The sequence below is a fragment of the Rosa rugosa genome, chromosome 2 (assembly GCF_958449725.1).
Source record: "Rosa rugosa chromosome 2, drRosRugo1.1, whole genome shotgun sequence".
Classification (NCBI taxonomy): Eukaryota; Viridiplantae; Streptophyta; class Magnoliopsida; order Rosales; family Rosaceae; genus Rosa; species Rosa rugosa.
The window spans coordinates 53,868,344-53,994,550 of NC_084821.1; the positions used below are offsets into that span (position 1 = coordinate 53,868,344).

General features: G+C 38.3%; 10 protein-coding genes, 6 long non-coding RNA genes and 2 pseudogenes across 31 annotated transcripts; 7 read left to right on the plus strand and 11 right to left on the minus strand.

The window, feature by feature from the left end:
- Positions 1-9,185: 9,185 nt before the first annotated feature.
- LOC133728399 (cytochrome P450 72A15-like) lies at positions 9,186-11,792 on the minus strand (annotated as a pseudogene).
- A 5,887-nt stretch (positions 11,793-17,679) lies between these two features.
- On the minus strand, positions 17,680-23,326 carry LOC133728398 (cytochrome P450 CYP72A219-like). Its single transcript, XM_062155814.1, has 6 exons — positions 22,917-23,326; positions 19,761-20,010; positions 19,385-19,602; positions 18,911-19,158; positions 18,418-18,808; positions 17,680-18,281 (listed from the first exon to the last, which is right to left on the minus strand). Exons 1-6 carry the CDS (start codon positions 22,953-22,955, stop codon positions 17,856-17,858), a joined length of 1,572 nt encoding a protein of 523 aa, XP_062011798.1. The 5' UTR covers positions 22,956-23,326; the 3' UTR covers positions 17,680-17,855.
- LOC133728400 (uncharacterized) lies at positions 20,203-22,587 on the plus strand. Of its 4 annotated transcripts, none has more exons than XR_009855833.1 (4): positions 20,203-20,428; positions 20,540-21,883; positions 22,124-22,202; positions 22,287-22,587. It is a non-coding gene; the product is annotated as an uncharacterized LOC133728400 (long non-coding RNA). The 4 variants fall into 4 exon arrangements; XR_009855836.1 differs by having other exon boundaries at positions 20,209-20,428; positions 21,051-21,883; XR_009855835.1 differs by having other exon boundaries at positions 20,209-20,428; positions 21,056-21,883.
- Positions 23,327-24,097: 771 nt separating the features above from the next.
- On the minus strand, positions 24,098-33,988 carry LOC133728396 (polycomb group protein EMBRYONIC FLOWER 2). Of its 2 annotated transcripts, none has more exons than XM_062155811.1 (22): positions 33,684-33,988; positions 33,430-33,586; positions 33,292-33,347; positions 33,060-33,174; positions 32,766-32,925; positions 32,604-32,672; positions 31,850-31,989; positions 31,555-31,617; positions 31,306-31,427; positions 31,088-31,152; positions 30,758-30,810; positions 30,340-30,393; positions 30,198-30,257; positions 29,640-29,686; positions 29,399-29,535; positions 28,325-28,363; positions 28,095-28,233; positions 26,966-27,014; positions 26,205-26,288; positions 25,756-25,835; positions 24,928-25,017; positions 24,098-24,470 (listed from the first exon to the last, which is right to left on the minus strand). In XM_062155811.1, exons 2-22 carry the CDS (start codon positions 33,559-33,561, stop codon positions 24,344-24,346), a joined length of 1,881 nt encoding a protein of 626 aa, XP_062011795.1. In that variant the 5' UTR covers positions 33,562-33,586; positions 33,684-33,988; the 3' UTR covers positions 24,098-24,343. The 2 variants fall into 2 exon arrangements, with proteins under 2 accessions (XP_062011795.1, XP_062011796.1); XM_062155812.1 differs by having other exon boundaries at positions 29,399-29,520; positions 33,684-33,985.
- A 4,820-nt stretch (positions 33,989-38,808) lies between these two features.
- On the plus strand, positions 38,809-40,089 carry LOC133731015 (uncharacterized). Its single transcript, XM_062158493.1, has one exon. It carries the CDS (start codon positions 38,809-38,811, stop codon positions 40,087-40,089), a length of 1,281 nt encoding a protein of 426 aa, XP_062014477.1.
- Positions 40,090-44,222: 4,133 nt separating this feature from the next.
- LOC133731016 (FBD-associated F-box protein At1g66310-like) lies at positions 44,223-55,585 on the minus strand. Its single transcript, XM_062158494.1, has 4 exons — positions 55,482-55,585; positions 54,219-55,098; positions 49,108-49,324; positions 44,223-44,431 (listed from the first exon to the last, which is right to left on the minus strand). The coding sequence occupies exons 1-4, from the start codon at positions 55,553-55,555 to the stop codon at positions 44,223-44,225; spliced, it is 1,380 nt and encodes a 459-aa protein (XP_062014478.1). The 5' UTR covers positions 55,556-55,585.
- Positions 50,322-53,603, plus strand: LOC133728981 (uncharacterized). 12 transcript variants are annotated; one of them, XR_009856169.1, is made up of 7 exons: positions 50,322-51,058; positions 51,342-51,378; positions 51,464-51,971; positions 52,093-52,169; positions 52,291-52,333; positions 52,519-53,271; positions 53,376-53,603. It is a non-coding gene; the product is annotated as an uncharacterized LOC133728981 (long non-coding RNA). The 12 variants fall into 12 exon arrangements; XR_009856170.1 differs by having other exon boundaries at positions 51,516-51,971; XR_009856168.1 differs by lacking the exon at positions 50,322-51,058 and adding an exon at positions 51,066-51,231.
- A 9,715-nt stretch (positions 55,586-65,300) lies between the features above and the next one.
- LOC133728512 (uncharacterized) lies at positions 65,301-66,339 on the plus strand. Its single transcript, XM_062155921.1, has 4 exons — positions 65,301-65,410; positions 65,488-65,562; positions 65,648-65,701; positions 66,001-66,339. Exons 1-4 carry the CDS (start codon positions 65,366-65,368, stop codon positions 66,280-66,282), a joined length of 456 nt encoding a protein of 151 aa, XP_062011905.1. The 5' UTR covers positions 65,301-65,365; the 3' UTR covers positions 66,283-66,339.
- A 5,381-nt stretch (positions 66,340-71,720) lies between these two features.
- On the minus strand, positions 71,721-73,355 carry LOC133728418 (uncharacterized). Its single transcript, XM_062155837.1, has 2 exons — positions 73,228-73,355; positions 71,721-72,473 (listed from the first exon to the last, which is right to left on the minus strand). The coding sequence occupies exon 2, from the start codon at positions 72,390-72,392 to the stop codon at positions 71,892-71,894; it is 501 nt and encodes a 166-aa protein (XP_062011821.1). The 5' UTR covers positions 72,393-72,473; positions 73,228-73,355; the 3' UTR covers positions 71,721-71,891.
- Positions 72,599-75,530, minus strand: LOC133731017 (putative F-box/FBD/LRR-repeat protein At1g78760; annotated as a pseudogene).
- Positions 75,531-76,536: 1,006 nt separating this feature from the next.
- LOC133728421 (uncharacterized) lies at positions 76,537-79,615 on the plus strand. The gene is made up of 3 exons (XR_009855844.1): positions 76,537-77,225; positions 77,307-78,046; positions 79,075-79,615. It is a non-coding gene; the product is annotated as an uncharacterized LOC133728421 (long non-coding RNA).
- Positions 79,616-83,784: 4,169 nt separating this feature from the next.
- Positions 83,785-86,888, plus strand: LOC133728420 (uncharacterized). The gene is made up of 3 exons (XR_009855843.1): positions 83,785-84,498; positions 84,580-85,319; positions 86,348-86,888. It is a non-coding gene; the product is annotated as an uncharacterized LOC133728420 (long non-coding RNA).
- A 4,169-nt stretch (positions 86,889-91,057) lies between these two features.
- LOC133728422 (uncharacterized) lies at positions 91,058-93,906 on the plus strand. Its single transcript, XR_009855845.1, has 3 exons — positions 91,058-91,771; positions 91,853-92,592; positions 93,621-93,906. It is a non-coding gene; the product is annotated as an uncharacterized LOC133728422 (long non-coding RNA).
- Positions 93,907-94,625: 719 nt separating this feature from the next.
- LOC133731019 (F-box/FBD/LRR-repeat protein At1g16930-like) lies at positions 94,626-95,392 on the minus strand. The gene has a single exon (XM_062158495.1). It carries the CDS (start codon positions 95,390-95,392, stop codon positions 94,838-94,840), a length of 555 nt encoding a protein of 184 aa, XP_062014479.1. The 3' UTR covers positions 94,626-94,837.
- Positions 95,248-97,156, minus strand: LOC133728417 (F-box/FBD/LRR-repeat protein At5g56420-like). Its single transcript, XM_062155836.1, has 3 exons — positions 97,047-97,156; positions 95,608-96,509; positions 95,248-95,386 (listed from the first exon to the last, which is right to left on the minus strand). The coding sequence occupies exons 1-2, from the start codon at positions 97,112-97,114 to the stop codon at positions 95,678-95,680; spliced, it is 900 nt and encodes a 299-aa protein (XP_062011820.1). The 5' UTR covers positions 97,115-97,156; the 3' UTR covers positions 95,248-95,386; positions 95,608-95,677.
- Positions 97,157-100,587: 3,431 nt separating this feature from the next.
- On the minus strand, positions 100,588-103,152 carry LOC133731020 (uncharacterized). The gene is made up of 2 exons (XM_062158496.1): positions 101,410-103,152; positions 100,588-101,208 (listed from the first exon to the last, which is right to left on the minus strand). Exons 1-2 carry the CDS (start codon positions 103,150-103,152, stop codon positions 100,588-100,590), a joined length of 2,364 nt encoding a protein of 787 aa, XP_062014480.1.
- A 250-nt stretch (positions 103,153-103,402) lies between these two features.
- On the minus strand, positions 103,403-106,120 carry LOC133728419 (uncharacterized). Its single transcript, XR_009855842.1, has 3 exons — positions 105,383-106,120; positions 104,634-104,709; positions 103,403-103,708 (listed from the first exon to the last, which is right to left on the minus strand). It is a non-coding gene; the product is annotated as an uncharacterized LOC133728419 (long non-coding RNA).
- Positions 106,121-115,985: 9,865 nt separating this feature from the next.
- On the minus strand, positions 115,986-118,954 carry LOC133728405 (F-box protein At4g22280-like). The gene is made up of 3 exons (XM_062155818.1): positions 118,842-118,954; positions 117,412-118,312; positions 115,986-116,893 (listed from the first exon to the last, which is right to left on the minus strand). The coding sequence occupies exons 1-3, from the start codon at positions 118,895-118,897 to the stop codon at positions 116,351-116,353; spliced, it is 1,500 nt and encodes a 499-aa protein (XP_062011802.1). The 5' UTR covers positions 118,898-118,954; the 3' UTR covers positions 115,986-116,350.
- Positions 118,955-126,207: the final 7,253 nt, after the last annotated feature.

A 126,207-nucleotide genomic window follows, 5' to 3' on the forward strand; every position in this document is an offset into this window, starting at 1 on the left:
AGAGGTACGATTGATATGGGCCTATTTTATCCCTACAGAGAGAAGAGGAATGACGGAAGAATGGGATCGGACCCCATTAGGCATGGAGCCACCGTCCACCATGACAAAGTGGCCGGCCATATTACCGTCAACGCCGCCACCACCACCAAGGGTGGCCGACTTCACCCTATTCCTCTCCATCAAAACGACAATGATGTTTTGATGGGTTTTGCTGATGCAGGGTACCTCTCTGACCCTCACAAAGGTCGCTCCCAAACGGGTTATGTCTTTACCATGGGAAGCACTGCGATATCTTGGAGGTCTACAAAGCAGACCCTTGTTGCTACTTCCTCGAATCATGCAGATATTATTGCTCTACATGAAGCCGTTCGTGAATGTATATGGCTAAGGTCTGTAATTAGACATATTCAAGGAAGTTGTGGTTTGAAGTCTACCACGGATGAACCTACATGCATTTATGAGGATAATGCAGCTTGTATTGAGCAAATGAAGTTAGGTTTCATCAAGGGCGATAACACCAAGCACATTGTTTGGCTCCAATTTTGCTGCAGCTGGTCAACAGTCTCTTTTCTTGCGCGGGCGTGCCAGCACCGTTCGGGTGCGGTCGTCGGGGGTGTCCCTTGACCTGACTTCTTTCAACCGATTGTAGACGAGGAGAGCACCAACCTCGTCGTGGGGATTCTTTCTGCCTCGTGGTGAGGACTTTTACTGAGCTTCTTGAAAATCACCAAATCGATACTCGATGTTGTAGATCGAGCAGAGCGAGAACACCGGGAAATGTTGAGATCTTGCTAAAGCGTGACTTTAGCTTGGCTGGGTTGCTAGGGCGTTACCCTTGCTTGGCTGGTTCTGTAACAGTTGTGGTCGCGGCACTACCGTCGGCTCCCGAGGAGACTAGGACCGAAGCACGTTGACAGAGGGTTTGGTGGCACTGAAAGTCGGCTTCTGAGAAGACTAGGACTAGGAGTGAGATCACCGCTAAGAGAAAGAAAAGGAGAGGAAGAGGAGTTGCTCTTAGAGAGGTTTGCTCTAGAGAGAACTTAGATCATCTTAGAGATGTTGTTGTTGAATGTGAATGTGTGTTTTAGAATGAGAAGAGAAGGTGTTTATATAGGGAAGAAAAAGAAGAGTGAAATGATGAGTGGAAGAAAAATAATGAAAGTGGAATATGAAAGTGATTTGTAAAATATGGAAAAGATAGAGAAATGATGAAATGAAAGCAAGGCATGAAGGTGCAACAACATGGAAGTGATGATGATCTATTAAAGAGATTGTCTTGAAAAATATATCCAAGGAAAAGAAGAAAAGCATCTAGCTTTCTTCATGTGGGTAGGAAACATGAACATGTGAATATTGAGCTGGTTTTAGGTCAGTTTCTGCCCCTTTATTCCTTCAATTATTTCTCCAACAAGACTTCATTATATTCCTTCGACTTCTTCATATGAAATGTTCCACTATGAGTGTATATCACCCTGGTAAAATTCAGATTTTTATTCCATGTGGTTGGGCCGAAAATACTACTGGACCTCTTACAGGTCCAGTTTTCCAGTTTTGCTTCTGTAGAAAATTGGGCTGATTGTTTGAAGGCCTTCCACTCAACAAAAGTTCTTGCACTCTTCATAAGAAATGATCCTTGGGCTGTCTAGAATGGATCTGGAAAGTTTCAGCACATTTCGATTTCATTTGGTTAGTCTGCCACCCCTCCTTCCTTGTCTAGCTCGGTTTTTCCTAGCCGAAGTAGGAAAATATGCTAAAGTTGACTTGTCATACTTCCATAGTAGGCTTTATTTAGCCTCTAAATATATATTTCGAGCTTGTCGACAATATATAGCTTGAGCCACTGATATTGGCTCAATTTCTCCAAGACGTGCCTTGTCAGGCCAAAATGTTTATTTTGGGTCCAAACATTGCCCCCCAGACCTCGAAGTCAAAGGTCCTCGTCTTGACTAAAGAGGTCTTGAATCAGCACTCCTCTTATAATGTCGTTGCTCCAAAGCCACTTGTATTGGCTTGACTAAAATTACTTGAACAGTAGCCTCTCTCCCTCTTAATTATACATAGTGAGCATACATATATTAATCGCCAGTCTTCCTTCGCGAACCATCCTTTGCGAGGCCATGTAATTAAAACCACTTCGCTGCCAACAATTCGCAACCCAGCTTTCGCCACAATTATTGGCAAAAATATTGATTTGACCTCCTCCACTGCTAATACCATGCTAGGCATATTAAATGCCTCTTGTATATGTGCCTAGACCAATACCAATGGCCTCTTAAGTATATTAGCAAGTTCCAGCCACTATTAGGCAAGAACACAATTTTTTGTATCCTCCGCGACGCACAAATTTGAAACTCTTTTTGTATTTTTGTATTTTTGTATTTTTTTTTTTTTTTTTTTTTTAATAAGACATTGTGAATCAAAGTTTAGACATGCGGCCCAAGTATAGTCGTCTAGACACAAATTTTCTTTCAAATCCTTTGGGCAACCTTACTGAAATGGCCAGGTGGGGGAGGGCGAACAAGAGAGGCAGAATCCATTTTGGCATGAGCTACTCCCACATAGTGGTTTAGGCCCATTTGCACGCACTTCTGGATTCAAGAACCTGTCATGAACGTTGTCCCCTTTCTAGACACCATTTCACATAGGCTATACTTACTAAGATGAGAAAGGTCATAAGTATGAAGACAGTTCAACAAGTGTTAATAAAAGCCGCCCTTAACCTTAAGGGACCTGAACTAGGCACCAATAAGGAGTTTAGGCCAATATTAACAAAAGAGACTTCACCTATTCCGTTATGATTCACAAATGACGAAAATAAAAATGAAAAGTGAAAATTGACAGGAAATTTAAAAACAAAGAAAGAAGTTAGCAGCACTATATTTGGCTAACCTCCAGAAGGCCACGGGGGAGGCCATCTATGCTTCACTCCAAGCTCCGATGTATCAAAATTTGTAGGGTAAAAATCCCTCCTGTGAGAGCTTGTAGGAAAAGAACAAAGATACTTCTCCTTGAAGAATTTGGAGGAATTTGGCTCGAGAGAGGGGTAATCTTGCCCCCCAAGTATCTTTGTTGGTTGACGAGGCATGATCTTCAATTGCAATTTGGGAGATGACGGTGTCCCAAGATCGGCTTTGTCGCCAACTGTCGCCAACTTCTCTTGATCAAAGGGATGATCATGGGTCATATCTTGCCCCCCATGCATCTGATCAGTAGCCACATATTTGGCTTGATCAGTGGAGACATCAGATATTTGTTCGGAGACAATTTTCTTGTCTGAAGAACAATCTTGTTGATGACGTTCTCCATAAGTAGCCTCTATGTAAGGCTGTGATTCAACAATGGGCAAGCTACTTTCTTCTTCTGCGACGGGCTGGTCGAGTGGAAGGTTTTTGCTTTTAAATTGATCGCCTCTTATAGGCAATTCAATTTTGGTAACACCATCTTCGCGCGCCGCTTCTTGACTTTTCAAGGAGCTCTCTTGCTTTGTGTTGATGGCGTCAACCTCCCCATGTTGCGAATCCACATGAGTTGCAGTCAGATTGGCGTCATTCTTGTGCATGGTCGCGGACTCCGATGAGGTCTGTTTGTGCTGGGTCGCGACGACATTCATCGACTGCTGGTGGTTTTCTTGGGCTGGTTGGGTCACGTCGGCCAGCTGCTCCCAAGTCTGCCACGGCTCTTGTTGGGCTGATTGGAAAAGTTCATCCATCCTCTTCTGCTGCGCTGCCAGGACATTTTTCAAATTCGCATAATACGAAGCAGTGTTCTGTTGAAAGATAGCAAGTCGCTCCTCTATGCTCGCATTCTCCGGAATGGGAATGGGCACATAGCCTTCTATCGTCGCCATGACTTCAGGAATTTCTTTTGGTAAAGATTTTCCTCTGGCATCCCAATGATGGTGAACACAAAAAGACTCTGATGTAGTCCCACCGGGCGTGCCAAAATGTTTGTTTTGAAGCCCGGTGGTTGAATGTCTTCAAGAGAAAAAAGAAATTCTAACCTGGTCCCACTGGGCGTGCCAAAATGTTTGTTTTGAAGCCCGGTGGTTGAATGTCTTCAAGAGAAAAAAAATTCTAACCTTGTCCCACTGGGCGTGCCAAAATGTTTGTTTTGAAGCCCAATACAAAAAAAATTCTAACCTTGTCCCACATATCGCCTAAGTTCTTTTATAATCAGCAACAACAATCACTTCTAAAGATTGAAGTGAATCAAATCCGATCAGAGGATAATGTAGCGGACTTATTTACTAAGTCGTTACCTAAATCCACCTTCGAGAAGCATGTGAAGAGCATCGGATTGAGAAAGTTATCCGAACTCCCACGATTGTAGCAATCAGGGGAAGATATCGACATCAGGGGGAGTTATGATGTCTACATGTTCAATCTTGAAGAGTGAAGGACGTGTTGTGCTCTTTTTGTCCTTCGACCAGGGTTATTTTTGTCCCACAGGGTTTTTGTTACCTGGCAAGGTTTTTAACGAGGCAACCAATGAAGCGTCACCACCAAGTTTGAAGCGGCACAAGGGGGAGTGTTGAAGGAAAATCGACTTAGTGTGCCTTATCAAACTAGGAGTAGCAATAGGAGAGAAGGTTCTAGATTTCCCAATCCTACACGGATTGGTATTCCTTGTAACATTAGAACTAGTACTTTGTAATCCCTATATATAGGGCTCCTATTCTCAATAATAAGAACACAATTCTTTCTACAATTCTCTCTCGAATCTATTTTACTTAAACAAATAATACTTAAACTGTCGTATTTTTAAAAAAGAAGTTTGTGGAGAAAACCCTAAAGGTCGGACTTCCGTTATGAGAAATCATCCTCGTCCGACGGCTCCCAGACGCATGGGTTGGCCTCTGGCCTCGCCGTAGTCATGGGGTCTGCTGCTGAACGGGTACTGATGGCTATGGCTCATGGGGTTCCATCAGATGGGGTGTTGCTCGGGGCTTGTCGAATGGTTCTGGCCGGGATTGTGAGAGGCGTTGGTCGTGCTAACAGGACCGGCGATCGAACCCTGATGACGGCGCCACGGATCTGACTCGATGGCGGTGTGAGGTGCGAGGGCCTGGATCGGGTTTGGGTTTCTCCGTGGTGGCGTGGGTTGAGGCGGTGTGGCCCGTGAAGTTTGGGTCGCAGGCGGTGAGTGATCGTGGCAACGTGGATCGAGGCGGCGTAGGTCGTGGCGGCGTGCGGCGGACGGAGCTTGGCTTGGTTGTTACGTACGACGGGGACGCTGGCGCAGGTGGACTAGACCGGACCAGGCTGATGGGCCTTGGGTGAATGTTTGCTTTGGTGGCTATCCTATTTGGGCTTTGAGTTTCTGGGCTGGGGTTCTACCCTAGTCCAGTAGCTTCTAATTTTGGGCTAGGGTTTAGGCCCTTGGCCTAACCCTATGTTTTTAGCTTTTTGTCTAATTACAATAATTTCCTTGTATTAGGAACCTAGATTTCTAGCGTTTCCGGCGTAGTACCAATGGAGGATCCCCGCTACCTTTACGTATTTGAATGTATAATGAGTAGGTCTATTTCTATGTACCATTGTGGGTACTACCACTATCTTCTTGTCTGTCTATGTCCTTAAATGACAGCGGTTGGGTATATAACGGTCTATTCTGGCTTGTGATGAATATACTATTTTCGCCCTTAGGGCTTCATTAAAAAAAGAAAAGAAAAAAAAAGTTTGTACTTCAACTTGGTAAAGTATTATACATGTATTACATACAACTTTTATGTTTTTATTTTATTTTACATATATTTTGAAATAAAAATAAAAATAAATTAATATTTTAAAATAAAAGATAGAAAAAAATATAGTTTTAGTCACTCAACTTTCGCTTGATTGACACTTTGGTCACTCATGTTTATAAAATCTCACTTTAGTCACTCAAATTTAACTCCGACTATCACTTTAGTCCACCGGTGAATTTTTCCAATAAAAAAAGTCATATGACGCCTCTCATGCCATTTTTCAAGGGTTATTTTAAGATGTTGAAGAGATGTGAGACCTTTGCTTTGAATATAGGTTGAAATTTTCTGAAATTATAGGACGAAAATAACCCTTAAAAATGGCATGTTAGGTGTCATGTAACTTTTTTTATCGAAAAAATTCACTGGCGGACTAAAGTGATAGTCGGAGTTAAAGTTGGGTGACTAAAGTGAGATTTTATAAACATGAGTGACCAAAGTGTCAATCAAGCAAAAGTTGAGTGACTAAAACGATATTTTTTCCTAAAAGATAATAATTTAATTAAAAATATTTTATCGAATTTTTTAATGAACTATTACGGAAATGTCCGAAATAATACATTTAATATTTATTTTTGTACTATACATGCCTCGTTTTTTTACCAACAGAGCTATTGCCCATGTATTTTTATGAGAAATTTCTCAAGGGAAATTTTATTCGCACATCCCTAAATACTTAATACACACCTCTTACTTAATACACCACCCATTTGATTTCTTATTCTATCATTTTATTAAATACACCACTCAAACTACCTAAATTATCCTCAAATCTCAAAATTCTATATAAAATCACTACATATAATATAAATCAATATTAAAATCATCATGCTAAACTTTATCATAATCACAACATTCTATATATATCATAATGAATTTAAATGCATTTAATTATCAGAATCATCATAATAACCTTTTAATTTTCTTTCAGTTATTATCATGAGATCTTGTACAATCTTAACAATTTTGTTATTCAAAATTGCTGGTAGTCAAAATTGTTGAAAAATAATCAAGAACACATGAAGATGATCCCAACTAGGTTTATAACTACATTGTTATTATTTTCTCTCCATTAGTTATCATGAAACAACATATACAATCATAAGGATTTTGTAATGCAAAATTGCTAGTATGACAGCTTGTAGAAGAAGATTCCAATTAGGGTTTATATATATCATACTAGGTTTTATTTTCTTTCTATTAATTACCAAGAAACAATATGAACGATCATAAGAATTTTGTAAAGCATAATAGCTAATAATCAAGCTTGTCATGAACTCATGACAAAGATTTCAACTTGAATTTATAACAATATTAAAAGCTATTAAACATATTCCAATTATATATAGTTCCTTTTCAAATATGAATGTCTTTTTAGTCATTTCATTTACCCATATAATCTGATTTTAAATGTGAAAAAAATAGAATGTGTATTAAGTATTTAGGGATGTGTTAATAAAATTTCTCATTTCTCAATGACTCGCGAGTTGCAACCTTGAAACCACCTTTGTGGATGGTGAAGGGCAAGCATGGGGTTGGATTCCTTATATAGCAGACGCGGGTAGTTGGCCTCTACTACATATCAACAAAAGCTAAATTCAATCCACAGAAGCAACAAGCATGTTAAGAACTTATTGTGCTACAAGCTTACAATCACATATTTATTTTTTCTTCATGCAAAAAAGATTAAATGCACATACTTTAAAGTAAGGATACATCATACATTGTTTGAAATCATTTTTGTTACACAACTCATTTAACGCTTATGTAAAATGATAGGAGCACCATACTGTGGTAGAAGGATTATAAGTGAGGAAGAAGCATGATGAGTATAAGATGGAGAAAGCTCAAAAGTAAAGTGTTGCAAGATCACTGATAAGGCCAGTTTCGCTTCTATCATGGCAAAGTTCTGTCCAATGCAGATTCGAGGACCGACTTCGAATGGGAAGAACGAGAGTCGGTTCTTTGTTGCCTTAGAAAATCCTTCAGAAAACCTCTCTGGCTTGAACTCGTTTGCATCATCACCCCATAGTTCCTTATCATGCTGAATGATAATTGACCTTTTCGAAAGGAGGAAAATGCCTTCCTCCTTCCTCTATCTCCATCTCTAATTAACGTAACCAGAATAGAATTATGGATAATAGACAATCCATTATTTTTCTTTTTGTTTGATAAAATCACTGGATAAGTTTAAAAAGTTCGAAATTACTTAAATATTCAATTTTATAATAGAAAATTACATAGTAGCACATGACCAAAGATGTAAACACAGAAAACCTACTTTCAAAAAGATTTATACAAATAAAGACATGAGCCCATGCCCAAAAGCCAAATGATGCAAGCCTGACTCCCAATTTTAATGAAAAATGACCAAAATGCTCGAGTTTCATCACAATTTACGGGCATTGCCACTGACCCAATATCCAATACCCAAAATTCTCTCTCTCTCTCTCTCTCTCTCTCTGCGTGTGCAAATCGGAACAGCGATGCAGGAACCGGAGCTCCACGACCTCTCCGACGACGCCGATTACGCGGTAACAAAAGCCGCTCCATCTTCACAATCCTATTTCCTTTCTTTCACTCGTTACAACCAATTGGATTGTTTCTACTGTTTTGTTTTGTGTTCCTTTACTGTTAGATCTGTATAGCCGCTTCTACTTCGCGTCCTCGATTTTATTCTAGATAAGTTAGGCTCGCCGAAGCAAATCTTAGAGCAAGAGAGTTCATATTGCATACCAAACACCTCTTCTAGGATTTAGGGTGCTTTTTATTTTTTTTTTCTATTCCGGAGGTTAGAAGCTCTATTAAGTCATGGGAGGTAATCTTATGGAGGCATGCAAGATATTGTTATTGACATCAGTCATCAGGGTTCCTCTGTATGTATGCTTTGGTGCTACTAGTCCTGAAATTGGTTAAACTACAGATGAACAGTCCTCATAGTTAGTATAAACAATAGGCGGATAGGTAGAGTTGTCAAAATTAGTATGAACAATAAGCATATGGATAGAAATGAAGAGATGGCCAGATTTTCCATGAAATTAACTGGTGAATGGATAAGCATGTCTTGCTCGATCTTTCCAATTCTGATTTTGACCAAGTTTGTTGGAATTTATTTAGAATATTTCAAAATACTAGTTATATTTGAAACCTCCATTGAACCTTTAATTGCAGATGGTAATAGTCATTAACTCTCTTTGATTGTGATTGACACCAAGATTTCATCAGTTTACTCATATACCATTATTTGGTCAAAATCTGCAATTATGGTGGTTCATTCCTTATTTGCTTTATTCCGTTTTGATTTACTCATCAATGTCAAGATATATATTGTCTTTCTGTTACATAAGTTACAGAGTATAAATGTCATTCCTAATTAGACGTTTTGATTCTTCCTAATCAGTGTCATAATATTCTTTTCGGTTACATGAGTTACATAGCTTAATTGCTATTATTAAATTGTCATTGCATTGATCATTCCTGCCATATATATAATCCCTAGCTTTCCAGATTGAAACACACAAGAAAACTCAATCCTTTGTTTCCTTTCCGAGCTAAAATTTCTCATGTGTTTCTTTTAATTATTCTACTCCACCAAAAGAAAGTTTTCAAGTTGTTCGATACGATCCAAGTATTGTGAGTGTACACCTACAAGGATCGAGGTTGTTGTACCCTGGAGGGTAGGCCGTCAACACTTGCTACACCGAGATATAATCTCCGAAGGGCGGACATCTACTCTTAAGGGCAGTGTACCACACGCCTCAACCTACAAGTTCTCAAAGCATCATCCATCTCCAAAATTTCCAACAATATCATTGTCCAAACCAGCAACACTGAAGTAGTCTCTTGCCCAGCAAAGTAAAACAGCTTACATTCCTCAATTACATCTTCAATACTCATCCGAACCTTCCCATTACCCTGGATGTCCTTGAATTTTGACTCCATAAGTGCACCTAATAAGTCATCTTTAGAGGCTTCTCCTGCCTCAATGGCCTTCTCTCTTTTATTTATTATACTCTTGAGTGAACCTTTTACCTCTTTGTCAATTTTCTTCATCCTCTTGTTCACCTTAGTTGGTAGAAACCTAGAAATAAAATAGTTATGATGAGAAAGTAATTAAAGGCATGAAGGAGATGAATAAATTTTCAAGTATCTTCTAAGGGAAGTTTTGACTTTTACCTCCATCCTGGTATGTAAACACTTTGTAATGCATTTATTACAAGCGCTGCTTGCTCTTTAAGGAGTTCAAATATTTTCCTTCTTCCTGATAACTACTTCCAAATGCTGTTCGAGAAATCACATCAGCCGTCAAGTGTTGTAGAGATGGCCAAACATCCAACAGACATGGTGAGCCCTCTTTGGACGCCAAGCTCTCCCATTCCTTAATCATCTCATCACAACTTTTGTGGAAGGCGGGTAACATTTGCTGTTGCAAACACCACAACATACTAACAGAACATATTATTAACTTGGAAAGGCATGCATAAAGAAGTTGTTACATTCCCAGAAAATGATTCTACACTACCTACCGGCTTAGATAGGTGCAACATGTACCTTACACATGAAATTCATGTCTTATTTTTCCTTTATTTGTTTTCTTTACATGTAGCTCTTAATGAGGTTGATATAATTATTTCCACAAAAACAAATGAAAAATAGGACAATTGAAGTATAATTATCTGTAATACCTTTAATTTCTCTACATGGAATGTTGGGTTGATAATCCTCCTGTGTTCAGCCCATTTTTCACCTTCATAGCTTGCAAGACCCGTTACTAGCAACTTGGAAAGTGGGTTTAATACTGGCCTACGAAAATCATCAAGTCTTGTGAAGACATCTTTCATATCTTCAGGATTCATAATATTCACCCTTGGTACGGGGCCATTCCAAAAAAAAGAGTTCTTACCTATATATTGAAGATTGATTTAGTTGGGTCAATATATTTTCTAATAGTACGTTATGGACTGATCGCACCTAGATAAACAAACCCTGTAAAACATCTTCGAACATGCACAAACTCGCAAACCACGTTCAAGTACGTAGTACTACTCATGCATCCTGACTTTTTAGAGGCCTGAGGCAAATATTCATATGAAAATTTTTTTCTAAAATAAATTAAATCTAAAAACACTAACAGCAATTAAAAACAAAAAATCTATATTGTACTCTTAAATAGTTAAATTAGAAATGCCATTAGTAGCAATGAAAAATAACGAAATGTGTTTAATACTAGAAGAAACCAAAAACAAAAAGGCCAGGGGAATATAAAATGAAACTTACTGGCCTCGAACCTGGGTGCAGTTAGAAGGCCACACTACAGACTTGACACTATGCTAAAGTAGCATCATGGATATATATAAATATTGTTTGGACTACAAATATATATACGAAGAAAAAATTGTCGGAGGCCCGCCGGAGACCAGTGGCCTGAGGCGGCAGCCCTCAAAGCCGGCTCTGTATAACTCATGTACTTCTGCCTGTGACTATGAACATTTGAGCTCAGGTCAAAGTTTACAACTCGCTCGTCTTCTATATGGCAAGCATGCATATGGTACTGAATATAGTAAACTGTATTAAACACATATATCATCATATATTCATATATAAAAGGTAATTTGGCATACCATAAGTTTTTACGGTTTGATCGAGAAAAGGGATGAGTCGTGGTGCTATGTCAGGTTCATGGGTTTGGATTTTGCATGTTTGAGCAGGATAGAGTTCTCCTTCAAGTCTCCATAAAAGAACCTGCATGTAGGAATTGCCTTGAAGGCCTTGCTCCCTCAAACATCTTTCTAGCTTCTTCGGCTTCAGCCAAACCCAATCCAGCACATTCCATGCCCATCTTACTATTATGCTAACAAAAACAAGGCTCAGCGCTACCCAACTAGCCAATGTTACTTCCATATTCGACGCTCGTATATCTCTAAGCTGGCTAAGCTGAGAGAGAGAGAGAGAGAGAGAGAGAGAGAGAGAGAGAGAGAGAGTTGTTTTTGGAAGGAGGAAAATGCCTTGCTCCTTACTCTGTCTCCATCGATATCTATCTAGCTGTCTTTTTCGATGATAGACTTCCATGACTTGAGTCTTGACTTATCTCCTCGGCCCTATGTATCCACAGAATATCTAATGCTTTCGTGTCCTTTAATGCATAGCCATTAATCTGTACCACAGTGTAAAACTGTGATCCACTACTACAGTTGAAACTAATGACATATGGGATGACGCTTTTACATAAGCAGCAACAAGCCAACAAGCATTCTTCAAATAAGCATAGAATGTATATGACACAGTGCTCACTTAGAATCCCCCCTCCCCATTGATTTATAAACAAATAAACAAAAACTTAGGTTTGCCCATTTGACCCTGTTTATGAGAAAATGCCTCGGAATAAATTATGTCTTGTTATTGTCCATATTTTTCGTAGAAAATGCGAATATTAAGTAAATTAACGTATTTTTCAAAATAATTTCTATACTTCATCTCGTTAAAGTATTATACCCCTCCCTTTCAAAAAAAAAAAAAAGTATTATAATAGGTTTATATATAACTTTTTGTTGTAAATATTATTATCTATGTGGATGTCCATGTAAATACTCATTAGTTATGTACTTTGATGTAAACCCTACCTCTATATAAAGGAGGCTAATGAGATTGAATGTGACACTTCTACTTCCTCCCTATTATTCTCTCTCCATCTTCTCTCTACTTTATAACACGTTATCAGCACGCTCTATATTTTTCTTTAAAACTCTATGATGATCCACGAGTCCTTATGGTGCAACTCTGTTGCTTCTAACCATTACTCAAGATCTATGAGTCTTATACTCCAATTTACTTCCTTATCCATACTTCTGATCATGGTTTATTTTTATTTTTTTTCGACAATTCTACTGCCTGTTCAATCTGAAGACGTATATCAATTTTCAGTTCGGTTAACTTCTTGCTTCTGAAAGTGACAATAGTAGTTGTCTTGTATCCTAGCTTGAGTCAATAATTTCAATTTTTTGTTATACAGCAATAAAATGCCACTTATTCTTTGTTCATCTGCATGCATAGTATGAAGTTTTTGTGTGAGATTGGGTCTGGGAGATAATCTGTACCTTTGTGGGTAGGCCTAAGATTGCATGCGGTGGTCATTGGCAAATACGTGTGAGCAGAATAATCCAGAGCTAGAATTCGCCGCCGTATCAGTCTCTCACTCCCATTAGCCCAGATGATAAATCTTCTCCTCTTCTCTCTCTAAACCCAAAAACCCAAACTCCAATGGCTTCCTTATCGGCCGACCTAGCCGCCACCCTTCTCTCCCTAACTTTCCGTCACTCCACCCGGGTCGGAGCCCCGGCCCTTTTTTCCCTCTCACATGGAGACCCCGGACCGGACTTCCGCATTTTTCCCTTTGTGCGGCACGACTTACTAATTATTCTCATTTTTGGTAGGCATGTGTTTACAACAAAAGGCATAGGTTTCTTGAATTTGATTTTTTTTAGGACTTCTTGAATTTGATTTGCAAACAAATTGGATTATATTATAAACCTATATGCTTTGATTAACAGGCATGCTTTGACGGGCTTCTGTTCTTATTCATAATCTATTTGATTATACCCAGTTCATGTTTTACATGCTAATGCATTTGTTGCCTTCTCATGATCTATATATATATATTTATATATACATCATCGCAAATTGCGACTTTTCTTATTGGGTATTGGGAGTCTTATTGTTTATCCAATTTCATTTTGGATACATATATAGAACCATACAAATTATTGTTTCTTTCATGATACATGTTAAGGAAGATCGATAGTTCTGCATGTGTTCCTTTGAATTCAGGTAAGTTTTCTTTATTAATTTGATTAATTACTTTGATATAACTTGCTCTCACCATACTTGACAAATGGATATGGTAAAATTTACATTTGTGATAGTGAATTGATCAAAGTACGTAGATCGAGACCTGAAGTCTCTTGATCTGATTACAGAGGGCCTGAAGTTCCTCGACACTTATCAACGTTGCAATATGAAGTTTCTCAGATTCAATACAATTATGAGGGCCAGAAGATCCTCAGAGCTATGCAATCCAGTATATAAAGTCACATATTTGTGATCCCCAATAATTATAAGAGGGCCGGAAGTTCCTCAATTTTTCTTTTGATGTTGGGGTTTCCTTCCTCCTTATGATTATTTGTGAATTTGGAGTTTCAAATTACCTCTAGAAGATGTAGTTTGAGGTTGCACACTTGGTCAATGCCAGAAGTCTTTTGGCTTTACATTCTTTTATAAAGAGAACCTGTCTAGAAGACAATATTATGTTCTTGTGCAATTAGAAGTGAAATAAAAGATTATCATATGAAGTTAACCAGACCAGAAGCTCTGTGTGTTTTCTTCATCCATGGAACCAGAAGTTTCCAGTGTTAATTTATCTATTTATTTTCCCTGCAATTTTCCTATTTTGTTATGTACTTTCATTACAGTACTTATCTTTTACATTTTTTTTGTTACTCATACGGACCAGCATTCCTATACCTCGAACATATGAATTTCGAACGTAATAGTTTTGAACCAGAAGTTCAAAATTTCATAGTAGAACCTGAAGTTCTAAGTAAAACTCAAACCCGAAGCTTTGAGTATAAAAAAAATAAATTAGTAAAACTCGAACCAGAAGTTACGAGTAAATATATGATGGAAACTTAATGTTTCCCGATTATAAGAGGACTAGAAGTTCCTCAACTTGGTATTACATGAAAATGGGCGTACAGTCTCTCTTCTTATAATTACATAAGAACCTGAAGTTTCTCAAAGGTATCGCCAAAAAGAGATCGAAACTTGAAGTTTCTTGATCCTTGATTATATGAGAGCTTACAGTTCTTCAGCAATGTTAATGTGGATCCTCTAAATAAAGTTCATGCTCCTTTTTGGAACCTGAAGTTCCGAAAGTTATTTACACTCGACCCATAAACTTTGAGTATAATTAAAGGGTCATAAAGAGCACAACTGTTAGCCTCGAATTAGAAGTTTCGAGTAAAATATTGTGACATGAAATTCAAAGATGTCGCCTTGTTAAGAACCTAGAGTTCTAACATTTATGGATCCCAATGCATCATTTCCTTCTAAGTAAATTTGTCGAAAGAAAGAAGGAAAGATATGTGCTGCAATGATGCTTATGATCTCTAAAGATCATAAGTAGCTCTCAATATTTATCTTTACCAAGGTAAAGGTAATCTATCCCAGATCCATAGATCTTGGTGGATAGCTCTAGAAGAGCCCGCATTTATGTTACCAAAATGAGAGATATCTTTGTGTTTGGTACATTCAGTACTTAAAGTGTGTGGTGTATATTGAAAAAAAAAAACATCTGCTCACTCATTTGGATCATATTACACAACAATACGAGGCATATATGGGTATGAACCAGAAGTTCACCAAGCCAAATACATTAATTTGGCATGACCAAATTGGTCATTCATGTTGTGTAAGATTACCAACAAGCTCTAATGCGATTCATTGTCGAGTTCAAATATTGTTGTGTTAAACAATAGTGATTGCAAAATTTGCTCATGAGGAATTTTGTCAAGGAGCAGTATTGCACACATGATTTGTCACTTCAATGAGACAATATTCCCGCCGTTAGGGGGAGAAAAGAGTGTCTTTAATGAACGGCGTGAATTAATCATTTCTCGTATTAGGCCTCGTACCTGAAGTACGACGGGTAATTCATCATTCATGCCTGAGCATGAATCAGTAAATTCATCATGTCTCAAATTGAGCCTCGTACATAAAGTACGAAGGATTTATTAATCACTACTTCTGAAGTGAATTGGTTTACAAGTGACAAAATCATGTGCTAAATACAATCCTCATACTAGGGATAAAAATTCCCTAAAGCAAAAACATTGTACAAGCAGTCTAGACCACACTCGAATTATGGAAAACGTGTTGGTCCAAATGGCATGATTCTCCTGATAAGACTGCCATACTAAAATGTTAGCGCTCCTAACGAGGCTGCACAAATAAAGCTTGCAAAAGCTATTATAAATGATGTCATGGTTGGACATTTCATCAAATATGTAAATCGCCTGAAGCGTGACATATCTATAGGTTCCAAAGTTTTAACTACTGTGAAGTAGAGGTCATAAAGCCCTATATCACTCTAACGCTCTAAATGAGGTTATGAGTAAAAGATCCACATTCTCTAAATAAGTTCATCCATGCGATATGACTGTCCTGTAAGAGATACAAGTCTATTGAGAAAGGATGAAAGCCCTAGAAGAGGCATGGGTACCCAATATTAATAAGCTATATGGATAGCTAATGCATGCATATGAGAATAGTGGGATCACAAAATTGATGATCATCGATGATTGATATTATCTATGGTAGCTACCAAAAATTATCAAGGGCTATGATGACATTGAATCACGTTCTCATACAAAATTCGACATTATTTATTGGCCAAATTGGAAAGAGGCAATTCCAATGAATTTGAAACGTGATGAAATACTTGGACCTTAACCCTACATGGTACAAAAGGGTATTTACTAAAGTGAAGATAAATCACTATGACACAATGTCTATTTATAGAGACATGAGATTATGAATACCTTCCCTTATACGAATGACAATTTTCTATAAGTACAGTGTTACATATAGCTGTTATATTGACGAGAGATTTATGGCACGTTGTCATCGTATATTATGAAGATCTTAAAGACACATTGCTAAAAGCAAAATCTCAAAAGTGAAGTGTCATTGTAAGCGTATTGCTTATCAAATCCTCAAGGGATTCAAATACATGAATAATTCAAATGCAAGTCCATGAAAGGTCGAAAGAGCCTGAAGCTCACTCATGGAATCAAAGAGTCTTAAGCTAGCTCATATGTACTCATTTCGTTCTAGTCAACGAGATCTAAATTGCCTTAATGAGTACTATGACAAGACTACTATCGAATTCGAATTATGATTATAATGTTGCAACATATTCTAACTTTCGCATAGTTATGAATTACATAAAGGTCTTGAAGAGCTTATATGAGACATATCAATACATAAAGATATTGATATTTATGGCTGGGTATGCCATGGTGATTTTTCCTATGTTTTAAACTATACAAAGATAAATGTGTCAATTTCTTTATATTGTCTAGCTTTGTTAGTATTGCTTTAATTTTGCAGGTATGAAAATTTGTGATGAGCCCCTATATGCAAAGCACACATGGTCTCACTTCAGTGATAGACACATCAAGCTACTATACATGGTACATGTAGCTTATCGCATACATAAATGAGGCTTGCAACAATCAGGGGGAGATTCCCATCAGGGGGAGCATCCAGAAGCATGTTACCTAGGACATATGCGCGTTGTGCTCTTTTTGTCCTTCGACCAGGGTTATTTTTGTCCCACTGGGTTTTTGTTACCTGGCAAGGTTTTTAACGAGGCAACAATTAGCGCGTCCAATACCATCATTCATTGGTGGACATCCAAGGGGGAGTGTTGTAAATATTATTATCTATGTGGATGTCCATGTAAATACTCATTAGTTATGTACTTTGATGTAAACCCTACCTCTATATAAAGGAGGCTAATGAGATTGAATGTGACACTTCTACTTCCTCCCTATTATTCTCTCTCCATCTTCTCTCTACTTTATAACACTTTTACATTTCTTTATTATATCTTACATATATTATGAAATAAATATAAATTAATATTTTAAAATAAAAATAATAATTTAATTAAAAATATATTATTGAATTTTTTAGCGAACTATTACATGAAATTTACAAATAATACACTTAATATTTTTTTAGTATTATACATGTCTCGTTTTTTACTAACAGAGTTATTACCCATTTATTTTTATGAGAAATTTCCCACTCGTGAGTCGCAACCATGAAACCACCTTTGGAGGTGGTGAACAAAGGATATCCATGGCCTTTACTACATATCAACAAAAGCTAAATTCAATTCAGAGAATCAAGAAACATGTTAAGAAATTATTGTGCTACTAGCTTACAATCACATATTTATTTTTTCTTCATGCGAAAAAGATTAAATGTACACTTTAAAGTGAGGATACATCGACCATACATTGTTTGAAATCATTTTTGTTACACAACTCATTTAACGCTTATGTAAAATGATAGGAGCACCATACTGTGGTTGAAGAATTATAAGTGAGGAAGGAGCATGAGTATAAGATGGAGAAAGCTCAAAAGTGAAGTGTTGCAAGATCAATGATAAGGCCAGTTTCGCTTCTATCATGGCAAAGTTCTGTCCAACACAGATCCGAGGACCGGCTCCGAATGGGAAGAACGAGAGTCGGTTCTTTGTTGCCTTAGAAACTCCTTCAGAAAACCTCTCTGGCTTGAACTCGTTTGCATCATCACCCCACAGTTCCTTATCATGGTGAATGAGCAGTGTAGGTAAGCTGACTTCGACTCCAGCTGGCAATGAGAATTTCTTAAGTTGTGTTTTCTTGTGAACGGTTCGAGACATCATAACCAATGGTGGGTATAGTCGAAGAACTTCAAGTAAAATCATTGTTACCTGGGGGGTAATGCATTCAAGGTTAATATATATCATACAAACCGATCCATCCCCAAAGCAAAATTCATGCACAAAATGCAACAAGCAACTATTATAATCAACAAAAATGTGAGTTTATTCCATCTTGTGTACTTACAACTTTCAGGTGGGTTAGGCCATCAAAGTCTGGCTTGTTGCTTCCAAAGACTTGCAGAACCTCTTGTCTTGCTCGTTCTTGCCAATTCTGATTTTGACTAAGTAAAATCATTGTCCAAACCAGCAACACTGAAGTGGTCTCTTGCCCAGCAAAGTAAAACAGTTTACACTCCTCAATTACATCTTCAATACTCATCCCAACACTTTTGTTGTTCTTCCCATGTTCCTGAATGTCATTCAAGCTTGACTCCAGAAGTGCACCTAATAAGTCATCTTTAGTGGCTTCACCGGCTTTAATGGCCTGCTCTCTTTTAATTATAATACCCTTGAGTAAACCCCTTATTTCTTTGTCAATTTGCTTCATCCTCTTGTTCATCTTAGTTGGTACAAACCTATACACCACAAGACATTTAGTTTTATTGAGAAAGTAAGGCATCTATGAAGGAAATCCAATTACAGTTTTGTATTATCTATAGGAAATTTTAAATTTTTACCTCCATCCTGGAATGTAAATAGTATGTACGGCTTTTAATGCATATCCTGTTTGTTCTTTTAAGAGTTCAAATATTTTCCTCCCTTCTTGATAGCTACTTCCAAATGCTGTTCGAGAAATCACATCAGCCGTCAAATGTTGAAGAGAAGGGAAGACATCCAACTCACATGATGAATCCCTTTTGGACACTGAGCTCTCCCATTCCTTAATCATATCATCACAACTTTCGTGGAATGCCGGAAACATACGCTGTTGCAAACAATGCAACATAAATTAAAATAAATTTGAATAGGAACAGCTATATATTCTTGACACCTTCAGAATGTCATATGCACTCCTCTTCACCTTTCTGTGAGTGTATGTAAGTAATAAAACAATAACTTTGGAGCACTAAAAATGAATGTTTGGACTTCGGATGTGGTAATAACATTTCCCTGAAAATTTCAAAATATTGACAATTACATGCATGTCATACCTTTAGCTTCTCCACATGGAATGTAGGGTTGATAATCCTTCTGTGCTTAACCCATTTCTCACCTTCATAGGCTGCAATACCTTGGGCTAGCAACTTAATAAGTGGGCTTGCTTCTGGTTTCGGAAAATTATCCATTTTTGTGAGGACAGCTTTCACATCTTCTGGATTCATTATATTCACCATTGGTGAAGTGCCAATCCAAACAAAAGAGTCCTTACCTGTAAAAGATACAACTCATGTAATTCCTTGTTATATATATATATATATATATATATATATATATATATATATATATATATATATATATATATATATCAAGTACATACATACATATGCAACAAACTATACATCATCATAAAGAGTTTGGCATGCATACCATAAGTTTTCAGGGCTTGATCGTCGAAGGGGGTGACTCGTGGTACTATGTCGTGGGAGGTTGAGAGGTTCATGGGTTTGGATGATGCTTGTTCGAGCAGGTTAGCGTTCTCCTTCAAGTCTCCATACATAAACCTATAGGAGTTTCCTTTAAGGCCTTGCTCTCTCAGCAATCTTTCTAGCTTCTTTGGCTTAAACCACAACCAATCCAGCACACCCCATACCCATCTTGCTATTATGCTAACAAAACACTACTAGAAAATCACCCATAGAACACCGATTTTGGCCACTATTTGGAAAGAGTGGGTTTTGAGAATAATTTGTCACCATTAATCGGATCAGTGAGTTGTTATGAGGCTTGGCACCGAATGTGGGTGGCCCAATTCTGAAGTTGTGGGTTTAGTTTCCAATATTTACAATTTTTGCCCCTCTAGGACATCTCTTGTCAGCAATACCATCCCTCTCACATGGCTATAGTAGGTATGGCAGCAAGCTTCCAATATAAGACTGGACCCAGATCAACCTCACTTCATCAAAATATGACTCTTGCAAAGCATCAGATCTGAGAAGAACCTATCTTTGGCGTCTGCCAATCTCCTTCATCCCATGCGAGCTTGTGCGAAAGATTTATCTTACTCTCAACAGCCGTCCTTCTGATCTAATGCTACTGTAAGTTCCTTTTTTCAATTTATTGAACTTAATATATCAATTACTTCTACAATTTTCAAGGAATCGAATTTAATTCATAGTATATACATAAACCCTAAATTTCTCTTCTAGTGGATTGAAGAATCGGTTCCCTTGGCTGCGTTTGAGTGTTCGCAAGCAAGAGTTTTGTTCTTCATTTTTCTGATTTTGTTTATGTTTATTTTTGATTTTGATATAGAACCCAGAAAAGTAGCAGAGAGACTATGTATATAGGCCTATAGCAAGCTTAGGGAACGATTTTAATTACAAAAATTTATATAAAACTTGGAGTTTTACTTGTTGGCGAATCCATAGTTGAATTTTTTTCAGGTGGATATGTCTTTTTTTTTTGCTCAATAATTCAGCAAATTCTTTTTTTTTTTTCTTTGCACCTTAGAACGGGAGTTCAATTATATCAAAATACTAGTTTTTTTTTTTTTTTTTTGTGTTTTGGGGGTGGGGGGGATGTTGATTATTTAAAACTAAAGATTAACAATTTAGTTCTTTCTTATTTCTTAATGTTTGGAAATTGTAAGTATGAATTCTAAAAATAGCTTATTCGGTTAAGATTCTTGTCTGATTTTAAAATTTCAAGCTGTGATAGAGCAGTTTGGTGGAACTGGTTATGAAAGCTCAGATGTAATGGTGATAGATGAGGTTGAGAGACAGAGACATCAACAGCTAGAGAAACTGTATAGGTCTACTTGTGCAGGAAAGGCATACATGAACTTTGTTTACATTGTAGAATTTTGACTTCAAACTATGGCTGAAAAATTTGTACTACTCAATGTGATGATAGTTAGTGTATTGATCTCACATTTTGGGAAAGAACAAAGTTTGATTTTATAGGTGACATGACAATGAAACCTGCTAGGCATATATAGGTGGCTATTTGTTTTGCTATCTTGGATCACAAGTCTGGGAACATCTTGTCCTGCTAATCTAAAATGTCAGATTTTTTTGAGGTATTATTATTTCTTTTTGGTGCCAAACTTGTTCCATCTGTCAAACTCATTTTTCATAATTCTTATGCTCAGGATTTTCAAAAAGAAATTGTAAATGCAGCTGAAGCATTGACAGCGATAGGATATAAGCATATTGAAGCAGATACAATGGGAAGTGTGTGATATAATGGGAAGTGTGTGAAGTTATGTGATATAAATGGAAGTGTGTGAAGTTAATACTTAGTACTCTATGAAATTGGCTTATCTTACTAAAGTCTGCAAATAGAAAATATGTCAAGCCTTTGCGGTTGCGCTTATTACTATCTGTAATCTTTTCGTGGTAGTCAGGTACCTAGTTGTCTGAGGATTGTAAAAGGTATGGAGCTGAAAATGTCCCTGACAAAATTTTAACTAAAGGTGCGTCTATATACTTTGATGCTCGTAAGCATGTGGAAAGGAACAAGAAGACTTGAATAAGTTGTTATCTTCACAGGTATGTTTTGAGTAGCATAAAGTTTCTACTCTCTCCTGATTTGAAATCTTGACTAGTGAGCAACTGCAAATTATGGTCATTATGTCTTGTCACAAACCTAAAGGCAAGAAATATTTCATTTAAATAAGTCTCTACATTAAATATGTGGTTTCTATGACAATTGAACTGAGTACAGAATATTTTGCTTGAAGAAAATGTTGTAGGAATGCCATAACACGTTTTGTGGTTTGTTCATTTCAGGATTCTATTTTGAAACAGACTTTGAACCGGGAATGGTCATTCACCCAAACAAATGGAATGAACAATCTCACATTAATCGGTAGGAATGAATGTCCATTTTTTTTATAACTTTGGTTGTTGCAAGTTATGATTTTTGTTCATTGATATGTTTTTGAGTATGAAGTTGATGAAGTGGCATGGGACAAACTGAAGCTTAATGACTTTCTGATGAAACTGTGATGTATGAATCAACCTGCTCAAGACCTTGAGACAACAATATCATGCAGTTTTTCCTTATTGAGCTTTACTAGTGAAAGAAACATCGACTTATTGACCATGAATGTATACTTGTGCGCATAGGCTTGTAAGTTGTAATAGGTTTCTTTATTAGGTAGTGCAATAAGCTGTAGTTACATTTGTAACAAACGGTAGATTTTGATTGAATGATGATGTATATCAATAAATTGGTAGACATCATTCATGTATTCAACTATTTACTGTTTTTTGTTTTATTATTAATATATATTTTTTAAATATGTGGCATTTAAAGACACCATTCTAATAGTTGTAGTAATTGGTGTATAACTAGAGTTGGCAGCTGATATGACAGCTGACATGACAGCAATGTGTATATGTTGAAAACCTAGGCACCGTTTCAATTTTGGTGCACTATGCTGCAAAGGAAACCCCAGCAATCACCACTGTCATGCATTGGGTGGCTGCATAGTGGCTAATGAAGAGTTTGGTGGCCCTTGTAAACAATGAGCACCTTTATTGGAGGGTGTCCTATAAGCATAATTCTAGTAGTGAAAACAAGGCTCAGAGCTGCCCAGGTAGCCACTGTTACTTCCATGTTTGAAGTCTGTGTATGTCTAGCTGGCTATAAGCTAGGAGAGAGAGGAGAGAAAGAATTGAAAGACAGAGATGGAAAGGATTGAAAGACAGAGATGGTATAATACCGAACTGAAGAACCGTATAACTGATGACTTCTATGGAAGGAGGAAAGTGCCTTTAAATTTGTGAAACTCGAGGACTTTTCAACAAATGGGAAAGAATCCCTTTCATAAATGTCAACATGAATGACTATTTTGTGATTAAATTGTACTCAAATTGAGAACCGCTCACGACTAGTTTATCCATCCGCAGCAGTGTTTCGTGCAAAAGAAGCTATTGGGGTGGGAGTTTTTTGGTAAGAAACAATATTGGAGGGGGAAATTCCACAAGAAAGAAGCTAATCATTGTGATCTCTCTTTTTGTCCATCATGCAGCCACATATTTGGAATCTTCTTATATTAAGAACCTTACTAGAAACTAATCCCAGAAGTCGGGTCGTCTGGAGGCTATTGACTGTTGACTCTCTGCGCGTGTTTCTTTTTGCTCACGCCTATTGACTATTAGTCTTCTGTTTTTTTTTTTTTTGCTGTGTGTATAAATAACAATTGATCTGCATATGTTGGGAAAAATTCACCAACGGTGTCTGGACACTTAGGGGACTTTCAAAATGATACCTGAACTTACAAAGTTATCAATGTGATACCTAGACTCATTTTTTCGTATCAATATCGTACCTATGACCAATTTCCGTCACGGAGCCGTTACGGAAATTGGTCATAGGTACGATGTTGATACGAAAAAATGAGTTCAGGTATCACATTGATAACTTTGTAAGTTCAGGTATCATTCTGAAAGTCCCCTAAGTGTCCAGACACCGTTGGTGAATTTTTCCCGCATATGTTTATTGTTACTGTTTCCTTGATCTCCATGCAAAACTACTTGGGGAATAATTCTTCAATTACCCCTTATTTATTTCCCTTATAATTAGCGAATTTGCACATTACACAATTTAGGTGATTGTCCAAAGAAATATGTCACAATTTATGTGAACAAACAGGTTAGAATTGTCTAAAAAGAAAAGTCTGGGTTTTGAATAGGATACCTTCTAGTGTTACCGGTGGTATTAGTTTTGTTAGTTCAGATACTGGAAATTGCAAGGGAAAAAAGAAAATGAACACTAAATAACACAAATGAATTTTGTCAACTGCTGGTTTACATATCTTTTCTGTGATGTAAATATTAATGTACAGCTGATACGGAAAATCGGATACAAAACGTTACAGAAACGACAAAATGGCCTCCCGCCTAAACTTGGGAATAATAAGCACATTATAAAACATTCTGTTAATAGTGTCGCTAGGATCAACAACACATTTGTATGAATTTGCCGGACTTTAATAAACTAATCTATTTCAACTCCGTCGGATCCAAAACCTTGCTCGGATATTGTTCAAGAATAATGTTACAGTTGTTCATACTGCGTGCGTCCAGGAGACCATGATTCCACAACTTGATCATAAATAATCTCCAACACCTGACAAATCATTTATATTTGAGACTTCACAAATTCTCATCAAAAGCAAAACATGATATTAACACTTTCCCTAAGAATATACAACGTGTCAGTAAATGTGTAGCTTGCTTTAGGAAAACTTCCACTAAATGTGCAGACACCACTCATCTTTCGTACTGAATAAGGTGTTGTTTATAAACATGCATGTCATGACAACTGGTAAACCAATTTTTAAGTGTTATTTAGATGGGTATACACTCGTAAGCCTGGAGCATCGCACGATCATGTCACTAAAAAACTTCATGAAAAGTTATATGAGAATATTCACCAAATCAGACACTAGATTCATTTATGGCACATATATATATCAACTACCAGAATGCATAGGCAAAGTTCACCACAGAGAAAGGAGTGAACTTTGAGGATTGAATTTAGATGTGCACAACTACAATTGGGAATCGACAAGTACGACAATTACCATATCAAGGCCGGGGATTGCACAAGCTCATGTGCATGCAATCTTGAAAATGCCTCACACGCCCAAGGAATGTGGCCATCAGCCAACACCCTGCCAGTATTAAGACAAAATGTTTCAGAAGAGGAATTGATATAAAATCAATATTGTTTCAGACATGAAAATGAACTTGTCCATGATGATCTAATGCAAAAAAGATCTGCCAAAAGGTACCATGACATCCAACAGCATCAGTGTTTTCTATCTCAGATAATTAAATTATAACCAAGGCACAGGAAGGAATGTTTAGACTCAAGCCAAGTTAAAACTTAGTATTACTATTACATCAGTCAAGTTGGTGAGATATGATTTTGAAGGTTATACCAGTAGACACAGCTAACTTTGAAAAGATTGTCGTAACTGACCTGATCTAATCAGCTTATCAGCCTTGAGGTTTTCTTTAACCAATTATCATACAATATAGACTGCTACATCCATGGAAGGGTCATGGCGTGTGTATATCAAATAGAAATACTAGATTAATACTCCTTGATATGTATCAAAATTTTGATAACTTACTATTCTTATAGACATGGCTGATAAACAAATTTCTGTGAAAACAAACAGCAAGACCTTTTTTCTAAAGCATATGCTTGACATATACTATTTCAATAATAAAAACTCCAGGAGGTCATCACTTGAAATTTAGACTGCACGTGCCTCAGTGCAACAGTAAAACTGTGTGTGTAGGAATTTATGGTTTATAAACTTGTACTACAAGGTGCCACACAAAAGAAATAAATACCCTCATGAAGCCAGAAACAAAAAAGCAAAGGGAAGGGAGAAAATTACTGTTGCTTTCTCACGAAGGAGTTCCACATATGCATCATTTGCTTCTCATCTTTGGTTACATCAACGAAATCATCAAGCATCTACAATAAAGAGTATAATACTAGTTATGCATTTGCTTTCGGTACAAAACCTCAAGTTGCCAATAAAACACAAGATGCTGCTAATTTAAGCATAGATTTCATGAGAGCAACAACTGATTTAAAAAAGGTTGGATTGGACAAAACTTGGATAAAACAAAAACAGCAATGAAAGTGACGTCCTGCTAACATATTGCCCAATTTAAAATGGAAGAAATCAACAAATGGTGGCAAATCTCTGATTGGACAAAACTCAACAGAGAGAGAAAGATAGAGCTGGATTAAAGTTAAAATTAAGTTTTTTCAAAGAACATATTCTACTGTATGAGAGAGAGAGAGAGAGAGAGAGAGAGAGGATGAAAATAATTATACCCTGCGATCTTCAAAATCAGCAACATCATCATCAACCTCATCCTCACTATCTTGATCGGACAAAACTTGTTCCAACGTCATTGGCTTCAAACAAAAAAAATAAAAATAAACTAAACATAAAATTCAAAATTTGAACCACAGTGCTGAACAGAATTGACATCCAAGTATGAGCCAAAAGGAAAACCAGATTGCTATAAGACTGTAAATCACATAACTTCAATTTTAAAATTAGTAATATACCAAACCTAATAAGTAGAAGATGTAACTATTGAAAAGCTATCCGGTTTTCTCTTCCATTGCATTTTAAGGCATTATAGTTCACCCACTTACCAGTATCAAACACACACCAAAATCGGACATAAATAGGAAAAATTGCAGACACTTATGATAATCTTATTTGATAATCACATTAAGGGTTCTGTTGTTCCCCTATAGAGAGAATGACCTAGTCTGCCACTGTTATGATATAACAATCCAAAGTGTATAGTTAGGTTACAACAGTTTCTTTCTGGTTGACATTTCAAGTATGATATGCAAGTGCAAGCATGCAGAGTTCTTTTTTGGTCAGTATTTCATCAGACCCACCCAAAAATCAGACCGGACTGATCATCTTGTTTACACACCATGGAACAATAACTGGCCCATTCAAGCGTAAATTGCCCAATTAACGATAATTGAAGTATTCACGTGGGATAACAAAGAACTTAATAGCTGTCAGGAGATAAAACAGAGTCATTCATCAGTCATCAATTGAAGTAAACCTGGGCTCTATGTGAGTGAAAGAATTGTCGCTTCCGCAGGAGGGCACAGCTGAAAATGTAGAGAAAACTTCTTGATAAAAACCATATTAACATATGAGGATAAAAACAGGAAGTATATAACACATTAAAAGATATATAGACGATATCATGGTATTTGATAAAAGATAATATATAACATCATCAGATACTAACAAACACATAAAAAATAGCAAATGGGAAAAATGGATTCTGTACATAGCATTTTTCAACTACTTCACCTAACTGATTTTTTGTCTTATTGATATAATTTTGTAAATGCTACGTTCCGTCTGACGTATTTTTCCACTGAAACTTCAACCACTCAAAAGGCCAAAGGTCCGAGACCATCCAGTTTTTTTTTTTTTTTTTTTTTGGTAAAGGTGAGATCATGCCAATTGACAAGCCTTCTCGAGCCATTTCAAAATTTCTTATAAACATAAATTTTTTTGAACTATATAAATAAGAAAGAAAGCCCAAACGAGCACTACACTTACAAGGAGTGCCCACTGACACTTCTTATAAGTGCAAGGAAAAGATACATCTTTAGTCCTTGTCGATGTAAGATTTGGTTTTGACAGTGTTACTGATGTTCTCAAAGAGTAATTAATACAAGACAACATCAGAGCGGCTTAGAGCAATGGTTAACATCCGTCTTTTATAACCTCAATGTCTAAGGTTCAAATACTCATGCATGCGTAGCCTTAAAAATTTTAGATTTACGCACAAACACATCAGATCAAGTTGGTTTATAGAGTTTCTTAGTACATAACCCAATCCCTGAACCAATCCTTTTGGTTTCAGAAACAAGGAGCCAAGCCAGATAACAAGTTGAAATCACCAATTTCAGGTGGTTTGGCTTCAGTTTCTTCGGCTGGTTCAGGTTCATCAGGTTGGTGAACAGACCAACCTGATTTTGGTTGATTTACCTAAGTTTATATGGTGGTGAATTAAGAATGAATGAGTAGCCATGCGTCCAAGCAACAAACAATGGAACGTAATAAGCACATAGACCAAGTAAAACTGGGTAGAGTTGACCTTGATGAACTATATCAACAAAATTAATACTGCATTTCTTCATGATCAATAAGTAGAAAGGGAGAGTGAAACATACTTTCTAGGGTCTGAGCGTTCAACTGATAATTTTCTTGTCTTTGCAAACAGTAGCATTTGAGAAGGTGCAAAATTGTTTCCAGATATTGATTGAACACAACCTGGATCAGCATATGACTGTGGTATCGAACTTGAAACCCCTGCAAGATAAAAGAAAAAAAAAATAGGTGAAACAAATTGCAGAGACTGTAGCATCAACCAATCATTCTAAATTACAGCAAATCATTTCACCTGATATCCTGGCCTTATCACCCTTACTAGAATGAGCATCTGAGCAAAAGCATTCAGTGTAAGATGGCAGTATCCCAGAAAAGGAGCACAAATGGAGATATTAATTCAGTCTGCTTAAGCGAATAACATATTACAAAATTTAATTTCAAAATCAGGATAATTCAAAATTTGCAATGCAATAATTGAATGTATTGAAGACATCTGGCAGGGTTATTGCTATACTAAAAAGTATTGAAACAACTGGCTGGCCCTACCTTTTCAATCTGCATCCAAACTCATGGAAAAAGAATAGCTATTCATCATTTCACTCCAAAGCAAGTCCTTATAACAGAAACATTTCTCAATTGTTCAGGCCTAATTTAAGTGAATTTTTCGTAAAAGCAGTATTTGGAGGATGCTTTGTAGGCACCTGAAGGAGGTTATTACATAGGTCTCCAGGAGGCTCCAGGAGATCAATCATATCTCATCTGCAGTCTGCAGTCTGGAAATTTCATGTTGCAGGACATTTGCAATTCATTATGTCAGGAACATTTTGAGTTCCTAACTAAAATCCAATCAACTAGATAAACATGACAGAGGATTGATTGATTTCCATAGTTGATGCTCCAAACACTTATCCTTCAACAAATTACTCAAGTAATTTATTCATGCTAAGTTTTCTTTAGCACTAAGATATATCCATGTGATTTAAGAGAATAATTTTAAGCTAAAAGACAATTGTTTGGTAGAGTTCAAAAGCCCTATTCCTTCTATCCTATTTTGTCTCTCTTACCCTCTTCTTTCAATATAGACAAACACAGAACCCCCAGTACATGTATGCATATATTAAGAAGTGTGGGGGACAAAAAAAAAAGAAGTGAAGCTTCAGTTTTCTAAATAAGTGATCAGAGCTAAGGTGTCCTGAGAGTTCCGGGCTTGATCTCTTCATGTCATATATGCTGATTGGAATACTGTTGTATAGTATTTCTCTTGTCCTTGTATTCCTCTATTTCTTTTATTCTCAATAAAATTTTGTTTTTCATACCAAACAGAACCAATTCAACTGTTTACCAATCAAGAAATGAGAAATCGTACCATCGGCCTTGTCCAAAAGCACACAGAGTCCTGAAGGTAAGCTCGAGTGTAAGACGTGTGGATGTACATGCTTTGAATTTTGATTTAGGCTCTTGGGTCTTCTTCGTCTAGGTGGCTTTGAGCTGGACATGGTATGACTTTCCTTATTCAGTTAAAGGCATTCATAAATCTCAATACAAAGACAAAAGGTTACTGAAACTGATTGGGTCAAACTCCAGCCCAAGAAAGAATAGAAACTTACCAAAAGAAGAATACTTGTAGCTTAGGATCAACACCATCAGCAACAATCTGAACAGAACATTTAAAATTTAAATTATTAGATCTAGATATCTAGACTGGTGTATTTTGTTTGTACCATTCAGCTAGATATATAGACTGGTGTATTTTGATAACAAATTTTCAAAATTGACAATCTGTTATCAGACAGCAATTGTTTCTTTTTTCTTTCTTGGTGAAGTCAGCAACTGATAAATGATAGAAATAGCAGTAGTTTCATCTGCCATCTACTCATCTTCAACAGCCATGAGTCAACATTCACTTTACCATTTCCACATATATTTCCGGAAAAAAAAACACAGAAAAATTAAGTCATATCATGATGATCCCCCAATCTAATTCCAAATTTCATGCGGTAGAAAGTAGTGCATTAGGACAGCTTCCATCCCTGGAATTCTACTTGATAGTGAATAATATATAGATAATGTATATTAAGGGGATATGAGATGTTAATATGGAACTTGATCATGGAAAATGTCACTTCTGCTCTATCATGCACACGTGTGAAATCGTGAGTAAATACCTCAGATGTCCAATTGTCAGTTTTCACAGACACGTTTACAGCTTGACACTCTTCAGTTACCTACAAGAATATCCATCAGTTTGGTAGCAATGGTGTAGCATATCAAAATCAATATATCACACTAAGATTAAAGATAACCCACCCAAAATTCAAAGTTGAAGAGATTATGTGATGAGAGCAGATGATATTTCAGACCCTGTAGAAAAAAGATTGAACAAAGTCTTAGCATAAGACAACAAGACTATTGGCTTTACAGATTGCTAATTCCTAAGGTATTAGGACTTAGAGATTCTATACATTTCAATAACCACCCCTCTCTTTCTCCCTCTCCCCCATCATGAGTGGGCCAAGACTTCAACTCACTTACTCACAAGTGTCCACATATTTTTAAATGTGAACCAGGGGGTGCGGTCACAGTTTGAACACATACTTCTAGCTTTGGGAAAAAATTAATTTGCTAGTTTTCCTAGTAGTTTAAGCCGTTAGGATCAGAACATAGTACATGATAATAAACTACAATAGAAAAGAAAATAAATAAAAAAATGCGAGAGAGTTCAGACCTTAAAGCTTGCACATTTAACCAAACAAAACGGACAGGAAAAATCTTCAGTCACTGAGAAAAAATAAGGATTATTAGTAGGCAAGGATATGATGCATTTCAGGATACAGACAAAGGATAAATTTCAGAGGAAAAGGCCTCAATAACAAAATGTGACAAAGAAAAAGATGCCAGAAATTGTTATGCTAGAAAGTTTGTTAATATGATTGACAATTAAACGAAAGTAGGCTAAAAAATTAATACTTTCATTGCAACTCTTAAGATGTCAAATTGTCTTAGAACAAAGCTAGTATAATCGGGTCACTAAGAATTATTAGTAAGTCATTAATACCTTCTGTCCTTTGCAACGTATTGTTGTAGTATCTATAATTAAAAATCACATTTCCTGCCCTTAACCTGGACAAACAAGCAGCAAATATCTTTTAAGTGGCTTTTCCAGGATGATACAGATAAGGGAAAATAATTTCATACAAGCAAAAGATATAAATAAATGATTAATATAGAAGATGACTTTACAGACACTTTTACTTAGTCAGAGACGTTGATTACCGAATGATATGAGCTAACGATGAAGAAGGAATGTCATTACGTATGTATGTATTATAAGGAGATTTTTCCCTGGCACCAAGCTCCTCTGCAGAAATATTGACCTGCACTTGCTGGGATATGATCTTTGAAAGCCCAAAGCACCAAAAATAACAGATACCCATCAGAAACAGTTGCCTAGCAGTGAAATACCTAGAAAGAGAAAGGTTTAAATATATTGAATGGAACAATAAAACTGAGATTAGAGCATACAGCAGTTTCTGGATTATACGGAATTGCAATCATAAGGCACTTGTCCTCATTTGAACAACTTAACTGCAACAGGAAACATAAAAGATGTAATCAGCTGCTTCAAAGTCATAGTTAAAGAAAGAAGATCTAAACTGTTACTTTTGGTCCAATCAGGAACAAGAGAATATAATAGAGAAAATGAAATTTGTTTGAGAACTATAATGCTCAAAGCTTTAAGTATACTTACAACCATTAAATATGTCAAGAAAGAAGACAAATATGTATCAACATTCAGTAGTCATTTGATGACGCCTACCTTCAAAAAGCAAGATTGCATGTCAATAGTCGACATCAACTCAGCTCTCTGTCCCAAACCAAAATTAGGAGAACTCTCCCATGATATATAAAGTAATTCCAGTGGTATCTTGCTCCATAGGCAATACCCTCCTACATTTGCTGTCAAGTTAAGAAAAATTAATTTGGAAAAAATACTCTCTTAAGCAAAGACAAAAGTGCTGGTAAAATAAACTTGGGAAAAACTATTAATGACTACAGATAAAAAATTATGTTTCACCTTTTACAATTAGAGATTAATAAAAGGGCATGATATTTTATATTATACTCTTTATATTATCTCACTTTAAAGTTTTGGGTCAAATATGTTAAGAACTAAGATGTTATAAATTCTCATGTTTCTCTTAACTTGTTCTCCCAGGTGTTTCTTACTTTGTGATTTTGGTTTTAAATATTGAGCTTCACAGGGGGTCAGTATATTCTTCTTGCTATACATTTAATTCCTCGTCTTCTTCTTTTATGGATTTTCCGAGCAATACCAACTTCTTTGTTGCCAACTTAATCAAAACAGTTCTCTTTCTTTTAGAAAACCAAAAATAAAAAAAACCCACTTTTGATGACAAACATGCACCTGAGGGATATATAGTATAAAGTTATGTGAATCTTTCTAAAGAAAACCAAATTGCAAGAGAATGTCCGAGCTGACACACTTTTGACTCATAATATAGCCAAAACTTGTGAGCAAACATGTCAGGAGAAAGTGAAGTTTGTCTTACCAGGAGATGATGCCATATCCATTGGACCCTTGGACAAATTGATTCCACGCAGTGGATTTTGTGCACCCACTGCAAGGAAATAGTATAATGACCCTGATTATTGAAATGACATACACATAAAACTGCTTCAATATCAATCAATTTTCACATAAGAATCCATACCAAAGCTGACGAGCAAAATGGCAAGTGAGCCCGATTTAGCCTCCAATGCGAGCTTGTTGATGTCAGGCAGAATAAAATTTGCTTGATGTTGACCACTCCCATCAACCCCAGTTGAATTGCTTAACATGCAAGCTCGACTGAATCGATATGTAGCATTATACTAGATTTTTCATCAAAGACAAAATTTTCGTCAGATATATAAAAATGGAAACCACAAAAGAAACAACCAAAAACAGCTGCCACACGACAATAAAACATTAGTATGATGAGATTTAGAAAGACACATATGCATACCTCTGGAGCCACAACATCAGGAACTAGTCTCGCCAAAAACACATACAAAGGAAAGAGCTTCTGACTTTGTACACCTTCTCGCTCATTCCTCGAAACTGAAACTGTCATTTGTATTCTGAAGTTCATCCGAAACCACCCAAAGTCACACATACATGCTTACTATATCTAAAACAAACACACAAAATTTAACTCAAAACGACCGAAATTTCGAAACCCTTATCACTATTAGTACCTCTTTTTGTGCTTGGCCTCTCTTTTGTAGCTCAAACATCTTTGAAGAAAAGCCGGCTACAAATTGCAAACCAGAGATTGAGTACCAAAGGCAACATTTTGAATTCGATGAAGAGAATGAAAAGCAAATGATGATTACATTTCTTATAGCACGGCGTTGGAGGATGTTATAGAACTCAACAGGCTTGCAATAGATAGAGAGGCTCTCCTCGGCGGCGATTTCTTCCTCCGACGACATTCGCACGTGCGATTGCGATTCTTGCCGGCACATGTTACTCCCGACGGTTCGAGCGTACCTGCAAATATTGGGGGAAAACAGGTTTTCAAATTCAAATTTCTCAAATTTTTGTCGCACACATCGAAAACCAAAGCTAACAGCGAAAGAGAACAGACGGAGCCAGGAGGTGGAATTGAAGCTGAAGATGAAGATGAGAAAGTTGGGTGGATTGGGGTTTGTGCTTCTTCTGCGACTTTGGTTCGGAGAGGCTTCTTCTTCATCGAAATTTGAGCTCCTGTATCGGAATCTCTGCTGCGATTCACGCTCAGTGATTCTTCTACTGTAAAGCTGCCATTTTTAGCTTTGCTTTGGCAGCTGGGAAAGAAGAGAGAGAGAGAGAGAGAGAGAGCTTGGGTTTTTGTTTTGTTTGTTTCAGGTGTGGTATTTTTGGGTTTACTATTTGGGACTTACTATTTATCCTCTCAGTTCACTTTCAAGCTATATATTTCCGGTTTTTTTCTTTCTTATTTTGGTAACAAAACCAACTTGGAGGAGACGGAAAACTGAGGATGGAGAGAACATGAGTGAAGTAAAACAAGTCTTTTCAAGTTCTTCACCTACTAGTCATGAGTTTATGTTTTGGTCATTTGTTTTTTCCTATTTTGTTTTTTCGGTGTTAATGAGTTAATTCGTTATGGTCGTGTTGACTTTTCACGATATATCGCATGAGCGATTTATGGTGACGATGATTTGACTCGATCTTATCACAATATCACGTGTATAACTCAATGTCTATCGATGAAAATTTAGTTGATGATATGAAAGGTTTTTCCTTTATAGTCAAAATTTTAAAATAAATTTTCTATTTTAAGTTCCCTTCATAAACTTTCATTAACTAACCTCACTCCCTTCTTGACTTTCAATTTTCAATACATTAATGTAACGATACATGCAGTAGATTAGTTCGATTCCAAAGTAGGTTGGCTCCATTAATTGGTATACTAGTTTGAAACTATTATACATTTACGTCGAATCAGTCAACATATGTATCGAATTAGTCTACATCTGTATCAATTTAACTAAGTACCCTTGATGTATCGGTATAGCATAAACAAACTGTTTTCTTCTATTTTTATAATTCTCTCGTTGTAGCTTGAAATTTGGTGGTTAAGCTAAAAGGAATATGCCTCTGTTACCTATTTTTAGTTGGCTCTAATGAAATGATACCTTAAATCCTCAATTTGGTTTTAGGGCTAATTTGCGATTGCTGTGACTTTTAAAAAAAAACTGCTGATGCTGTATTGTGAAAATAATCAACTGTGAATTAAAACAGTTTCGCGTTTGGTAAATAATATTTTTAAAAATGCTGTTAGTACATAAAACAACTTCAATTCAGAGCATGTTTTGATACACAGCTGCTTCTAAAATCTGTTGCCAGTGACCTATAACTTTCAATTAAAGTTGCTTTTCATTTCTTTACCAAACACAATAAAATCTAAAATTTTAAACAAAAGCTGATTTTTTTAAGGGAAAATTTTGCAAACAGTACACCAAGTAAAGGCCACTAATAATTCTTATACATAAAGTTCCAAACCAAACATTTCGGTACACGAAATCTGAAACTCGACCCACTATCAGTACACGACGTCAATTTTTGACACCAAAATGTCCATTATGCCCTCAGTTCTTTTTTTTTTTTCTTCCTTCATTTTTTTTTCCTTCGTTTTTATCTCTTTCTTTCTTTTCACATGACTAAATATAGGCCGAGTTACAAATATAAGCTTATGGTCCTACAGCTTATATTTGTAACTCACCAATTGGAGGGCAAGGGCGGCGTTGGAAGCGAGGGAGTGAGCCCGGAAGAAGGAAGAAGAAAGAGATAAAAATGAAGGAAAAAAAAAATAGCAGAAAAAACGAAGGAAAAAAAAAATAACAGAAAAAAAAAATTTATTAAAAAAAAAAAGAACTGAGGGCATAATGAACATTTTGGTGTCAAAAATTGACGTCGTGTACTGATAGTGGGTCGAGTTTTAGATTTTGTGTACCGAAATGTTTGGTTTGGAACTTTATGTATAAGAATTATTAGTGGTCTTTACTTGGTGTACTGTTTGCGAAATTTTCCCTTTTTTAAAAGCGAAGCATTCCCAAACGGCGCCTTAGTAGACAATATTTACTTTTGAGCGCTTGTATTTTGTCTTACTTTTAAATTTTGAAGTAAATTATTTTGCTATATAGTAAAAACTGATTAAATGATTTCAGATATAGATTAATCTTTTGTATAATTAATACTAGTCTGCAATCACATGTTCTGCATGTACTATGAAAAATTTTCGTTGTTAAAAAAAAAAATAGAAAAGTGGGTAGTTATTGCAGAAGAAATAGATTCAGTGGTAGTTATTGCAGAGAGAAAATAGTGGGAGAGAAAAGTGGGGGTTGTGGAATCATTTCTTTTTAATTTTCTTAATAAAAATTTATTTTATAATTGTCTTATTTATCCTTGTGATTTAATTTATTCTCAAAGTTTTTAATCTTTCAGGGTTAAATCTGTCAAAATTTTCAGTTTTGGCTAACAAAGCCTCTTCTCTTAATAATAGTATAGATATCTCTAAAATGTGTTGCATGATATCATCAATAATCGAGTGGGACAATAATTATTGAAAAAAAAAAAAGATAAAAAAAAGCAAGACATTATGGAATTTTCGTCCAATTTGGTAAGTCTATAATTATTGCGAAAAAGAAAAATTAGAAAGAAAAAAATAAGTCATTAAATGAAAATGAAGAATTCATAATTTAAAAAATTACCTCGTTAGCATTTTTTTTTTTTTTTTTTTTGAATAATGGAAATCCATTTATAATAACGCATGCCAAGAAGGGCATTACATACCCATCCGCTGACACATAACAATGGCCAGACAAGAATTCGTGGAGGAGCCACAGTGGTACATAGGATAGACCTACTCTATTCGAACTTATCGCTCACTTATTGAAGCGAGCCTATAACTATGCCAGACATTTACATAGTTTATAGGCTTAAACAAAAGAAAAACCCTATATCTTCTCCTTGCCCTTAAAGCTAGGGCTTGGAGGCTTGCCTGAAAACAGAAAACTCAGGACATCTTCAGCAGGAACCTTTTTTGCTTTTGGTGGTTTTTTGTTCTTTGCTCCCAAAGGCCGACCTCTCTTCTTCTTGCCACTAGGAAGCTCAAGTTGTAAAGGTTTGGGCATCATACCCTCTGCAGGCACAAGCATACCACCTGGTGTTTCCACCAAACTCAGAGATTTTGCATTGAATTTTGTAGGGAATTTAGGCAGTTTTACCTTCTTTGAGGGAGCAATAGGGCTTGTTTTACCCTCTAGCAAATCAGACCATAAACTGCAATTTTTTTGGAGATGGAAAGGGCCGATTTCTCTTAGTAGGCTGGTCGGTATCCACAGGTACCAAAGCCAATTCATTGTCGTCATTAGTATGTGTCTTTCCTGCATGACGAAGAACAATGGGTTTTCGTACCTTACTAGTCTCAGCACCTCCAAAAAGAGACCTTCCCACAGGTGGGAGAATGGGGGTGGAAATCCCATGGAAGCGAAACAATCCATCCTTGAACTGATTATCGTGAAAACCTAAGAAGGGGCCAGTGAGATTTAATTTTCGTGCCGCCGGTGTGGGAGCTTCCTTGACCACCGGCGCAGTGGTTGCAGCCTGACACGCTGCCCCCTTATGATACACACAAAGGCATATACTGCATTTGCCCACAAGATTCTCAAAAAAGAAGTGAACCTCTTGTTCTACCCCTTTGCCAAATTTTAGGGTTTTGTGCATGAAGAAGGGTTTCGAAATTGCATGAGAAACCCTAACCCTAATTTCCCGAGTTGCATCAAATAACTTTTGATCCAGATGAAGAAATTTACCCGCAATGGAGGCAACATTGGCAATAGTGTTCCGTTGTTCATATGCGGGCGGCATGTCAGTGATGCGAACCCAAAAGAAAAGGTCCTCCATCTCCACAGATTACAGAGGTGCTACACCATCATATGGCTGCATGACAACCAAAGCATGATTGAAACTCCACGGACCACCCATCAAAACTTTATTTCGATCTCCCCGGAGATCAAAGTAGAAGAGGAATCTATCCGGAGCTTTCGGCTGAACACTGAAACCCTTGTTTAGCACCCATATTCGACGAAAATGTCGCCGCAGATCAGAAGCATTTGTTGGCTTTGAAGTCAAAGGCCTTGCCAAGAGGTAGGACTGTGCATTCCGCTGCGCCCCCCCCCCCCCCCCCCCCCCCCCCCCATTCTCCATGGAGGAGATATCAACAACCTCATTGGTAACGATAGCTAGCGAGGTAGCAAAGCTTTTGGTGACAGAATCAATACTAGCCATTGTGAGATCTGGATGTAGTGATACAAGGATTCAAGAATGGTAGAGAGCGCCGGCAACTAAGGCCGACTGTGGCTTTGGGTTTTGGTGCGGCACAGAGGAGGCCGCCTAGGGTTTTACCTCGTTAGCATTTTAAACTTGAAAATTATGAATTTATTTGTGGAAATGAAGGAATATTGATTGTTCAAATTCCTTACAAGATGTCATGTATGCACCTCAATTTCCATCAGAATAGGTGTCATTTCAATTTTCTTACAAAAGTTTCTTTTTATTACTTTATTAGTTTCCAAAACAATGTCTTTTTTGTTTCTAATATTTTAATTTGTTTTAAGTTTTCTTAATGTATTATAGATTCCAAATTCTAAATAGATACAACCAAACAATGAAAATTCTAATTGATGGAGTTGTACATTCCACCATTTCAAAATTTCTCAAGTATTTATAATTGTCTCATCCAAAAGCAGCAAAGTCAGTTTTTGGAAGGAAAAAAAAAGATAAGAGTATGGATTTGTGTACTTTATTGGTTTCCAAAACAAGGTCTTTTTCGTTTTTAATTTCTTAATTTGTTTCAAATTTTCTTAATTTATTATATCTTCCAAATTCGAAATAGATACAATTAAACAATGGAAATTGCAATGAAAATAATGGAAAGGGTGCGGCTATTGCCACCCCTACCATTTTCTTTGTTCACCCTACTTGCTCATTAGACCCTACATTTTAATTTTAATTATTAAATTTACTTATTTAACCCATTTCTTTTTCCAAGAATATCCTTATGTGACATATCCAATTAAAAAATAAATATTTTTAGCAAAAATCTCTCATTTAATTTATACTCATAAAAAAATTAAAATTTATTAAAGTTTCCTAATAAAATCATAATATGATTTACTCCCTTTTTTTTAATTTTTCTTTCAATTTCAATGTTCTCTATTTCAATCTATGTAAAAAGATTAGTACTGTTTGACGAGGCCGTGGTAAGCCTGTTTGGTGGAGAGGATGCTATCCATGATTCTTTTTTCTATCTCTGTGGCCGACTTCTGTCCAAGAAGGCGGTGGTGCTTTCATCGTTTTCGGCGGCGATCTCCAATGTTTGGGGATTGAAGGAGAGGGTTTTGATCCGGCAGGAGGAGGAGGACATCTTTGTCTTCCAATTTAAGGAGATGGAGGTGAAGAATCGGGTACTCTCGGGGGGTCCTTGGTTCTATAACAACTCCATGCTGTTGCTGGCGGATTACGACGGAGTCTCTGACCTAGGAGCGGCGCCGCTGCATCTCCTTGAGGTGTGGGTGGCTGTGAAAGGGTTGCGGATAGCGATGCGGAATGAGAAAGCCCTAACCCTAATCGGACGCGTACTGGGGGACTTTGTTCGCGTTGATCAGGGGGCGGTGCAAAGGAAGGATCATGTCCAGAGGATCCGTGTGATTCATGATGTTCGCCGGAGGATTTGGGCGCAACGGAGGTTTGTCTTTTCATCGGTTGTTTCGGTGATGGTGGAGTTACAATATGAAAAATGCCATGGGTTGTGTGCGGCTTGTGGTTTTTTTGGCCATGGGGGAGGTCCGTGTGACGGAAGGTTGGCGGCGGAGGCGCTCGGGCTGGTGATGCCGGGCGGTGAGGTATCGAATAGGGAGGGCTTGAGCTCGGTGTCCGGACCGCGAGATTCTCCGATGGCCGCTGTCGTGTGGCCGGAAGTGCTTTCTCCGGTGTCAGAGATTCTGGGTTTGGTGGCGGAGGCGGCTGGTGAGCAGGTGGTGACGGTGGGTGGCTCTGAGTTGGAGGTTGCAGACGTTGCATCTGGGATGGCTGCTCCGGAAAAACCGGCGGGAAACCCTAATTTTGATTTAGGGTTGACCGTAGCTTTGACTGGGGGCTTGATTGGGGTTGTTGGGCTGGGAGAGCAAAGTTTGACTGGGTCCAAGTCTGTTGGGCCTTCTGCTGGGCTTGCTGCTGGAAAAAGTCCAAACTTGGGCTTGGGTGTGAGAAAAAAGGTTTTTAAACCTAGTCTGGCAATTATTCCTCCGGAATTCCAATTGGGTGAATTAGTGGAGGTTCCGATTTCGATGGGAGTAGCTCCAAAGAAGAAGGGTCGTCCGCCTGGACGCCGGGCTAAACAGTTACAATCTCCAAAGAAAGCGGAAGGTACTGTTGTCGGTGTGGATTTATGCTCCAACTCGAATGGGAAGGAGCTGCTTATTGTTTGATCGTTCTAGCTTGGGTTTAAGCCTTTTTAAGGGTGTCTTAGTTTCTATGAGTCTTCTATGACGTTTCTAGTTTCTTTCTTGTACCACAATTGCGTGATTGGCAAGGGAGGACTAGTTGAATGATTTCTTTCCGTAGGAGGCGAAGCTTTGTCACTCTTGGATAGGCTTGCTTAATTGTGAGCTTCCCAATGATGATAGTTAGTTTGCTATAGCTTGGATAGGTTTTACCGGATTTTCTTGCCGGTTTTTCTTATGTAAGCTTTGTAAGCTATGGCCATTTGGCTGTTGATTATTGAATACCAATCAACTTCTATTCAAAAAAAAAAAAAAGAGATTGATTTTTTTTTCTTTGTGTTTTAAATTTTTACTTTCGGTGTTCACAAAGAATATTGCAAAGATTTTGATGAAGTTAAAGGTAATGGTTTTGTGAATTGAATAACGAATTAACGATGAGGAGGCAACAAAAAGACAAAAAAATAGTAATGTTATCCAATGAGAAATTAAGTAGTCTTTGTATTTAATTAATTACTTATATATTTATTTTTTCTTACATATTTGGATTTTAAAAAAATTAATGTACTTATCCCTCTTCTCAAGAAAATTAATGTACTTATTAGTCATTGTGCACTTGGGTAATATAGTCTTTCAATAATTCAAATGTTTGTAGGGTGAACTAAGAAAATGGTAGGGTGACAATAGCCGCAACCTAATGGAAATTGCAACTCAGCTGAAAAGATTTTTAACCTAACTTAAAATATAGCCATTGTAGTAAAATCAACATCAACAAATTCATATGCCACGGCAAATTTCACACTCTCAAAAGGTGAAATGTGTACTCTCTATCTAGTGCTAGCATGTATGCTACACTATTACTAACATCTTGCGTTTGACTGTTTATCGATGCGTGTCATTGTTGTTGAGTAATTTCAGTTTACCTACTTCAACTTTAGGTCAATCTTCATGTTAGTCTCTCTTCTTCTAATTTCATCAAGATTACCGTTGGGAGTGTTGCACTCCCAATTTTAATCATCCTTGTCCAATTCTCGAAGCTCCATTCCAAATCTTCCGTTAAGTGATGACGTGGCAAGAGACAAATGGTTAAATTCTGATAGTACCCTTGTGAACATTTTCCTACATTTTTTTTTTTTAATATTTCATACTTATAACCATTACTTAAATTCATTAAAGAACGAAAATGAATACATCATATTCTTGTTAGCCAACAAGAGACCTTCTCCATCATTGCACAGCAAAGAAACCAAAGTCTAAACCCATCAACATAAACGAAAAGCAATCTTACTCCATAACAAGAGTTATGGCTCCCCGATACTAAATTTCAAAACAAAAATTACCAATTGAAATGCAAGTTGGTATATACCAAATTCTCCATGATTCAACTTATTCCTCTTCACATTCCTCTTCTGCAAAACTCATAGCTCTCTCTATATTTACATGAGAGCCGTCTGCAAAGCCATTGATCTTATTTCCAGTAACACAACCTGCTTCACACAATCTCATCAATGGCTTCAAGCACTGCCAAAGCATTACTAACAAATTGAATTAGGCCATGTCACCGTCCTCCCCTTCACAACACTCACATCCTTCTCAAACACTAGTACGTACTTCAATCCTATGTGCTTTGCTCCTAACGCCATAACTAGCCCCCATATATTGTACTACAATCAAAATTTTTAGCTTCTTACTTTTGTTACATTTCTATTCATCATCGAGTTATCTCCTTCTCGATTTCCTCAATCTCTATCTTCCCTAAGTCTTGACCTTTCTCTTCTTCAATTTCAAAACTCATCTTCTTCGACGCTGAACCCGTTGATTAAAACTTCAAAATGGTATTACAAGGACACCGCAAAAAAAAACCCTATTATTGCAATTTATACGTTCACACACAACACAAAACACAAGATCATCAATCACAAACACACCATAACCGTCGTCGCATATCGGTTATAAAAACCAAAAAAAGAAAAGTACCTCTCCACGAACGTCGTCGCATACATCATTTGTCTTCTTCGAACTGTGTAATACCCATCAGACATGATTTAAAATCCACCTCATCTCAAAACCAAAATGGCAATGGACAGAGATTAAGAAAAGGGAATTGCCAAATACACCCCTTTCTGTTCTTCCTCGACCAGGCACGGAACTAAGGGTGTGCTGCAGCACACCCCAACTTTTGGATAAAAAATGATTATATACACCCTAAGTTATAGCACTTCAAACATATATAATATATAAAACTGCAACAACTCTTTGTCTACCCTTTCCCCTCTTTTCTGTCTTTTCTCCCCTGTTATGTCGTCCCCCACTTCCCTCCTCACCTTTTCTTCCATTTTCTCCTCTTCTCTGTCTTTTCTCCTCTTCTCTGTCTTTTCTCCTCACCTCTCACCTCTCTTTGCACATTAGCGTCGGTCTCTCACCTAGTAGAGGTCACTCTCTCCTCTCCTCAGCACTCTGCGTCTCTGCTCTCATTCCCTCAACTTTATTGAGGTATGAATTTTTTTGATGAAATTAGAATATAATTTAGATTAGAATTTAGGTATTTCTAGATTTTCTAATGTAAGTAATCAAATCTATTGATTCTTAAAAAAGAGATTGAATTTGTATTATTAATTTTGGTTTGGTTAAGTTTGATTAAATTTGACTCTTATATGGTACAAAGTGATTAAGTCCATCTAGTGATGACTCTTCTTGTTCCCTCTAGTTGAATTTGTATTGACATCGAATATTTAACTTTAAATTGCTTTAATTTTCTATGGTTAGATTTGGGTAACAAAATGCATTTTTTAAATGATATTTTGAAAAGTGTTATGCAATTGAGATATTCCATCAAAACGAAGTAGACTATGCCAAATTTTTAAGAATAATTTTTCTCCTCAGCATAAGGTAAATATAGCCCACCTCAAATTTAATTCCTGGTTCCGTGCCTGTCCTCGACCCTCTTCTTTTTTATTCGTCTTTAACATATTCTGAAACACCTAGATCTTCTTTTCCTCTTCATTAAAAAAAATTAAAAACCCAAAAAGGCCAAACTTTTTGTGCTTCAAAATTTGGCAAAGAACTTTTGAAGCCGTTCCCGACATGATCGAGGCTCAGTAATTTGGCGTTTGGAGAAGGCGTCAAGGATTAGAAGATTCGAAGCTGTTTCTAACCCAGCACAGTTCAGATCTCCGACTCTAGAAGATTGAGGACGGTCCTCAAGGGGTAGATGAAATGTTATTCTAAAAAAAATAAAAATAAAAAGAGCAAATAAAATGCAAATTGTCCATTTTAGTCCTTTTTGTGGGCCCAACGCAAAATCTTATGCATTCTATCACCTGCCACGTTAGCACTTGACAAAATTTTGGATGGAGTACGTTTGTCGTTTTTGGTAATTGACACCCGTCGACCATCGTTGATTAAAATTAAGAGTGCAAAGGTAATCTTGATGAAATTAAAAAATCAGGGACTAATATGAAGTTAGACTTAAAGTTGGAGTAGGTAAACTGAAATTAATCATAACATTTAGTAACAATGGTAAAGTTGATATCAAAGAATACGGTTTGCAACTTAAATTATTCATCTCAAACATGAACGACTCACCCACACAAAAAATAATTAACTTTATATTCTTCTCATTTTTTTTTTAATGGATAGATCATCCTTTTGTTAACAGTTGAGGAGAATTACACACATGATCATTTAATTATATCTTATACGACTCCAAAATTATCCATCTCAAACATGAAGGACACACCTACACCGACGCAAAAAAAAAAAAAAAATTTAATTCTTCTATTATTTTTTTTCAGCAGCTTTAGAGAGAGAACCAATTGTTTTCCACTTTTTAACTGCAATCAACTCACTCACGCGCTCTGTACTGTTTTCATTTAATCAATGAGATGATGACAGGTTGGAGCTGCATGCAAAATCTCTTAAGTTACAAAAGTATTTTATAAATAATTAACAAAACAAATATCAAGTTCGAAATATCACTGGCATATGTAAAGGTCATGAGTTCAGTTCTCACTGGCAGGGTGGGATGGACTAAGGATTTTTTTTTAAAATAAATAAATAATATATATATCAAGTTCAAAATAATAAATAAATACCTCATATTGTAATCCAATGATTAAAAATTAAGAGGATTTAGCATTAGCACTTCTCTCCATTAAGCGACGAGCCATGCCTGCTCTCCGTACATGATTTGGATATGTTCCGGCTCTGACCTCATTATTGATGGAAAGTGTCATGTGCTTCCATGTTTGAGTGACTTCTATATTGTAACCACACTTTGTTGAAAATACATGGTCAGTTGTCAGTGTAAATTTTTCAGATCTATCTAAGCCTGAAAATGTAAAATGTAGGTAACTTGAGAAGATGAAAAGCTTGATGTGTATCCATGTTTGATTGGCTTCCTTAGAGTAACCACACTTTGTTAAGAGTATATGGTGAGTTATCGGCGTAAATTTCTCTAATGTATTTGAGGCTAAAAACGTAAAAATGTAGAGAGCTTAAGAAAACAAGAAAATCTAAAACAATAAATAAATAAATTACAATCAAAGTTGGAAGCTACTGAACGTATTCGCTGGTTGTGATTCTCGATATACTGTAAATGGAAACACAAACACACACACACACATGTTTGTTCTGGTGGTTCTAAGTATAAGGCTAAACCAACATCTAGAATTATGGAGAAAGTTGTTGCTTCCCCTACTACTCAAGACTTCACATAATATGACACATTTTTATTTTTATCACTGAACAAGGCAAAGGTATCAGAATGGGCAAAATAGTAAAATGATATGATGGCGGCTCAATCTCAATTCCCTTCTAGAGAGGATCTCATTCAATTTGAAATTTGAGGATTTTTACTATATTTCACTACTATATGACATAATTCAACGATTTCAACAGTTAACCTTTTAGATTTTTATGCAGGAATTGTGTCTTTAAAAAATCAACCAAATTCATATTCATTTGGTCATTAAAAATGTATAAACAAATGTAGTCCGTTTCTTTTAGCAAACCAGACATATTAAGATGAATGTAAAAGATAGCAGACTTGTATTCCGTTATACAAACTCTGTAAAAATCAACCAAATTCCTATTCATTTGGTCATCATTTGGTCATTAAAGAAACCAGACTATATTAAGATCGATAACAAACTCTGGAAACAAATACCAAAATACAAGTCTGCTCAAGTAATCACCGCGAACGAATTGAACTGTGGTCCTCTGAAATAAAGCAAAGATGAAAAGAAAGAAAACTAATGAAATGATTGTCACAGATGGGAAGCCACTAAACTTTGAGAAGATGCTTCTATACCTTTAATCACAGAATCACTCTAATCCCCATAAAAATCTTCTCAATAATTTCAACTTGAACAACCTTAGAACTCCATTCAATCATAGAAGTTTCGTTGAAGATATCCTCTTTTGTATCTCGAAATGCACCAGGAGTATAAATAGTCATCTTCTCCAAAACTCGACCATTCTTTAACAGATACTTGGTCAATTCCATCTCGTCTAGATCCATTGCAACCCTTTCCCCTGAATCCCCTTATGGAGATGGTCTTTAAGTGCGACAGCAAACAGTTAGGAACAGAGTTTGGTGGAATCCAGTTCAACACTTTTGTGTACGTACTTTGTAACTTCAATCACTGACACTTCATATCCAGTATGTTCATGTTGGAAAATTTAATATTAAATATTTTATTTTCCATAATTTGTGGATGAATAAATGTAATTTTCCATAATTAGTGAAAAGGTGTGAAGTTGAATAAATGTAAATGACTATGCAATGACTATGCAATGAGAAGTCATGGCTGATCACAAAAGATAACTTTTGGTGAAAAGTCATCTCTACTCCAAAAGTCACCTTACATCTAAAACACTTGCTACACCATATTCTGAAAAGAGATCTTGAATTCAAATTTTCCTCCTCTTCTTTTACATATGAGTATTCCTAGTGTCATGAAAACCAATTGAGTCTTTTTCAAGAGAGAGTTCATACACAATCTAAGTTCGCTGTTCTTGAGGTTTGGAGTGCTACTACCACAAGAAGAAGGTCGTTGTATCCTGGGAGACGTTTGCCATTAAAATCCTTTAAGCACCGATGAGGAGGCAATTTCGTCTTAAGGACATAGAACCAAGTTCTAGACTCGACCATATTAATTACTTAAGGTTTTTCTAACTTTTATCGGTTTTATTTTGGTTAGATTTATCTGCATAAATGTTTCTTGATTTTCTTATAAATATAGCAATTAGACCAACATATTTACCAACAATCTTAAGACGAAAGTGTTGATCTTAATTGCTATGTATCTTTGATGAGTTCCTATAGCGGGGATCTTTCAATTAGTCTTACTACATGAACGTATCCAAGTTGTTTCTACAAGTAGTAGGAGAAAATAATTATATAGTACTAGTAATCACGTTAGTCTATTGCATTTGGTGATTAAGGCTATAGCATATATTGCATGTTACTACTGCTTACTATATGTCTTGTGATTTTGAGAATAATATGATTTGAAATAGTTAGAAGTCAGAATGATGTTCAATTTGAGTCACAAGGTTCGCAACCCCTCAAACGGTTTGTAAGGTAATATTTGCTTGCGAACGGTTTTGTTTGCAAATTCATGCATTACTATTGTTTAAGTTTTCTATTAGATGCCTTTCAAACGAGATTCTATGCTCTGGGTTGATTTATTTCTTATTCTGTATATATCAAAACCTATTCTCATATCTCCGAATATGCATGCATTGGGCTGAGTGACTTGGTAGGCTTATATGTGATATATCTTGAAGATACAATTATTTGATTCTAGTTCTATATGATATGCTTGTTATGACACTTGAATATGAGCAATCAATTATACATATAACTGCAGATGGTACTAGTTGGCTTATATGTGAAGAGGTATGTTTGAATTTGCATCTTACAGTTCAATGACCAATTTATTTAATTTTCCGATTGAATTGCATGTTATTTTGAAACTGATAATAAAGTAATAATGCTACATATATGGCTTAATTGACATAGCCAAAACTGTCGGGAACCGGTACATGTATTTACATGCGCAACTAGTCATTGACTGGGTTGATTTCTATCAAAGAGATAGCAATATGTTGCTATGCGTACAATGGAAAGAATACGGACATGCATAAACCGCAAAATGAAAAGTTTCCAGAATATATATGCATATATCTATACGTAATTCATCGATATGATTTGGCATTAATTCATGCCTAGATAGTTATTGAAAATGCACTTGTCTGTATCTATTTGCTTACATATATGCATATGCCTTGCACTTGCAAATTTACAAGTGATTTGAAGTTTTGAAACGGCATATGTACTTCATACTTGAAGTATTACCATTTGCCAATAGATAGATATATTGTTTCACCCATATCATGAATATAATATTATTTTAAGTGAACCTCTCTATAGATTGATTAATGTGTGATCATGTTCTTTTGCATGGATCTCTAATAGTGATATTGAGACGATCAATTTGAATAACAATGACATCTTTTGGCTTTATGCTATGAACATGAACTAATGGTTGGAAGGGTGATCACATCGTGTTTTCTCCCACGATTACATTACAAGATTCAGAACACTTAACGAGTTTCCTACAAATTTCTAGAAATGTGGGGGTGTGTGGCTAAATGAATCTTAGCCAACATGTCGCAACTCTCGATCAATTGGTGAATCGAAGATTTGACTTGGTAACAACTACTCTCGAATGAAATTAATTTTCATATATTGAATTTGATTTGGAATGAAGTTATTGAATCGAAGTTTGACAAGAGAGTAAGTTGATCATCGAAATGAATGGGATATAAGCCTAAATCATAAAGTCGCCATCATGGATACCCAACCTAGTTGATTGGAGATCCCAAGATCTAGGTTCAAAGGGACAACTAAATGGTGGATGACTTTGAAGTAAGCATTGTGGAGATAAATCTCTTTCCCATGTCCTATGATGATGAAACAATGCATAATGAGTTAGGGTAAGCTTTGCTTTTAATGGTTCCTATAGCTTGATTTTTCAAGTGGGGTATAGAAGGATACTCTTCATAAGAAGCCACCTATATGAGTGTGAAATGAGGCCGTTTCTATGAGAATTTTGAAGGCTGAATTCTCTAAAGCACTCATGAATACCGAGTGTTGTCCATGGCCGGAAGGACACAACTGTAGAACTAGATGTGTATGAAAAGATATTGTGTGAATACTATTGTCTTGGTTTACATAAATGGCTGAATAGTTCAAGACATCACGTTCACTAATTAACTAGTAAATCCGATGGTATTTCACTACGGAAGGTTCAAGGCCAAAAGCTACCTATCCCGATGCGATATCATTTCAACCGAACTCTCTCATACGTCCGCGCGCGTCGTCTTTTAAAAAATTTCCTTTCTAACTAATTATTTCATCCATGTGGGGGATTGTTGGAAAATTTAATATTAAATATTTTATTTTCCATAATTTGTGGATGAATAATTAGTGAAAAGGTGTGAAGTTGAATAAATGTAAATGACTATGCAATGAGAAGTCATGACTGATCACAAAAGATAACTTTTGGTGAAAAGTCATCTCTACTCCAAAAGTCACCTTACATCTATAAAACACTTGCTACACCATATTCTGAAAAGAGATCTTGAATTCAAATTTTCCTCCTCTTCTTTTACATATGAGTATTCCTAGTGTCATGAAAACCAATTGAGTCTTTTGCAAGAGAGAGTTCATACACAATCTAAGTTCGCTGTTCTTGAGGTTTGGAGTGCTACTACCACAAGAAGAAGGTCGTTGTATCCTGGGACGCGTTTGCCATTAAAATCCTTGAAGCACCGATGAGGAGGCAATTTCGTCTTAAGGACATAGAACCAAGTTCTAGACTCGACCATATTACTTAAGGTTTTTCTAACTTTTATCGGTTTTATTTTGGTTAGATTTATCTGCATAAATGTTTCTTGATTTTCTTATAAATATAGCAATTAGACCAACATATTTACCAACATGCAGTTCAATCACCTCCTCTTCTTTCTCAGGAAGTTCAATCACCTCCACTTCCACCTGTCTTCGGGTTGGATGAATCCGGTGGTCTATATCAAGACATTCTAGATTAGGTGATCTCTCGAGCAACTTCATTAGTGTTTTCCACCAGTGAGAGCCGCCAAAATGAACCAGCCTCAGTTTGATCAAATTATCCAATGCAGGCACAAAGCAAACCTTCATCAAAAGAAAAAAAAAAAAAAAATTAATCAAACAGCAACTGGAGAAATTTATTGAAGACTACTTATGCATAATATACTAATTTGTATCATCAATTTCCAGGAGAAAGTGGCTTTCAATCTAAACACTATAATTGGTACAACAGAAGGCTAGGAAACGTAATAAGAATACACATGATATACAAAAACTTGCATGATGCAAGGGACGAAAATCCTCAAATGCACTTTCAACTCTAAACAAGTATCTATGTCTTGCTCAATTATTCCATACCAAAACCTAACAAGTATCTATTTTCTTTCTACCACCCCTTTCTTTCCTTATCCTCTCCACTAAACATGATATATAACGTAAGGAACAAGAAGATAGTTAGGACGATAAACTTAGTAACTTACACTAGGCCAATAACCTCAACATACAACACTTTGTATAAGGTTATTGGCATTTAAAAAACTTGCGTTGTGTAACTTAGTAACTTACACTAGGCCAATAACCTCAACAACAATTGTTGTGTGATGAGGGAAAGTGAATCATACAACGCATTTAAAAAACTTGCGTTGTATAAGGTTGTTAAAATTCTGAAGTTTTTAACTAGAAGGTCTTTACACAACACTTACAAGAATAATTTGTTGTGTGAATAAAAAAACAAATAGCGGCAGATTTGCCTCCTAACTTGACTCAAATTTGGCTCAAAATTGGTACCACATAGTACAACAGAATAGTTATATCTGTTGTATGAGAGTTGCATGCAAAATATCATACAACCGTTTTTTACTCTGTGTTGTATGATCAAGAGGGAAAGGTTTGGATGTGCGCGCTTATATTCCCAAAATAGCACTCATTCCCCCCAAAACCTACAAATTTTGATTGAAATATCAAATATATCTGGTGGTGATTGATGATCCCACAACTAAATGACTTATTTGTGTTGTATGAATGAGTAATGCCTACCCTAGCGCCAAAACTGAAACTTTGATTTCACATAAGCGGGAACATTTAGAAGGCTGTGCCTTCATTCCATCACTTGTAAAAAAAAACAGAAAAGAAAAGAAAGCAGGGGTCATTGAATTCTCACGTTCTAATCTCTCTCTCTCTCTCCAGATCGCTCCTCACGTTCTAATCTCTCTCTCTCTCTCTCTCTCTCTCTCTCTCTCTCCCTAAACCCGAAAATCTCTCTCTCTCTCTCTCTCTCTCTCTCTCTCTCCAGATCGCTCCTCTCCCTGTCTCACTCTGAGTCTTCTCTCATTCTCTTCTTCATCCAACTCTCTTCTTTACCCAGAAATCATAGTCTTCCTCTCTCTTTCATTCTGAAATCCCAAATAGGGAAACCCCCAATCTCAGATTCCCCAAAATCACCCAAACCCTCGTTTTCTCCCATAACCCCTCTCTTTTTCTCTTCGATCTCGATCTCACCCACCAAACTGCGATTCGAAGAATTTGGTGGCCACTGGATTGACTTGGATCAGTGATTTTTTTTTTTTTTGGGAACCCGATTCAACGGTACGGTCACTGGTGTTGAGCTAATTCCTCTATGCTTTGTTGTTTTGCAGGCTGGGCATCTTGCTGAGTTTTATGAGTATTGCAAGGGCTTGAATCTTGCTAGAACTTTTCAGTTTCCAAGATGGTGGATCTCAGCCCCAGGTCTGAAATCTTAAGTCCGGCAAGTATGCGGAGCATGTCGGTGTCGGAGCTCCGGTGTAGCTCTCTGCCGTCCTTCAATACCTGGCTGCTGTGGTGAGTTTTGATTTTTCTTAATTTTCTTAAATACTTCCTCATTTGGAGTGTTGTTTGTGGATTCAGTGTGAGAAATCTGGGTTTTGGGAATTTGGGGATCTAGAATCTAGGGATTTTGTCTCTCTGTTCCCTGAAGAAGACTGGGAGCCCAATACAATCACATGATAAAATGGGTAATTAAGCTCACAACTAGTCTTTTGAAAAGACTCACTTTTTCTCCTCTAGCTTCGAATTTTCAATTTCTCCATTGTTAGGTTTCTGAAATTTGCTGGGTTTTAATCAGGTTGGTGAATCTGAACCTTTGAGCTGATCATCGAATGGTATTCCTTTTGAATTTGAATGTTGGCATCTGGGATTTAATTCTCTTGCTTTGTTCTGATCTATTTGCTACTTCATATTTTGTAGGCATGGTTTAAGTTGGGTTTCTTAACTTATCTTTTACTCTCATGGATATCAGGTAGCTGATTTGTATGTTTTCGGCTCATAGTGTCCCCTTCAGATTCTTCCTCTATTTCTTCTTCTTCTTCCCTTCTTTCCAAGGCTGTGCTTATAATGCTAGCTGCCACATACCTAGATAGACACTTCCAACTGGTTTCTGAGTCTTAAAAGTTGGGAGGTTAAATCTGAAAATAGAGTCTTTTCCTTCTAAAAAACCAAACCCAAGAGCTAGACAGATTAGAACAACATATAGGACTTTTCTCACGAGAAGATTTGGGGAAGACCCAGGTGGTGAAAAAGTTTGGATTTTGGTCTATCTGGGTTTTGAGAAAGAAAAAATTGAGTACTAGTAGTAGCTGTGGAAGAAATGGTGCTGTTAGGCCTTACATAAGATCCAAAGTGCCTCTTCTGAGGTGGACTCCTGAGCTTCATCACTGCTTTGTTCAAGCCATTGAGAGGCTTGGAGGCCATAAAAGTAAGCACCTTTCTTTCTCTTCTATCTATTCCTTCATTTTCTTTTGATCTCTAAATTTTTAGCCCGGTTCTATATATTTCTTTTCTAACCTTCAATTGGTTCCTGTCTTTCTTCCTCTCAGAGGCTACTCCAAAACTTGTTCTTCAGATTATGGATATCAAAGGACTCACCATTTCTCATGTCAAAAGCCATCTCCAGGTAATTGTTTTTTTCTCTCGTCATTATCTTAGTTTGTCCAAGTCCATCTTTTTGGTGCTTTTGTTCCTCTAAATATAACATTCAACGCTCACTTGTTTGTTCCTCTCTTTGGTTTGATCAGATGTTTAGAAGCATGAGGGGTGAACTTAGTAGAGCACCTGCAGGTACCCATTTCTTCACGGCTCTTGTAAAATTTTGATCTTTCACAATTGTGTAATGCATTACTAGTATTGGTAATGGTCCATTTTTGATTTCCTCCATTGGGGCTTTGTCCAGTGATAGCATTTGTTTTTTGTTTGAAATGATACTGCAGCATCACCTCATTAATTGTTGCCTTTTTATTGCTTAGTTGATGCCCCAAATGGGTGTGAGAAAAAGTGAACCATTTTCCAGGCCATGTACACTAATCCCATCAGAGAATCAGATCCTCAGGCCATGTACACTAATCCCAGCAGTTCAAAAAGGTGAGCCCCGTTATTTATTACCTTTAGTAACCTACACACATATATATGTTTTCAGCTGCTAGGCTCTAGGCACTACTTTAGTGTCTTTCAGTAGGGGAAGGTGTTTCAGATGCTGTATCAGGCTTCTAATCACAATGTCAAAAAAGTAGGATAGTGTCATAGAGAAAGAAAACAAAAAGCATCCACCTTTGCTTCTTTTTCTGAACTTGCTTGCTTGCTTTTCTTGATAATATATAAAGGGCATAAGCTTTTGTAAATAATTGTAGCTTGAATACTGATGTGTAACTGACTAATGTTGCTTTTGAGTTTCAAATTGGCAGTAGTTTTATTTTGTATATGAGTTTTCTTCAATCTGTAAAATGTTGTACCTGCCATTGGAAGACATAGTTTATTATTTAGTTATGGCCCAGAAACTAGATAATGTATATGAGCAGCAAGGTGAGACTTGTTTCTGATCATTGATACTGCTTTGTAAAAGCTGAGGCATAATTACTAATTTTCTTGTCAATTTGAAAGCACATTCAGGCTTAATTACAGATTTGATTTAAGTGCAGGTTTGGTGGTAGATTAAATATAGCATTGAAGAAAATAACAAGATTTACTTTTCTTAGTTACTGTTTGATATTATAGACGATGAGGTAAGTAAATTGTAAATAGTTTTGGATATTAGTTTATGCCTTCTTTCATTGCTTGGATTATATATAATTGAAATGGTGAATAACTGAATCAATGTATTGTGTAGGTTGGAGCTGCGTTTTCCATGGTTTACATATTTGGAGCTCCGTTCATGTTTGTTGGGTGTGGGCAGTGCTACACACACCTCAAAAAGCTGAATGTAAAATCAATTGTGAAGACTCCTTTGGTTAGAATGCTTAGGTTAGAATGCTTTTGTTCTTTTAATGTTGGTTTGGATGATAAGGAAATGCTCCTTTTTTACATTTGAAGTTTATAGTATGAGTTCGATTAATCATTTGATGTTTGCAATCAGTTTTGTTTCCAATTGATCAATATTCATTAGGTAAAACTGAGCATTAATAATGCACAAAATTCAGGAAATGAAAATGATCATACAACCGATTTTAATAAATGGCAATCCAACGTTGTCTCAATACATACAATTTGGGTATCTACGGAATGCATTTTTATATATCACAATGGTTTTACAAAAATTATGTCTTCTCATTTACAATCACACAACTGTAAAAAACTGAACTACGTTGTCCAAAACTAAGTCACACAACGACCATACTGTACAACTGAAGTGTGAGTAGAAATCAGACAACAGTGAAATTCAAAAAAATGTTGTCTGACTAAGTTTTCCAACAACAATTTTGAAACAAGTTCTGTTGTATGAAGCATGCACCTGCCATGCGCAGCATGGCTGCACGGCAGCTGTGCCTGGCATCTGCCGAGGGAAGGCACAACGCTGATAACAAAAAAAATGTTGTGTGTTTGTAAGTCATACAACGGTGCAGAACTGTTGTGCCATTTTTCATCACACAACGCGTCGATACACAACGGACATTGTCCATATCCCACAACGAAAAATGTCTGTTGTCTGTTTCGTTTTTTGGCCTAGTGTTACCTCATAGATACTCCCGGAAAGAGACAGATATTTAACAATAGAAATTGCTGCCAGAAACTCTACACGCCTAACAGAGTCCTCTTGTACATAATCTTCATTGGGATGCAAACAGAGTTTAATATCGGCTTCAACTAGCGACTTTGTATCCGTCAAACTAAAATTTGACAGAGAACCCACCTTGAGATCAAGTTTCTCAAGATCCGGGGCATCAATATCAATATTGTAATACTTATGCATATCATTTGAACTGGAAAATTCTATCCTTAATGTCTTCAATTCAGCATAGATGCTGAGATCCAATAAACTTGGTCCAGGATCTCCATCTATAGTAAAATGTTCAAGCACAGAGAAATAAAACAACCACATCGCGGTGTAATTAGCATAGTTATCTGTAAAATGGAGATGGAAGCACTTCAGGCTTGGGAAACACCCTGATGTAGGCACATTATTGATGATAAACAATGACATCAGCCTCAAAACCTCAAGTGTTTTGCAAGTCACAAGGCTTAGAGGCAACTCAAACATCGCTTGTCCACCTGAACCAATAGAAAGGACTAGTTCCACAACATTACACCTTACGGCAGTGCTAATCCAACTATCAACACGAGAGAAATCCTCAACACAATAACGATTGAAATGAAGATGGAACTTTTGAATGGCTGATGAATCATGATGGAGAAGCACACGATCAACGAAGGCTATGAAATCAGCAGAAGAGGAGAACTGTTCATCACGGAAGTATAGATTGGGAATAGAGGCCCATATGTCCTTCCACCTTTTAGACAAAATGCAGGTTCTCATAACACATTTGGTTGCTGGAACAAAGGAAAGTATGTGACGAAGAACAGCATCTGGTAATTGACTGATCCTATCCTCACCCCTGATGATTTTTCAGACAAATTGTAAAGTCCCAAATTTTATTGGCTCGTTTCAATAATTTTAATCAGTTAATTTCAAAGAGACATTTTCATATACGTTCTATTTTAAATACAGAAACACTGGACCAGGGAACAACGCATTTTCAAAGACTTTTGAAATTTCTATGAAAAATGAAAATGAAATAACAATTACACATAAACCAATTAAAGGTCTATCCTTTTTTTGTTTTTGAGAATGAACCAAAGGTCCATCCTTGAATAAAGCCTCAAGATCCATATAATAGCAAAGATTAAATCTTTTTATTTTTTCCTTCAAAATAAAATTCTTAAACAGATGGTAAAGAACTGTAATTGTAAGTGAAAAGATGGCTAGAAAGCACAGTACCTGAAAGATCGGATTTGTTGCCGAAAAACAAAGGGATAATCATCTGAGAACGACATCCGCAGAGACATTTTCATTGTGTGTGTGACTGCAACTCTAGTCAAGTATGAAAGTGAACCCTCCACGCACTCTCAGACATTTATTTATTTATTTAATTTCTTCTATCGGCATCTCTGCCTGACTCCATTCACGATATTAGTAAGATTTGAACACGTCACTTGTTCCAATCAACGTACCACAACTAGGACATTTATTCATTTATTTAATTTTATTTATCAGCATCTCTGCCGAACTCTATCCACGATATTAGTGAGCTAGAACACGTCACTTGTTCCAACCAACTAACCACAGCTCGGACATTTATTTATTTAATTAATTTTTTATCGGCATTCTCCGCCCGATTCTTAGGTAGGGCTGACGCTCTACGTGGCGGTACGCTAAGCCAATCATTGCCTATGAAGGAGGGTGTTTTGAGTATTTCATTATAATTAAACATGAGTTGTTTTGGAATACAATTAATTAAAAAATAGAGAGACGTGATTAGCTAGGCGTACCACGTGGCTGATACGTTTGCCCTACCTAAGAATTTCTCTCCACAATATTTATGAGATTTGAACACAGTCACTTGTTACAATCAATGTACTACAACTCAGACATTTATACAACACTATTTTCAATTGTATTCTCCTTTAAGTAACGATATGAAAGTGAGATAAAACCTTCTGGCTAAAATACAAAAAAAAAAATCATTATTATTTAAGGGAAGTGAAACTGACACTCTTTTTTATAAATCACACCCCATTTCATGCACATGTCCATTGAAATACACACAGAAATCTGTGTGTATGGGTAGTTTCACACAGTACAGCCACGGATTCACAATTTGTATGTGTTGCGAGCAATGACCAAAATATCGAAGATCGAGGAAATATCGATCATCCAAAAAATGGAAATTTAGAGAAAGTATCGATATCGATAAAAATTCGATAAAAACTATAAAAAATTTAAATTAAACTTTAGAATATGTCTATTTGATCAATTATCTACTCTATTTTAAAAAACTATATATTAAACATTATTACATAATAAATTAGTATAATTTAAAGTGCATTAGTATATAACTATGACATTTATTGAAATTTAATTTAGTGAATATTTATAATCTTGATACTTTATTAATTCTCATACATAAAATTAGTAGTTTATTCATATACAAAGTATTTTAAGCATTTGGGTTCTCCTTGAAAAAGTAAAAAAAAAATATATATATATATACAAAGTATTTAAAATAATAAATCTGATTAATTACAATAAAATAAACTACCCAATAAACTATTGAAAAAGAGAATACAAAAAAAGAAGAGATTTATGAAGAAACAATATATATAAAAAGGGGGAGTGAAATTTGCACCCAGCCTATTACAATCTGCACCCCTTTCCTAATTTTTTAATATTTTCTGATGCCCTCTTACATGTGTTTCCCATATTACCCTTCTTCTCCAACCATTTTTCTTCAGTCTCTCTCTCTCTCTCTATCTCAAAACTCTCACTCCTCACTCCCTCTGTCCCTCTCTCTCTCTTTCTCTTACTCTAGTCTCCGGCGATGGACACCAAACCGAGTCTCTAAAGCTGGCCTGCGACAGAGAGATTCCTGCTCAGCTGCAGAAGACGGACGCTGCCGCGGCGGATCGTTGACCCGAGTGCTCCTACCGGCGACCCGATTCCATCTTCGCCATCCGGCCACGACACGACAGCGGACCACCATCAATCGAAGAGTCTCTTCATTGTCGACCTGTTGGTGGTCAATACTTCAATGCTGCTAGTAAAGTAAAGGAAGCTCATAAATAGAGAAAATCATCTAAACAAGAAGAAGAAGAGGAAACAGAGCCTCTCTGTCCACAAATGGCCAACTCAAAAAGCAACAAGAACAAGGTCTCTTACATTTCAGTCCCTTCTCAGATAATCAATTCTTTGTCTGCATCTTCTCTTCAATCCCTCCTTATCTCACCCAATAAATCATGTTCAAGGAGCAAAGCAAGGTACTTGAGCTTGCTGACCAAGTACAGGAGCTAGCCCAAGTTTCTGGGTTTTCTTCCTCTTGCTCTTTGGAATTCTTGGTATGCTCAAGTTGGGAATTAATTTAAACACTCTGATCCCTTATTCTCCTTACCCATGCGCTACAAGCCAGTTCCACGCCTTAGTCTCCTCAAATGGGTATTTGAAATCACACATGAGTATTGCCTCAAACGAAAATGGTCAGAAAGCTGAGGTCTTTTATAGTTTCAGCCATTCGCTTCCCTTGATTCTAAAGGAGGAGGAGGAGGAGGAGGAGGATCCCAAATCAGAATCAAACAGTGACAAGGCAATAACGAGGAAGGGTAATATGGAAAATAAATGTAAGAGGACATCAGAAAATATTAAAAAATTAGAAAGGGGGTGCAGATTGTAATATTAGGGGTGCAAATTTCACTCCCCATAAAAAGATACAACAAAATAACAAGATCCTTTCCCAGTAGGAATGGTTGCCTTGTTTGAATGTACAAGGAGCAACCGAGGTTCGAATCTCCTCGAGGGAGTTTGCCCTTTTTTTTCAGAATTTTGATTCCAAATTGGCAAATTGGGCCCAATTTGGGCTGCTGGGCCACGAGACAAAAAACAAAATTTCGTGAATTTCGTCCAAATTTCCGAAATTTCCGGAAATATCGCGTTATGTCCAAAATATCGCACGAAATTATCATTGTATATGGCGAAAATACTGGGCCACGAGACAAAGAGCAAAATTTCATGAATTTCGTCCAAATTTCCGAAATTTCCGGAAATATCGCGTTATGTCCAAAATATCGCACGAAATTATCATGGTATATGGCGAAAATATTGCCAACCCGAGAAAACGAAAATTTCGCCGATATTTCGGCGAATCTCGATTTTTAAGTCCTTGGTTGCGAGCGTTGCTAAATCACTTTCACACGGAAAACTTGTCTGTGTGAGCTATATTAAGTGGGTCTCATAGGAATCAATTATATTAATTTCCAAATTTACAAACCATTGAATTTTCGTAATTTCCAGATTAAATATAATTCATCAATTTATTGAATATTTTTAGGTCCTCCATTTATTTTCATGTTGTTTTAGGTCCTTCATTGAGATTTTGCAAATCTGGGATCTTTCCTTCATCGTTCTTCATTGAGATTTCGCAAATCTGGGATCTTTCCTTCATCATTCTTCATTGTGATTTTGCAAATCTGGGATCTTATTGCAGTAAATCATACACAAGTATTGTTGCAAATGAGATCCAGTTTCAGCTACTCATCTCTAACGCAATATAGATAAGTAAGTTTGAATCCAAATAAACAACAAACCAAAAGTGAATATATATACCTTGAATATGAATCTCGATTTGTTTGCCGCGGTCAATTCCATCACATTGCACAGCTTCTAACTTGAAGCACTAATCAAACCCATAACTCATACATTAGCTTCCAATTTTCAGCACTAATCAATAATAGAGAGAGGACTGGGTATTAACCGAGGCCTTTACCTGTACTGTAGATCTAAGATCCATGAACAATTAGCTAGGTACCATCCGGCAACAATTGATGGATCCCAATCCCAGTATTAAAACGACATCCGAGTCCTTGCATTTGCATTTCCCATCAATTCGAACACCAGCAAGCTTTTCCTCTGGTCTTGCAAGTTCTGTCAACGGCAGCAAAGCTCTCCGCTTAAGATCATCATATTTCGTTTACAAAAAGATCATCAGTGAATTATGAAGCTCCACAAGAAATTCAAATTCCTAAAGGAAAACTCAAATGTTGGATTCAAAAAAGTAGTGAAATCTTACCGTAAGATGCTGCTTTTGTCGCGAGAGGACTGGGTGACTGGCTATCCATTTTTGAGAGAGAAAATCGGAGAGAGGTGAGAGATCTGTGAGAAAGAGGGAGATGGAGAGAATAAAGTCTTTACTCTTTCGATCAGAGATGCATGATTATAATTTTATTCTTACACAGATATCCGTGTGAACTAATGTTTACACAGATATCCGTGTGAAACATTAATTTTATTATTTATATTTTTACACAGATATCCGTGTGAACTAATGTTTACACGGAAAACTGTTTGAATTTTTAATTTACCATCTGACAATATATAAAAATCACTGTATTTTACTTTATTTCACACGGGACTCTGTGTGTAAATTGTTATGAAAAATATTGGGTCCCAGTTTGAACCCTATGTGGCCACAATAGTCTGTGTGGAAAATGTATACACACGGATTTCCGTGTGTACTATAACACTTAATACACGGATAATCGTCCGTGTGAAGTTCTGTGACAACACTATCCTTGTGAAGGGACCTTTTTTTCTAGTAGTGCAATATGGGTTGAAAGACTCCCAAGGAGGCATCCCTCTGCATATAGACAAAACTGAATATTGTTTCTCTTGATTGAGAGAGCGAAGCTTACTTGCATTCTTTCTTTAGGGTTGCTAGTGAGACCGCTAAGACTTCATTACCATCTAACGATGTCCAATTAAGTAGCTAGATAGTGAATACCAACCATGCAAGTATTCATAGAATCCCTTTCTAGGCCAAGACAAAAGGCTATATTGTATTTGCTAAGACAAATATCCGTAAACAATAAATGATAACAAACCAAACATGAATTGCTCAATATATATGTAGAAATGGAGGTCCTCTGAAAGAATACAAAGGTGAAGAAGAAAAATTAGGGACAGCTTTCTAGATAATTCCCATGCACGTACTAAACTATGAGAAGAGGGTTGTATACCTTTAGTCATAAATCATCCACATCGATAAAACATCTTCTCGATTAATCCAACATGCATATATAGTCTTCGAACCCCAGTCACACATTGATATTTCGTCATAGATTTCCTCTTAGGGGTATGTAGACCAGGAGTATAAATAGTCATCTCCTCCAAAACTCGACCATTTTTTAACAAATACTTGGTCAATTCCATCTGGCCGGTCAAGATATCCAATGTATCCCTTTCCCTTCAATCCCTTAATGGAGATAGTCTTCAGTCGTGACGATAAACAGTTAGGAATAGACTCCGGTGGAATCCAATTCAGCACTTTTGCCAACTTTGTAAGGTCAATCACTACTGCTTCTTTGTCAGTAAGTTCAACCACCTTCTCTTTTTTCTCAGGAACTTTAATCACCTCCGCTTCCATCTGTCTTTGGGTTGGATAAAACCCGTCGTCTATTTCAAGACATTCTAGATTAGGTGATCTCTCAAGTCTCAAGCAACTTCATTAGAACTTTCCACCAGTGCGAGCCGCCAAAATGAACCAGCGTTAATTTGCTCAAATTATCAAAACCAGACACACAGCAAGCCTTCATCAAAAATAAAATATTAATCAAACAGCAACTCATGCAGGACTGATTGCCTATTATACTTAGGCAGAATATACTATTTCAAATCGTCACTTGCCAGAATGGAGAAAAGGGATTTTAGTAATAAAAAGTATGCTTGGTAGTTGGTACAACAGAGAGAAAATATAGAAGCATGAAAATAATATTCAAAAAATTGAATGAAGCAAGGGATGACAATCCTCTTATGCACTTTCAACTCTACGTCTTTATCTATTACATTAACGTAAAGACAAGCTACTTAGGAAAACTTACCTGAAATATGCTCCATGAGAGAGACAGATATTTCACCATTGCAATTTGTGCCAGAAACTCAGTTGCATCCACGGTTAACAGAGTCCCTCTTCTACATAATCTTCATTGTGATACATATGGATCGGAGTTCAATATTGGCTTCAACTAGTGATTTTGTGTTCTTAAAATTAAAATTCGGCAGAGACCCTTCCTGGAGATCAAGTTTTTCAAGCTTCGGGGCATCAATAGAAAAGTTGTAGAGATCATGCAAATCATCTGAACTGTACAAATCGATCCTTAATGTCTTCAACTCAGGCGTAGAGATGTTAAAGTCCAATAATTTGTGTCCAAGATCTACATCTATAGAGTATTGATAAATATTCAAGAATAGGGAAGTGAAACAAATCCATTGAGATTTTACCAGGGGAATTAACTGTAAAATGGATATGGAGGAACTTCAGGCATGGAAAACAGTAACACACTGATGTAGGAATATTGATGATAAACTTCGACCTCATCAGGCTCAAAACCTTCAGTGTCTTGCAAGTCAAAAGGCATATAGGCAACTCAGACATATCATCTTCTTCTAAATCGATAGAAAGATCTAGTTCCACCGTACCACATTGCACCTGACGGCAGTGCTAATCCAACCAAAATTCTAGAAAAATCCTCAGCATGGCACTTATTGAAATGAAGATGGAATCTTTGAAGGGGGGATGAGTCACGAACAAGAAGTACACGAACAACAAACGCTATAAAATCAGCAGATGAGGAGAACTCGTCATCATCTAAGTACAAATTGGGAACAAAAGCCCAAATGTACGTTCTTCCACCTTGTAGACAAAACACTGGTTCTCACAACATCTTTTGTTGTTGGAATAAAAGAAAGTATGTGACAAAGAACAGCATTCGGTAATTCACTGATCCTATCGTCCTGTCTTGCTCGACTCTTGGACTCCAAATGCAGTTTTTCCCTGATGGGGTTTTAAGACAAGTTGTTAAAGTTCCAACCTTTGCCACTACTACAAATATGACATTTAATGACAATATTTAAATGACATTTACTCAAAAACGTCATTAAATACCCTTTCTATGACGTTTTCTAATGGAAACGTCATGGATCAAAATTTCGTCTCAAGTTTATGACGTTTTCGAAATGTCATTGAAAGTCTTACTATTTGATGACGTTTTTAAACTGTCATCACTCTTATGAAATTAAAAAAGTTTTCATGACGTTTGGTAAGTGTCATGAATGAGAATAGGCCATGACGTTCTGAAAACGTTATTAAAAAAGCTTTCATGACGTTTGGTAAGTGTCATGAATGAGAATAGGCCATGACGTTCTAAAAACGTCATGAAAAATTTTTTCATGACGTTTGGTAAGTGTCATGAATGAGAGTAGGCCATGGCATTGTGAAAACGTCATGAAAAATATTTTCATGACGTTTGGTAAGTGTCATGAATGAGAGTAGGCCATGGCATTCTAAAAACGTCATGAAAACATTTTTATGACGTTTGGTAAGTGTCATGAATGAGAGTAGGCCATGGCGTTCTAAAAACATCATGAAAAATATTTTCATGACGTTTGGTAAGTGTTATGAATGACACTAGATATTTAGGATATATCCCCTATAAAGTGAAGAAATATATGTAAAATCTAATTAAAAATAGAAAAAAGAACTCAGTAATTCTCTAGATGTAAATCTATGTGAAGAGAGATCTCCTCAAGGGAAATCTGTGTGAGGAGAAATCCCCTCAAGGAGAATTTAAGTGAGGCAAAATACCTTCAAGGTAATGTTGTGTGAGAAGTAATTCTCTAAATGCAAAGCTTATCTCCTTAAAACGAATATAGGTGAGGAAAAATCTCCTCAAAGCGAATTTGGGTAAAGAGTATTCCCTTCGGAGGAAATCCGAGTGAGGAGTGGAATCCAAGTGAGGGCAGAAATTCCCTGAAGACGAATCTAGACAAGGAGATTCATGATGAAGCAATTTCAAAAAGTAACTTATTCACTTCATCTTTCTCAGGAATGATGATCAAAGTACCACATCTAATGTTTATTCAATTGCCTTAAGTTTTGACTCTATCAGTTTAGGCACAGAGCGCAGTGAGATCTTAAATGAATCTCATGAAAACAACAATCAATTTGACTATGACGCTTATGGATATAATCAATATGAACAAGTACATGATCAATCATGCAGTTGGATATAAGTCATATAACCAAAATTTGAAGACCCGCAACCAAATTTTCATTTCGCGCCTTAGCCCAAATATTTTCATTTATCTGACGCTATATATATATCCTCTTTTTTTTTTTTTTTTTTTTTTTTTTTAAAGAATAAAAAGACACCTACCTTAGCCAGAAAAACAAAAAAAATTCATCTACCCGCAAAGAACTCTCTGTTCGCTCTACTTTTCGTTTGAATCTCTCCTTCACTCTATGAAGTCTCTATCCATCGTCGCCTTCATCGCTTCTCTCACTGCAGTCAGGTAAGAACCCTAATTTTCAGATTAGGAATTGAATTGTCTGTATCAATTGGGTTTTCTCTCTTGCCTCTCTAGAGAGAGAAAGTAGATCTAAAAATGTTTTCATGACGTTTGAGCGTTTTGCAACAGAAATGTTAGCGTCGCAATAAGTGGCGTCACAAGATCCATTTGCGACAATAGATTTCCGTTGCAAAAAGTATATGCGACAGAAAAATGTTGTCGTCGCTCCAATTATTGTTTTGCGACGGCAATTTACTACGCATGCTTCCGTCGCAAAGTCTTCATCGGGGTAGTTCATGTAGACATTTTTGCGATGGCATCATAATGTGTATATTTTCAAAATAACCCTCAAACCTTGCCGCCAAATTTGTTGCTACATTTAGTTTGCCGTCACAAATATATTTATAATTTTCTATTAAATATTTTAATAAATAGATAAAACTATATAATTTTATACTAATCAACGGTGGAATCGCAATCGCGAATGCTATTTTATTATTATTATTATTATTATTTAGCTCATTTTCACAAAATTAAACAAATAAATAATAATAACTAAGCAATTAAATATCTACATACATTAAATCAAATAGCTAATTAAAATTCATTCATGAAAAATATACTTGAACATATTCATTGATTCATTGCAAAACCATACAAATACTAAAATGTAAAGTATTGAACATTATAAGCACACTCGTAAAATAAAACAACAATCAGAAAGTGCATCATTTTATTTTTTCATTTTGTGGGCTTTACACTTGCTTTCATTTGCTTGGCTTTTTTTTGCCATGAGAACCTGCAAACAACATAGAAAAACCAATGTGATCAGCGTCCAATAAGCAAGATAGATAACAAATTTGAATTCTTACATTTTCTCACAAATTCGCAGCAAACTATTCATCAAGGAAGTAATAATAGCACAGCACATACTAATTTCCAGTGTCAACTTCTGTTTTTAACCCTTGTCAAAGAGCGAAAAGTTCGGTCTTTAACCCTTGTGATTAGGTTCTGATGCTCCTTCGACTTATTTCTAAAGTTCAGAGTCATGGCAAGTAAGTTATTTTTCTTGAAAACATGTAGGGAACAAATAAAAATGAACCAAATATTTATGGGTATGAAGTAATGGTGTGATGATTTGCAGGAAAAAAGTGAGAAAATGAAAAAAATAAGAGCAAATCAGACTTTAACACACACAATGAGCCGAAAAGGTTATGCAAGGTTGGAAGATGAATATGTAAGTCAAATTAGACAATTTCAGAGGCATTTCTTTTTCCCTATTCTATATATAGATAATAGATCTTTGAAATACTAATAACCATAAATTGGAGCATGAGTTTATGAACATATATTTCTATTTGTTTTCATTAATTACAGAAAAAGGAAAATCCTGGAAAATCATTGAGTAGGGCAGAATTATGGATTAAAGGACACGAGCAGAAGAAGTCAAAAAATGAGCATGTGGCTGCCAAAATTGTAAGTATTCTCCATGAACAAATTTTTCTAAAGTTGCAAATTCATATGGTATTATTAATATTTTCTTAATTAATTTCATAATTTGTTTAGATTGAAATACAAGCTAAACTTGATGCGCAACCACCTAGTGAAGGGCGTATTCCGATAAAATATGATACACTAAGTCAGGTTCTTGGTAAGGAGCGTCCTGGCATGGCCGTGTTAGAGGTTTGGGATCAGGGGTTACACCTTCAAAGGTAGATGCTCAACTAGAAAGTAGCTCATGGAAACAAACATTGGAGAATAAAATTGATGCAATGAGTGAGCGCACAAAGATTCTGGAGGATATAATTTTAAAGATGGTAAGTTATATGCTAATGCATAATGTGGTTTAGAATACTAATTATGAGAATTAAAATTGTTTATGATTTTTTGAAAGAGCCAAAATGGGAATGGTGGTGGTGGTGGTGGTGATGGTGAAAATATGCATGCTGATTCTGTTGGTACTCCACAAGTAAGAATTTGGTGCATTCCACTTTGTTACTTAGAATATGGTTTACACTTTTATATACTATTCTGATTGTTTATATATAAATTAGAATGGGCATGGACATGGTGAAGGAAGTATGAACCTTGGTACTGGAAATTCTAAGGTACATTTACATTTGGGCAGTTAAATATTTACTGGAATTTGTGTTTTTCTTTGGTGAGGTTTTGTGTTTTGCTACTTTGGTGAAATATGATGTGCTGCTTTAGATGTTCTAAGGTCACTTTGCTTTGTGAGGTTTTGTGTTATGTGCTTTGGTCTATTATGAGATTGTGTGAACTTTCTCCTCATAGTATCCAGCCCCAAAACATGTTTATGGGATTGTGTAATATTTTTGCATTTTGGAACATGTTTTGAAACTGTTGCTAACTTTGGATTGTGTACATCTCATTTTGGATTTTGTAGTCAGAACAAGATAGCACCCAACTTTCTATTAACGATAAGTGCAAGTTGCTAAACTGGGAGGGCACAAGTGAAGTAGTGGCTAGAGGATACATTTCTGATATTAACCCTGAATCAAAAGTGCATGGCTACAAACTTGGACCTGACTGTTATAGAATTGCTATTGAGGAAGTTGTCATGTCTGATGCTGAATTTTATCGAAGTCAGCCGGAATTTGTGACTATGGAAGATGCACTTGGAAGTACTGTTGCTTGGCCGATTAAGTACATTGTCTGTGACAATTGAAATTGTATCTGCAACTAGTTCTTTTTTTTTTTTTTGTACTTTGAATTGAAATAGTATAAGCAGCTATATATATAAGTATTTTGTACTTTGAATTCGATAACAATGTGTGATATATTCAATGTTGGATTTATATAATATTTGTTTTTAATTAAATATTAAATAATTTGAATAAATTTTTTTTTTCAAAATTTTATTTATCTTATGACACTTTGTAAATGTCATTGAACATATGAGCATGACATTCACAAAACGTCATTAAAACATTTTTCAATGGCAACTAAAAAACGTCATGGAAATACTTTCTATGACATTTTCAAACCGTCATGGAAATATGTTTTATGATGTTTTCAAACTGTCATGCAAAACTTTCTATGACATTTTCTAACTGTCATTGAAATACTTTCTATGACGTTTTCTAACAGTCATGCAAAACTTTCTATGACGTTTTCTAACTGTCATTGAAATACTTTCTATGACGTTTTCTACCCGTCATGGAAATACTTTCTATGACGTTTTCTAACCGTCATGGAAATACTTTTTATGACGTTTTCTAACCGTCATGGACATACTTTTCTATGACGTTTTCTAACTGTCATCGATTCATGCCACATAAGACGGCACCAGTAGAGACGACGTTCTGCATGACGTTTGAAAAACGTCATGAAAACCATTTTATGACGTTTTTCAAACGTCATTAAAAGTGTTCTGTGTAGTAGTGTGCTATGACATTAATTGGTGTAGTTTAATTAATTTTTGTAAGCTAATTTCACAGAAATTTTCATATATGTTTTTGTGATAACAGAAACTGAAGCAGATGGAACAATGAAGTTACTCACTTTACACCATTCTCAAAACTTTCTATGAAAAATGAAACAAAAAAGTAACAATTACACATGAACTATTTGTCAATGCATGAAAACCTCAAAATCAATATAAGAGAAAATTTCTCTTTCGCAATGAAATTCTTGGATTTCATTTCTCAAATTTCATTGATGGATACGACAATAAGTGTTATACACACACACACACATATACGCAGTGAAAAATAGGGTTAAGATCTGAATCTTAATTATATTCCTTTTTTATTTTCTCTGGTTTTTTGGTAACGAAAATATGACAAAGAAGAGAAGTACCTGAAAGATCGAATTTGTTGCTGAAAATCGAAGGCACAATCACTCTCCAAAGACATTTTCACAATCTTTGTAACTGCAACTATGAATACTGAAGGCGAAAACCTCTATGCACTTTGATAGATTTACAGTTATTATACGTGTGCGCTATATTGGGCTTAGCGGCCCAGTATCTTATACCTAATGGGCTCATACATTTAAAGTTCACTCTTCATAAATTTTTTATTGAGGGATAAACATTTTATTGAGGGGCAATAAACTTTTTATTGGGTTTTATTTGGGGGCAATAATATTCTCCGGTGACCTATGAGATCTCCGACGACCTCTTTAGGGACATCCGGCGAGGTTTCTGGAGATCGATGATCGAAGTCCGACGATTTTTGACCGGAGTCCGACGACCGGTGACTGGATTCCGGTGAAGTCTTCGATGACTTGGAGAGTGACAAAGAGAGGGAGGGCAAAATTGTCTCAAAAATATACAAAAGCAATACAAAAAAAATACTTAATTGGGTATTAGGGCAAAAAATATGTAATTTGTTGGGTAAGTGGGAAATCTTATAAGATGTTTGGGTAAAGCAGCGGCGCCACCATCCCGGTTGGTTTTCCGCCGTGCCTAGCTACGTTCACTGTCGGGATCTCGTTTGGAGGACCGCGTCTTCCTGGGCGGGAAGTAGCTTCCGTATTTGGAATTGATTTCGGATCCTAGCAGATCGATCCCTTCCTGGGTCGAGTCATCTGCAGGTTCGCTGTGCAAGGGAATAGGAGGTCGGATCGGGTGTTCTCATCATCGCCGGCACCGTTTTCGTTCCGTGGGCCAGCTGCTTGGTCTGCAGAGAGGGGGAACCTTCGAGTCAACATGCAAGGCGTGCACCTCCGGTGACCAAGGAAGCATCAAGGTCGACGCGTCACTCTCTAGCCGGATTAATGGGGTGGTGGAAAGGCCGGCCGCCGGAAGGACGGATGGCGGTAGCGGAAGACTGGCAACTGGAGGCGAGGGTTGCTGGTGTGTCTGCTCGGGTATGGACTTGGGCTTTTGTCCCTGGGCCTAAACTTGGGCTGATGGGCTCTTCTCCATCTGCTCAGATTTGGGCTTGGTTTTTTGAGCCTGGGTTCGAGCTCAAGCTTGGGCTGGTTGAGTTTGTTGCAATTGCTTTGGTTAAGAAGAGCATGACCAACCTGTTGCCGAGGTTTTTGGCTTCCGAAGAGGTTGAGGAGGGTGTTGGCTCCAACCCTAAGGGGAAGGAGCTAGCGTTTTTCTAGGTCTTTACTATTAGACATCTGGTTACAAGCCTTCTAAAGCTGGAGTAATCTCTATGAGCTTTTTCTAAGATGTTTCTAGTTGTATTTGTACCACAATTGCGTGCTGGCAGATTATACTAGATGAATGATTTTTCCTTAGAATAGCGAGGTTGTTCTTGCTTGCTTAGGCTTGCTATCCAGCGAGCGTCCCTTTAGACTTTAATGAGTTTAGTATTGGCTTAGATAGGTTCTCTGGATTCACCGGATTCTTATGTAAGTGCATGTTAGACTCTGACTTGTTTTATGGCTTTGATATCTAATAACATCAACTCCTTTTTAAAAAAAAAAAAATGTTTGAGTAAGTGGGGTTAGTGTAGCTCAAATTTGGGTAAATGGACATTTTCCCTTAAATCAAAGCCTAATGGGCTCGTATATTTGTTAGGCCCAAATTGGATAAATGGTCAAGAGTCCATTTCTAAATGTACCTAATAAATATCTAAGAGCACTTAATACACATCCTTATTTAACGTTGAAAATCCTAACGTTTCATAGAACGCGCCTCACGCGCGCACCCAAATCAAACCTTCAGTCGTTCTTCCTTCCTCGTCCGGCGGCCCTCCGAGTCGGAGCAGGCCTCTGGCCTTGTCGCCGTGCGGCGGGTGCGGCCGGGCGGGGTCTATTCAACGTGGGTGCCATGGTTCCTTGATGGACATCGATCGGTTATCCGGGAATCAATCAAGTCGGAGTCGAGGTGGCCGTGAGGTTAACAGCGCCAATATTCTCTCGTCTGAGATGGTGGGGATCTGCGATGAGTCGGGCTGGACGGATAGAGGTTGGTGGGAGGGGCTGCGCGTCCTTGGATGGGCACAGGATCTTGGATTTCTTCTCTGTGCGCCTTTAGATCTGTGTGCAGATCGGAGTAAGCTGCTTTGGTGGAAGAGATTTGAAGGTGACAGATCGGAGGTCTCTTATGGCCGGCCTGGATCTAAGCGTGACCTGTTGGTGGACGGGCAGTTGACGGTGGACGGTGGCAGGTGTGACAACGGTGGTGTGGTTGCGGCAGGAACTCAGGCGGAGAGGTGGTGTTGGGCTCCTTGTAGCAATCTGCTTGGACTTAGGCTTGTAAGTGATTGGGCCTAGGCTTGGGCCCTTGACCCATATTATTTGGTTTTATTTAGTTATTGTTGTTTACTTTTATTTAAACGTGGCTTTATGCCGGTAATAAGTCCCTACCCTATTGTGGTTGGGCGACGTGGGCTTTGTCCCGGACTGCGCACCTTGTGTGCCTTGTCTGCTCTGGCTAGGTGGCGAGTTCCTTGCTTTGTCAAATGGTCGCAACCTCCCAGTAGCATGATGAAACTAAGTGCTACCGGATTGTTTTTCCGGTGGCAACATAGTGGGAAAGCTGAAAGTAATAGCAAATCATGGCTCCGCGTGAGCAATATCTTTTTGGTGTGTCGCCACAAATGTAAAGCGAATAAAGCAGCCAATAGTGCACTCTTCGCTAATTGGTGCTTGTTAGAATACATATATTTAGCTGAGACTCCTGTTATTATCTCGGGCTGTTCTCTTCATGCTTATTATTTTTTGGGGTTTAGGCATAATGTCCCCCCCATGTATTATGCGGTTTCATTAATGATCAAGGTTTAAGGGCAGCTGCATCACAACTTCTTGTCTATATATACATGGTAGCGGAAGGATATGTAATGGTCATTCTGGCCTTACCGTATTAATGAAATCTATATGATTATTTGTCAAAAAAAAGGTTTAAGGGCAGCTGTATTGGCCCTATTTCAAAAAATAAATATCTAAGTACACCAAACAAATTTGTTACCTCACGGGAAAAATCATAAACACTGTTTTTTCTGCTTTGTCATATTCGGCAGATATGCATCATTTACAGATTTTACTCTTAATCCACACTGACCTGAAGCCATAAAATATTCTTCTTGTGTCTTCTGAATATGTAAAGCTTCCTAGTTTTAAGGTATTTTGGCCTTTGCAATTTACAATTCATGTATGTTTCATATTTGGGTACCGACTCATGTAATAAAAACTTCTTGAAAATGGTATAAAGGTTTTCTTCAAATAACAACTGCAAGTGGCCTAGTGGTTCTTGCCTAGTTGGGTGTGCTCCCCAACCTAGGTTCGAACCCTGAAGCTGTCAAAGTGGCCAGGCACTGTGCTGCAATGCACAGTTGAAGGGGTTTATTTTGGGCTTAGGAAGCATTTGGGTTCCCCTTGACAAAGTCAAAAAAAGGTTTTCTTTAGATGAAACGCAATACGGGTGCTTGCCCAAGTCTAGTGCCATTAAGCTGATTGATTTTGGTTGTACTGTGTTTAATAATCAGAATCATATGTCCTTGTTTCCACAAGGCATTACAGAGCGCCTGAGATTATTCTAGGGGACTGATTATGGTGTTGGCAAGTAGAAAGGTCTTCTATCTTGTATTTTCGTCGATGTTCCGAGTACTACAACAAAACCAAGAAATTTTGTCATTGATGAAAAGAAGTAAGTGGTATTTTAGAGAAGCAAGTAGTGATTGCACTCAATAAACACAAATGCATGAACATATTTTATTAGAAGTCTCTGAAATCGTAATTGCACTCGGAACTTTGTCAATATCATGTGTATTAAACTTAAGAGATTGATGAAACAATTATAATGAAAAATGAAATTTGGGTTTAAGGTTTTGCCGGAAGAAACAATGTAACAACGTGAACACAGTGAACTGCTGGGTAGCAAAGATTTGGTCTTTTGGCTGTTTCTTTGTTAACGGAATTTTTTTACAACAAAATTAGGGGAGTGAAATCCATACTCTCCATTTTACAATTCACAATCTCCTTTGTTAACTTTAATTTTGTTTTTACCAACTTAAATTTTGTATTTTTATGAGAATTTTGACCAAAAAAGAAAAGAGAAGAGTGAATTACAAATTAGGAGTGTGGATTTCATTCCCAAAGTTATTTGTCTGCAACTGTGTATTTCCTAACAGATATTGCAGATCGGAAGAAATTCAGTTTGACAAGTCTTCATCAACGGTTGCTAACACAAATATTCCAGACGGGATGATGTTTTAAGAAAGGAAACTCTGTAAACAAGATAATGGTAACAAATCCAAGTTTTGTTTCAAGTTATCTCTGGAAATTGTGGTCTCTACAAAATGACAAGAATCAAAAGCGAACTCGTAGATGACTAAACTTTGCGAAGTCGCTTTTGTACCTTATATCCCATAGCATTCACTGATAAGATATCTCCTCGATCATTTCAACTTGAACAGTCTTTGAACCCCATTCAAACATTGAAAGTTCATCGAAGAACTCCTCTTTTGTACCCCTATGTAGACCAGGAGTATAAATAGTCATCTTCTCCAAAACTCTACCATTCTTTAATAAATACTTGATCAACTCCATCTCATCCAGATATCCAATCGTTCCCTTTCCATAGAATCCGTTAATGGAGATGGTCTTCAGGTGTGACGGCAAACATTTGGGAATAGAATCTGGTGGAACCCAGTTCAGAGTACGTACTAGTGCTGCTATTTGCTCTCTAAGATCAATCACCTCCAGTCCATTCTCAGCTCGTTCAATCACCTCCGGCCCATTCTCAGCTTGTTCAATCACCTCTGCTCCTTTGTCAGCATGTTCAATCACCTCCTCTTCCAGCTGTCTTCGAGTTTGATAAGAGCAGTCGTCTATTGCAAGACACTCTAGGTTAGGTGATCTCTCTAGCAACCTCATTAAAGTTCTCCACCAGTAAGAGCTCCTAGAATGAACCAGCCTCAATTTGCTCAAACTATCAAAAGGAGGCACAGAGCAAGCCTTCATCAAAGATAAAGTAATAATCAGACACAAATTCATGAAGGAAATAATCAAACATTTACTGACGCATATATAATATACTATTTTGAATGCTCGATCAATTGCCAAAATGGAAAAAAGGGATTTCAGTCATAAACACGTACTATGATTGCTAATACAGCAAGAACAATGAGGATATACATGATATAAAACGAAACCAAAAAATTGACAATGCACGGGACCAGAATACTAATGCACTGCGAACATTATATCCTTATCATTTCAGTTCCATACCAAAATCTAACATTAATTTTCTATTTTCTTTCTTTCAATCTATCCAGCTTTGAAGGGAATGAAAAGAATGAACCTGCATGCATGTTTTACCAAAACTCCGTTCTTCCTCTACACAGAATACATGTATTTCCTTTCCCTCTTCCAAACCACACACCACCCGCTTCTTTCATCCTCCCCACCAAACATGATTATATAACATAAAGATTAGGTTAAACGTACCTCAAGAAATATCACATGAAAGAGACAGATAATTAAATGGTTAAATTTCCCCTTTTTTTTTTTTTTTGAGAAAAAGGTTAAAAATCCTTTCAGAAACTTAGTTGCACCGTTAACTGAGGGTCTCTTGGTTGAACACTAAATCAAGAAAAAAGACAATATCAGCTTCAACTAGCGATTTTGTATTCTACAAATCAAAATTCTAGATCTTTCCCTCCTAGAGATCAACTTTTCAAGTTTTAGAGCATCCATAGAAAAATTATACCAATTATGAAGATCATCTGCATTGTCCAAATCTATGCTTAAATGCTTAATTTCTTCAAATCATGAGGCTCAGAGATGGTGAAATCAAAGCCATTGACTTCTAGAGATCCATCTATAGCTAGATTTTCAAGCACAGGGAAATGAGACAAGTCCATCGAGGACATATATACACACTTCCCTATGTATTTAACTTTTCTGTCCTAATAATCCTCTCCACCAAACATGATATATAAACGTAAGGAACCAGCTAATTAAGAAAACTTACCTGATAAATGCTCCATGAAAGAGACAGATATTTCACCGTCGAAATTTGTGCCAGAAACTCAGTTGCACGTTTAACAGAGTCCTCTTCTACATAACCTTCATTGGGATATATATAGAGATTGGCTTCGACTAATGATTTTGTGTTGTTAAAATTAAAATTCGATAGAGAACCCTCTTGGAGATCAAGTTTTTCCAGCTTCGGGGCATCAATAAAAAAATTGTACAGATCGATCATGCATATAATCTGAACTGTACAAATCTATCCTTAATGTCTTCAACTCAGGCGCAGAGATGTTGAAGTCCAATAAGTTGTGTCCAAGATCTCCATCTATGGATAAATATTCAAGAACAGGGAAATGAAACAAATCCATGGAGATTTTATCACGGTAAGTAACTGTAAAATGCATATGGAGGAACTCCAGGCTTGGAAAACAGTAACACACTGATGTAGGCATATTGATGATAAACATCGACCTCAGGCTCAAAACCTTCAGTGTCTTGCAAGTCAAAAGGCTTATAGGCAACTCAAACATATCGTCTTCTTCTAAATCGATAGAAAGATCTAGTTCCACCACATTGTACCTGACGGCAGTACTAATCCAACCATCAATTTGAGAAAAATGCTCAGCATGGCAATTATTGAAATGAAGATGGAATCTTTGAATGGCGGATGAGTCACAAACAAGAAGTACACGATCAACAAACGCTATAAAATCAGCAGATGACCGAGGAGAACTCGTCATCATCCAAGTACAAATTCGGAACATAAGCCCAAATGTTCTTCCACCTTGTAGATAAAACACTGGTTCTCACAACATGTTTTGTTGTTGGAACAAAGGAAAGTATGTGACAAAGAACAGCATTCGGTAATTCACTGATCCTATCCTCCTGTCTTGCTCGAATCTTGGATTCCAAAACCAGTTTTTCCCTGATGGGGTTTCCAGACAAGTTGTTAAGTTCCAACCTTTGCTATGACATTGGAGTTGTGTAATTAATTTTTGTAAGCTAATTTCACAGAGATTTTAATATATATATATATATATATATATATATATATATATATATATATATATATATATATATATATATATACAGCCCTTCTTGGGTGCGGACGTCCGCACTTTTTGCTTCGGTGCGGATTTTCAGTTTTTCCCCACTTTCCGATCATATTTTCACATCTTAGCCGTTCCGTTTTTAGGTCCTAATGTATAGATCACTTCTGAAAATTTTCAGCCAATTTGATGATCGTTAAGGCATCCAAAACTGCAATTTACCATTATAAACACGAACGGTTCCGGTTCGACAGATTCGGTTCGTTTCATGTAAATTGCAGTTTTGGATGCCTTAACGATCATCAATTTGGCTGAAATTTTATAGAGATGATCTATACATTAGGAACTAAAAATTGAACGGTTAAGATGTGAAAATATGATCGGAAAGTGGGAAAAAATGATAAATCCGCACCTTTTTGCTTTAGTGCGGATATCCGCACCTGAGCAAGTTTCTATATATATATATATATATAATTTTTTTTTTTCTGATAACAGAAACTGAAGCAGATGAAACAATGAAACTACAGGAAATCTCTTTACACCATTCTCAAATTTTTTTATGAATTGAAAATGAAACAAAATAAGTAACAATTACACATGAACTATTTGTCAATGCATGAAAACGTCAAAATCAATATAATAGAAAATTTCTGCTTCGAATGAAATCCTTGGATTTCATTTATCAAATTTCATTGATGGACTTGGATTTCATTCTCAAATTTTATTGATGATACAACAATAAGTGAATATATATATATATATACCCCGTAAAAAATAGGCCAGGGTTCGGATGTGAATCTTAATTCTATTCCTTTTTATTTTCTCAGTTTCTTTGGGAACCAAAATATGACAAAGAAGAGAAGTACCTGAAAGATCGAATTTGCTGCTGAAAAACGAAAGCATAGTCCTCTGCGAATGAGAGCTCCAAAGACATTTTCACAATCTTTGTGACTGCAACTCTGAATACTGAAGGCGAAAACCTCCACATGCAGTCTTACAGATTTACAGCATTTATACGTGAGCGCTATGTTGGGCTTTAGTGGCCCATGCCAGTATCTTATACCTAATGGGCTCATGCATTTAAACCGCACTCTTTACCAACTCATTCAATTTTGTTTCTTGAGAAAGGAAACATTGCATATATTAAGCAATTAGTATCATCACTAATGAGTACATCAGATAGTCATTGTGGTGCACCTCTTCATGTTTGGGTAAAGCAGGAAAAAAAAAGCGCATGCCTAGCTAAAGAGTGCGCTGCCTGATTACATTCCTATGGCAATATGTACACATTACTAAGGGGAAGAGGTGAAACATGGCCTTCACCTCCTCAATTAAAGCACCTTCAATTGACCAGTTTGGTTCCTCTTCTTTGAGATCAATGACTGACCAACTCATTCAATTAAATCAAAATTGATCACTTATTCTAAGGAATTTTTTTTTCCAGATAAATAACTCAAATGCTACAATTAGTTTTTCGTGGACGAACTCACAACCACCCACTTATGAAGGGGAGACTATGCCACTAGATCAAATGGTGCTAGACACTTATTATAAGGATTTAATCAATTTTTTTGTTTGAATAAAGTCAAATCGACTAGTCATTGATACTCGGATTTAATTAATGTCTTGTTAGGATGTTTGCTACGTGAATGGCTCACATGTATTCATTGTGTGTTTTATTTATATTTTGTTTTGTTTTTTGATAGCAAAAGTATGTTCATTTTTGTTATAATTTTTTAGGAGAGTATTTAAATTTGTGATTAATTGAATATGTCCATTAGTGGAACGATTGCAAATTCATCTTCCAGATAGGCACAATGTTTTCTTCAATGTTTTATAGAATATGATTTGCCAGAAATGACTCCATTAAGATGGTGAAGATTCTTCAATGCCAAGGCTGATACGTACAAGATGAATTTTCAATTAACATTCCTCAAGAAGTGTAATACCCCGAAAAATCTAAATTATTTTTCCGAGGACATTTTAGAAATGATTTCGTGGTCATGGGAGAAAGTATGAAGCTTGGAGGAGTGGTGAAATTGGTTCGAACAATTTTTATTCGAAAACTGAACGTTTTAGGGGAGGTCAAAGGAGTTGACTTTTTATACGTTCATAATTGGGGAAAACTTCCTTCATGAAAGTTGTAGAGCTCGTCGATACGATCTCGTGCATATGTGGTATGCAAAAATCAGAGTTCGTATGAATTAGTTATGATTTTTTTGAAAAAGTTTCCAGTTTAGTATAAAGCTGCCATTTTTGGAAATTACCAAAAATAATTTCAGTTCCATTTCTGGAAACCGAACTCTCTCTCTCTTGCGCGCGTCCGAGCCCAGAAAAAACAGAGCAAAGCTCTCCGGCCGAGTTCTCCCTCCTCCGGCCACCAATCGACACCAGACCACCTCCCTTGCCTTCGCCTCGACGCCGCCTACCTGCTAGACGTGATCACTTCCACCGGAACGGCCTCAAATCCGGCAGTCGGAGCCGCAAACTTTGAAACAAAAATCGGTCAACGCCGGTTTTCTCCTAGCTCCGGCCACCAAAACTCACGATCCTTAGCTCCCTGAACTCGCCTCAACCTTCTGATCATCATTCTAGAAGGATCGCACCTGGAGTGATCGGATTCACGTTCGTCGGAGCTCGCCGGATTCTGGAAATTTTCCACCACCACCGAAGCTTTTGATAGGTATATCTCGAGCTGTAGTGCATCGTTTTGATTGATTCTTGAACCAGTGAATTCGCCTTGATGTTCTTAACAACTCTCCAGAAGGAATCGAAGCCTGAAATTGAAGTTTGTACGTCGAATTGGAGCTCGCCGGTTTCTGCAGTTTCTCACCGGTTTCTGGAAAAAAATCCGGCCACCCCGACTGTGTTAGGTAATTTCGACCACTTCCGGTCATTTTCAGCTTACATGGTAGTTATGAAAGTTGTTAAGCATGATGAGAGGAAGAAGAGCAGCCCGGCCCCGACACCATTGGCGGTGGTCGGCGGCGGCTCTGCCACTAACTCCGGCGGCCCTTTCCGGCCACCTCCGGGGATCAAAAATATGGTTTCTGTACATTTTCAGATTCTATATTTCAATACGATCATTTCGATATATTATACGCAATTTTTGGATATCGTATGATTAAGTTATGAATTTTTAAGTTTAGATCGATTTCGATCGTTAGATTTGTGATCTGTGAAGTTAGGACCGTCAGATGGACTTGTAGTTTTGATATGATGATCTTATGACTGTCCCAGTGGCTTTGTGTGGTCATGGGCGAAGATCCGACCGTTGGATCTTCGTATAAATGCAAAACAGTGATTAGGAAGGCGATCCGTGAGGATCCGACCGTTGGATCATCATGTAATTTCAATCCGACCGTTGGATTGTCGTTTGATTATGTTTTTGAGTTATTGGCTAAGTTAAGGTCATGTTTGATTAGGTGATCGACGGTTTGATTTGGCGGACGATTCGTGAAATTGTATTTTGAGCTGTTAAGAAGACGCAGCGGGAATTTAGAGGTGAGTAAACCTCACGTGGTTCATATTACGAACCGAGTACCTTTAATTACTTTATTTTCTGTAGTAATTGTGTGAAAATATTTATGGAATAAATATTTGTTTTAAATCATATGGACTTGATCAACTACGGTCCATAGGTAAGTAAAATGATTTAATTATACAAAATGAATTTCATGATTTTCTTGTGTGAACTATAGTTGGTATTAGTGGTCATTCCTGAGTGGGTGATTACGTATATATATATATATATTTACGTGATTATATGTGGAATGGTGTGACATTGAAGAGTGTGGAATTGTGATGATTTATTTATTATGGTTTGAAATTTGACTTATCATATTTATATGTGATGATCATGATTGATGAGTTCTTGTTAATATTCATGATTTACATTGGAGTATGTATAGAGTTGGAGAATGTAGGATTCTGAGGACGAGGTGTCCGAAGTTTGACGGTTATGGATAACCGGAGTGTTTGTGTACTGAGGACGGGGATGTCCAAAGTGCGACGGTTTATTATTAACCGAAGTTGTGTACTGAGGACGGGGATGTCCAAAGTGCGACGGTTTATTATTAACCGAAGTTGTGTACCGAGGACGGGGATGTCCAAAGTGCGACGGTTTATTATTAACCGAAGTATATGGTGCTGAGGATGGGGATGTCCAAAGCGCGACGGTTATAGTGTTAACCGAAGTATTTTTGCCGTTGCTTGACCCTAGGCCAAGGTGTCAGAGGTAACGAGGCAGTTAGAGCTCTAACGTGTTATTGGGTTGGACCAGAGTGGTGTTATGTGGGTTGGGTGTTTACAGGACCAGTGTGGTGTATTGTGATTTGAGGATTGTGAAAATGTATTCCTTGTGGTTTTCCATGAGTGGTTTGATGTCTCTTTGCAGACGTAATACTGTTGAATTTTACTTGAATTGTAATTTAATAAATCAACAGTTCTTTCTTGTTTACTCATACTGGCTGTAAAAAGCTTACCGGGTTTTGTGTTGTTGCAACTCCCGGTACACTATTCAAATTGTGTAGCGGGTAATCCTACAGGACAGGAGAACCAGGACGGTGATCGTGCGGTTAGAGCAATGGTTATAGTTTTACAGCAATTGTAATAGTGAGGCGAGTTAAGCTCATTTGAGCATTACAATTTGATTTGGTGGGAGTGTGCTGTAATAAATAACTTGAGGATTTGGGTTATTGTAAATTTGAGAGTTGTGAAGTGTGGTTGTTTGTGAGAAAAAAATTCAGGATGTTAGTTGTAATTTGTTATTATTCATGTTTCGGATTTGAATTGATTATTCAAAATTCGGGGCGTGACAGTTTGGTATCAGAGCGTAAGGTACATATTTGGTGATAATCAGTACCTCCCGAGTGATGGCCCGTCTGCAGCGGATCCCCATCATATACTCTTCGGTACTGGTATAATCATTGGGTATGTCTTAGTATGGGGTCTAGACAACGTGTAAGTCCGTAGGACGGTAGAGTTGTCTACTAAGTTCGTATTAGAATAAGTTTAGTTTCCGCGAGTTGTGATCTTCGAGGAATAGGAACCTCTGGATTTAACTCTGATGAGTCGGTGAGGTAGAGGTCGAGTCTGATGTAGGGACAGGATCTTTCTATGGAGACAGTTGAGGATGAGGTGGAGGCATTAGAGGTTGAGTTGCCTAGTCTACCTGTAGTTGATGTGATGGATGTTATTCTTGGGTTGAAATGGTGAAAGAGATTGAGACCCTAGGAATAGTTGAAAAGAGAATTGATCTCACCAACTCAAGATGATAGGAGTGTGAGAGATTATGAGACAGAATTCTCAAGACTATATTGGTGTACGAGTGTAGTGATGTAATTTGGGAGATACTTATGTTACCTTTAATAAGGGTAGTATGTTAAGTGATCATGGCATAGGTTGACTTTGTAAGTGAAGTGGTGGAGTTTGTGTAGCTTCTTTGAGTTATAACCTTTGAGGAATGGGAACCTTTGGATTAAACTCTGGTGGAGTTATTGAGGATGGTTTCCACGAAAAACAGTATCCTTATGTACATTGTAGTCGTTGGTTGTTGGGGTCATGGTGTTTGACCAATGCTTGTATCTAAAGTCGTTACGAGTATTTGACTAGTAGTTGTGATACTTTCCATTAGTTGGATATGCAGATGTTTTGAGTTGAAGAATACTTAGCAGTTATTGGTTGCTTAGTGATGGAATTGTGTTATAATGGAGCATTCATTCATGCTCAGTTGTTTGGTGTTTAGGATAGCTACTATATATTTGCTAAATGTCGGGGTGTGGTTTGAGGTCTGCGGATGGTATTGGAAATTATTGTGGAGTGCTGCTTCACTGACTATTGTTGAGTAGTAATGCATAATTCGTTGTTACTATGATGGATTTTGTGTATGGTTGACTTATGGAAAGATTGATATGACCTCGTGATAGGATTGACTGTGAAGAGACATTGTGTTGATGTATGAGCTTAGGTAATAACGTTGTTTTCAACTCTAGGAGTGCTAGGGTTGTATAACTAATTTATGAGGCCAGATACTGTTGTGAGGACAGATTATGGATTATGACGTGGTTAGTGTGAAGTGCTATAATCACAGAATTTTGACCACTAGATGTTGACTTACCACCAAATGAGCAGTGAGGTGATTCGTGGGTGAGATACTGAGTGTTGTACCAGTATCGATTAGTGGATGCTAAGATGGTACATATTGCTTGTTGAAGCAATTGATAGATGGAATGATCGAGATTTTTTTTTAGAGTTGTAAGTGTAACTCTAAAGATGTGGGTTTTTCCTAACTAACTCAGGAAGTGTTTAGCTTTATTAATCCCTAATTCTAGCGACGAAATTATTGTGTTTGGTTTGACTCAGAGGATACTAGCTTGACCTCTGTGTGACTTAATTGATTGCTAGGTTTTGAGTGATTGTTTTTATTGCATCATTATGAAAGATGTGTGCAGCAGAGTTCTCGATGGTTTTGAAAAGAGTATTGAGTGACCAAGGTTCGATCCTTGGTGTTGTTGTTGGTTAAACAAAAAGAAAAGAAAACATGCACACAATCTTATTGATTTTATATTACAAAAAGGGAAACGAGGACTATTCTATACTAAGCCTAGTCAGCAGCTCCGGATGGGTTGAGGCTGAGCTCAAGAGAAACGTTTGAGCCACTGTGGTAACCGCCTGAGCCACCAGAATAGTAACCAAATGCGCTACCTTCCTCGGAAGTAGTCTTCAGGTTACCAAAGACGTCCTCGCCGTGCACGGGGAACAGAGGAAGAGTTTGAACCTCCTGGTGATCTCCTCCTCGTTGTTGTAGGGATGTTTGTCCTCCTGTTGTGCCAAAAGAGTTGTACTGGTATTAGTGTTGAAGTGTGAGGAAGATTATGAAACAAAATTTAAATCAAGAAATCCTTCATTACCAGTAGAATAGGTGGAACCAAAGTTGAGATCAATGGATCTACCATCATCAGTAGAACTAGTGGACCCAAAATTGATGTCGATGGATCCACCAGCACCAGTAGAACCAGTGGACCCAAAATTGAGATCGATGGATCCACCAGTACCAAGAGAACTAGTTCCCATGGGCACTGGAGCAGCCTGATTACACCTATTCATCTGCTTCTCTCGAGCCCTGACGTTCTGGAACCAAAAGTAAATGTTCTTACCCTCAACATGTCCATACTGGTTCAGCTGGAGGCAGATCTCGTGAATGTGCTCTGTAGATGGGCACTTAAATCCCTTGACGTAGTAAAGATCCTTGAGGATTCTTATTTGTTCTGGAGTAGGAATCCATCTGGTACGGCTTCGCCAGAAATCCATGTTGGCACTACTTCCAGCTGCTTGGGTGTTTCCTCCCTCCTCTGTTGGTTGCTGTTGTTGTGGTTCCATTTGTTGCGGGGTTTGGAGCTCCATTAGTTGCAGAGTTCGTGGCTCTTGGGTCATGAGGTGAGAGGATGTGAATATCGAGGAATACATGGTTTAGTGTTTGAGGGAGATTTTGTTAGAAGGATTGGAGTTGTTGAACTGGTGATTGGAGATCTGAGATTCTCAGAGGAAAGATGAAATCGAATCTTCAAATGGGAGAGAAGATCAGAAGAGAAGGATTGAAATTGATGAAGAAAGGATTTGAGTTTCGAGAGGAAGACTGCAGAGTTTGAGAGAGAATGGCTGGGGAAAATTTCTTTTCTTTGGTGTGAACAGTTTTTCTCCAGGATGCACCTATTTATAGAACGAGGTGAGCAGATCTCCACCGTTGGATGGACGATCTCTGAGATTCAATCTACGCGTTGGATTAAAGTCATCCGAAAACCCGGAAAAGTTGTTGGCGCGTGGAGAGCGTGTAAGGGGACAGGCCGAACCTCGAGACGCTGTGGCAGACAGCTTTAGCCGAAAGTGATTTGCTTTCCGTAAATCACGGAAGAGACGTGTCGTGGCACGTGGAGTGTACCGACAGTTTGTTGTTATTCTATCGCTTATGATAGAATAAATAAAAGAAGTTGCATGGATAGTAACGAGAGCAGCTGGTGCTCTAGTGGTTGAAGAGCAAGGCTCTTGTACAAGAGGTCAGAGGTTCGAACCTTGCCTCTCGTTTATTTTTATTATGTTCGGTTATGACATAATAAGTATAACATTTGTACACATTATATTAAGCACAGCTTGTGCTCCAGTGGTTGGGGGAAAAAGGTTTCGTGCGGCAGGTTGAGGTTTCGAACCTTGCCTTCCCTGTTATTTTATTTATGTCGCTTATGACATAATAAATATAACACGTGAGCATATATTAATGAAGGCAGCTCTTGCTTCAGTGGTTGGGAGCAAAACCTTCGTGTTCGAGGTCGGGAGTTCGAACCTTACCTCTTACAAATATTTTTGGATCTCGTATATGCTTGATATACGGACGTATATACGGTATGTACGGTATACATACATATATATGGTCTGTACGGTATGCATACGTATATACAGTTGTACGATATGCATACGTATATACGGTCTGTACGGTATGCATACATATATACGGTATACCTACGGTATGTACAATTTCATACCGTAGCCGAGCTGGAAGTCGGTGGGCCGATTGGTAGGCCCAAATGTTAAGCCCAATTGTTCGGCCCGAATGGTAGGCCCAAATGTTAAACCCAAATTGGTTCGGGCCGGTTCGAAATGTGAATGGTTCGGTTTCTTCGGCCCAATTGGCCAGCCCTAATGCTTAGCCCAAGGATTGAGCAAGCCCAAGTCATCATCACTGGGTGACATGTTTTATTGGCGTGCTTTTGAGAATGATTTGTTTTGAGTGATGCATCTCTATTGTTGTGTAGAATAGTGCATGCTTAAGTTTTACTATAGAGATTTACCGTGATGCTAATGGAGTAGCGAAACGCTTTGTGGGAGTCTTTACTGTGCTTGTATGCCAGTACAGGGTGATGATCTATGTGAGGATCTATGAGATAATCTCTGTGAAGATCTAAGTGATGATCTCTGTGATGATCCATGTGATGATTTTGTGTAATTGATGTGGAGTGATGTTGAGCAGTTGTTTTGTGAATTTACATCGTGACGAAAGGATTTAGTGGCCATAGGAATGTATTTTTATACAAAGGGCTGTGGCTTTGTAGATTACTACAACTTTGGGAATGATGGAGATTCGATGGATAGGTCAACCTTAATCAAGAGGAATTGACTTACGCTTAAATTTCGGGACGAAATTTCTTTAAGGAGGGTGGATTGTAATACCCCGAAAAATCTAAATTATTTTTCCGAGGACATTTTAGAAATGATTTCGTGGTCATGGGAGAAAGTATGAAGCTTGGAGGAGTGGTGAAATTGGTTCGAACAATTTTTATTCGAAAACTGAACGTTTTAGGGGAGGTCAAAGGAGTTGACTTTTTATACGTTCATAATTGGGGAAAACTTCCTTCATGAAAGTTGTAGAGCTCGTCGATACGATCTCGTGCATATGTGGTATGCAAAAATCAGAGTTCGTATGAATTAGTTATGATTTTTTTGAAAAAGTTTCCAGTTTAGTATAAAGCTGCCATTTTTGGAAATTACCAAAAATAATTTCAGTTCCATTTCTGGAAACCGAACTCTCTCTCTCTTGCGCGCGTCCGAGCCCAGAAAAAACAGAGCAAAGCTCTCCGGCCGAGTTCTCCCTCCTCCGGCCACCAATCGACACCAGACCACCTCCCTTGCCTTCGCCTCGACGCCGCCTACCTGCTAGACGTGATCACTTCCACCGGAACGGCCTCAAATCCGGCAGTCGGAGCCGCAAACTTTGAAACAAAAATCGGTCAACGCCGGTTTTCTCCTAGCTCCGGCCACCAAAACTCACGATCCTTAGCTCCCTGAACTCGCCTCAACCTTCTGATCATCATTCTAGAAGGATCGCACCTGGAGTGATCGGATTCACGTTCGTCGGAGCTCGCCGGATTCTGGAAATTTTCCACCACCACCGAAGCTTTTGATAGGTATATCTCGAGCTGTAGTGCATCGTTTTGATTGATTCTTGAACCAGTGAATTCGCCTTGATGTTCTTAACAACTCTCCAGAAGGAATCGAAGCCTGAAATTGAAGTTTGTACGTCGAATTGGAGCTCGCCGGTTTCTGCAGTTTCTCACCGGTTTCTGGAAAAAAATCCGGCCACCCCGACTGTGTTAGGTAATTTCGACCACTTCCGGTCATTTTCAGCTTACATGGTAGTTATGAAAGTTGTTAAGCATGATGAGAGGAAGAAGAGCAGCCCGGCCCCGACACCATTGGCGGTGGTCGGCGGCGGCTCTGCCACTAACTCCGGCGGCCCTTTCCGGCCACCTCCGGGGATCAAAAATATGGTTTCTGTACATTTTCAGATTCTATATTTCAATACGATCATTTCGATATATTATACGCAATTTTTGGATATCGTATGATTAAGTTATGAATTTTTAAGTTTAGATCGATTTCGATCGTTAGATTTGTGATCTGTGAAGTTAGGACCGTCAGATGGACTTGTAGTTTTGATATGATGATCTTATGACTGTCCCAGTGGCTTTGTGTGGTCATGGGCGAAGATCCGACCGTTGGATCTTCGTATAAATGCAAAACAGTGATTAGGAAGGCGATCCGTGAGGATCCGACCGTTGGATCATCATGTAATTTCAATCCGACCGTTGGATTGTCGTTTGATTATGTTTTTGAGTTATTGGCTAAGTTAAGGTCATGTTTGATTAGGTGATCGACGGTTTGATTTGGCGGACGATTCGTGAAATTGTATTTTGAGCTGTTAAGAAGACGCAGCGGGAATTTAGAGGTGAGTAAACCTCACGTGGTTCATATTACGAACCGAGTACCTTTAATTACTTTATTTTCTGTAGTAATTGTGTGAAAATATTTATGGAATAAATATTTGTTTTAAATCATATGGACTTGATCAACTACGGTCCATAGGTAAGTAAAATGATTTAATTATACAAAATGAATTTCATGATTTTCTTGTGTGAACTATAGTTGGTATTAGTGGTCATTCCTGAGTGGGTGATTACGTATATATATATATATATTTACGTGATTATATGTGGAATGGTGTGACATTGAAGAGTGTGGAATTGTGATGATTTATTTATTATGGTTTGAAATTTGACTTATCATATTTATATGTGATGATCATGATTGATGAGTTCTTGTTAATATTCATGATTTACATTGGAGTATGTATAGAGTTGGAGAATGTAGGATTCTGAGGACGAGGTGTCCGAAGTTTGACGGTTATGGATAACCGGAGTGTTTGTGTACTGAGGACGGGGATGTCCAAAGTGCGACGGTTTATTATTAACCGAAGTTGTGTACTGAGGACGGGGATGTCCAAAGTGCGACGGTTTATTATTAACCGAAGTTGTGTACCGAGGACGGGGATGTCCAAAGTGCGACGGTTTATTATTAACCGAAGTATATGGTGCTGAGGATGGGGATGTCCAAAGCGCGACGGTTATAGTGTTAACCGAAGTATTTTTGCCGTTGCTTGACCCTAGGCCAAGGTGTCAGAGGTAACGAGGCAGTTAGAGCTCTAACGTGTTATTGGGTTGGACCAGAGTGGTGTTATGTGGGTTGGGTGTTTACAGGACCAGTGTGGTGTATTGTGATTTGAGGATTGTGAAAATGTATTCCTTGTGGTTTTCCATGAGTGGTTTGATGTCTCTTTGCAGACGTAATACTGTTGAATTTTACTTGAATTGTAATTTAATAAATCAACAGTTCTTTCTTGTTTACTCATACTGGCTGTAAAAAGCTTACCGGGTTTTGTGTTGTTGCAACTCCCGGTACACTATTCAAATTGTGTAGCGGGTAATCCTACAGGACAGGAGAACCAGGACGGTGATCGTGCGGTTAGAGCAATGGTTATAGTTTTACAGCAATTGTAATAGTGAGGCGAGTTAAGCTCATTTGAGCATTACAATTTGATTTGGTGGGAGTGTGCTGTAATAAATAACTTGAGGATTTGGGTTATTGTAAATTTGAGAGTTGTGAAGTGTGGTTGTTTGTGAGAAAAAAATTCAGGATGTTAGTTGTAATTTGTTATTATTCATGTTTCGGATTTGAATTGATTATTCAAAATTCGGGGCGTGACAGTTTGGTATCAGAGCGTAAGGTACATATTTGGTGATAATCAGTACCTCCCGAGTGATGGCCCGTCTGCAGCGGATCCCCATCATATACTCTTCGGTACTGGTATAATCATTGGGTATGTCTTAGTATGGGGTCTAGACAACGTGTAAGTCCGTAGGACGGTAGAGTTGTCTACTAAGTTCGTATTAGAATAAGTTTAGTTTCCGCGAGTTGTGATCTTCGAGGAATAGGAACCTCTGGATTTAACTCTGATGAGTCGGTGAGGTAGAGGTCGAGTCTGATGTAGGGACAGGATCTTTCTATGGAGACAGTTGAGGATGAGGTGGAGGCATTAGAGGTTGAGTTGCCTAGTCTACCTGTAGTTGATGTGATGGATGTTATTCTTGGGTTGAAATGGTGAAAGAGATTGAGACCCTAGGAATAGTTGAAAAGAGAATTGATCTCACCAACTCAAGATGATAGGAGTGTGAGAGATTATGAGACAGAATTCTCAAGACTATATTGGTGTACGAGTGTAGTGATGTAATTTGGGAGATACTTATGTTACCTTTAATAAGGGTAGTATGTTAAGTGATCATGGCATAGGTTGACTTTGTAAGTGAAGTGGTGGAGTTTGTGTAGCTTCTTTGAGTTATAACCTTTGAGGAATGGGAACCTTTGGATTAAACTCTGGTGGAGTTATTGAGGATGGTTTCCACGAAAAACAGTATCCTTATGTACATTGTAGTCGTTGGTTGTTGGGGTCATGGTGTTTGACCAATGCTTGTATCTAAAGTCGTTACGAGTATTTGACTAGTAGTTGTGATACTTTCCATTAGTTGGATATGCAGATGTTTTGAGTTGAAGAATACTTAGCAGTTATTGGTTGCTTAGTGATGGAATTGTGTTATAATGGAGCATTCATTCATGCTCAGTTGTTTGGTGTTTAGGATAGCTACTATATATTTGCTAAATGTCGGGGTGTGGTTTGAGGTCTGCGGATGGTATTGGAAATTATTGTGGAGTGCTGCTTCACTGACTATTGTTGAGTAGTAATGCATAATTCGTTGTTACTATGATGGATTTTGTGTATGGTTGACTTATGGAAAGATTGATATGACCTCGTGATAGGATTGACTGTGAAGAGACATTGTGTTGATGTATGAGCTTAGGTAATAACGTTGTTTTCAACTCTAGGAGTGCTAGGGTTGTATAACTAATTTATGAGGCCAGATACTGTTGTGAGGACAGATTATGGATTATGACGTGGTTAGTGTGAAGTGCTATAATCACAGAATTTTGACCACTAGATGTTGACTTACCACCAAATGAGCAGTGAGGTGATTCGTGGGTGAGATACTGAGTGTTGTACCAGTATCGATTAGTGGATGCTAAGATGGTACATATTGCTTGTTGAAGCAATTGATAGATGGAATGATCGAGATTTTTTTTTAGAGTTGTAAGTGTAACTCTAAAGATGTGGGTTTTTCCTAACTAACTCAGGAAGTGTTTAGCTTTATTAATCCCTAATTCTAGCGACGAAATTATTGTGTTTGGTTTGACTCAGAGGATACTAGCTTGACCTCTGTGTGACTTAATTGATTGCTAGGTTTTGAGTGATTGTTTTTATTGCATCATTATGAAAGATGTGTGCAGCAGAGTTCTCGATGGTTTTGAAAAGAGTATTGAGTGACCAAGGTTCGATCCTTGGTGTTGTTGTTGGTTAAACAAAAAGAAAAGAAAACATGCACACAATCTTATTGATTTTATATTACAAAAAGGGAAACGAGGACTATTCTATACTAAGCCTAGTCAGCAGCTCCGGATGGGTTGAGGCTGAGCTCAAGAGAAACGTTTGAGCCACTGTGGTAACCGCCTGAGCCACCAGAATAGTAACCAAATGCGCTACCTTCCTCGGAAGTAGTCTTCAGGTTACCAAAGACGTCCTCGCCGTGCACGGGGAACAGAGGAAGAGTTTGAACCTCCTGGTGATCTCCTCCTCGTTGTTGTAGGGATGTTTGTCCTCCTGTTGTGCCAAAAGAGTTGTACTGGTATTAGTGTTGAAGTGTGAGGAAGATTATGAAACAAAATTTAAATCAAGAAATCCTTCATTACCAGTAGAATAGGTGGAACCAAAGTTGAGATCAATGGATCTACCATCATCAGTAGAACTAGTGGACCCAAAATTGATGTCGATGGATCCACCAGCACCAGTAGAACCAGTGGACCCAAAATTGAGATCGATGGATCCACCAGTACCAAGAGAACTAGTTCCCATGGGCACTGGAGCAGCCTGATTACACCTATTCATCTGCTTCTCTCGAGCCCTGACGTTCTGGAACCAAAAGTAAATGTTCTTACCCTCAACATGTCCATACTGGTTCAGCTGGAGGCAGATCTCGTGAATGTGCTCTGTAGATGGGCACTTAAATCCCTTGACGTAGTAAAGATCCTTGAGGATTCTTATTTGTTCTGGAGTAGGAATCCATCTGGTACGGCTTCGCCAGAAATCCATGTTGGCACTACTTCCAGCTGCTTGGGTGTTTCCTCCCTCCTCTGTTGGTTGCTGTTGTTGTGGTTCCATTTGTTGCGGGGTTTGGAGCTCCATTAGTTGCAGAGTTCGTGGCTCTTGGGTCATGAGGTGAGAGGATGTGAATATCGAGGAATACATGGTTTAGTGTTTGAGGGAGATTTTGTTAGAAGGATTGGAGTTGTTGAACTGGTGATTGGAGATCTGAGATTCTCAGAGGAAAGATGAAATCGAATCTTCAAATGGGAGAGAAGATCAGAAGAGAAGGATTGAAATTGATGAAGAAAGGATTTGAGTTTCGAGAGGAAGACTGCAGAGTTTGAGAGAGAATGGCTGGGGAAAATTTCTTTTCTTTGGTGTGAACAGTTTTTCTCCAGGATGCACCTATTTATAGAACGAGGTGAGCAGATCTCCACCGTTGGATGGACGATCTCTGAGATTCAATCTACGCGTTGGATTAAAGTCATCCGAAAACCCGGAAAAGTTGTTGGCGCGTGGAGAGCGTGTAAGGGGACAGGCCGAACCTCGAGACGCTGTGGCAGACAGCTTTAGCCGAAAGTGATTTGCTTTCCGTAAATCACGGAAGAGACGTGTCGTGGCACGTGGAGTGTACCGACAGTTTGTTGTTATTCTATCGCTTATGATAGAATAAATAAAAGAAGTTGCATGGATAGTAACGAGAGCAGCTGGTGCTCTAGTGGTTGAAGAGCAAGGCTCTTGTACAAGAGGTCAGAGGTTCGAACCTTGCCTCTCGTTTATTTTTATTATGTTCGGTTATGACATAATAAGTATAACATTTGTACACATTATATTAAGCACAGCTTGTGCTCCAGTGGTTGGGGGAAAAAGGTTTCGTGCGGCAGGTTGAGGTTTCGAACCTTGCCTTCCCTGTTATTTTATTTATGTCGCTTATGACATAATAAATATAACACGTGAGCATATATTAATGAAGGCAGCTCTTGCTTCAGTGGTTGGGAGCAAAACCTTCGTGTTCGAGGTCGGGAGTTCGAACCTTACCTCTTACAAATATTTTTGGATCTCGTATATGCTTGATATACGGACGTATATACGGTATGTACGGTATACATACATATATATGGTCTGTACGGTATGCATACGTATATACAGTTGTACGATATGCATACGTATATACGGTCTGTACGGTATGCATACATATATACGGTATACCTACGGTATGTACAATTTCATACCGTAGCCGAGCTGGAAGTCGGTGGGCCGATTGGTAGGCCCAAATGTTAAGCCCAATTGTTCGGCCCGAATGGTAGGCCCAAATGTTAAACCCAAATTGGTTCGGGCCGGTTCGAAATGTGAATGGTTCGGTTTCTTCGGCCCAATTGGCCAGCCCTAATGCTTAGCCCAAGGATTGAGCAAGCCCAAGTCATCATCACTGGGTGACATGTTTTATTGGCGTGCTTTTGAGAATGATTTGTTTTGAGTGATGCATCTCTATTGTTGTGTAGAATAGTGCATGCTTAAGTTTTACTATAGAGATTTACCGTGATGCTAATGGAGTAGCGAAACGCTTTGTGGGAGTCTTTACTGTGCTTGTATGCCAGTACAGGGTGATGATCTATGTGAGGATCTATGAGATAATCTCTGTGAAGATCTAAGTGATGATCTCTGTGATGATCCATGTGATGATTTTGTGTAATTGATGTGGAGTGATGTTGAGCAGTTGTTTTGTGAATTTACATCGTGACGAAAGGATTTAGTGGCCATAGGAATGTATTTTTATACAAAGGGCTGTGGCTTTGTAGATTACTACAACTTTGGGAATGATGGAGATTCGATGGATAGGTCAACCTTAATCAAGAGGAATTGACTTACGCTTAAATTTCGGGACGAAATTTCTTTAAGGAGGGTGGATTGTAATACCCCGAAAAATCTAAATTATTTTTCCGAGGACATTTTAGAAATGATTTCGTGGTCATGGGAGAAAGTATGAAGCTTGGAGGAGTGGTGAAATTGGTTCGAACAATTTTTATTCGAAAACTGAACGTTTTAGGGGAGGTCAAAGGAGTTGACTTTTTATACGTTCATAATTGGGGAAAACTTCCTTCATGAAAGTTGTAGAGCTCGTCGATACGATCTCGTGCATATGTGGTATGCAAAAATCAGAGTTCGTATGAATTAGTTATGATTTTTTTGAAAAAGTTTCCAGTTTAGTATAAAGCTGCCATTTTTGGAAATTACCAAAAATAATTTCAGTTCCATTTCTGGAAACCGAACTCTCTCTCTCTTGCGCGCGTCCGAGCCCAGAAAAAACAGAGCAAAGCTCTCCGGCCGAGTTCTCCCTCCTCCGGCCACCAATCGACACCAGACCACCTCCCTTGCCTTCGCCTCGACGCCGCCTACCTGCTAGACGTGATCACTTCCACCGGAACGGCCTCAAATCCGGCAGTCGGAGCCGCAAACTTTGAAACAAAAATCGGTCAACGCCGGTTTTCTCCTAGCTCCGGCCACCAAAACTCACGATCCTTAGCTCCCTGAACTCGCCTCAACCTTCTGATCATCATTCTAGAAGGATCGCACCTGGAGTGATCGGATTCACGTTCGTCGGAGCTCGCCGGATTCTGGAAATTTTCCACCACCACCGAAGCTTTTGATAGGTATATCTCGAGCTGTAGTGCATCGTTTTGATTGATTCTTGAACCAGTGAATTCGCCTTGATGTTCTTAACAACTCTCCAGAAGGAATCGAAGCCTGAAATTGAAGTTTGTACGTCGAATTGGAGCTCGCCGGTTTCTGCAGTTTCTCACCGGTTTCTGGAAAAAAATCCGGCCACCCCGACTGTGTTAGGTAATTTCGACCACTTCCGGTCATTTTCAGCTTACATGGTAGTTATGAAAGTTGTTAAGCATGATGAGAGGAAGAAGAGCAGCCCGGCCCCGACACCATTGGCGGTGGTCGGCGGCGGCTCTGCCACTAACTCCGGCGGCCCTTTCCGGCCACCTCCGGGGATCAAAAATATGGTTTCTGTACATTTTCAGATTCTATATTTCAATACGATCATTTCGATATATTATACGCAATTTTTGGATATCGTATGATTAAGTTATGAATTTTTAAGTTTAGATCGATTTCGATCGTTAGATTTGTGATCTGTGAAGTTAGGACCGTCAGATGGACTTGTAGTTTTGATATGATGATCTTATGACTGTCCCAGTGGCTTTGTGTGGTCATGGGCGAAGATCCGACCGTTGGATCTTCGTATAAATGCAAAACAGTGATTAGGAAGGCGATCCGTGAGGATCCGACCGTTGGATCATCATGTAATTTCAATCCGACCGTTGGATTGTCGTTTGATTATGTTTTTGAGTTATTGGCTAAGTTAAGGTCATGTTTGATTAGGTGATCGACGGTTTGATTTGGCGGACGATTCGTGAAATTGTATTTTGAGCTGTTAAGAAGACGCAGCGGGAATTTAGAGGTGAGTAAACCTCACGTGGTTCATATTACGAACCGAGTACCTTTAATTACTTTATTTTCTGTAGTAATTGTGTGAAAATATTTATGGAATAAATATTTGTTTTAAATCATATGGACTTGATCAACTACGGTCCATAGGTAAGTAAAATGATTTAATTATACAAAATGAATTTCATGATTTTCTTGTGTGAACTATAGTTGGTATTAGTGGTCATTCCTGAGTGGGTGATTACGTATATATATATATATATTTACGTGATTATATGTGGAATGGTGTGACATTGAAGAGTGTGGAATTGTGATGATTTATTTATTATGGTTTGAAATTTGACTTATCATATTTATATGTGATGATCATGATTGATGAGTTCTTGTTAATATTCATGATTTACATTGGAGTATGTATAGAGTTGGAGAATGTAGGATTCTGAGGACGAGGTGTCCGAAGTTTGACGGTTATGGATAACCGGAGTGTTTGTGTACTGAGGACGGGGATGTCCAAAGTGCGACGGTTTATTATTAACCGAAGTTGTGTACTGAGGACGGGGATGTCCAAAGTGCGACGGTTTATTATTAACCGAAGTTGTGTACCGAGGACGGGGATGTCCAAAGTGCGACGGTTTATTATTAACCGAAGTATATGGTGCTGAGGATGGGGATGTCCAAAGCGCGACGGTTATAGTGTTAACCGAAGTATTTTTGCCGTTGCTTGACCCTAGGCCAAGGTGTCAGAGGTAACGAGGCAGTTAGAGCTCTAACGTGTTATTGGGTTGGACCAGAGTGGTGTTATGTGGGTTGGGTGTTTACAGGACCAGTGTGGTGTATTGTGATTTGAGGATTGTGAAAATGTATTCCTTGTGGTTTTCCATGAGTGGTTTGATGTCTCTTTGCAGACGTAATACTGTTGAATTTTACTTGAATTGTAATTTAATAAATCAACAGTTCTTTCTTGTTTACTCATACTGGCTGTAAAAAGCTTACCGGGTTTTGTGTTGTTGCAACTCCCGGTACACTATTCAAATTGTGTAGCGGGTAATCCTACAGGACAGGAGAACCAGGACGGTGATCGTGCGGTTAGAGCAATGGTTATAGTTTTACAGCAATTGTAATAGTGAGGCGAGTTAAGCTCATTTGAGCATTACAATTTGATTTGGTGGGAGTGTGCTGTAATAAATAACTTGAGGATTTGGGTTATTGTAAATTTGAGAGTTGTGAAGTGTGGTTGTTTGTGAGAAAAAAATTCAGGATGTTAGTTGTAATTTGTTATTATTCATGTTTCGGATTTGAATTGATTATTCAAAATTCGGGGCGTGACAAGAAGACAGCGATGCAATTCATCATTTGAAAGAGGATCAAACTTTTGCATACAAACCTATAATGTCTGCTATTGAGTGTCATGACAATGTCATATTTTTCGTTGATGGTCCAAGAGGAACTAAAAAGAGACACTTATATTGTGCATTGTTAGGAAGCTTGAGAAGCAATAATCTAAACTCATTTTGTCAGCTAATTAAAGTGAGTGCGAAAAAATACAAAATTTGTGGTTGTTTAAATTTAAGATCATCTTGCCTAAATCTTGGTCACTCTTTTCTAATTTTGTAAACTTGGTCAACCAAATTTTTCTTTCAACCAAGTTTTACATTTGCCGTAATACAGTTCAGACTTTTGTCATTGGACCAGCCATTTTTATAGCCAATTTGATTAAGTGCTTCACTTGGGATTCTTTAGTTAGTGCTTAAAGCCCTAGCAGCAACTGGAAGCAATCGACACTCGATCACCTCAAGGATTTCAGACACAGTCCAACATAGATAACAAATTAGAAGAGTACTGATATACTGAACTGCTAATTTCCATGGGATGCTGTTCAAGTTGGAAGAAAACAAGCATTTTATTGGATGTAACCTTTAGTATCCTTTCACATGTCAACTCTCAGTAGTTTTCGTATGCTGTTTTTGCACTAATATCACAACCTTCTTTGACAATAAAGAACGAATGATCTTACAAAGACAGTTAAAAGACGCAAGATATTGCACATCGGATGAAATTCTCTTTAATAAATAGTATTTTTACCAAGACATAAACACACAATCATATTTGCTAACACAAATATTCCAGAGGTAGAGGACATAAGACATAAGATAACATATCCAAGTTTGTTTAAGATGGCTACCACCGATAAAAGACATAAGATGAACAGAGAGAAAAACGAAAGAAAGGGGATTAAACTGGTAGTTTCCAGCGACTAATTAATCATTGGAGTAGATACTTTTAGCTCTTAAACTATAGAATCCATCAGCCCAATAAAATTCCTTCTTGATCATTTGAACTTGAACAGCCTTTGAACCCCATTCAGCTTCTGAAATTTCATTGTAGAATTCTTCTTGTGTACCCCAACATAGACCAGGAGTATAAATAGTCATCTTCTCCAGAACCAGACAATTCTTTAACAGATACTTAATCAATTCCATCTCATCTAGATAGCCAAAGAACTCCTTTCCTTCGAACCCCTTTATGGTGATAGTCTTGAGGGATGACAACAAACACTTGGGAACAGACTCTGGTGGACTCCAGTACAGCACTTCTACATAATCTGGGTTGCTCCTGCAGCCTGTAAGGTCAATCACCACCTTTTCCTCCTCAGCAAGATAGCGGGTGGGTGGACAAGACTCATGGTTTATGACAAAAGATTCTATATTAGGTGATCTATCAAGAAACTTCATTAGAATTTTCCACCAGTGACCATCACGAAGCAGCGTCAATTTGCTCAAATTCTCAAAGACAGGCATGGAGCAAGCCTGCATTAAAGATAAAGAATTAATCAAAACAGAAACTCATCAAGGAATTAAAAATTTGCTTATGCAATAATATACTATTACGAATCATTAATTGCCAAAAGGAAAAAATGGCTTTCTGTTATAAATACTATGATTAGAGAAAGGAGATGAACATTATAAACATGATAAAAAGGAAAAAGACTAGAAAATGGCATGATGCAAGGGATGAGATATATACTCACCATAGAGAAAGGACATGAAAGAGTCAGACATTTAACACCGGAAATTCCAGCCAGAAACTTAGTTGCACGGTTAGCTAGCAGAGGCATCGCTTTCATCATCGTCCAAGGTAATGATATCAATACTGGCTTCAACTAGAGATTTTGTACTCTCGAAGGTATAATTTGACAAAAATCCCTCACTGACATCAAGCTTTTCAAGTTTTGGGGCATTTATGAGAAAATTCCACGGTTCACCAAGATCTCTAGGTTCTAAACTTATCCTTAAACTCTTCAGTTCTGGCACAGAGATGTTGAAACTAAAACCATTGTATCCAAGTGATCCACCTATTCTCAAATATTCAAGCGCAGGGAACTGAGAAAAATCCATGGAGTCATTATCAGGATAAGAAAACTTAACATAGAGGAACTTGAGCTTTGGGCAACACCCTGATGTAGGAATTTTGATACTATTTGACCGCAGCTTCAAAGCCTCTAGTGTTTTGCAAGTCAAAAGACTCTCGGGCAACTCAAGCATCTCTTCTGCATCTGAATATACAGAAAGATCTAGCTCCACAACATTACACCTGACGGCAGTTTGTATCCAACCATCAATACGAGACAAATCCTCAGCATGACAATTATTGATATCAAGATGGAATTTTTGAATGGCTGCTGAATCGCGAACCAGAAGTGCTCGATCAACAAACTCTATGAAATCAGCAGAGGAAGAGAACTGTAAGTCGGTTAAGTACAGATAGGGAACACAAGTCCACATGTCCTTCCACCTTGTAGACAATATGCTGGTTCTCACAGCATACTTTGTCGGAACGAAGGAAAGTATGTGACGAAGAACACCATCCGGTAGTTGACTGATCCTATCCTCAACCCTCGCTCCACTCTTGCACTCCAAATCCAGTTTTTCCCTGATGGGTTTTACGACAAATCGTCAAGATCCAATCCTTGCTATTACAACGTGTAGTTTAAATAATTTTTAAGCTAATTTCACAGAGAGAATTTCACACTACACCATTTGCTCAGCTGTAAAAATAAAAAGCAAACTATGCTCATCTGAATATTCTTCTCAATGAAAACTGAAAACTGATCCCATAGTATCAAAATATTCAATATTATTGACACGGTCATCAAAATAATATTGTATAGTTTTGACCTAAATTTGGAATCTTAGTTCTGCACCTGGATTTTTATACATGTCCTATTCTGCATAGAAAGCATAAATCCCTTTTCACCCATTTCTAAAATTTCTATGATCAATGAAAATAAAATAAGAACTAGACATAAAACAAAGGTCTATGCATGCAAAACCCAAGATCTATATATATAATAGTAAACACTAGTAAATGAAATCGTAAAATTTCGTTTCTCAAATGGAGAAGGATAATGATCACATTTGTGAAAGAAAGCAGATGATAGAAAAGATGATGGGTTAGGAGGAAGAGAACCTGAAAGCTCGGATCTGTTGCTGAAAAACGGAGGCATAATCGTCTGAAAATGACAACGGCGATTGCATTTTGCCCTAAATCTTTGCACACACTCCCATGGAGTACCCAAGTTCCAGTCTTGGGCGGTTGTGCCCAGTTATTCCATTAAATAGATTCTTTTTTTTGGGTTTTTGTCTATTTACCCCATTTTCAGAGATTTTTTTCTCACTTACCCCATTAAGTTTTTTTAATTCTCTCTTACCTAAAACACTCTAAGGAGGTCTTCCCTAATACCCCATTAAGATTTTTTTTTTGTTTTTTAATTTTTTTAATACAATTTTACCATTATCCCTTTGTTACTTAGAGAGAGAGAAACCATAGGAGACTTCGTCGGAGTCCGGTCAACTTTCGCCGGAATCTGGTCAACGTTCGCCAGATTTCGGTCACCGGCTACCGCCCACCGGAATTTGCTGAAAATCTCACCGGAAAGTTTTTTTTGCACCCAATAGACATCTATTGCCCCTTATTAGGGGGCAATAGAGGTAGGGGCAATAGAGGTCTATTGCCCCCCAATAGACGTCTATTGCCCCCCAATAGACGACTATCAGCCATGTATTACCCCCCAATAGACGACTATCAGTTATGTATAGCCCCCCAATAGAACTTTCGGTAGCCGGAATAAGAACTAATCTTTCTAAATTTAGACAGATAAAACTTTGATTAAAGAAAAAAAAGAAGAAATTATATCAATTTTAAAACGTCTATTGCCCCCAATAGACGTTTCGATTATCGAAATGAGAACTAATTTTTCTAAAATTACACAAATATAACTTTGATTAAAGAAAAAAAAGAGGAGATTACATCAATTCAAAATATCTATTGCCCCCCAATAGACGTCTATTGCCCTCCAATATAATCTTTTTTTTCTTTCTTTCTGGACCTTCTGCCCCCATTTTCTCTCTCTGTAGTCCAAAACATCCAAAACAGTATTCAACCAAAGTATTCGACCAAAAGCTGATGTTTGTCATAAAAAAAATAATAATAATAAAAAAACAAAAAAAAAAACCCAAAAGTCGAGGTTTGCTTTTCACCTTTGTTTGCATGTAAGACTAATAATAATCAAATCAAATCAAAATAGTAGGACTCGAAATTGTGCCAAACCCCGCCAAACTGGACTCGAATATAAGGAACCAACCATGGTGATCCGAATTCCAACAAGGCGAAGCCCTGACCGGGTCGGCACCGTCGTATCCAGCATAAGAGTTACTGGTGATGATTTTGCGGTGGTGGTCCTTCTTGCGGTCCTCGGCTCCCTGGCCGGTATTGAGATTGTCGGAGCGGGAGTCGGTGCAGTTGACAGTGTCGCAGGCGGTGAAGCAGCGGCGGAGGCGCTTGGAGACGATGTCCATAACCGGCGTTGCCTCTATCCATAACCGGTGCTCAGAGACGATCTCCAAAACTGGCTCTGACGAAATCTCCTGGCCTCCGCGACGACCCAAACCATTCTGGCGACGTGGCGAGCCTGGTGAGACCGGCGACAAAATTTGAAAATGACGGCGGCGGTGAGAGAGAGTAGATCGGAGAGAGAGAGAGAGAGAGAGAGAGACTGCAGATCGCAGAGGGATAGAAAATTGATGGCATGGATGTAATTTATTAATTAGATGGAGGGTAAACTTATCATTTTATTTCAAATTGGGTTAGTAGGAATAAAAATCAGTTGTTGGGATAAGTGAGATATTTTTTACTCATTTTGAAATTTTTGGTCAATGACCCTTTTTTTTTTCTTCTTTCTCTCCTATTTGCGCGCCATAGTGGCCCACTAACTAGTTGGGCCAAAAATTTAAATCGAATCTTGTTATTTATAAATCAAATTCACAACCTTTAATTTATAAAAAGAAGACTATTGTCACTAGATTATTCAATTTACATTTTTTAAAGTTTCTTTTTGAGTTTTTTTAATGTACGGATTTTTTTGATTCATTGATTTTTAAAAATTTTGCTGAATACTATTCTAATTCCATATAAACTTTGACTGAGTTTAATAGACTGAATTAGCAGGATTTTTTTAGATTTTGAAAAGTGTATACGGTAATTTTTCAGTATTAGGATCAAGGCTAATGTCAAATCCAACAACAAAGAACATTATAGGCAACAACTCACCACTTCCCAATTTAAATAAATTGATTGATCAAGATGGAAATCAAACATTGAATTAATTGGTCACATTCCTTAAATTGTGATTAAATCAATTAATTGAGACTGGTTGATTTAAGTATGTCATTAAGAAAATACAATTAATATCATGTAATCAATGCGTTCCAAATTGAGAGAGACATTGACACTATAAATACCCCTGCTCAAATCAGAAGAAAGTGATAGACAGATTGAAGAAATCTTTTCAAAGCTTAGAAGTCTTACAAGCTTGTGAAAAACCATCAAACTGCAAAATAACCGGTTCCTTCACCTTCATCGACTTTAGACAATCAGGAGAAATTATCTACAAGCTCAGAAGTCATCAAACTCGTGGAGGATCAACAAAAACAAATTACACATGCTGATTCATCCACCATCAAAGCCAAAGAACTCACCATGTGACACTACTCATGGTTCAAGTCCAGCAAGATTAAGCCTCTGCGGCCTTCAATTAACCATCGTCTTTAAGTGGTTGTAGATACCTCTACTAACAAGCTTGTTTTCTATGTCACCAAACATAAGCAACACCCTCTTAAGGGGCCCACAAGCCATGGTGGGGCCCAACCGCGACATGCGCGACATGCATTCTGTAACCCGACATTCAACCTACCCCATGGTAATCGGAAGTGGCCAAGACCTCGCCGCTCACTGGGAAGCAACCTTCCCGGCCTTACCAAATTGTCTTCACAATATGGTTTTCTAGACTAGAATGGGGACTTCTTGTCTCACATTGAAGAAAATGTAAAGGAAGGAGCCTCCCTTCCCTATAAAAGGAGACTCCTTCCAACTTACTCAACATCCTATTACACCTCTTGTAATCATGCTGGGCCGCAAGACCCAAACACATATAGTGCAATATTGAAGTGGACGTAGTCTCGCCTTAGCGGGAGACGAACCACTATACATCATGTCTGTACTCTCTCTACTCTAACGTTAACTAGAGCCTTCGGTTCTAACGTTAACAGTGGTCAACAAAGTAAATTCTCTGCCAAAATCATCATCAATCTCGTGAAGAATCAATAAGCACCAAGCACATGTGCCAAATCAAGTCACCATGTTACACTACTCGTGGGCCAAATCAGATAAAGATCAAGCCTCTGTAGTCCTTGATCAATCGTCGTCCTCAAGTCCTCGACAAAGCTAATTCTCTACAAAGTTCTTCACCAACTCATGGAAAATTAAAAAGCACCAGACACACGTGTCGATTCATCCGCTACCAAAGTTGAAGAACGCTCACCATGTGACACCATTTGCGGTCCAAATCTGATGCCTCTACGGCTCTTGATCAATTGTCATCTTTAAATCTCTAACACAACGAGAAGTTCAAACTACAATAGTTTGATTCAAAATCAAGTGTTGAAAGACCTCATCATGATGCATCACTGTAGATAACTAAACCACCTCCACTAGATGGAATAGTTAACACTGGAGCTGTTGTCAATCTTGTCTTTAGCTCACTGAAAGCCTTCTCACACTCATCCGTCCATATAAACTGAGTGTCGTTCCGTGTCAACTTAGTCAAAGCTGAAGCGATACTAGAAAACCCCTCAATGAAGCGCCTGTAGTAACCTGCTAATCCAAGGAAGCTACGGATCTCTGTAACAGTAGTGGGGCGACTCCAACTCATCACTGCTTCAACTTTCGAAGGATCCACAGAAACTCCATCCTTTGAAACTACGTGACCAAGGAACTTGACTTCCTTTTGCCAAAAGTCGCACTTTTCAAACTTGGCAAACAATTTCTTCTCTCTTAGCATCTGTAGTACAATCCGTAAATGTTTCTCATGCTCATCTGATGACTTTGAATAAATTAAGATGTCGTCAACGAACACCACTACAAACTGATCTAAGTAAGGACTGAACGTACGGTTCATTAAGTCCATGAATGCCGCTGGTGCATTAGTTAGACCAAAAGGCATGACAAGGAACTCAAAATGTCCATACCTGGTCCTGAACGCCGTTTTTGGAATATCCTCATCCTTCACCCTTAACTGGTGATATCCAGATCTCAAATCAATCTTGGAGAACACAGTAGCCTCTCTAAGCTGATCGAACAAGTCATCAATCCTAGGTAAAGGGTACCTGTTCTTGATGGTCACCTTGTTCAGCTGCCGATAATCCACACATAATCGGAGTGAATTATCCTTCTTTTTCACAAACAACACTGGTGCACCCCAAGGAGATACACTAGCCTGTATAAACCCTTGAGCCAGTAATCCATCAATCTGAACCTTCAACTCCTGAAGTTCAGCTGGAGCCATCCGATAGGGTGCTTTCGATACCGGGGCAGTACCTGGTATCACATCAATGGAGAAGTCGATTACCCTTTTTGGAGGCAACCCTGGTATCTCCTTAAACACATCAGCATATTCTGAAACTACAGGAATCCTTGTAATCTCAGAAATACTACTCCCTGACTCAATATGAGCCAAAATCCCTGCCCGCATGGTAATGTCGGACTTCAGACAACGGTAATGAAACACTGGTTGTCCAGGAATATGGAAGGACACAATCATTCTAAAGCAATCAATCAATGCATGGTTCGGGCTCAACCAATCCATACCCAAAATCACATCATACGTGTGATCCGGTATCACAATCAATGAGGCAGAGAACTCTCTACCACCTATCCCAATAGGGCAATCATCACAAAACATATCCAGCTCAAGAGACACACCGAGAGGTGATGTAACACATAATGATCTAAAAAGAGGCATGGAAATCAAACCCAACACTTCCACAACTGAACTAGATATGAAAGAGTGGGAGGCTCCCGTATCAAACAATACTCTAGCAAGATAGCTATAAACAGATAAGGTACCTTCCACCCCAGTGCCTCCTTGACCAATGGCAAAGACTCTAGCTGGTGCTGGAGGTAGTAGTCTCTGCTGGTTACCCTGTCTTCTACCCTGAGGTCGAGTACACTCTCTGGAAATATGTCCCGGCTGGCCACAATTAAAGCACACCCTAATTTGCGCCTTCGTACACACCTTAGAGATATGGCCCTGTTCACCACAGTTGTAGCATTTCACTGGTGCAGTTGGTGCTACTTGCCTCACAGGTACAGCTCTAAATGGAGCCGGTGCTGCCCTGGCTGGGGCCTGGTACTGGTTGACCATCCTAGTTGGAGCCTGTGGATGGAAACTGGTCCGCTGTCTCTTCCACGACCTACCTCCATGATCCCTGGAACCACTGCTCCCCACAATCGCTTTCCCTTTTCCCAAGGATTCTCTCACAACTCCCCGTTCACTCGTATGCATGCTGGTTGCCTGTTCATGGGCCATGGCACTAGCAAAGATCTCTTCCTTGGTGGTTAACCGAAGAGGATACACTATCTCCCTAATCCTGGAATTCAGTCCTCTCAGGAACTTCTTAGCCAAGGCTTGGGCATCCAACTGGGGAACGAATCTGTATAATTGAGTGAACCGTGTTTCATACTCTCTCACAGTCATAGTCCCCTGTTCCAGGGAAATGAAATCTAACTCAATCTGCTCCTTCACTGCATCAGGGAAGTACATGTCCTGGAATAGTTCCACAAAACCATTCCAAGTCAGCGTAGCCATATTCACTGTATTCCGCTGACCAGCCCACCATATCCTGGCATCACCCTGAAGAAGATAAGCAGCAATCTTCCACTTCTCAGTTTCAGAGCAAATCACCATCTCGAAACAACTCATCATATTCTCAAGCCACTGATCAGCTGCCCAATGATCAACTCCCCCTTCAAATGGGGTTGCACCTAACTGTTTGATCTCCTTAACCAGTTTGGCTAAGCGAACGGCATCCACTACTTCCACAACAGGTGGAGTAGGCTGTACATCAAAAGAAGACTCTGCGTCACTCAAATAAACTTCCTCTAAGGGGCGGGTCCTTTCCCTCCTACCACCAATTCCGCCTCCTCTTCTGCGCACACCATAGCCTCGCTGTCTGTCCATTACCTAAGGTGCATAGTACGCTTGGTTAATATAAGTATAACACTTACACACATTATAAGTCAAATACCAGTCCATATTAACCAAGTCAATACCATAAGGAAGCATTCAAGGTCCTAAAGCAACTCGACGTCCTAGACGACTCCTAACGTTCATACATACCCAATGACTTTGCCAATACCGAAGAGTACACGATGGGGATCCGCTGCAGACGGGCCATCACTCGGAAGGTATTGACACATCACCGAATATGCACCTTACGCTCTGATACCAAACTGTCACGCCCCGAATTTTGAATAATCAATTCAAATCCGAAACATGATTAACATCAATACAAATAACGTCCTGAATTTTTTTCTCACAAACAACCACACTTCACACCTCTCAATATTACAAAAACCAATCTTCAATTTACTTATTACATCACACTCTCACAACTTAATTTACAATACTCAAAAGAGCATAATAAACCTCACAATATAAATCCAGATTTACCCAATGCAATTTCTCTAAGCAGCTCGATCACCTTCCCGATTCGCCTGACCTGTAGGATTACCCGCTACACCGTTTGAATAGTGTACCGGGATTGCAACAATACAAACCCGGTAAGCTTTTTGCAAAGCTCGTATGAGTAAATGAAAGGATTGCACGATTTAAAGTAACACAATCAACTCAAGCACATTTTAATTTTGTTTTGCATAAGAATTGAAGTGTACAACATCACTTCAAGCATCAATCAACTCACATCTCATCATGACTACTCAATAATAAACAACTTCTTACTCAATATATACTCACAGGCTTATGATTTATTTATATAAATCATCCCATGCAGTATATTATACTTACAGGCTTATGATTAAATATATTAATCACCCCATTCAGTATATCATACTTACAGGCTTATGATTAATTATATTAATCACCCCATTCAGTATGTCATGTCATACCCAAGGGCATATGATAACTCGTTTATCCCCCAAGCAGTATGACGGCAGACAGACTAGAGCTCTAACTGTATCGTAAAGTGTCACCTGGGCCAAGGTTCACCTTACGAATGACTGCTTTTCTCAATTCACTCGACTCCTCATTTAATTCATCTCAACGACTCAACTATCGCACTTTACTCAATTACCCATTATCATAGACAACACAACATCTAAGATAAATCACATATTCCAAAGGTAATGCTCAAAATATAACTCAGTAAATCACACCATCCAATATATATTCCACGTAAATATATATATACGTAGTCACCCACACAAGAGTGACCACTAATACCAACTATAGTTCACATGCAATAAAATCTAGAAATTCATTTTTATAGTTTAAATACATTTTACTTACCTATGGACCGTAGTCGATCAAGTCCATATAATTTAAAACAAATATTTATTTTCATAAAACAATTTCCACAATTTCTCAATTAAATAAAATCACCGAATTTCGGTTCGTGAATGAACCATGTGCGATTTACTCACCTCGATATTCCCGCTGCGTCTTCAATTCAACACAATACACACCGAAATCGCTCACCCAAGGAAGACCGTCAATCACCTAATCACACATGACCTTAACTTAGCCAATAACTCAAAAACATATTCAAACGACAATCCAACGGTCGGATCGAAATTAAATGATGATCCAACGGTCGGATCCTCACGGATCGCCCTTAGGATCACCCTCCAAAAATCATCACGAAGATACAACGGTCGGATCTCCCTGAATCGTCCTTACTAACATCTTCACAAATTTATACGAAAATCCAACGGACGGATTCTCACGAATCGCCTCCCTAATCACTGTTTTGCATTTATACGAAGATCCAACGGTCGGATCTTCGCCCATGACCACACAAAGCCACTGGGACAGTCATAAGATCATCATATCAAAACTACAAGTCCATCTGACGGTCCTAACTTCACAGATCACAAATCTAACGATCGAAATCGATCTAAACTTAAAAATTCATAACTTAATCATACGATATCCAAAAATTGCGTATAATATATCGAAATGATCGTATTGAAATATAGAATCTGAAAATGTACAGAAACCATATTTTTGACCCCCGGAGGTGGCCGGAAAGGGCCGCCGGAGTTAGTGGCAGAGCCGCCGCCGACCACCACCAATGGTGTCGGGGCCGGGCTGCTCTTCTTCCCCTCATCATGCTTAACAACTTTCATAACTACCATGTAAGCTGAAAATGACCGGAAGTGGTTGAAATTACCTAAAACAGTCGAGGTGGCCGGAATTTTTCCAAAAACCGGCGAGAATTTGCAGAAGCCGGCGAAGCTCCGATCAACGTAAAAATGTCCTCCTTTCGCTTCGATTCCTTCAGGAGACTTGTTCAGAACTTAAAGACGAACTCACTGGTTCAAGAATCACTCAAAACGAAGCTCTACAGCTCAAGATATCTTGATCGAAAGCGTCGGTGGCCGGAAAATTTCCAGAATCCGGCGAGCTTGAATTCCGACGTAAAAACTTCAACGAAACGCTTCGATTCCTTCTGGAGAGTTGTTCAGAACTTCAAGGCGAGCTCACTGGTTCAAGAATCACTCAAAACGACATCCTGTAGCTCAAGATATTTGGATCGATAGCTCCGGTTTCGTTCTTGGTTGGGTTTGACTTGTAGCCACTGCTACGGGCCACGCCGCCGTGTGAGGCTGCTTCTGGGAGCTTCAGGAAGTTGAGGCGAGCTCGAGGATGAAGTTTGGTGAGGATTGATGGCCTGTAGCTCGAGTTATCACAATTGGACCCAATCGGGTTTTAAAACGAAACCGTGTTTCCGCCGCCGTTTTCCGGTTGTGCCGCGGTGCAAGGATGCCACTGCAGCAGTGCAAGGTCTAGGCGAGGCTAATGGAGGTGGTTCGACGTCTTGAGGTGGCCTGAGGAGGGAGAGAGAGATCGAAGAATCCGTGCTCTGTTTTTGCTGGGTTCGGCCGTGAGAGAGAGAGAGTGAGATTTCTTCTGCTTTCTTTGTTGAATGATTTTCAATTATGCATAAACACGTAAGCAAAATAAAGCACCGGTCTTGATTGATCCACTAATGCTTAAATCACGGAATACCCTACCTTTAAATCAAAGGTGTTTGCCACCATTTCACTTTGCTTAAAGAAGACAAAACTCGGTTATTACAATAGACATCTATTGCCCCTTATTAGGGGGCAATAGAGGTAGGGGCAATAGAGGTCTATTGCCCCCCAATAGACGTCTATTGCCCCCCAATAGACGACTATCAGCCATGTATTACCCCCCAATAGACGACTATCAGTTATGTATAGCCCCCCAATAGAACTTTCGGTAGCCGGAATAAGAACTAATCTTTCTAAATTTAGACAGATAAAACTTTGATTAAAGAAAAAAAAGAAGAAATTATATCAATTTTAAAACGTCTATTGCCCCCAATAGACGTTTCGATTATCGAAATGAGAACTAATTTTTCTAAAATTACACAAATATAACTTTGATTAAAGAAAAAAAAGAGGAGATTACATCAATTCAAAATATCTATTGCCCCCCAATAGACGTCTATTGCCCTCCAATATAATCTTTTTTTTCTTTCTTTCTGGACCTTCTGCCCCCATTTTCTCTCTCTGTAGTCCAAAACATCCAAAACAGTATTCAACCAAAGTATTCGACCAAAAGCTGATGTTTGTCATAAAAAAAATAATAATAATAAAAAAACAAAAAAAAAAACCCAAAAGTCGAGGTTTGCTTTTCACCTTTGTTTGCATGTAAGACTAATAATAATCAAATCAAATCAAAATAGTAGGACTCGAAATTGTGCCAAACCCCGCCAAACTGGACTCGAATATAAGGAACCAACCATGGTGATCCGAATTCCAACAAGGCGAAGCCCTGACCGGGTCGGCACCGTCGTATCCAGCATAAGAGTTACTGGTGATGATTTTGCGGTGGTGGTCCTTCTTGCGGTCCTCGGCTCCCTGGCCGGTATTGAGATTGTCGGAGCGGGAGTCGGTGCAGTTGACAGTGTCGCAGGCGGTGAAGCAGCGGCGGAGGCGCTTGGAGACGATGTCCATAACCGGCGTTGCCTCTATCCATAACCGGTGCTCAGAGACGATCTCCAAAACTGGCTCTGACGAAATCTCCTGGCCTCCGCGACGACCCAAACCATTCTGGCGACGTGGCGAGCCTGGTGAGACCGGCGACAAAATTTGAAAATGACGGCGGCGGTGAGAGAGAGTAGATCGGAGAGAGAGAGAGAGAGAGAGAGAGACTGCAGATCGCAGAGGGATAGAAAATTGATGGCATGGATGTAATTTATTAATTAGATGGAGGGTAAACTTATCATTTTATTTCAAATTGGGTTAGTAGGAATAAAAATCAGTTGTTGGGATAAGTGAGATATTTTTTACTCATTTTGAAATTTTTGGTCAATGACCCTTTTTTTTTTCTTCTTTCTCTCCTATTTGCGCGCCATAGTGGCCCACTAACTAGTTGGGCCAAAAATTTAAATCGAATCTTGTTATTTATAAATCAAATTCACAACCTTTAATTTATAAAAAGAAGACTATTGTCACTAGATTATTCAATTTACATTTTTTAAAGTTTCTTTTTGAGTTTTTTTAATGTACGGATTTTTTTGATTCATTGATTTTTAAAAATTTTGCTGAATACTATTCTAATTCCATATAAACTTTGACTGAGTTTAATAGACTGAATTAGCAGGATTTTTTTAGATTTTGAAAAGTGTATACGGTAATTTTTCAGTATTAGGATCAAGGCTAATGTCAAATCCAACAACAAAGAACATTATAGGCAACAACTCACCACTTCCCAATTTAAATAAATTGATTGATCAAGATGGAAATCAAACATTGAATTAATTGGTCACATTCCTTAAATTGTGATTAAATCAATTAATTGAGACTGGTTGATTTAAGTATGTCATTAAGAAAATACAATTAATATCATGTAATCAATGCGTTCCAAATTGAGAGAGACATTGACACTATAAATACCCCTGCTCAAATCAGAAGAAAGTGATAGACAGATTGAAGAAATCTTTTCAAAGCTTAGAAGTCTTACAAGCTTGTGAAAAACCATCAAACTGCAAAATAACCGGTTCCTTCACCTTCATCGACTTTAGACAATCAGGAGAAATTATCTACAAGCTCAGAAGTCATCAAACTCGTGGAGGATCAACAAAAACAAATTACACATGCTGATTCATCCACCATCAAAGCCAAAGAACTCACCATGTGACACTACTCATGGTTCAAGTCCAGCAAGATTAAGCCTCTGCGGCCTTCAATTAACCATCGTCTTTAAGTGGTTGTAGATACCTCTACTAACAAGCTTGTTTTCTATGTCACCAAACATAAGCAACACCCTCTTAAGGGGCCCACAAGCCATGGTGGGGCCCAACCGCGACATGCGCGACATGCATTCTGTAACCCGACATTCAACCTACCCCATGGTAATCGGAAGTGGCCAAGACCTCGCCGCTCACTGGGAAGCAACCTTCCCGGCCTTACCAAATTGTCTTCACAATATGGTTTTCTAGACTAGAATGGGGACTTCTTGTCTCACATTGAAGAAAATGTAAAGGAAGGAGCCTCCCTTCCCTATAAAAGGAGACTCCTTCCAACTTACTCAACATCCTATTACACCTCTTGTAATCATGCTGGGCCGCAAGACCCAAACACATATAGTGCAATATTGAAGTGGACGTAGTCTCGCCTTAGCGGGAGACGAACCACTATACATCATGTCTGTACTCTCTCTACTCTAACGTTAACTAGAGCCTTCGGTTCTAACGTTAACAGTGGTCAACAAAGTAAATTCTCTGCCAAAATCATCATCAATCTCGTGAAGAATCAATAAGCACCAAGCACATGTGCCAAATCAACTCACCATGTTACACTACTCGTGGGCCAAATCAGATAAAGATCAAGCCTCTGTAGTCCTTGATCAATCGTCGTCCTCAAGTCCTCGACAAAGCTAATTCTCTACAAAGTTCTTCACCAACTCATGGAAAATTAAAAAGCACCAGACACACGTGTCGATTCATCCGCTACCAAAGTTGAAGAACGCTCACCATGTGACACCATTTGCGGTCCAAATCTGATGCCTCTACGGCTCTTGATCAATTGTCATCTTTAAATCTCTAACACAACGAGAAGTTCAAACTACAATAGTTTGATTCAAAATCAAGTGTTGAAAGACCTCATCATGAAGCTTACACAACAAGGAAAAGTATGTTTAGACATTAAAGATGATGTGGCTTAGTCAAATCATGTTGTCATCATCTTTGAACAACTCGAAGTACTATCATCCATGACTTTACAGGAAACATGCTGCTTGCCTAAATTGCCTTAGAGAGCATAAGAATTGCAACGCTCCTGGCCCACACGAGCCTAAATTGCATATGGTGCCAAAAAGAAAAACAGAAAAGGAAAGAAAAAAAATCATAAAAGGAAAAATCCTTAAACTACGTGATGACTTGATCTTTTTCTTCGGAAGGGTATGTATGTAGCTCGAAAAGTTACTCCGAGTATAGTCATACCAAAGAAAGAAGATGAGTTTGTTAGGGAAGTTATTTTGAGTACAGTCATACCAAAACGACTAGATGAATCTGCTTGAAAAGTCCCTCTAAAGTCAATCACGACAAAATAAAAAGATGAGTATGCTCAGAGATGCTTCAAGATGATGATTGGATTCAATATGTATCAATAATTTGGGGTTGTTCGCCAAGTCAAAGAAGAGACGTGTAAAATTCAAATTTCGAATATCATTAGGAAAATGACCCTGCGCAATCTTCAGACTTTCGCACTTCCTTTCACAGTGGACGAGATTTGAATTGTCTATTCCTCTTTTTTATTTTATATTTTATATTATGGCTTAGTATTATTAGTAACCAAAGAGATGGTAGGGAAGTATCTAAAAACATATGGACCTTCGATTTTTATGGCCAATTTGATTAAGTGCTTCACTTGGCATTCTATAGATAGTGATTAAAGCCCTAGCAGCAGCAACTGGAAACAATCTGACACATGATCACCTCGAGGACTTCACACACAGTCCAACATAGAGCTGGGCACCCAAAACCGAAGTCCCAGTACAATCCCGAACCGTCCTGAAATCTGTCGGTATGGGACGGGATTAAAATAGAAATTTTACTATTTGGGCCCGTCCCGTCCCGTTCTGAGAAAACGGGCCCGGTATAGGTACCAGCCCAATCAATACCGTAAGGGTCGGTCTCGTCCCGTTTTTATTAAATAAATTAAATCTTTAATTTTTTTATATACTTGGTTGAGTTTGATTGGGTAATTTAGTCAAATATATGGGAATAGGGAAGAATGACCACACCTGATCACTAAATTTATTTTACCTAAAAGACTAACTCGATCCCCAATACTCAGATTTGAGAGTCTCTTCTCCACTCTCCAGTTCCTCTTATATTCTTCATCTAAATCCTCGATCCCCAATGTCTTTCCAATTTCCCCAAATTTTCTCCTGTTTTTCAGTAATCAGTATTGATTTCACTTCCAGTCCAGTTCACACTTCATCTCCAGTTTAGTTCTTCAATTCAAATCATTCGATGGCTAGAGGGAAGAAGCCAGTTGCTCGGCGAGTTGCTCGGCCTCATCCACTTGCTTCGGGGCTTGAAGACCCTTTATCTCCAGTTCGGTTCTTCTTAGTTAAATGAGTTGGGCTGAGTTAATTTGTAAATTTAACTGGTAACTTGATCTATAGTCTTATAATCTCAGTAAGCTATTCTACAATTGTTCATATATGAGATGCTTTATGTTCATTGTCTGGTCTTAGTATAAGCTTGAGTGATTGACTAGGGTTGTGAAGGAGTTAATTAGTTGCTTGGGGTTAGGGTTTCAGTTAGGGTTTTAGCCAGTTTGCTTTTTGTTAGAATGAAACCCTAGTTTATAGGGATGTTGTTTTTCATTTTGACTTATTCCTTGTTTCATTTATCAAGTAGCTAAGATCATGCTATCGTGAGCTGTTTTCCCGGTTTCTAGTTAGGGTTTGTTGTATGATTATTAAAGTCAAAATTATGCTTCAATAAATTGGTCAAGTCATTCATTCAATTTTTGTTGAGCTTTTGATCACTTTCATTCAATTGATTATATTGTTCATAACAAATTGGTAGCCCCCACTGGGCCTGAGAAAAGGAGAGTCGCAGTCTTTCGATTGACTTGCAAACACATGAGAGTAAGAGAGAGATGACGAGTGAAGGCAATTTCGTCCAACCAGCCATACCACACTTTGATAGTCACTATGACCATTGGAGTATGCTAATGGAAAAATTCTTGAGATCCAAAGAATACTGGAGTTTGGTGGAGACAGGTTATGTGGCTCCAGAAGCAGGAGCAGTTGCGACTGAAGGAAAGCAAAAGAGACTTGAGGAACTAAAGCTGAAGGATATGAAGGTCAAGAATGACCTGTTTCAAGCAATAGACATGACAATTCTGGAGACCATCTTACAAAAGGATACTTCAAAGCAGATCTGGGATTCGATGAAGAGGAAATACGAAGAGAATGCTAAGGTGAAGCATTCGATTCTTCAGGTTTTGAGGAAGGAGTTTGAGACCCTCGAGATGAAAACAGGTGAAAGCGTTACTGATTATTTTGCTAGGGTTATGTCAGTAGCTAATAAGATGAGAACAGATGGAGAGCAGATGCGTGATGTTACCATTGTGGAAAAGATCCTTAGATCCTTAACTGACAAATTTAATTATATTGTTTGTTCAATTGAGGAATGTAAGGACACGGACACTCTCTCGATCGATGAACTACAAAGTTCGTTGATCGTATATGAACAAAAGTTCCACAGGAGCAATTGGGAAGAACAAGTTCAACAAGTGACCACAGAGGAAAGATTTGGAGCAAGAGGGCGTGGCAGAAGCAACTACAGAGGACGAGGGAGAGGCAGAGGACGTCAAATCTTCAATAGAGCCACAGTAGAGTGCTATAGATGCCATAAGCTCGACCACTTTCAGTATGAATGTCCAACCTGGGACAAGGAGGCAAACTATGCTGAACTAGATGAGCATGAAGAAATGTTGCTAATGTCTTACGTAGAGATGCATGAAGCCAAGCGAGAGGACGCATGGTTTTTAGACTCGGGGTGCTCGAATCACATGTGTGGAGATGCAGCCATGTTCAGTGAGCTGAATGGAAATTTCAAGCAACAAGTGAAACTTGGCAACAACACCAGAATGACGGTGTAAGAAAAGGAAATGTCAGATTACACTTGAATGGTTTTAATCATGTCGTTACAGAAGTCGTCTACGTATCGAAGTTGAAGAACAATCTTCTAAGTGCAGGACAATTGCAGGAAAAAGGACTTGCAATTCTAATTCATGCAAGAATGTGCAAGATCTATCATCCAGATAAGGGTTTGATTATTCAAACTAGCATGTCAGCTAATAGGATGTTCATTTTGTTGGCCAACACACAAGAGAAGAAAGCTGCCTGTTTTCACACAAGTTCACAAGACCTCTCCCACCTATGGCATTGCAGATTTGGCCACTTGAGTCATAAAGGTTTGAAAACCCTACAGACTAAGAACATGGTACGTGCTCTGCCTCATCTTTCTCCTTCCACAGTGGTGTGCACCGATTGCTTCATTGGGAAGCAACACAGAGATCCCATCCCAAAGAAGAGTGCGTGGAGAGCTACTCAAAAGCTACTACTCATACATGCAGACATCTGTGGTCCAGTAACTTCTACATCAAACAGCAAGAAAATGTATTCCTTATGCTTTATTGATGATTACAATAGAAAAGCATGGGTTTACTTCCTAATAGAAAAATCAGAAGCTTTAAATTCCTTTAAATGCTTTAAGAAACTTGTTGAGAAAGAGAATGGGATGTACATCAAGTGCCTATGCACTGATAGAGGAGGGGAATTCAACTCAGAAGAATTTAATGAGTTCTGCAAGCAGAGTGGCATCAAGAGACAACTAACCACGTACATCATACACTCCACAACAAAATGGAGTGGCCGAGAGAAAGAACAGGACTGTGATGAACATGGTTCGTTCTATGCTTTTAGGAAAGAAGATTCCCAAAACCTTTTGGCCTGAGGCAGTGAATTGGACCATGTATGTGCTGAATAGATGTCCTACATTGGCTGTTAAGAATGTCACCCCAGAAGAAGCATGGAGTGGTATGAAACCCACAGTGGAGCATTTTAGAGTCTTTGGATGTGTGGCACATGTGCATGTGCCAGATGCAAGGAGAACTAAGCTTGAGAATAAAAGCTTTGGTTGTGTGCTTCTCGGAGTTAGTGAAGAGTCCAAGGGCTATAGGTTATATGATCCTATTTCTCTAAGAGTGGTAATCAGTAGGGATATGGTGTTTGAGGAAGACAAGCAGTGGAATTGGGATGCAGGCTATGAAGAGCAGTTGTTAATGGATCTTGAATGGGGTGATGATGAGATTGGTGCAGACATAGAAGAAAATGTTGAAACTGATAGTGAAAGCAGTAAAGAAGCTGAGGGAGCTGGTAATGATGAAGCTCAAGCAGTAGGAAATGCCACACCTAATTCTGCGAATGAAGAAGGAGACAATGCAAATGAAGGAAGGATTAGACAGGCCTCAGTTTGGATGGAGGACAATGTCAGTGGAGAGGGACTATCAGAGGAAGAAAATGAGATCAATATGGCCCTAATTGTACCCTCGTATCCTATGAGCTTTGAGGAAGTAGTGAAGAGTTCGAGATGGAGAATGGCAATGGATTCTGAGATTAGCTCAATTGAGAATAATCAAACCTGGAAGCTCACTGATTTGCCAGCTAGTGTGCTAGTGCCAAAAAGATTGGAGTCAAATGGATCTACAAAACAAAATTTAATGAGCTTAGAGAAGTAGACAAGTATAAGGCTCATTTGGTGGCTAAGGGATACTCTCAAAAAAATGGAGTGGACTACACTGAAGTGTTTGCTCCAGTAGCAAGAATGGACACGGTGAGAATGATAGTGGCTCTAGCTGCACAAAGGAGTTGGAAGATATACCAGCTGGATGTAAAGTCAGCGTTTCTTCATGGAGAATTGAGTGAAGATGTCTATGTGGAGCAGCTAAGAGGGTATGAGAAGAAGGGCAATAAGCACAAAATCTACAAGCTGCACAAGGCTTTATATGGCCTAAAACAAGCTCCACGAGCTTGGTTTAGCCGTATTGAAGTTCATTTCAACAATGAAGGGTTCCAGAAATGTCCCAATGAACAGACCTTATTCATCAAGTGGAGCAGGGAAGGTAAAATATTGATTGTAAGTGTTTATGTGGATGATTTAATTTTCACTGGTGATGATGAGGTTACAATGTCTGATTTTAAGAACTCGATGATGAGAGTATTTGACATGACGGATTTGGGAAAAATGAGGCTCTTTCTTGGCATTGAAGTATTACAGAAAGCTGATAGTATTTTTATTTGTCAAAGAAAATATGTCATAGAGGTGTTGAAGCATTTTGGAATGATTAAGAGTAATCCAGTGAGCAGTTCGATTGTGCCAGGGTTCAAGATGTGTAGGGATGATAATGGAGCCAGGGTTGATGAGACTTATTACAAGTAAATGGTGGGAAGCTTGATGTATCTCACTGCAACTCGTCCAGACATGATGTTTAGTGTTAGTCTCATAAGCAAATACATGGCCAAACCAACAGAATTTCATCTGCAAGCTGCCAAGAGAATATTGAGGTACTTGAGAGGCACTACCAAGTTACCAACTATGGGATTTTATATAAGAAGGGAGGGGAAGAAGAGTTGCTAGCATTCACGGATAATGACTATACAGGTGATGTAGAAGATCGAAAGAGCACCTCTGGTTACATGTTCTTGATGAGTTCTGGAGCAGTCTCATGGTAATCAAATAAGCAGCCCATAGTTACCCTTTCAACCATAGAAGCCGAGTTTGTGACAGCTGCATCCTATGCTTGTCAGGCAGTTTGAATGAGGAGGGTGTTGAAGAAGTTAGGTCATTCACAAGAAGGGTGCACTACAATTATGTGTGATAATAGTTCGACGATTAAACTCTCCAAAAATCTAGTCATGCATGAGAGGAGTAAGCACATTGATGTGCGATTCCATTTCTTGCGAGATCTCACTAAGGATGGTGATGTTGAACTAGTCTACTGTGGAACACAAGATCAAGTAGCCATTAAAGTTGGATGCATTTCAGAAGCTCAGGGAGAAACTGGGAGTGCGTGAAGCCTCTAATGTACACTAATTGCTTTACAGCAGTTAGTTTAAGGGAGGGATTGAAGGAGTTAGTTGCTTGGAGTTAGGGTTTTAGCCAGTTTGCTTTCTGTTAGAATAAAACCCTAGTTTCTAGGGATGTTGTTTTTCATTTTGACTTATTCCTTGTTTCATTTATCACGTAGCTAAGATCATGCAATCGTGAGCTATTTTCCCGGTTTCTAGTTAGGGTTTGTTGTATGACTATTAAGTCAGAACTATGCTTCAATAAATTGGTCAAGTCATTCATTCAATTTGTGTTGAGCTTTTGATCACTTTCATTCAATTGATTATATTGTTCATAACAGGCTCATCAATCATCAACGTGGATTTGGCATTTGGTCATATATTATAATCAGTGATTATATGATGTTATTTCAGTTTGCAGGTTTTAATTTTGAAAATTATGAATGAAATGAATTAGTTTGCAATTCGGAACTCTAAAAATTCAGTCCCGAAATGAACGGTTCGGTACCACTTTTGAAAAATTCAGTCCCGTCATTTCGGTATCGGGCTCGGTATTAGCACAAATCAGGCGGCCCGTGCCCAGCCCTAGTCCAACATAGATACTAATTTGTGAGTACTGATATACCGAACTGTTAATTTCCATGGGATGCTGTTCAAGTTAGAAGAAAACAAACATTTTATTGGATGAAACCTTTTGTATCCTATCACATGTCAACTCTCACTAGTTTTCATAAACTGATTTTGCACTAATATCACAACCTTCTTGACAATAAAAGAAGGAAAGATCTCACAAAGACAAAAGACGCAAAATATTGCAGATCGGATGAAATTCACTTTAACAAAGTCTTTTTACTAAGAAACAAAACACAATCATATTTGCTAACACAAATATTTCAGAGGTGGATAACATAAGACATAAGATAACAAATCTAAGTTTGTTTAAGATTATTAAAAGACATAAGATGAACGGAGAGAAAAACTAAAGAAAGGGGATTAAACTGGTAGTTTCCAGCGGTTAAACGGAGTAGATACTTTTAATTCTTAAACCATGGAATCCATCAGCCCGATAAAATTCCTTCTTGATCATTTGAACTTGAACAGTCTTTGAACCCCATTCAGACTCTGAAATTTCATTGTAGAATTCTTCTTGTGTACCCCAACATAGTCCAGGAGTGTAAATAGTCATCTTCTCCAAAACCAGAGAATTCTTTAATAGATACTTGATCAATTCCATCTCATCTAGATATCCAAAGAATCTCTTTCCTTTGAAACCCTTTATGGAGATAGTCTTGAGGGATGACAACAAACATTTGGGAACACACTCTGGTGGACTCCAGTACAGCACTTCTAGGTAGTCTGGGTTCACGTGGTCTGTAAGGTCAATCACCACCTCTTCCTGCTCAGCAAGACAGCGGGTGGGTGGACAAGACTCATGGTTTATGACAAAAGATTCTAGATTCGGTGATCTCTCGAGAAACTTCATTAGAATTTTCCACCAGTGATCATCACGAAGCAGCGTCAATTTGCTCAAATTATCAAAGACAGGCATAGAGCAAGCCTTCATGAAAGATACAGAATTAATCAAACACAAACTCATCAAGGAATTAAAAAAAAAAACGATTATGCAATAATATACTATAATGAATCATTAATTGCCAAGAAGGAAAAATGGGCTTTCAGTTATACTATGCTTAGCACATTTGAAAGAATAACGAATAATATAAACATAATAAAAAGGGAAAAAAAAAAACTAAATAGAAAATGGCATGATGCAAGGGATGAGAGTCTTGATATGCACTTCCAGTTGTTATATCTTTTTATCATTAGTTCCATACCGAAACCTAAAAAGTTTATTTATTGTTTCTGTTGTTTTGTGCAATTTTGCAATCTGTCAAGCTTTTAAGGGAAGGATGATCCCGCATGCACACTTCAACACTCGACTCGTCCTCTCTACAAAGAAGGTAAGACACGTCTTTCCTTTCCCTCTTCATGGGTCTTAAACTCTTTTCTTCATATAATCATCTCCACAAAACATGATATATAATGCAAGGAACAAGATAACAAGTATATACTCACTGTAGAAAAAGGAGATGAAAGAGTCAGACATTTAACACCAGAAAGTCCAGCCAGAAACTTAGTTGCACGGTTAGCAGAGGCATCACTTTCATCATCGTCCAGGGTAATGATATCAATACTGGCTTCAACTAGAGATTTTGTATTCTCAAAGGTATAATTTGACAAAAATCCCTCATTGACATCAAGCTTTTCAAGCTTTGGGGAATTTATGAGAAAATTCCATGGTTCACCAAGATCTTCAGGTTGTAAACTTATCCTTAAAGTTTTTAGTTCTGGCGCAGAGATGTTGAAACTAAAACCCTTGAATTCAACTATTCCACCTATTCTCAAATATTCAAGCGCAGGGAATTGAGAAAAATCCATCGAGTCATTACTAGGATTATAAAACTCAACATAGAGGAACTTGAGCTTTGGGCAACACCCTGATGTAGGAATCTTGATACTATAATTGGACCGCAGCTTCAAAGCCTCTAGTGTTTTGCAAGTCAAAGGACTCTCAGGTAACTCGAGCATCTCTTCTCCATCTGAATAAACAAAAAGATCTAGTTCCACAACATCACACCTGACGGCAGTTTGCATCCAATCATCAATACGAGACAAATCCTCAGCATCACAATCACGGAAATGAAGATGGAATTTTCGAATGGCTGCTGAATCGCGAACAAGAAGTGCTCGATCAACAAACTCTACAAAATCAGCAGAGGAAGAGAACTCTTCATCAGTTAAGTACAGATTGGGAACACAAGTCCACATGTCCTTCCACCTTGTAGACAATATGCTGGTTCTCACAGCATCCTTTGTCGAAACAAAGGTAAGTATGTGACGTAGAACAGCATCCGGTAGTTGACTGATCCTATCCTCAACTCTTGCTCCCCTCTTGGACTCCAAATCCAGCTCTTCCCTGATGGGTTTTAAAACAAGTTGTCAAGATCCGATCTTTGCTATTACAACAGGTAGTTTAAATAAATTTTAAGCTAATTTCACAGAGAGATTTTCACACTACACCATTTGCCCAGCTGTAAACATAAAAAGCAAAACTATGTTCATCTGTATATAGTGAAAACTGAAAACTGATCATAAAGTATCAGAACATTCAATAACATTGACACGATCATAAAACTTCTTTTCCTACAATATAATTTTGGTAACTCTATCATTAACCTAAACTTCGAATCCTGGATTTTCATACATGTCCTATTCTAGTATTCTGCATAGAAAGCATAAAACCTTTGTGAAATTTCTATGATCAATGAAAATAAAGTAACAACTAAAGATCAAACACATGCAAACCTCAAGATCGATATATAATAGCAAGAACTGTAAATGAAATCGTGAAATTTTCGTTTCTCAATGGAGACGGAATGACGGATAATGATCACATTTGGGAAAGAAAGCAGATGATCGAAAAGATGGGTTAGGACGAAGAGAACCTGAAAGCTCGGCGACTGGAGGCATAATCGTCTGAAAATGACAACGGCGATTGCATTTTTCCCTAAATCTTTGCACAAGCTCCCATGGAGTAGCCGAGTTTCAGTGTCAAGCGGTTAAGTATCCATTAAATACTTTTTTATTTTTTATCTCTTCCGGGTTTTTATTTATTTATTTATTTTTTTTTTTTTTTTTTTGAACCAAACCCAAATCCGGGTGCTGATAGATATATTCATCTAAAGCCAGAATAGACCGTTACATACCCTTCCGCTGCCATGTACAGACAGACAAGAAGATAGTGGTAGTACCCACAGTGATACATAGAAATAGACCCACTCATTAGACATGTCATGGACATAGACATAGCGGAGATCCTCCTTTGGTACTACTCCAGAGGCGCTAGAGATACATAGAGTGCACATAACGTGCATTAACTTCCTAACAGGAACTTTATTGTAAAAGACTAAGCTAATACATAATTAATGCACTAGGGCCAAAGTCCTAGCCCAAAACTCAAAGCCCAACTAGGGCAGCCACCACAACAAGTCCACCCAAGGCCCATTCAGTTGGTCCGGTCCAGTCCACCAACACCATCTGCTCTCCCGTCATTCACAACAGTCAAAGCGAAGCTCCCTCAGCCGCACGCCGCCATGACCGGCACCGCCTCGATCCCCTCCGCAACCCATTATTTATTTATTTATTGAGTTAAAGAGAAGATATTTTAATGAAGGGTGCGCTTTTCTTTTTTTTGAAGAAGAAGAAGAAGAGAAGTCAGCCCATTATATAAATTTAGCAAGCAGTATAAAAACGAAACACCTCTATGGGGTCGACAAAAAGAATCGTTCCTTAGGGAACCCTCAAACCTATTCTGAAATAAGAATAAGACCCCGAAAACCCCCAGTACACCCACCTTTTAGAAAGTCCACGCACCATTATTCCAAACAAAAACCTAGAAACTCTGAAGCTAATAGAGTAAAATGATCCTCAGAGCAACTGGTTTTTGATACCTAACAAAACATTTAAACAATACCATGGGCCCAAAACAAAACCCGAGCAGTCCAACCAAAACACTTAGGGCAAACCCTAGATGAGACTGCAGTCAAGCCGCCACTGCCATACACTACTCGTCGGAGTTCAACGCTTGCGCTACCACCACCATTGATGACACCCTCCTGGATGCCACCCATACCAGCAAGAAACCCAAACAGAAATGGATCCCATTCCAGCAGAAGATAACAAACCCCACCACCATACTCGTTACCCAAATCCAGCCTAGCATCCACCTCTGCCAGGGAAGGAGAATTGAGAACACCACCGGTCCATTTATCTTCCAATCGAAACCCATATTCGATCAGATCCATCAGGTCTCCAACACGACCCATATGTTACAACCCAGGACGGCTGCAGACACCAAGCGCCACCTATCGCTTCACCCACGAGCACACCTCTGTATAGCCGGTCAAACACCAGATCACCATCACTTCTGCCATCAGAAGCTTGAGAGAGAAAAGTAGGCAGGTTTCGACGGAAAGGCCCGTCTTCACCTCCACAGTTTGGACCATAGAAGGAGGCAAAACCATCCTTCCAGATCGGAAGTACACGGCCTCCACCAGCAAAAGGAGGCGGAGGAGAGAACTCTCTTTCGAGAGGCAGAAACATTTTTTGTTATTGAAGGGTGCGTCTATTTCTACCTTACTAAATACTTTGTTCATCCTATAACCAAATTTTTTTCTTTAAAATCTTAAAATTGTCCTTAGCAACAATTATTAATAGAAAAATAATGAAAATGAGAAATCAATTTTGTTTTAATTAAAACTTTACCCAACAGACATCCCCATTATCATATCACTATACCAAAAAAAAAAAAATATATCTTCTTAGCTTCTTCATCGCTAGCCGACCAAACAAATAATTAGATGAAATTTTCAAGTTATAGCAACAAGTGAAAAAAATTGTTTGTTAGTATTATTTTGTTCAACTTCATGTGACTCATGTTTGATTTTATGTCATAATAGTTGATGAAGGGAGAAGATAGAGAAGAGGAAAAAAAATTGAAAAGAGTGAAAAGAAACTAGAAGGCACAGGGTTGATGGCTTGATGGTGTGCGAATTTTCTTTTTCTTTGTTCTTTTCCAGTTTCACATTTTCAATGGTAATCAGTGTTCTAAAAATCGGCCGCCCAGGTTGCCTAGGCATTGGGCGGCAGCTCTTTGACTCAATTAATGCCAAATCGGTAGGGTTGGGCGGGCTGGGTTTAGGCGGCTGCCTAAGTGACCTAGGCAGGCGACTAGGCGCCTGGGCGGTTGGGCGCTAGGCGGGTTACGAAAGTTGAAAATCCGAAACTCATTGTCTACACATCTGCGACAATGGTGGCTGCGATTGCTGATGCGACTGAGTCATTTGCTTCTGTTGCTATAGTGAGGAATCTGACCCGTTGGGTTGCATGACCTGCATCTCTTTCTCCTTCCATAGAAACCTTCTTCTTCAAACTAAAGATTCAATACATTTGAGAGAGTTCGGAGTTGCAGAGAGATCGAAAGAGGAGAGAGATATGGTTTCCGGATCTGGGGGTTTAGAGAGAGAGAGAGAAAGTAAAAGAAAGTAGAGCATGGGCTTGAGCCGTTAGATGAAATCTCCACCGTTGAATCCACACACCAAGTGTGATGAGGTTAGACACTTTTGTAGTTTTGTTGATCTGCCGCCAGCTACTTTGGTTTTGGTTTTGGCTTTTTGCCCTTAAGTACCCTAGAGTTATATTCTTATCACTCTTATTTAATAATTATAGTAAGTATTTATATATTCTTTTAAGTCAATATATACTCTTATTTATATTTTTTATATGTATATAAATAAATTAAACATTAAATAAATAAAACCTCCTAGGCGCCCGCCTAGGAGTCTGGACGCTAGTCCCCTGGCCACCACCCGACTAGAGCCTAGCGATTTTTCGAACCTTGATGGTAATTGTTCAAGGAAAACCTAATTTGTGTTTAGCCCAAACTCTAGGTTACTTGACCTAGTGGTAATAGGATTTAATTAGAAGGATCTAGAATCCTAATCAATGTAGAATTACTTTCCTTGTATGATTGAGATTCTATGCATTGTAATCCTCTATATAAAGAGGCCCCTATTATCAATGAGTATACACAGAAAATTCATCTCAAATTCAGTTTCTCTACAACACGTTATCAGCACGAGCCCTAACCCTGAAGTCCTAAAACTAAAAACCAAAAACTCAGCCACCACCGCTCCTACCCCGTGCAGCCACACAACAGCCTCCTGTGACCCCCTGCTACCCAGCGCCTCCACTTCATCCGATCAGTTAATTGGCTAGCCTTTGCCAGCGAAACGAAAAAAAAAAACCAGATGGAGGAAGAAGAAGGCGCGTAGAAGAAAGAAAGAGAAGAAAGCAGAAAAAGAAGGAGAAGGAAAAAGAGAGAGAGAGAAAGAAGGAGTAGCCCACGTGCTGGGCAGAAAAAGAAAAAAAAAAACAAAGAAAGAGAAGGAGCGGGCCCAGAAGAAGAAAAGAAAGAGAAGACCAGAAAGAAAAGGAAGAAAGAAAGGAACAAGCCCAGAAGCCCACTGCTGCACCTGGCCCACTGACGACACCAGGCCCAAGCCTTCGGCCTAGAAGCCCACTGACGTCATCAGCCACGTCAACGCCCAGTCAGCACCAGCTCCCCGGTCAACCCTTCGGTCAACACACGGTCAACCCTCAGGTCAACGCCGGTCAACCTTTTTCCGGCCGACTTCCGGCAACTTTTCCGGCCACTTTCCGGTGATTTTTCCGGCGACTTTTTCCGGCCAAATTTTCCGGCGACTTATTTCGAGGTATTTTTTACTAAACGTTCCCGTTTTTTAGAGTTTTTAAATTCAATTTCTCTTCTTTTCTCGGGGACTTTCAACCTCCCTTCTTCTACCCCCCTTTCTTCTTCATAGGGGAGACCAAAAGCCGAACTGTGGGGGTTCGTGCTCACTCCAAGCTTGGAGCTTGTAGAGTCCTCCAAACTCAAGAGTTTGTTGAGAAGAAAATGATCGACCACACACATCATTGTTTCGATCTAATCCAACCCCTCTTGGAATCGAATTTCTTGGAAGCGACTACGCTCAGAAATTTTATATGTTTTCGTGGTAGCCTTTTCACGCTCCGAAACTAACCCTAATTTCTTGTTCTCTTTCAGGATGAGTAACCTGAACAAATTGGACTTTGCTCCATTGGGAACAACTGGCTCTGAATATCACAGGTGGGTTCGTGATATCTGCCAGCATCTCAAGGCCGATGGAATCTTGAATACGATTCTCGAGCCTAGCCAGGACGTGCTAATTGTTGAGCAAGCTCAAGCTTTGGAAGCAAATAGAGCAGCCTTCGAGGCAAATAAGGCGAAAGCCATCATCCTAATGACTCGTCATATGGATGATTCGCTCCAGTACGAGTGTATGAATGAAGAAGACCCCAGAAAGCTGTGGGCCTCACTCGAAGAAAGATTTGGCAACGTCCGTGACTCCCTGCTTCCTGACCTAGAAGTGAGATGGCATAGCCTCCGCTTCTGTGATTTCAAGTCAGTTCTTGACTACAACTCGGAAGCACTTCGCATTAAATCCTTAATGGAATTCTGTGGTAAAGAGATCACAAATGCGATGTTGATTGAGAAGACTCTCTCTACTTTCCCCGTCTCTGCATTGATGGTTGCTAAGAACTATCGAATCGATGTTAATGCAAGACGAATCACAAGGTTTCATGAGCTCATTGGAGCTATGAATGTCGCTGAAAAGCATGACAACATCCTTGTGAAGAACTATAATTCGAGATCCGTGGGAACAGAGCATATTCCGGAATCCAATTATAGTCGCGCCCTAAAGAGAGGGCGCCAAGAGCGAAACCCTAATATTAGGGATACTTCTGGACGTTCTGGTCCATATAATAGCTCTACTTGGGAAGGTAACCGCCAAAATAGGAGAACACGAAACCGAAGAGGTAAACGTGGAAAGAGAGAGGGAGGCAACGCCTCTGGCCATGTTGGTGGCGCCACCAACACTAAGAGCCATCTAAATGACGCTTTCAAAGCGCCTCAATCAATGGAGTTTGAGCAAAGAGATGTATGTTCCCGATGTGGAGTGTCTGATCATTGGGCACACATTTGTAGAGCTCGTGAAGAAATTGTCACCGCCTACAAAGCATATTGTGAAGCAAGAGAAGCTCACTATGTGGAACAAGAAGATCAAGAAGATGATCTAGAGTAAAGGGTTGAAGACTACAAATTTGGCTGGGATCAATAGATCGCCAATTCTGTTTAAGTCTTTATTTTCCAAGAGATGTAGGCAATTGCCGTATTATTTTTGTAGTAGATGCCTATGGTTTAGTCTTTCTTCAAAGTAGGCGTACTCAATGTAAATGTGATGTCTAGGAAGGTTTTGAGATAAGTGGTAATTAAGCGAGCTTTGCTCCACCGACATCTCTCTACTCACCTGGTCACATTTGCGTTGGAATTACCGAAAGAAGTTAGACGGCTACCATTGTTTTGCATTAGCTAGCATTTGGATTAGATTCTCCTAATGGTTAAGAGACAATGATGTACTCCGTTGGCTTATGAATAAAATTTCGAGTTCTCTTCATTATGACTCCATTATGATTCATGAGCATGTTACTTTGTGACTACGATGGCTGGGCCATCAGTATTAATTCAAGGACATGGAATAGCCCAAGTTCCCCTTGCCAAATGGCACCTTGATTATTCTCACAAAACTCTCTACGCTCCTAGGGCAAATCACACCCTATGAATAGCCAAAGGATTCCATGCAGAAATGCATGAGGAGAACAGAAATGAGTTCCTTTGCAATGCTTCTAATGATTGAGAACGATGGCGCATCTTAGAGAAGTTTATGTGTCTCTCTAGTGGACTCTATGTCACTATTCGAGCTATTAAATCCAATAAAGTTATGAGAGAAGATCTCTTGGATTTAGACACATATTGGCTTCGTCTCGACAGGATAAGTCACCCTGGTCATGATATGGTGATCCGTCTACTAAAGACTTCACATGGACACCCTCGAGCGAAATGAAGCAAGAATCAAAAATTGATTCCTGGACTTAGTAAGACCGCAACAATTGCAGCATCTGGCGCTGCAGCTGTCTTGGAGCGCCATATGGCCGCCCAAGTCCCTTGTGACAACGCCATATTTGGCGCTACCCATGGCCATGACGCCATGGATGTCAATCCCTATGGTTATAACGCCATGGATGCCACTTCCCATGGTCATGACACCATGATGGGTGATGTAGTCACAAACTTTGCTTCAATATGCGTTTCAAACGCTCAGGCCCAACCAAAACTCTCCTTGGTTGCTTCTAAGGCCTCTCGCTCATTTTACAAAGCCACTTCCTTAGGAAAATTAGGACTGAGACCGTCCTATGCAAAGGATATGAAAATACTCATTATGTTCTTACATAGAATCCGTAGGGATTCTGTGGACTGATTCCACCAACTTGCGGACGTTTAAATATCTCATGATGTTGGTTGATATGCCCACACGCTGGTCCCGTGTTGTGCCATTGTCCACTTGTAATGCTGCTTATGAAACACTCCTAGCACACATCCTATGACAACGGGCTCACTCCCCGAATCATCCTATTCAGTCAATTGGATTTGACTATGCTAGTGAGTTTACATCGAAGACTTTCGATGGATATTGCAATGAGACTGATGTTGGACATCATATTCTCCTGTACACACCCAAATGGTCTCGCGGAAACGACTACGATGGTAGTCAAGACATTGGTAATGCGCACCAATCTCCTTATATCCGCTTGGGGTGATGCAATATCGCATGCAGCCATGCTAATTCGTCTACGACCTACCGCCACTCAATCTACCTCGGCGTTACAGCTAGTGACTGGGTACAAGTATTGTACTTACGCATATTTGAGTGTGCCATTTATGTGCCAATTGCGCCGCCACAGCGCTCTATGATGGGTCCATACAGACGAATGGGCAACTACGTTGGATTTGAGACTCCAATAATCGTCCGCCACTTCATACCCTTGCTAGGCGATCTCCTTACCGCTAGATTTGCGGATGTCACTTTGATGAGACAGTCTTCCCGTCGTTAGGGGGAGATAAGAACACGAATGTTCAACAGGAACGACAGGAATTGTCGTAGTCTGTCCCCACTATGTCTCATCTTGATCCCTGTTAAAGTGACGAGATCACACATCTGCTGCAAATATGCCTGCAAGGAAGTACGTCCCTACCAGAGGACGTAGCGCCACCCTACACGGAGGTAGGCATGGCGCCAACGCCAATGAGAGTGGCACTCTGGCGTTATAGGCCATGGCCCCAGCTAGGATGCGTGGGAGGCCCGTGGATTCGAA

Excerpts from the sequence above, each read along its gene's own strand:
- LOC133728418 (XM_062155837.1), bottom strand. The coding sequence starts at position 72,392 with ATGAGGTTGCTAGAGAGATCACCTAACCTAGAGTGTCTTGCAATAGAC.
- LOC133731019 (XM_062158495.1), bottom strand. The coding sequence starts at position 95,392 with ATGCAGGCTTGCTCCATGCCTGTCTTTGAGAATTTGAGCAAATTGACG.
- LOC133728512 (XM_062155921.1), top strand. The coding sequence starts at position 65,366 with ATGAGTGAGCGCACAAAGATTCTGGAGGATATAATTTTAAAGATG. Across the intron at positions 65,411-65,487 it reads AGGATATAATTTTAAAGATG|AGCCAAAATGGGAATGGTGG; the intron begins GTAAGTTATATG and ends ATTTTTTGAAAG. Across the intron at positions 65,702-66,000 it reads TTGGTACTGGAAATTCTAAG|TCAGAACAAGATAGCACCCA; the intron begins GTACATTTACAT and ends TGGATTTTGTAG.
- LOC133731016 (XM_062158494.1), bottom strand. The coding sequence starts at position 55,555 with ATGAAAATGTCTCTGCGGATGTCGTTCTCAGATGATTATCCCTTTGTT. Across the intron at positions 49,325-54,218 it reads TTTCCGGGAGTATCTATGAG|GTTTGCTTTGTGCCTGCATT; the intron begins GTAACACTAGGC and ends CTTTTGATGAAG. Across the intron at positions 44,432-49,107 it reads GGTGATTGAACTGCATGTTG|GCTTAGATAGATCTGAAAAA; the intron begins GTAAATATGTTG and ends TTACATTTTCAG.
- LOC133728396 (XM_062155811.1), bottom strand. The coding sequence starts at position 33,561 with ATGTGCCGGCAAGAATCGCAATCGCACGTGCGAATGTCGTCGGAGGAA. Across the intron at positions 31,990-32,603 it reads GGATATGGCATCATCTCCTG|CAAATGTAGGAGGGTATTGC; the intron begins GTAAGACAAACT and ends TTAACTTGACAG. Across the intron at positions 28,364-29,398 it reads GCTTTTGGACAAGGCCGATG|ATGCTCATTCTAGTAAGGGT; the intron begins GTACGATTTCTC and ends GCTTTTGCTCAG.
- LOC133728417 (XM_062155836.1), bottom strand. The coding sequence starts at position 97,114 with ATGCAATCGCCGTTGTCATTTTCAGACGATTATGCCTCCGTTTTTCAG. Across the intron at positions 96,510-97,046 it reads CAACAGATCCGAGCTTTCAG|GGAAAAACTGGATTTGGAGT; the intron begins GTTCTCTTCCTC and ends AAAACCCATCAG.
- LOC133731015 (XM_062158493.1), top strand. The coding sequence starts at position 38,809 with ATGTTCTCTATTTCAATCTATGTAAAAAGATTAGTACTGTTTGACGAG.
- LOC133731020 (XM_062158496.1), bottom strand. The coding sequence starts at position 103,152 with ATGGACAGACAGCGAGGCTATGGTGTGCGCAGAAGAGGAGGCGGAATT. Across the intron at positions 101,209-101,409 it reads TGGCTCAAGGGTTTATACAG|TTAAGGGTGAAGGATGAGGA; the intron begins GCTAGTGTATCT and ends GGATATCACCAG.
- LOC133728398 (XM_062155814.1), bottom strand. The coding sequence starts at position 22,955 with ATGGAAGTAACAGTGGCTACCTGGGCAGCTCTGAGCCTT. Across the intron at positions 19,603-19,760 it reads TCAAGCCCTGAAAACTTATG|GTAAGGACTCTTTTGTTTGG; the intron begins GTATGCATGCCA and ends TATCTTTTACAG. Across the intron at positions 19,159-19,384 it reads TCCATGTGGAGAAGCTAAAG|CGTATGTTTCCGGCATTCCA; the intron begins GTATGACATGCA and ends TGTTTGCAACAG.
- LOC133728405 (XM_062155818.1), bottom strand. The coding sequence starts at position 118,897 with ATGCAATCGCCGTTGTCATTTTCAGACGATTATGCCTCCAGTCGCCGA. Across the intron at positions 118,313-118,841 it reads TCCAGTCGCCGAGCTTTCAG|GGAAGAGCTGGATTTGGAGT; the intron begins GTTCTCTTCGTC and ends AAAACCCATCAG. Across the intron at positions 116,894-117,411 it reads TTTCATCTCCTTTTTCTACA|GCTTGCTCTATGCCTGTCTT; the intron begins GTGAGTATATAC and ends TCTTTCATGAAG.